Source organism: Ranitomeya imitator, chromosome 5 (genome assembly GCF_032444005.1).
Source record: "Ranitomeya imitator isolate aRanImi1 chromosome 5, aRanImi1.pri, whole genome shotgun sequence".
Classification (NCBI taxonomy): Eukaryota; Metazoa; Chordata; class Amphibia; order Anura; family Dendrobatidae; genus Ranitomeya; species Ranitomeya imitator.
This window is the reverse complement of record NC_091286.1, coordinates 584,671,996-584,816,174: the sequence shown is the minus strand read 5'-3', so window position 1 is coordinate 584,816,174 and position 144,179 is coordinate 584,671,996. Positions and strand designations below refer to the sequence as shown.

Below are 144,179 nucleotides of genomic sequence, written 5' to 3'. Positions count from 1 at the left end.
TCTGCCCCTCTCATTATCCTCCAAAAGATCTGTCAGGACATTTACCCCCTCCAGATCCTCTTCAGATATACAAAATTCTAAACACTGTTGTTTATTGTGTAAAGAAAATAATTTTTTCCATCTTAGCTTGTGGCAGTAAAGGGTGGGGGCTATTTAATGACGTCTTGGTCAGTGTAATCCCTACACCTGCAATCAGGCACAGCACATATCTCTGATGTGATTCAAGCACATGGAATTTCATTTTCCCATATGCCTCCTGAGGAACCATATCATGGGGGGGAAACGCGTAGAGGCGAGACCTGAACACAGATAAGTGTATCAGTGTTTTTAACTGTTTATTGGTTTTTCACCATTGTGAACTTGTAACCAGGGTATAGGCTTGTACCAAGTTATATTTGTGTACATCAATGATTATTATGCAATTTAGAATATAAGATTTATCTGAACTAGGCTAAATGTGCTGCTATAAATACATCTGTATCTACGCATATATACTTAGGGAGTGGAGTTGTTACACCCCCCTCTATTTTCTGAATTAGTTGCAATTAAGTCTGGTGAGCCGTAAAAAAATATCCTATTTTTTGACTATCTGGTTTAAGTGTTTCTTAATAATCCTGGCTTTATCTATGGCCTGACCGAGTTACAGGGGTCCGTGGTTATGGTTCACTAGTGTAGCCCCTGAGGCACCACCTTCTTTATAGGATCCCCAACTTTTGCAGGGATTCAGTAAGGGTCAACAGGGACAGCTACCGAGGAGCGGGGGCGCCATTTTGCGTTCAAGAGAGTGCCAACCTCCGCTGACAGGCAGGGACGTCCGGTTAGGGACTCTGGAGGGTGTACTAGCCATCAGAGTAGGTCGGATATATATGTATATAGGGCTTTGTACGGTCAGACCAGGCCATTAGGGCTGAGACACTTTGGTGAATTACCACCTGGCATCGATTTGGTGTGTGTAGTATTTTTGGGCCCTAAGGTGTGGGCAATTTAGGGTTATCAATAGTAGTGTAGTATTCCCACAATAGTTTAGGGACTCACAGGGCTTACAGGGCTAGCCGTCGGGGGCGCCATATTGCGTCCAAGAGGGTGCCAACCTCCGCAGACAGGCAGGGAGCATCTTAGGGACATGTAGAATCTATACTTCATCTATTTGCTCCCACCCGTTGCCCTTTATTCATCGGGCCAGGTTTTTATTGACCCACTCTCATTACAAGGGGTTTGGGTGTTGTGTTAGTTTTTAATCCTATTTTTTTGGTTTGAAATAAAATTATTGTAAATATTAGTTTTTGTTATATATTTTTGGGTTATCACTGTACCTCTTAAAGGGAACCTGTCAGCAGGATTGCGCTCAGAAACTTACAGACAGTGTCAGGTTGATGACTTTATACTGATTAAAATGATTTCTTGGTTGATTAAATCCATCTTGTGGTTGTAGTTTAATCTTTATTTTCAGTTTTGAGTTAATGATATGCCTGTTCTCAGGGTCGGCCTGTGAGGGGGTCATCATGTGGTGCTCTGATTAGGTATTCACCAGTATGGCTTCTGACAGGTGTATGTACACAGTATATATACACTGCTCAAAAATTTAAAGGGAACACTTAAACAACAGAATATAACTCCAAGTGAATCAAACTTCTGTGAAATCAAACTGACCACTTAGAAAGCAACACTGATTGATAATCAATTTCACATGCTGTTGTTCAAATGGAATAGAAAACAGATGGAAATTATTGGCAATTATCAAGACACCCTCAATAAAGGAGTGGTTCTGCAGGTGAGGACCACAGACCACATCTCAGTACCAATGCTTTCTGGCTGCTGTTTTGGTCACTTTTGAATGTTGGTTGTGCTTTCACACTCGTGGTAGCATGAGATGGACTCTACAACCCACACAAGTGGCTCAGGTAGTACAGCTCATCCAAGGTGGCACATCAATGTGAGCTGTGGCAAGAAGGTTTTCTGTGTCTGTCAACGTAGTGTCCAGAGGCTGGAGACACTACCAGGAGACAGGCCAGTACACCAGGAGACATGGAGGGGGCTGTAGGAGTGCAACAACCCAGCAGCAGGATCCGTATCTCCACCTTTGTGCAAAGAGGAACAGGAGGAGCACTGCCAGAGCCCTGCAAAATGACCTCTAGCAGGCCACAAATGTGCATGTGTCTGCACAAACAGTTAGAAACCAACTACATGAGGATGGTCTGAGTGCCTGACATACACAGATGGGGTTGTGCTCACAGCCCAACACCGTTCAGGACGCTTGGCATTTGCCACAGAACACCAGGATTGGCAATTGGCTCCCTGAGCTCTTCACAAATGAAAGCAGGCTCACATTGAGCACATGTGACAGACGTGACAAAGGCTGGAGTTGCCATGGAGAGCAATCTGCTGCCTGCAACATCCTTCATCATGACCGGTTTGGTAGTGGGTCAGTAATTGTGTGGGATGGCATTTCTTTGAAGGGCCACACAGCCCTCCATGTGCTCGCCAGAGGTAGCCTGACTGCCATTAGGTACCGAGATGAGATCCTCAGACCCCTTGTGAGACCATATGCTGGTGCGGTTGGCCCTGGGTTCCTCCTAATGCAGGACACTGCCAGACCGCATGTGGCTGGAGTGTGTCAGCAGTTCCTGCAAGATGAAGGCATTGAGCTATGGACTGGCCCACCCGTTCCCCAGACCTGAATCTGACTGAGCACATCTGGGACATCCTGTCTCGCTCCATTCACCAACGTCACGTTGCACCACAGACTGTCCAGGAGTTGGCAGATGCTTTAGTCCAGTTCTGGGAGGAGATCCCTCAGGAGACCATCCACTGCCTCATCAGGAGCAAGCCAAGGTGTTGTACAGTAGGGAGGTCATACAAGCACGTGGATGCCACACACAATACTGAGCATCTTCTCCTTGTCATGAGGCATTTCCACTGAAGTTGGATCAGCCTGTAATTTGATTTTCCACTTTGATTTTGAGTATCATTCCCAATCCAGACCTCCATGGGATATTCATTTTGGTTTATTTTGATAATTGTTATGTTTTATTGTTCTGAACACATTCCACTACGCAATGAATAAAAATTTGCAACTGGAATACTTCATTCAGAGATATGTAGAATGTGGTATTTTAGTACACAAGAAGAAAAGAAGATGTGGCACTCACCAAATCGTGTTGCTATAAAAGTCCTTTATTTCGCCATTACATGGATTAAGGACATCAGATCATATGCTGGTACGTACGAGGGTGCATGGTGACCAAAGACGACGGCCATTTTGCGCCGACTGTGCTTCAACGGGTCCAGGTTGACCAGGTTGACCTGGTCCCGTTGAAGCGCAGTCGGCGCAAAATGGCCGTCGTCTTTGGTCACCATGCACCCTCGTAGGTACCCGCAGCCTATGATCTGATGTCCTTGATCCATGTAATGGCAAAATAAAGGACTTTTATCACAACACAATTTGGTGAGTGCCACATCTTTTCTTCTTGTGTACACATTTTTCAAAGACTACTACATGATATTGAGCACCGGAAGGAGCGTGTTACATACCACCTTTTTAGCGTAAATCGGACCAAGCATAGTTTTGGTCGTTGGATCTATACACACTATGCCTCTGGATCTGGTGACGTTCTTTCTTCTTTTTTCTTTTTGAGTTTGCCAGTGGTATTTTAGTGTTCCCATTATTATTATTTTTTTGAGTAGTGCGTATATATATATATATATATATATATATATATACTAGCTATTGAACCCGTTCTACGCCCGGGTGGCGAGCATTTATATTGGTATATGGTCTCCATCCTGTCATGTGCTGCTCCATCCTGCGTCCCCATCCTGTCATGTGCTGCTACATCCTGCGTCCCCATCCTGTCATGTGCTGCTCCCATCCTGCGCCCCCGTTCTGTCATGTGCTGCTCCCATCCTGCGCCTCCATTCTGTCATTTGCTGCTCCCATCCTGTCATGTGCTGCTCCCATCCTGCGCCCCCGTTCTGTCATGTGCTGCTCCCATCCTGCGCCCCCGTTCTGTCATGTGCTGCTCCCATCCTGCGCCCCCGTTCTGCCATGTGCTGCTCCCATCCTGCGCCCCCGTTCTGTCATGTGCTGCTTCCATCCTGCGCCCCCGTTCTGTCATGTGCTGCTCCCATCCTGCGCCCCCGTTCTGTCATGTGCTGCTCCCATCCTGCGCCCCCGTTCTGTCATGTGCTGCTTCCATCCTGCACCCCCGTTCTGTCATGTGCTGCTGCCATCCTGCACCCCCGTTCTGTCATGTGCTGCTCTCATCCTGCGCCCCCGTTCTGTCATGTGCTGCTCCCATCCTGCGGCACCGTTCTTTAATTTGCTGCTCCCATTCATATGCCCCATACGCTGCTCCATAAGATGCTCCATAGTATATGCCCCATATCAGGTGGCGTAAGTAACAAATAGCTGTGGCATGAAGTCCCACAGCCTCATGCCACAGCAATTTGTTACTTAGCGTAAATCGGACCAAGCATAGTTTTGGTCGTTGGATCTATACACACTATGCCTCTGGATCTGGTGACGTTCTTTCTTCTTTTTTCTTTTTGAGTTTGCCAGTGGTATTTTAGTGTTCCCATTATTATTATTTTTTTGAGTAGTGCGTATATATATATATATATATATATATATATACTAGCTATTGAACCCGTTCTACGCCCGGGTGGCGAGCATTTATATTGGTATATGGTCTCCATCCTGTCATGTGCTGCTCCATCCTGCGTCCCCATCCTGTCATGTGCTGCTACATCCTGCGTCCCCATCCTGTCATGTGCTGCTCCCATCCTGCGCCCCCGTTCTGTCATGTGCTGCTCCCATCCTGCGCCTCCATTCTGTCATTTGCTGCTCCCATCCTGTCATGTGCTGCTCCCATCCTGCGCCCCCGTTCTGTCATGTGCTGCTCCCATCCTGCGCCCCCGTTCTGTCATGTGCTGCTCCCATCCTGCGCCCCCGTTCTGCCATGTGCTGCTCCCATCCTGCGCCCCCGTTCTGTCATGTGCTGCTTCCATCCTGCGCCCCCGTTCTGTCATGTGCTGCTCCCATCCTGCGCCCCCGTTCTGTCATGTGCTGCTCCCATCCTGCGCCCCCGTTCTGTCATGTGCTGCTTCCATCCTGCACCCCTAATTCTGTTATGTGCTGCTCCCATCCTGCGCCCCCGTTCTGTCATGTGCTGCTCCCATCCTGCGCCCCCGTTCTGTCATGTGCTGCTCCCATCCTGCACCCCCGTTCTGTCATGTGCTGCTCCCATCCTGCGCCTCCATTCTGTCATTTGCTGCTCCCATCCTGTCATGTGCTGCACCCATCCTGCGTCCCCATCCTGTCATGTGCTGCACCCATCCTGCGTCCCCATCCTGTCATTTGCTGCTCCCATCCTGCGCCCCCATCCTGTCATGTGTTGCTCCCATCCTGTGCCCCCGTCCTGTCATGTGCTGCTCCCATCCTGCGCCCCCATTCTGTCATGTGCTGCTCCCATCCTGCGCCCCTATCCTGTCATGTGCTGCTCCCATCCTGCGCCCCCATTCTGACATGTGCTGTTGCCGTCCTGCACCCCCGTTCTGTCATGTGCTGCTCCCATCCTGCGCCCCCATTCTGTCATGTGCTGCTCCCATCCTGCGCCCCTATCCTGTCATGTGCTGCTCCCATCCTGCGCCCCCATTCTGACATGTGCTGCTGCCGTCCTGCACCCCCGTTCTGTCATGTGCTGCTCCCATCCTGCGCCCCCGTTCTGTCATGTGCTGCTCCCATCCTGCACCCCCGTTCTGTCATGTGCTGCTCCCATCCTGCACCCCCGTTCTGTCATGTGCTGCTTCCATCCTGCACCCCCGTTCTGTCATGTGCTGCTGCCATCCTGCACCCCCGTTCTGTCATGTGCTGCTCTCATCCTGCGCCCCCGTTCTGTCATGTGCTGCTCCCATCCTGCGGCACCGTTCTTTAATTTGCTGCTCCCATTCATATGCCCCATACGCTGCTCCATAAGATGCTCCATAGTATATGCCCCATATCAGGTGGCGTAAGTAACAAATAGCTGTGGCATGAAGTCCCACAGCCTCATGCCACAGCAATTTGTTACTTGCGCCACCTGATTCCTTTCCGCCGCCATTTTCTTGGTCCTCCTTCTGGCGGAATCGGCGCCTGCGCAGTCCGCGCATTCGGCGCCATTTTCTTGAAGACACACTACAGTGTGTCTTCAAGAAAATGGCGCCGGAAAGCGCGGACTGCGCAGGCGCTGATTCCGGCAGCAGGACCAAGAAAATGGCGGCAGAAAGGAATCAGGTGGCGTAAATAACAAATTGCTGTGGCATGAAGTGCCACAGCTTCATGCCACAGCAATTTGTTACTTACTTGTTACTTACCATTTTCTTCGTCCTCCTGCTGCCGGAAGACACACCTGCAGTGCGCAGGTGCCGCCATTTTCTTTGTCCTGTGTCTTCAAGAAAATGGTGCCGGAAAGCGCGGACTGCGCAGGCGCCGATTCCGGCAGCAGGAATCGGCGCCTGCGCAGTCTGCGCAGTCTGCGCAGTCTGCGCAGTCTGCGCTTTCCGGCGCCATTTTCTTGAAGACACACTGCAGTGTGCAGGTGCCGCCATTATCTTTGTCCTGCTGCCGGAATCGGCACCTGCGCACTGCAGTGTGTCTTCAAGAAAATGGCGCCGGAAAGTGCGGACTGCGCAGGCACCGATTCCTGCTGCCGGGATCGGCGCCTGCGCAGTCTGCGCTTTCTGGCGCCATTTTCTTGAAGACACACTCCGGCTCCTCTGCCTGTGACTGGTCAGTCAGAGGGCGGCGCCGGCGCGCATTAAGCGCGTCATCGCGCCCTCTGGACTGTGAACGTCACAGCAGAGGACCCGGGAGACAGAGCCGCACGCAGTGCTGGAACGGGGGACAGGTGAATATACTTACCCTCCTGGCGGTCCCTGACTCTCTGGTGGAGATCGCGGTGTGCGTTCAGTGTTTACACATACCGCGATCTCCTGGGAGCGTCAATCTGTGGGGGCCAGACTGCGCCGCCGCTTGCGCTTGCACAGTCTATAAAGGCTTCGGACAGAGTGACGCTCCCAGCGTTATATTATAGATATATATATATATACTAGATTGTGGCCCGATTCTAACGCATCGGGTATTCTAGAATATGCATGTCCCCGTAGTATATGGACAATGATGATTCCAGAATTCGCGGCAGACTGTGCCCGTCGCTCATTGGTCGAGGCGACCTTTATGACATCATCGTCGCCATGGCAACCATTATGACATCTACGTCGATACTGTGCCCGTCGCTGAATCAGAAACGTGGGATTTCTACGTCCTTTATGACATCATCGTCGCTGTGCCCGTTGCTGATTGGTCGAGGCCTGGCGGCCTCGACCAATCAGAGATGCGGGATATCTACGTCCTTTATGACATCATCGTCGCTGTGCTCGTCTGGCGGCCTCGACCAATCAGAGACGCGGGATTTCTACGTCGATGCTGTGTCGGTCTCTGATTGGTCGAGCCGGGATTTCCAGGACAGACAGACAGACAGACAGACCGACAGACAGAAAGACAGACAGACGGAAAAACCCTTAGACAATTATATATATAGATTACATACAGTTGTGTGAAACAGTGTTTGCCACTTTCCTGATTTCCTATTCTTTGGCATGTTTGTCACACTTAAATGCTTTAGATCACCAAACAGATTTAAATATTAGAAAAGATAACACAAGTAAACACAAGATGCATTTATCTTAATGAACTTCTTTATTATGGGAATAAAATCCAAATCTACAGGAGATTCCTCCAAAACATAAATTAACTGTTGTTTTTCACATCTTTTGGTTAGCTGAATTCAAATTCCCTAGCCACACACAGGCCTGATTACTGCCACGCCTGTTTTCAATCAAGAAATCACTTAAATAGGACCTGCATGACAAAGTGAAGTAAACTAAAAGTTCCTCAAAAGCTAGACATCACACAGCAACCCAAAGAAATTCTGGAACAAATGAGAAACAAAGTCTGAAAAAGGTTATAAAGCCATTTCTCAAGCGACTGCAGCGAACCACAGAGAGAGCTATTACCCACAAATAGCGAAAATTTAGAATAGTGGCGATCCTTTCCAGGAGTGGCCTGCTGACTAAAATTACCCCAAGAGTGCAACAACCACTCATCCAAGAGGTCACAAAAACCCCACAACAACATCCAAAGAACTGGAGGCCTCACTTGCCCCAATTAAGGTCAGTGTTCATCACTCCACCATAAAAAGAGAATGGGCAAAAAAGCCCTGCATGGCAGTGTTCCAAGACAAAAACCACTGTTAAGCAATTATAACATAAAGGCTAGTTTCAGTTTTGCTAGAAAACACCTTGATGATCCTCAACACTTTTGGGAGAATTTTCTGTGGACTGACGAGACAAAAGTTGAACTTTTTGGAAGGTGTATGTCCCATTACATCTCGCATAGAAGTAACACAGCATTTCAGAAATGGAACATCATACCAACAGTAAAATAATGTGGTGGTAATGTGATGTTCTGGGGATGTTTCGTTGCGTCAGGACCTGGAAGACTTGCTGTGGTACATGGAACCACGAATTCTGCTGTGTACCAAAAAATCCTGAAGGAGAATACCTGGCCATCTGTACGTGACCTCAAGCTAAAATGCACTTGGGTTACGTAGCAGGACAATTATCCAAAACACACCAGCAAGTCGACCTTTGAATGGCTCAAGAAAAACAAAATTAAGACTTTGGAGTGGCTAGTCAAAGTCCTGACCTTAATCTGATGATGAGATGCAGTGGCAGGACCTTAAAAAGTCGGTTCATGCTGGGAAACCATCCAATGTGCCTGAATTACAACAATTCTGCAGAGATGAGTGGGCCAAAATTCCTCCAGACGGTTGTAAAAGACTCATTGCTAGTTATTGCAAACACTTGATTGTAGTTGTTGCTGCTAAGGGTAGCCAAACCACTTATTAGGTTTAGTGGGCAATCACTTTTTCACACAGGGCTCTGTAGGTTAGGATTACTTTATCCCTTAATAATAAAGACCTTCATTTAAAAACTACAGTTTGTGTTTACTTGTGTTATCTTTGCCTAATATTTACATTTGTTTGGTGATCTGAAACATTTAAGTGTGAAAAAAGGGAAAAGGAAAACATGAAGGGGCAAATACTTTTTCACACAACTGCACATATTGTAAGACAGCAGATGGACAAGTCGTGGATGGGAGGTATGTGTCCCCCAGGTGCCAAGCTTCGATGATGTGAGACCTGGAGAAGCAGGCTCAAGCACACATAGTGCTCAGAGGTATTTTAATAGGCCTGGATGTTGGGTGCGGGTTTTATGAGCAGCAGAAAGAGCTGGGAGGGATCAGCTGCTCACTTACCTCCAGTCCAGGTCTTGGAATGCCTGATTTAAGGCAGCTGTGGTTGCCTCACTTTGTCTCGGTGTGTGTACAAGGCAAGGAGGCCTTGCATGTGCTCCTCAGACCCTGCTGAAGTCTGAGAGGAAAAAAACGACATGTAAATGAGTGAGCCTGTAGGTTATATGGACTGGTTATTTTATATTTTTGCTCTGTTATACCTTTTTTGTACCCGGAAGAAGCTACTTTATATTGTTAACCTGACAGTTTATGAACTTTTAATAAACCGCCTGTTTGTTTTTGCATCAATCTGAATCATCTGTGTGAACTAGCGCCTACCACAGAGCCAACGTTTACATTATATATATACTAGACTGTGGCCCGATTCTAACGCATCGGGTATTCTAGAATATGCATGTCCCCGTAGTATATGGACAATGATGATTCCAGAATTCGCGGCAGACTGTGCCCGTCGCTGATTGGTCGAGGCAACCTTTATGACATCATCGTCGCCATGGCAACCATTATGACATCTACGTCGATACTGTGCCCGTCGCTGAATCAGAAACGTGGGATTTCTACGTCCTTTATGACATCATCGTCACGAAAATTTAGAATAGTGGCGATCCTTTCCAGGAGTGGCCTGCTGACTAAAATTACCTCAAGAGTGCAACAACCACTCATCCAAGAGGTCACAAAAACCCCACAACAACATCCAAAGAACTGGAGGCCTCACTTGCCCCAATTAAGGTCAGTGTTCATCACTCCACCATAAAAAGAGAATGGGCAAAAAAGCCCTGCATGGCAGTGTTCCAAGACAAAAACCACTGTTAAGCAATTATAACATAAAGGCTAGTTTCAGTTTTGCTAGAAAACACCTTGATGATCCTCAACACTTTTGGGAGAATTTTCTGTGGACTGACGAGACAAAAGTTGAACTTTTTGGAAGGTGTATGTCCCATTACATCTCGCATAGAAGTAACACAGCATTTCAGAAATGGAACATCATACCAACAGTAAAATAATGTGGTGGTAATGTGATGTTCTGGGGATGTTTCGTTGCGTCAGGACCTGGAAGACTTGCTGTGGTACATGGAACCACGAATTCTGCTGTGTACCAAAAAATCCTGAAGGAGAATACCTGGCCATCTGTATGTGACCTCAAGCTAAAATGTACTTGGGTTACGTAGCAGGACAATTATCCAAAACACACCAGCCTGGCGGCCTCGACCAATCAGAGAGCCGGGATTTCCAGGACAGACAGACAGACAGACAGAAAGACAGGCAGACAGACGGAAAAACCCTTAGACAATTATATATATAGATATATATATATATATATATCTATATATATATATACAGTTGTGCTCAAAAGTTTACATAGCCCAGCAGAATTTTTGCTTTCTCTGCCTTTTTTTTAGAGAATATGAATGATTTATGTCATTTATTGTCAAACTACTGTGTTTTCTCTTTTTAGATCATAATGACAAAGGAATTATTTCCAAAGCGTGCGTCGGGGTGTGGGCGTCATCTGGGACTTTGCGGACCTTAAAGGTACATTGCCCCCAATTCTCTTTCCCTATTTGTACACTTGCACTTTGAGCATTCTATAGCTCTGATTGCTCTTTTGGTTCAGACAGTGTTGCACTTGAATAGTCACCACAGTGGAGTGATCTCTCCTCATATATTTTTTTAATTTTGTCTTTGTTCTGTCCTCACTAAATTAGACAGGCCCACGTAGCTATACAGTCAGCTAAACCGCTATACCGGGGTCCAATAAGGAGACTGTGGTTGAGTCTGAGCTTTATTAAACGTAGTGGTATATTGATGCGGTGAAACTGTGAACAATGATATACATAGAATCAGTGCATGGTATAGAACAAATACATACTACACATGATGTACATTATGCTTAACATTTAGAAAGCTAGTAACTGAACTAGGAGTACAACTGGTTAAGCTAGGCTAATATAGAGCAGAAATATCTACAGAAAGCATAAAGACATACCGGCAATGCAATCACAAGGGGGATGAAGTGCAAGCGTCTTTCCTTGAAAGCAAACTGGAGGAAGTGAAAGGAAAATGGAGTGAAATGGAGGCTGAGCTACCATAATGCATTGCAAAGGGGAGGAGAATCAGACATGGAAAATACAAAAACAGAAAAATAGAACTGTCAACATGACTCTGACCGCTAGAGGGAGCCAAAGCAATACAAACAAATAAAGGTATGAGCAAATTGGATGGCGGAGACAGAACAGTCTTTTTACACATTTTTCCGCATATTTTATTGCTGTTTTTGTGATTCAATTGTGGCTGCTTTTTGTTTTCAATGTTTTATTTATTGAGAATCATAAGATGGTTGACATCAGCAAACAAAGAATCAATTAGGGTAAACTCGAAAAACAGAAGAGGCATAGAATTTTCACTTTTTTAAAAGCCATTCAAGTCTCAAAGGAATAAATGACATCTAGTAAAGTACCTAAAATGCCAGGAATAAGAAATAATTGCCTCCGTCAAAACATCATTAATACAGAAAATGAAAGATTTTTTTATTTCTATTAACAAATAAACCAAATAAAGTTGGTTAACTGAAGCTCTGGGGATCAAAAAGTTGCCATTAGATAGTTATGAAACCAACTAGAAACAAAGAACACATAAAGGGGTAAATGGAACTGAAGGACGGTGTCCTGGAAAGGGAGGGGGGGGGAGATGGAAGGGAAATAGGTCCGCTAGTGCATTGGTCATGTCCGAAATCAAGGTGTGGAATCCGGCACACATAAGGATATAAATTTAATCGAGTTCCTAAAAGTTACCCAGGAGTTCCAGACACGTGTAAAGGAGGGAAAATTATGTGTGGAAAGCGCTGCTAGATCTTCAGTATAATACAGTTGGTCAATCTTAAGTAATAGCTGATTTTCACTTGGAATATTAGACTTGGAATATTAGACGTGCGCCATAAAGTGGGTACTAGAATCTTACCAGCTGTCAGAATGAACGAGGCCAATCTAGATATAAGTTTGTTATTTGGGACCGTTGGAAGATTTAGGAAAACATGTTCCAGTGTTAGTTTTATATGAAGACGTATCACTTGATCTAAAGTTTGAGATACGATTTTCCAAAATTTTTGTATAATGCGACAGGACCACCAAATATGAAGGTATGAACCTCTGTCTTTTTCACATCTCCAGCATATATCAGGTGTCGTAGGGAACCACTTACGCAGCAGGAGAGGAGTTGTGTACCATTGGGTTATTTTGTCTTTTCCAATGTTTTTATTTTCATTTTAGCAACATAACAAGATTCAAGTTTGAAGGCATTGTTTGTCATTAGGTAACATATAACATATAATATTCCATATTATAATAGACATTTGACATATAATGGGTGTCTATAAGACTTTGTATTGTTTCATTAACAATTTTAAGCGTTTTCTCTATAAAGCTTTATTTTGCTTCAATATCAATTTTGGGTATTATAAATGCTTTATATCACTTTATAGATATACAGTAAAAATAAACTGAAATGTACAAAAATAAAGTAAACTTTATACAACAATTTTAAGGTACGTATATTAGATATATATCTATGAGAATAGATGTTATGGATATATATTGTCCCAGTGAGACCACTTATTTGTATATTTCACCAGTTGGTTATTCGCTAGGGCGAAGGATAATTCATATGTCCTATGGAGAGATAGTTATGTCTGAAAATGAAGGAGGGAGATGATGTTTCCAGTTAAAAGCTATGCTGTTTTTTACTACCAGTAATATTTGTATAATCATATTCCTTTTATCTAGACTAAGGTCCTCGAGGCCCAGGGAAAGCAAAGCTATATGGGGAGTTAAATTTAGTGGTTTGCCATAAATTTTGTCAATAAGGGTAGATATTTGTGTCCAGAGAGGTTTTAGTTTTGGACAATGCCAAAACATGTGAAGGAGGTCCCCTTTAATGCCACATTTTCTCCAACAGGAGGCAGATCCATCTTGGTTAATATGAGCTAATCTTGCTGGAGTATAGTACCAGCGGGTATTTACTTTGAAATGGCATTCTTGAAGAGACATAGATAACGTGGAATCATATCTGGAAGACAGAGCGTCCTCCCAATCTTCTCTGGTAAAGGTAGACTGCAGTTCCCTTTCCCATTTGCGTATATAGGGGTGTTTAGGCATTTCCCAATCATGATTAAACCAGTCATAAATATATTTGTGACTCCAAAAGACTCCGTGTTCCGTGTTACGTACTAAGTTTAAGGATGCTTCGGAGAATTTAGGACCCTTCTGGAGAAACTTCATGACTTGTTCTTTTAACATTACAAATTGTAAAAACGCCGATGACGGGAGTCTAAACTTCTCTTTTAGGTTGCTAAATTTTATGAAAGAGCTACCGTCATAGACGTCTCCCAATCTCGTAATTCCCCTTTCTTCCCATAGAGTTGGAAGTGTAATATTGTTACATGTAGAAATAGTGGAGAGAGGAATTTTAACCAAGATAGATTTTTTGGATGTTCCCTTTCTTGATCTGGACAATTTTTCCCAAGCATGTATGGTGACCTGGAATATTGGGTGAGTCACTGAGTTGATGACCAGTTAGTGTTTTTATAATTAAATCTTTGGGGTGGTTGTTTTTATTTAGAAGGGTTTCCATATCTAACCACGCTGGGGGTTTTGATACTGTTAGCCAGAATCTGCTTTGTTTTATCAAGGATGTATAATAATGGGCAGCTATATTGGGAATCCCCAAGCCCCCATATGCTCTTTTTTAAGTGATACTTGAGGGTGTCCTGGGTTTTTTATTATTCCAAATAAATTTATTAATGATAGTTTGGAGAGATGTAAGGTATGATACCGAAATGGGAAGAGGAATGGCGCTCAGAATGTATAGAATCTAAGGTAGCGTAAAGATTTTTATTGTGAGGACTTTGCCCCACCAGGAGAGGAATTTATGCCCAAAGGTGGTAGTGTCATTATTTATAGTTTTAATTAAGTAATTATTATTATTTGTTACTATGTTGTTTAGATTTTTAGTGATCTTAATCCCTAAATAGGTAAGTTCTTTATAAAGACCCCTTCACATTAAGCGACGCTGCAGCGATACCGACAACGATCCGGATCGCTGCAGCGTCGCTGTTTGGTCGCTGGAGAGCTGTCACACAGACCGCTCTCCAGCGACCAACGATGCCGGTAACCAGGGTAAACATCGGGTAACTAAGCGCAGGGCCGCGCTTAGTAACCCGATGTTTACCCTGGTTACCATGCTAAAAGTAAAAAAAAACAAACACTACATACTTACCTACAGCCGTCTGTCCTCCAGCGCTGCGCTCTGCTTCTCTGCTCTCCTCCTGTACTGTCTGGGAGCCGGAAAGCAGAGCGGTGACGTCACCGCTCTGCTTTCCGGCTCACAGACAGTACAGGAGGAGAGCAGAGCACAGCGCTGGAGGACAGACAGCGGTAGGTAAGTATGTAGTGTTTGTTTTTTTTTACTTTTAGCATGGTAACCAGGGTAAACATCGGGTTACTAAGCGCGGCCCTGCGCTTAGTTACCCGATGTTTACCCTGGTTACCAGTGAAGACATCGCTGGATCGGTGTCACACACGCCGATCCAGCGATGTCTACGGGGAGTCCAGCGACGAAATAAAGTTCTGGACTTTATTCAGCGACCAACGATCTCCCAGCAGGGGCCTGATCGTTGGTCGCTGTCACACATAACGATTTTATTAACGATATCGTTGCTACGTCACAAATAGCAACGATATCGTTAACGATATCGTTATGTGTGAAGGTACCTTTAGCCCAGGTAATGGGGGAAAAAGCTTTAATTTTTATAATTTGCTCTTCATCTACATTTAAGGGTAGGATTTTTTATTTTGTTGCGTTAATTTTGAAATGGGAGACATTTGAGAAAGAATCCAATATCTTGTGAAGTTCTGACATGGAGTTGATAAGGTCTGTTAGGCCGGGGACACACACAACGTATAAAAAGACGGTCCGTTTTTGACGGACGAGAATCGCACAAATGTTCCCAAAACAGTGATCCGTGTGCAGTGCGAGGATGCAATTTTCTCGCATCAAATGATCCGTGTGACATCCGTGTGACATCCGTATGGCATCCGTATGGTGAGATTTTCTCACACACTTGCAAAATGAGCAAATAATGGCTGAGCCTTTCCTGTCACCTGCCCAATGCCTGAGAATTTCTCGCAAGTCACACTGATGGTCCGTGTGCTGTGCTATTTTTTCTCACCCCCATAGACTTTCATTAGCGATTCTCGGCCGAGAAACGCTGACAATCGCAGCATGCTGCGATTTCACTCGGACCCTGAATACGGCCGAGAAAATATCGGATGATGGGAGCTGCCCCATAGATTAACATTGGGACGAGTGCTATGCGATTTTTTATCGCATTGCACTCATCCGTATTACGGTCTAGTGTGACCCCGGCCTTAGGGTGAGAATTATGTCATCAGCAAACATACTTAGTTTGTATTGGCGAGAGGGGGTTTCCAATCCCTTGATGTTATTATTTTGTCTGACCATTTGTGCAAGGGGCTCCCTGGCTAAGATAAAAAGGAGTGGGGATAAGGGACATCCCTGCCTTGTACCATTTGTTATAGCGAAGGAGGGAGATACATGATTGTTAGCAACGATTTTTGCTCTAGGGTGGGAGTAAAGGGCCATAATTGTAGTAATAAAGGAATTATCAAACCCAAATTTGATCAGGGTCTGTCGTAGGAAGCCCCACTCCAGACGGTCAAAAGCTTTTTCTGCGTCAAGAGAGACAATCAGGGTGCTTTGCTTTGTTTGATTAGCTATTTTGATGGCATTGATGATTCTCCTGGTACCGTCTGAAGCGTGGCGACCCACGACAAACCCGATCTGGTCATTATTTATTAAGGTGGGAAGTATCAGATTAAGCCTATTAGCTAGAATTTTGGCATATATTTTGATGTCGCAATTGATTAAGGAAATGGGTCTAAAATTGGCAATGTCTTCAGGGTTATCTTTGAGCTTGGGAATTAAAACAATAGAAGCTTCGAGCATTTCAGTAGGGAAGGTACCCAAGGATGAGGCCATGTTAAATGATTGCAAGAGATGGGGGGAGAGAGTTTTGTAGAAAGTTCTATAATAATCGTTAACAAAGCCATCGGGACCTGGGGATTTTGATGGCTTTAGCTGCTTAATACAATCCTCTATCTCCTCTAAATCAAATGGAGCTGATAGGATTGACTTGTCTTCTGTTGTTATTTTTGGGAGGTTGATTGAAGAAAGGAATGAGGTTATGGCATCTTGGTGGAGTTGGGAGGGTTTTTTGGGGGGTTGATGTTATATAGCTTCTCGTAGAATTTTGCAAATTCATTTACTGTGTCTTGGGGGTGGGATAGTGTTGTTCCTTTTGAATTTTTTATTTTGTCAATTCTGTTATGGAGCCTTCTTTTCTTAATGCGATTGCACATAAATTTAGTGGGCTTGTTTAAAGATGTATACAATTTATATTTAGAGTTTTTGACTGCTGCTTCATAAGGGGAGAATAATAGTAATTTTAGGTCTTGTGTCAGTTTCGATATTTCAGACTGTAACGTAGAAGAAGGGGAGGGGAGTGCAATTTGTTCATTAATTTTATTTTTTAGAAGAGATTGGATTCTTTCTGTTTCTGCCCTTTTTTCTTTCTTTTTTCTGGAAGAAATCTGGATCAGCAAACCTCTAATCACTGCCTTGTGGGCACACCATCTAATGATGGGGTTAGTGGAGTCAGAACAATTTTCTTTAAAGTACAGTTTACAGGATTCTATTGAGGATTTATGTTTGGTGTTGTTGATTATATTAGAGTTACATTTCCACAGAGCTTTGTTGTTTATTGGGGGTCCCAGAACGAGCTCTCCAACCACCGGGGAATGATCTGAAATTGTTCTGTCTTTTATATAAATTTTTGTAAACCTCGCCAAAGTAAAGACGTCGGCAATAATTAGGTCTATTCTGGACGCTGATTGATGAGTCTCTGAAAAGAAGGAATATTCAATGGAAGAGGCGTTGATACATCGAAATGTATCGTAGAGCTCATTCTGGAACAGCCAAGGGTTGAGATCTCCTGTTTGTGGTCTCTTTTTGGAAGAAGAGTCAAGGAGGTGGTCTGGGGTGGAGTTAAAGTCTCCCAGTATAATGGGTATACCTTTTTTGTTTTGGTTGAATTTTTTAATGAATTTATTTAGAAATGTTTTTTTGTTTTTATTAGGAGCATAGATGTTGGCGATGGTGCAGGTTATGTTGTTAATACGGCAAATTAAGATGTGGTATCTGCCGTTATTGTCCTTGACTTCTTCAATAAATTCAAATGGGATCGAGTTTTTTATTATTGTCATTACCCCCGCTTTCTTTTTTGAATTGTTAGATTGGTATATATGTGGGAAATTTTTGTGTTCAAATTTTGGGTGGTCTTCATTTTTAAATTTGGTCTCTTGGACACATACAGTGGGGCAAAAAAGTATTTAGTCAGTCAGCAATAGTGCAAGTTCCACCACTTAAAAAGATGAGAGGCGTCTGTAATTTACATCATAGGTAGACCTCAACTATGGGAGACAAACTGAGAAAAAAAAATCCAGAAAATCACATTGTCTATTTTTTTAACAATTTATTTGCATATTATGGTGGAAAATAAGTATTTGGTCAGAAACAAAATTTCATCTCAATACTTTGTAATATATCCTTTGTTGGCAATGACAGAGGTCAAGCGTTTTCTGTAAGTCTTCACAAGGTTGCCACACACTGTTGTTGGTATGTTGGCCCATTCCTCCATGCAGATCTCCTCTAGAGCAGTGATGTTTTTGGCTTTTCGCTTGGCAACACGGACTTTCAACTCCCTCCAAAGGTTTTCTATAGGGTTGAGATCTGGAGACTGGCTAGGCCACTCCAGGACCTTGAAATGCTTCTTAGGAAGCCACTCCTTCGTTGCCCTGGCGGTGTGTTTTGGATCATTGTCATGTTGAAAGACCCAGCCACGTTTCATCTTCAATGCCCTTGCTGATGGAAGGAGGTTTGCACTCAAAATCTCACGATACATGGCCCCATTCATTCTTTCATGTACCCGGATCAGTCGTCCTGGCCCCTTTGCAGAGAAACAGCCCCAAAGCATGATGTTTCCACCACCATGCTTTACAGTAGGTATGGTGTTTGATGGATGCAACTCAGTATTCTTTTTCCTCCAAACACGACAAGTTGTGTTTCTACCAAACAGTTCCAGTTTGGTTTCATCAGACCATAGGACATTCTCCCAAAACTCCTCTGGATCATCCAAATGCTCTCTAGCAATCTTCAGACGGGCCCGGACATGTACTGGCTTAAGCAGTGGGACACGTCTGGCACTGCAGGATCTGAGTCCATGGTGGCGTAGTGTGTTACTTATGGTAGGCCTTGTTACATTGGTCCCAGCTCTCAGCAGTTCATTCACTAGGTCCCCCTGCGTGGTTCTGGGATTTTTGCTCACAGTTCTTGTGATCATTCTGACCCCACGGGGTGGGATTTTGCGTGGAGCCCCAGATCGAGGGAGATTATCAGTGGTCTTGTATGTCTTCCATTTTCTAATTATTGCTCCCACTGTTGATTTCTTCACTCCAAGCTGGTTGGCTATTGCAGATTCAGTCTTCCCAGCCTGGTGCAGGGCTACAATTTTGTATCTGGTGTCCTTTGACAGCTCTTTGGTCTTCACCATAGTGGAGTTTGGAGTCAGACTGTTTGAGGGTGTGCACAGGTGTCTTTTTATACTGATAACAAGTTTAAACAGGTGCCATTACTACAGGCAATGAGTGGAGGAAAGAGGAGACTCTTAAAGCAGAAGTTACAGGTCTGTGAGAGCCAGAAATTTTGATTGTTTGTTTCTGACCAAATACTTATTTTCCACCATAATATGCAAATAAATTGCTAAAAAAACAGACAATGTGATTTTCTGGATTTTTTTTTCTCAGTTTGTCTCCCATAGTTGAGGTCTACCTATGATGTAAATTACAGACGCCTCTCATCTTTTTAAGTGGTGGAACTTGCACTATTGCTGACTGACTAAATACTTTTTTGCCCCACTGTATTATGTCTGTTTTAGAGTTTTCAAGTTCTCTCCATAGGGAAAATCTTTTCCTAAGACTGTTGAGTCCTTTAATATTGTATGTAATGATTTTAAGGTTCATGTTTATAGTGTCTTGTGTAGAAAGAGTTGGGGAAAGTGGAAGTTAAAGTAGAAATAAAAGTCTCACTGGTCAATACTAGAACGTACCTCTATTGATCAAGAATTAAGGTGTATGTGGTACACCTATAAATGAATAAAATATTTACAATTCAAAAACGGGGTGTATAGAATACACCAACAATTGAGAAGTTTGTTTAATACAAAGAATCCACTCACAGTGGGATATATCTTCTTCCTGGGCGTATGAACTAAACGGGAACTGAGGAAGAAGAAAATTAACCTCTTGTATAGGGAAGCAAACCATATGTAATAACAGCTTATGATGAATGAATTATCTAAACCGAAAGTTTAAAGACAAGATCATGACTATGTCCTATGTATTTTCAATGGTAACCTCTATGTGAGGGGTTGTCTTTTAATGAGGCAATACATTTTTGGCCTTCTTCAGGTGTGAAGATTGGAATGGTTTTTCCATTTGAAAAAATTAGGAGTTTGAGAGGGAATCCCCATCTATATGGGATATTTTTGTCTCTGAGTGTGCAGGTAATATCATTAAACATTTTCCTGGAATCCAGTGTCTCCTTGGACAGGTCCGCAAATATTTTGAGGTTGTTATAAGGCTCTGGAAAGGTTTTTTCATTTTTTAAGTATTGCAATATTCTTTCCTTGGTGTTGTAGAAATGAATTCTGAGAATTACATCTCTGGGGATATCTGGAGCAATTTTGGGGGGTTTGGGGAGTCTGTGGATTCTATCTATGATTAGATCTGAGTCTGATAGAGTAGGAATAGCTTTTTTAAAGATGGATTTTACATGGTTTAAGAGGTTGTCTGTGTGGATATGTTCCGGAATACCTCGGATTTTTACGTTATTCCTGCGATTACGGTCTTCTATGTTAGCCAATTTGATTTTTAGCCTTTTGACCTCTGAAGATAGATCATAGATAATATTGGAGGATTTTGTAGTAGTTTTTTCTACTGCATCAATTCTTGTTTCGGGATCAGAGATTTTTATGTTAAGTTGTTCAAGAGTGGTTTCAAACCGTTTGGCTTGGATGTCGAAGCTTTTTAACATATTTTCGTTTATTTTGTTAGCTAGATTAAGCATATATGCCTCAGTACTAGTGTTGTTGCTGAGGGAGGAGATTTGATTAGGGTTTGTGGCCAATAAGTTCGGTGGGGTTGTATCTTGGTCATTGTCTAACTTGAGTTTATTTTTTAGTGGACTTGTGTTAGGGGAAGAGTCACTAAAGCTGGAGTAATCTTCTTCCCCTTGTTCTGTTCCTTGAGATGGTGTGGAGATTTTTTGTCTCTCCTCCTCTCGTTCTTTTCTTTTGTTGGACTGAGATGAGTCCATACTTTCAGGTTGACCCTCTATCTGAGGTAATTTTGGAGGTTTCAATTTTTTTATTTTTTGAGGGGTATTATAGGTTTTTCTCTCATCTCTTATGGGGGATCTGGATTTTTCAGGGCTCAAAGTGTTAACCTTGTCCCCTGGAGAGTAGCAGTGGTAATGTATTCTTTCCTCTCCTTGCGTTTTGGTTTGCTTAGAGAGTTGGGGAATGTTAGATTTAGGAATGGTTCTCTCTTTTTTCCCCATGGTGATGATGCTATACAGAGTATCTTCGTCAATAATAACTATCAAATATGCTTACAGAACTTACACAGATATTTAAACCTGTTGAGAAAAAGCAGAGTACTGATAGTAATTTATGACAATTAGATCTTATCAAATCCTGTCAGGAGGGAAGAAAAGAAAAGAAAATATATTGCAGCAAATATAAACAAGAATTTAAGCAAGTGTATTCAGTAGTAATCTACCTCTCCAGAGGTTAGGGTCAGGAGCCTGTAGAGAGAGTACAGTAGATGTAAACGAATTCTCTAGTCTGAGAAGACTGTGGAGGAAGGGGAACCACAAGGCGCAGCAAGCTCTGAAAAACGTTGCTGTAGTATAAACTTGTGGCCTGATACCAAAGGCCTTGCTACGGACTGTTTATAGTGCTCCTATATCAGGGGAGAGAGGGTATTTGTTTTCCCAAAGCCCCAGGGAGGTTTAGTATAGCAAATGTCCAGTTTCTTTGTTGGAAGACTGTGAGAAGGGGAGGTACCACAGGGCACAGCAAGCCCTGAAAAACGCTGCTGTAGTTTAAACGTATGGCCTGCTACCAAAGGCCTTGCCAGTGCTGTTTATAGTACTCCTGTATCAGGGGTGAGAGAGTACTTGTTATTCCACAGCCCCTGTGTGATTTAGTACAGCAGATGACCTGCAGATCCTTTGTTAGAAGGAGTACCACAGGGCACAGCAAGCCCTGAGAAACAATGCTATAGTATAGCAACTATCTTGGGTTAGTACCCTGATAAGTTGAAGTTAGCAAAAATAAGTAAGCTGAAGCTGAAGGGAGATGGGGACCATAAGGCCCAGCTTACCCTGAGAAGTATTGTTAATGTGACATGAAATATGCAAATAACATGCCTCCTTTGGCAGATTTAACAGCCCACAGCCCCAGGGAGGTATGATAAGTTAATGGAGCCACAAGTGTGGACTCTGAGTCCGGGTATATTAAGCGGGGTACAGCTGGAGTATTAATAGCACCTCAGTGTGGTCGAGTGTACCTGAGTTGACTGGAAGGCAGAAAGGCGGGAAAACGTGAAGGAAACCGATATTCCTCTGGTAGCAGGGAGGGTGGGAAATCACTGCAAGGCCTCACCGCAGCATTGATGTTCGGTGTCCGGCGTGTCCTCTCTGCTGGTGGTCCTGCTGTGGTCCGGAGGGGAATCCTGATCTTGTTTTCGGGTGCAGCGATGGCGTCCCTGTTCACAGCAGCGTCGATGTCAAGAGCTGCAGCCGTCTCCTTGTGTTCTCTGCAGTGGCGAAGGCTTCCGGGTCTGTGCTACGGGCAGGAGTGTGCTCCGGGGTTGAAGACACTGTTGTTGATGGCGGCAATGGCTGTCCTCACACGCTCCTAGTAGGCCTCAGATTGCCATGAGGTAAATAAATCTTCCTGGGTGAAGGGCCAATTTTTGTTCTTTTTGGTCTAAAATAAGCCTGGGGGAAGGCTGTATCAATCACCCATATAAAATTGTGTGGATGGTTTGTAAAAGTAGGGATTAAAGTTGGATTGGAGGTTTTTACCTCAGGAGCTCCCTGATCGCACGTCTCACATAGCCAGAGACCGAAGCCACGCCCCCCATTGGGTTATTTTGTAACTATTTTCTTGAGCTATCACACATTGTGAAGGGCCGTATGTAGATTTGTAAATTAGGTTAATTTGAGAATTAGTAAAAGAGTGGCCCAATTCTTTTTCCCATTTCAGCAGAAAAGCTCTTTTCAGGGGAATATCTTTCATGAGTAGCACATTATAGATGACGGAAAGCACCTTTTTCAGTGCTCTTGTTTGAGAGCACAAGGTTTCAAAGGCGGTTAACGGCCGCCTTAAGTCTCCACTAATCATGACTTGGCGCAATATCTTCCTGAGAGATTCATAGTGGATGAAGGTGTAATTGGACATAGTGGGGAGCTCCTTCATATCTTGAAAGGAAATAACGGTCCCCTCCTTATATTTCTGATCCAGCAGGGCTGACTTATCAGCTGAAGCAGGTTTTGCTAGTTTGAAGGCTATTATGTCTGACTAGATTGTGGCCCGATTCTAACGCATCGGGTATTCTAGAATATGCATGTCCCCGTAGTATATGGACAATGATGATTCCAGAATTCGCGGCAGACTGTGCCCGTCGCTGATTGATCGAGGCAACCTTTATGACATCATCATTGCCATGGCAACCATTATGACATCTACGTCGATATTGTGCCCGTCGCTGATTGGTCGAGGCGAATTCGCGGCAGACTGTGCCCGTCGCTGATTGGTCGAGGCAACCTTTATGACATCATCGCCATGCTGTGCCCGTCGCTGATTGGTCGAGGCATACAGACAGACAGACGGACGGAAAAACCCTTAGACAATTATATATATAGATACCCTGGTTAGTGGGAAGGGAGAGGGAGACAAGTAGGGTGCCACAGATTTCCAGCACCTGACCGCTGCCCAAGTAAGGAGGTTTGGAAAGGTAATTTTGAGTGGTGTAACGGGAGATAGGATAATAGATCGCAACTGAATCGGAGACATCTGCTCTTCTATAGTGAGGCTGAATAATAGATATGGATATTGGGGGCTTCCATACCTCCATTTCTCCTGGGTAAAGATAGCGTGTGGGAGTTAAACCTTGAACGATGCTTATTCCATATGTTGTTAAAGAAAGAGCAATTGACTTGGGTCAGGAATGCCTTGGACAGCTCTATAGGCAGCATTTGAAATAGATAAATTAGTTTAGGTAAGAGAATGCTTTTAGCTAGGTTTTTTCTGCCCATCCAAGAAAGATATGTGGCCCTCCACTTCTTTGTATGGTTTACTATTAGGGTAAGGAGTGGTTCATAATTTAAGTTAAATAAGTCCTTATAGGATGGGCTGATCTTAATACCAAGATACTTTATATAGTTGCCAGGCCAGTGAAAGGGAAATTGTGATTTGAAGCCGTTTAAAGTGCTAGCAGATATATTTATTCCTAACGCTTCGGATTTGGTTAAGTTTATTTTGAAACCATATCTCTCCAGGATCCGCATAAGGGCCGGTATGCCTCTATGGGGGCAAGTCAAAGTAATTAATAAATCATCAGCGAAGGCCATGGTTTTATGGGATATTCCTTGTATGTTCACTCCCTCTATGTCCTTGCTCAAATTAATAGCCCTGATTAGGGGCTCCATCACCATTTCTATAACAACGGCAAGAAGGGACAACCCTATCTTGTGCCATTGTGCATCTCAAATGGTTTGGTAAGGGAATTATTAAATCTGATTTTAGCTGACGGCTGGGAATACATTTGAAATATGGCTGCAGCTAGTGAGGGAGGAAAGTTAAAGCAGTCAAAGGTGCCCTGAAGGATGATCCAATCCACTCTTGCAAACGCTTTCTCCGCATCAAGAAGCACTAATGGTATCTTATGGAGATTAGAGAATTGCATTAAATGGAGGATTGTCCAAGTGTTTTCCTAAAAGTACCTTCACACTAAGCGACGCTGCAGCGATACCGACAGTGATGTCGATCGCTGCAGCGTCGCTGTTTGGTCGCTGGAGAGCTGTCACACAGACAGCTCTCCAGCGACCAACGATCCCGAGGTCCCCGGTAACCAGGGTAAACATCGGGTTACTAAGCGCAGGGCCGCGCTTAGTAACCCGATGGTTACCATGGTTACCAGCGTAAACGTTAAAAAAACAAACACTACATACTTACCTTCAGCTGTCTGTCCCCCGGCGCTGTGCTCTCCTCTGCACTGTCAGCGCCGGTCAGCCGGAAAGCAGAGCTGTGCTTTCCGGCTGGCCGGCGCTGACACAGGATGCAGGAGGAGTGCAGAGAAGCACAGCGCCGGGGACAGACAGCTGAAGGTAAGTATGTAGTGTTTGTTTTTTTAACGTTTACGCTGGTAACCAGGGTAAACATCGGGTTACTAAGCGCGGCCCTGCGCTTAGTAACCTGATGTTTACCCTGGTTACCAGTGAAGACATCGCTGGATCGGTGTCACACACGCCGATCCAGAGATGTCAGCGGGAAGTCCAGCGACGAAATAAAGTTCTGGACTTTCCTCAGCGACCAACGACATCACAGCAGGATCCTGATCATTGGTCGCTGTTACACATAATGATTTCCTTAACGATATCGTTGCTACGACACAAAAAGCAACGATATCGTTAACGATATCGTTATGTGTGACGGTACCTTTACCCTCTCTACCTCTAATGAAGCCTGTCTGGCCTGGTGTTCCGCTATGCGTTTCGCAAGCATGCTAGCATAAATTTTGAGATCTACATTCAGAAGGGAGATTGGTCTATAATTACTACAGAGTTCTGGATCCTTGCCCTCTTTGTGTATTAGAGAAATATGGTCTTCCAAGGATTGAGGGGGGAAGGGATTGCCCCGGATTAATTGATTACACATGTTAAGAAAATGGGGTTCAAGGGTCTTAGAGAAAGTTTTATAGTATATGACAGGCAGTCCATCGGGTCCAGGAGCTTTCCCTGGAGTACTGTTTGACAGAGTTGATCGGACCTCGCCTCGAGTAAAGGGTTTAGTAAGGCACTCTTGTTGTTCTAAAGTAAGTTTGGGCAGATTAAGGCCGGACACTTGTGGCTGCTTAATTTATTCATTGAACACTTTTTTATTTATTTTTTCATGTATTGTTTTTCCTTCTCTTCTTTTCCCCAGGGGCCCATTATGGTATTTTATAATTTATATTTTTTCTGTGATCAATAACTTACTTTGGCCCACCACTTATTTTATAGGATTTATATATATGATTATATATTTATTTTTCTCACATATTATCTCATGTATGGTCCTGATACGTGCACATGTATTTTATATATTTAGTACTACTGTTTGCCACTGTTTATTTAATAAAAGCAATTATATTTGAATATTCGTTGTCCGCTATTTTATGATAGTTTACCTTTTGGGATTTATTTTAGTTCTCACTGAGCACCTGGGGCACTCACAATATTGGTGTGTTATATAGAATGTAATTAAAAATATAAATAAAAGATATATGAGTGTGGGCCTATAGTTGTCTGTTGAATTTAACATGCCGCATTGATGCAGTAATTGATGCCAAAGGAGTGCCGACCAAGTATTGAGTGCATTTACTGAACATACATTTCAGATTTTAAAATCATTTTTCAAGCTGGAGTTATAAAGTATTCCAGTTTACTGAGATAATGACTTTTGGGTTTTCATTGGCTGTAAGCCATAATCATCAACATTAACAGAAATATACACTTGAAATAGATCACTCTGATTGTAATGACTCTATATAATATGAGTTTCACTTTTTGTATTGAAGAACTGAAGTAAATTAACTTTTTGATTACGTATATAGGCTGAAAGTGCCCCTCTCGGCTTATACTCGAGTTGCTGTCACAGGGGGTCGGTGGGGAAGGAGGAGCGGCGGCTGTCACATACCTGCTCCTGGCACGGTCCCCGCATGTCCGATGGTCTCCGGGCGCCCGCAGCTCTTCCTGTGTTCAGCATTCACGTGGAACTACTCATTAACCCCTTCATCCCGAAGCCTGTTTTCAACTTCCTGCCGAGGCCAATTTTTTTAATTCTGACCACTGTCACTTTGAGGTCATAACTCTGAAACACTTCAACAGATCTTGGTGATTCTGAGATTCTGTTTTCTCGTGACATATTGTACTTTATGATAGTGGTAAAATTTCTTCGATATGAATTGCGTTTATTTGTAAAAAAAAATGGAAATTTGGCAAAAATTTGGAAAATTTTGCAATTTTTAAACTTTTAGTTTTTATGCTCTTAAATTAGAGAGTCATATCATACAAAATAGTTAATAAATAACATTACCCACATGTCTGCTTTACATTTGCACAATTTTGGAAAAATAATTTTTTTGTTAGGAAGTTATAAGGGTTAAAAGTTGACCAGCGATTTCTCATTTTTACAACAAAATTTGCAAAACCATTATTTTTAGAGACCACCTCACACTTGAAGTGACTTTGAGGGGCCTATATGACAGGAAATGCCCCAAAGTGACAACATTCTAAAAACTGCACCACTCAAGGTACTCAAAACCACATTCAAGAAGTTTATTAACCCTTCTGGTGCTTCACAGTAATTTTTGGAATGTTTAAAAAAAATTGAACATTTAACTTTTTTTCACAAAATTTTTACTTCAGATCCAATTTGTTTTATTTTACCAAGGGTAACAGGAGAAATTGGACCACAAAAGTCATTGTACAATTTGTCCTGAGTACACCGATACCCCATATGTGGGGGTAAACCACTGTTTGGGCACATGGCAGAGCTCGAAAGGGAAGGAGCGCCAATTGACTTTTCAATGCAAAATTTGCTGGAATTGAGATGGAACACCATGTCGCGTTTGGAGAGCCTCTGATATGCCTATACAGTGGAAACCCCCCACAAGTGACACCATTTTGGAAAGTAGACCTCCTAAGGAACTAATCTAGATGTGTGCTGAGCACTTTGAACCAAGTGCTTCACAGAAGTTTATAATGTAGAGCCGTAAAAAAATCCATATTTTTTTTCACAAAAATGATCTTTTCGCCCCAATTTTTTTATTTTCCCAAGGGTAGCAGGACAAATTGGACCCCAAAAGTTGTTGTGCAATTTGTCCTAAGTACGCTGATACCTGATATAGTGGGGGCAACCACTGTTTGGGCGCATGGCAGAGCTCGGAAGGGAAGGAGCGCTGTTTTGGAATGTAGACTTTGATGGAATGGTCTGCTGGCGTCACTTTGCGTTTGCAGCTCCCCTGATGTACCTAAACAGTAGAAATCCCCACAAGTGACCCAATATTGGAAACTAGAGCCCCCAAGGAACTTATCTAGATGTGTTGTGAGAACTTTGAACCCCAAGTGTTTCACTAAAGTTTATAATGCAGAGCCGTGAAAATAAAAAATATTTTTTTTTCCACAAAATCGATATTTTAGCCCCCAAATTTTTATTTTCACAAGGGTAACAGAAGAAATTGGACTGCAAAAGTTATTGTCCAATTTGTCCTGAGTACGCTGATACCCCATATGTGGGGGGGGAACCACTGTTTGGGAGCACGGCAGAGCTCAGAAGGGAAGGAGCACCATTTTACTTTTTCAACGCAGAAATGACTGGAATTGAGATCGGACGCCATGTTGCGTTTGGAGAGCCCCTGATTTGACTAAACAGTGGAAACCCCCCAATTCTAACTTCAACCCTAACCCCAATGCACCCCTAAGCCTAATCCCAACCATAACCCTAACCACACCCCTAACCTGAACACAACCCTAACCCTAATCCCTAACCATAACCCTGACCACACCCCCAACCCCAACACACCCGTAACCCTAATACCAGCCCTAATCTCAACCCTAACCATAACCCTAACCACACCCCTAACCCTGACACACCCCTAACCCTAATCCCAACCCTAACCCCAACCGCAAACCTAATCCAAACCCTAACTTTAGCCCCAACCCTAACCCTAACTTTAGCCACAGCCCTAACCCTAACTTTAGCCCCAACCCTAACCCTAACTTTAGCCTCAACCCTAACTATAGACCAAAGCCTAACCCTAACTTTAGCCCCAACCCTAACCCTAACGTTAGCCCCAACCCTAACCCTAATGGGAAAATGGAAATAAATACATTTTTTAAATTTTATTATTTTTCCCTAACTAAGGGGGTGATAAAGCGAGGGTTTGATTTACTATTTATTGCGGGTTTTTATAGCGGGTTTTTGCTTGGCAGCTGTCACACGCTAAGAGACGCTTTTTATTGCAAAAAATAGTTTTTTGTATCACCACATTTTGAGAGCTATAATTTATCCATATTTTGGCCCACAGAGTCATGTGAGGTCTTGTTTTTTGCGGGACGAGTTGACTTTTTTTTGGTACCATTTTCGGGCACATGACTTTTTTTTATCGCTTTTTATTCCAATTTTTGGGAGGCAGAATGAACAAAAACCAGCAATTCCTGAATTTCTTTTAGGGGGGCGTTTATACCGTTCCATGTGTGGTAAAATTGATAAAGCAGCTTTATTCTTGGGGTTAGTACGATTACAGCGATACCTCGTTTATATCATTTTTTTATTCTTTGGCGCTTTTACACAATAAAAACTGTTTTATATAAAAAAAATAATTGTTTTTGCATCGCTTTATTCTGAGAGCTATAACTTTTTTATTTTTCTGCTGATGACTCTGTATGGTGGCTGTTTTTGCAGGACAAGATGATGTTTTCAGCGGTATCATGTTTATTTATATCCGTATTTTTAATCACATTTTATTGCACTTTTTGTTCGGCAGTGTGATGATAAAGCATTGTTTTTTTCTTTATTTGGAGATTTTTTTTTTTTATACATTCTATTTTTTTTACTTTATAACATTGTTCCAGGGTGGGACATCACTATATTACATCAGATCGCTGATCTGACACTTCGCATAGCACTGTGTCAGATCAGTGATCTGACAGGCAGTCTAGGAGGCTTTCCGGCACCTGCTCTCAGCAGGCGCCGGCAAGCCACCTCAGTGAAGGACCCGGATGGAGCTCCGCGGCCATTTTGGATCTGGGGACTCCTTCCAGAGCACTGGAACAACGCGATCGCATCACGTTGTTCTAGTGGGAGAGCGCAGGGAGCCCCCGTCCCTGCACTATGCCCCTCTATGTCGCTGTCACTACTGACAGCAGCATCAGAGGGGCTAAGTGCCCACAATCGGCGCTAGCGCCGATCGTGGCAATGTTGCAGGGTGTCAGCTGTCACATACAGCTGACACCTTAACACGATCGCTGTGGTTCTCACTGTGAGACCGCGCGATCATGCCGCCTTACTAGTACTGCAGTTTGCGGGATCTCAGTTCCCTCAGAGCAGTACTAGTATGGCACATGTCAGGAAATTGTTAAAGTAATGAATATGGACGCATATTCATTACTTTAATGAGCGGGTACGATGTGACTGCTGAACATAGGAAGAAGCTGCTGGTGCCCAGGGACCATCTATCAGTGAGAAGCTGCCAAGGACCGCGCCGGGAGCAGGTGAGTATAATGGGGGAGGGTGAGCATTGCAAAATATTCACCTGACCCCATTCCATCGCCAGGCGCCACTCCGTCTTCCGCATCCTCTGCCTGTGACGTCAGGTCAGAGGGCGCGATGACGTAGTTAGTGGAACGAGGACAGGTGAGTATCGCAAGTGCCGAGGTCCTGAATGATGAGAGGTGAGTATGTGATTTATTTTATTTTAATCGCAGCAACAGCATATGGGGAATAATCTATGGAGCATCTTATGGGGCCATCAACCTTTATACAGCATTGAATGGGGCATAATCTATGGAGCATCTTAAGGGTCCATCAACCTTTATACAGCATTGAATGGGGCATAATCTATGGAGCATCTTATGGGGCCATCAACCTTTATATAGCATTGAATGGGGCATAATCTATGGAGCATCTTATGGGGCCATCAACCTTTGTACAGCATTGTATGGGGCATAATCTATGGAGCATCTTATGGGGCTATCAATCTTTATACCACATTGTATGGGGCACATTTTGTATCAAGCATCTTATGGGGCCATAATCAACTTTTATGCAGCACTGTATGGGGTAAATGTTTCTATGGAGCATCTTATGGGGCCATTATTGACCTTTGTGCATCATTATATGGGGCATATTTTAATATGGAGCATCTTATGGGGCCCATCATAAACTGTATGAAGCATTATATAGGGCGTATTTTGTATCGAGCATCTTATGTGCCCATCATAACCTGTATGGAGCATTATATGGGGCTCCTGATTCAATATGGATATTCAAAAACACTTATCCTACTGATGTCTCAATTAATTTCACTTTTATTGGTATCTATTTTTATTTTTGAAATTTACCGGTAGCTGCTGCATTTCCCACCCTAGGCTTATACTCGAGTCATTAAGTTTCCCCAGCTTTTTGTGGCAAAATTAGGGGTCTCGGCTTATACTAGGGTCGGCTTATACTCGAGTATATACAGTTTATACTAATTTTGCGAGAAGCACCTGTGTGTGTGTGTGTGTGTGTGTGTGTGTGTGTGTGTGTGTGGGTGTGGAGATATATATATATATATACACTCTTTCATACAAATCCCAGAGATGCACATTTTATTCTTACCTATAATAAAATATATGTGTTTTATGTATATATCAAATATGTTAAGCAATTGAATAATTTTTGTGACAAGTTCCATAAATTACCCCTTCCTTTTGTTGGGGGCAGGGAATATCCACAAAAAAGGCAAAAAAAAAAACTCCAGTGCTATCCAGTGGTATCAATTTGTATGGGTGGAGCTGGGAGTTTTAAGGCTTCACCTGTGGTCTTCAATCCACATAACCGAACCGAGATTTCCACGAAATACAAAGGTTGTGGACACCACAGGACTTTGTAGCTTTTTACTGTGATGTCACACGCTACTCCAGCATTCTCCCGCTCAGTTACCAGGGGTGCTACCGGCTGGAGCGCACTGGTCGCACAGACTTGTTAGACTTACCAGAGTACTCACAGCGTCTTACTGCACCACGTCAATTTCTAATTGCTTATGGATATATGATCCCTACAGCGGACACCAATACACACAGGAGCTCTCGGGTACAAGGATAACCCCCATCCTCCAGTGAACTTTAACAAGGACACTATATCAGCAAACTGCAGGTCTTCCTTTTGTTACTCCTTTTTATGTTTCACATGCATGTGTAAGGGTGCGCTGGGGTCGTGCCATGCCTTCCATCCTGTCCTCATAAAGCGGGTACGTTTTACTTGTAAAATGGTGTATTATGTAATATGATGTTTTATAATGTTGTGATGTTTGTGTAATGTGTAAGTTATAAATCTTTATGGACTAGGGATAGAGATAGGGAAACACAGTGTAAGAATAAGGTCTAGTAATAGTAATGAGTAGTATAGGGTTTAGAACAGTGGGGGCTACTGTAGATTAGGAGATTAGATCAAGTTAGGATAAGAACTGGTTAAGGCAATAGGGCATCTCAGAGTTGGGAGGCCAGAAGAGTGATAGTTGAGACTCTTCCTGGGTTTAGTTAGAGAGTGGGATGAAGAACAGTGCGGTTGTTCCAGGGGCAAGTTTAAGAAGAGAAGATGTGTATTGCTGGCCAAAGGGCCAGGATAATAAAGAGACTTGAACTGTACATTCCAGGGTCCCAACCAAATGGTACCAGTACCAGGCCTGACCAGTAACAGGGTCAGAGATGGTCAAGCGAAAAGGAAAAATCTGACTCTTATGTAGAGCATAATAATTTTTGTGGTTAAACATGTTTTAAATTAATGTTGTTATGTTTGTGATGTACAGTGGGTACAGAAAGTATTCAGACACCTAAATTTTTCACTCTTTGTTTCATTGTAGCCATTTGGTAAATTAAATTTTCATTTTTTTCACATAAATGTACACTTTGCACCCCATCTTGACTGAAAAAAAAAGAAATGTAGAAATTTTTGAAAATGTAATAAAAAAAGAAAAACTGATATATCACATGGTCATACATATTGAGTATTGAGTAGAAGCACCCTTTTGAGCTAGCACAGCCATGAGTCTTCTATATACTGTATATATGTTAAAGCTATTAAGAAGTGAGTGAAACCAAGTCCCTCAAGGTCTTGCAGCATTTTCTTTGGTTTTCAAACTACTATAATAAATGTAGTAAAAATGTTTCAAAGATTGCCTAACCACTACGTGACCTGACTAAGAAATGGGCAGATGTAGTAAATTAGAAACCTCAGTCTATCTGCGGCTTCACTGACTTAAAATAACGTTTTTTTTGTTTGACCATGTATTGGTTCAATCTAATCAAAGAGCATCCTTTTATTGTGGAGGACAATACTATCGAGGTTGGAGTTGGACCGGTGTTCATGTGCCTTGTTTTCACCTGCCAACAAGAATTATGACATCGGTAATCATAAACTGTTGATTATTAAGTTGTCCTTCAAGAAATGATACCATTTCCTCTATGGTGCGAAACATAAAATCACTGTTATCACAGACTACTAAATTTGGCAAAAAGACTCAGCAGTGAGCAACTATCTGGGCTTTCTTCTTTTGTAAAATTGATTTTATGGTGATGTTCAGACCTGTCACTTAAAACATAAAAGGTGATGCTCTCACTTGCAGTTTCTTTCGATATTAGTCTGAGGACTAACCAATTACTTTTCTCTCTGAGGGTAAAATTGTGCTACTACTGTTTCCCTAGATTTTGTAGAGGACATATGTAGAACCCAAGACTTAGCCCTTGACACTACTCCTACCTAAAACTGATTTTTTTCTCCTCAGTTTTGTCTATGTATTATTCTGGAGTTTCATGATTTTGTACTTGCAGGTCACCCTGATGTTAACAATAGTATCTGAATTTTTGGTTACCAACCATGGATAGGGACTGCAGGAAATACACGTTCGCTTGTACAAATTTGTGCTCGTGCAACAATGCCCCGATCCAGTCCCGTCTATTATCTCCATCCTTTACTTACTTGTGTCCTTGGGCCAACCTTTCCATAGATGCCATAACTGATCTCCCACCCTTAAGGTACCTTCACACTGGCCAACTTAACAACGATATCGCTAGCAATCCGTGACGTTGCAGCGTCCTGGCTAGCGATATCGTTGTGTTTGACACACAGCAGCAATCTGGATCCTGCTGTGACATCGTTGGTCAGAGCAGAAAGTCCAGAACTTTATTTCGTCGCTGGATCTCCCGCAGACATCGCTGAATCGGCGTGTGTGACGCCGATTCAGCGATGTCTTCACTGGTAACCAGGGTTAACATCAGGTTACTAAGCGCAGGGCCGCTTCTCTGCACTCTGCACTGCGGCCCTGCGCTTAGTAACCCGATGTTTACCCTGGTTACCCGGGGACTTCGCATAGTTGGTCGCTGGAGAGGTGTCTGTGTGACAGCTCTCCAGCGACCACACAGCGACACTGCAGCGATCGGGATCGTTGTCTAGATCGCTGCAGCGTCGCTAAATGTGACGGTACCTTTAGAAGGGAAAACTCTTATCTGTGTGGTGGTTAACAGGTTCAGTGAACAGTGTAATTTTGTCAATCTGCCTGTGTTGTCTAACTCTCAAACCTTAAGTTATTCATTAAACACACTGTGATATTTTGGAAAATATAGTTTACAACCAGGGGACCAAGTTAATTTCCAAATTTTGCATGGCATTCTGTAAAAAGATCAATATTGAGTTGTTGTTTTCTTCTGCCTACCACCCATAAAACAATGGTCAGACAGAATGTACAAATCAAATGCTTGAGCAATATCTTCAGTGTTATATATCAGATCAGTCTGATTGGGTGCAACATCTTCTGTTAGCTGAATTTGCTAAAAATAATAAATATCAAGAATCCATTAAAGCCTCTCCTTTTTTATGTAGTCTTGAGTTGTATAATTGTTTTTGGTTCTTTTATGATTACCATGATGGTTACTCCAGAGGTTGAAAATCTGTGGATAAAAAAGTTATCTGGTCTGAAGTCAGAAAGAACTTGAGGAAGGGGCAAGATAGTCAGACCTCAGCTGCTAATAAGAGATGCTCTAAGGTCACAAACTTTGAAGTTGAGTACAAGATATGGTTGTGCATGAAAAATATCGAGCTTAAGGTTCCTTCTGCCAAACTGGATCCCAGATTTCTTGGTCCTTATCAAATAAATTAGGTCATTAACATTACTGCTTTCTACTTGAAGTTCCTTCCATCTTCTAAAATACACAAGTCATATCATTCACTAGTTCTCCCTGTCATAGATCCTTATGAGGTGGAACATGAGGTTCAAAGAAACCTGGAATCTCTCCTAGTGAGAAAGCCTGTGCATTGGAGGGGTTATGGCCCAGAGGAGATATCATGGGTTCCGTAGAGTAATAGAGAGGTGGAGTAGGATGCCTCTGTCACATCTCCTCTGGAGCCTGCTGTTACAATAATATCTATCTATTTTGTCACCAGTCATCGCTGTATTCATTCTACATTTGGTGCTGGTGATGGAGGAGATGTTGGGACCAAAAGTTCTGTCCAATTACTCAGACTAGATTGGTGGGGCCCAGTCTGGCAGTGTGGGTGTGAGTGCTATCCATCTGGAGTGATCATCTCCCTGCTTTGGTCAATTGGACACCACCACTCACTCTACAGCTCCCGCCATACTGCTGCCAGCTATAGTTAGTTCTTCCTCTGGTTTGCTGCTGCTTTTCCACTCCTGTTTTGTCTATCAGTTTGTTGTTCTGAATTTGGTCTATTTACTGACCTCTGATTATGTACCTTGTCTGCCCTCCTGGACCTGACCCGGCAAACTGATCACTCTTGCTAGCCTGCACCACTGGCCAGCAACTTATTCCATGGAGCCAATCGAAAAGCCCCTGTGTAAGGCTAGATTTCTGTACAGTGGCCTAATCCCTTTACGACCTGCCATTTTCCATTATTGCGCTTTTGTTTTTGTAATGTAGCTGTATGAGTGCTTGTTTTTGCAGGACGAGTTGGACTTTTGAATGACACCATTGATTTTACCATGTAGCGTACGGGAAAGTGGGAAAGAAATAACATGTTCAATGAAATTGCAAAAAAGTGCAATTCTACCATTGCTTTTTTTTTTTTAACCATGTTCATTAGATGCGCCTGGAAATATGATTTGCCAGGTCAGTAGGAGGATGCAGATGCCAAACATGTATAGGTTCATTTTTATTTAAGTGCTGAAGCAAAATTCTGAAATTTGTAAGAAAAAAAATGTTGCTTTGTATTTCCATTTTCCGAGACATGTAGTGTCTCCATTTTTAGACCCTTAAAGTTAACAACTGGAGGATCTCATTAAAATATTAAGAAAGTTTAGTTGATGTACTCCTACACTCATAAAGGCTCTACAGAAAGTGCAAAGCCAGGAAAAAATTATCAGAAGGGTTTACCAGTTATCTATAGACTCTTAAAGGCAACAACTGGAGGGCCTCATTCAAATATTAAAGAGATTAAAAAAACTTTATGCACTGCTGCCATATGTCAGCTGATGAGATGAGGCTGAAATGGGTAGTATTTCACTTTCTCATGTCTTCCTCTATGTCCACCTGGTCCACATGCAAAGATTCATGTTATATGTGAGCAGTGACTATTTAAGTAGGCAAAGAAGTGGGATCGTTGTACTGATTATGGTGTCATTGCCGCTCACAATCTTTGTTAACTCTACAAAGTCTTGGAAAACACACAAATGTCAGACAACAATGCCCACTCTTCGGACGCTGACCAGAATACCGATGGGCTGGAGCTGGTATTCGACAACTGGCCTCTGCTGTTGAAAAAAACCTTGTCAGTATGTGCAGTGTGGAGTTCTAGCACGTGGTGACATCACACACTAGTAAACCACTTTCATTTGACATAAAGCATGTTAAACTGTATGGATCTGGAGCAGCCAAAACGTTTTTTTTAAAATTTCAAACCACCGTAATTTCACACAAAGCACGTTAAACTGTATGGATGACAATACAGTCAATGTTTTCACAAAAAAAAGTGGTCAACTGCAGCAACTATATATATTTAGCAATGGACTGTAAAGCCCTAAGCCCTGCCTAGAGGCTGTATTCAGCTACTCTCTTTTCTCCAGCAGTTGTCCCTAGGCTAAATGCAGAATGTATCACAGAAAAACAGAAAAACAACTTAGAAGGACTGTTAGTAGGATGGTTCAGCATCAACACCAGATGACTCTGACTAGCCCCTTACCAACATCAGGTGTACATTTACGCCAATGTCGGGGTCCCTCCCTTTGATGTTGGCTCCAGCGGTGAGCCCACATCTTTCTGAGGACATGTCAGCTGTTTTGAACAGCTGACATATGCCCACAATAGCCACGGGTGGAATCGCGATACACCCGCGGCTATTTACCAGTTAAATGCCACTGTCAAACTCTGACAGTGGCATTTAAATCACACTTCCGGCCATGGGGATGGAAATACGCACACCGGTGACCCGTCACGTGATTGCGGGTTACCGATGGGTTGGCATGACAACCTGAGGTCTCCTGGAGACCTCTATGGTTGTCAGTGACTGCTTGCTGTGAGCGGCACCCAGTGGTTGGCGCTCATAGCAAGTGAGCAATTCTGCTATATAGAGGTGATCTGAACATCACCTCTACGTAGCAGAGCCGATCAGGATGTGGCAGCTTCTAGTCTCCTATGGAGACTATTGAAGCATGCCAAAGATAAAAAAAATGTTTTTTAAAAATTTAAAAAATATAAAAAGTTCAAATCACCCCCTTTCACCCCATTCAAAATATAACAATAAAAATAAAATCAAACATACACATATTTGGTATAACCGCATTCAGAATCGCCCAATCTATCAATAAAAAGGGATTAACCTGATTGCTAAATGGCGTAGCGAGAAAAAAAGTCAAAACTCCAAAATTACGCTTTTTAGTTACCGCAACATTGCATTAAAATGCAATGACAAGCGATCAAAAGATTGTATCTGCACCTAAATGATATCAATAAAAACGTCAGCTCAGAATGCAAAATGTAAGCCCCCAGATATCGGAAAATGGTGCTATTTTTTTTTAACAAAGTTTGGATTTTGTTTTCACCACTTAGATAAAAAAAATCTAACCTAGACATGTTTGGTGTCTATGAACTTGTAATGACCTGTAGAATCATAATGGCAGGTTAGTTTTAGCATTTAGTGAACCTAGCAAAAAAGCCAAGCAAAAAACAAGTGTGGGATTGCACTTTATTTGCAATTACACCACACTTGGAATTTTTTTCTCGTTTTCTAGTTCACGACATGGTAAAACCAATAGTGCCGTTCGAAAGTACAACTCGTCCAGCAAAAAAACACGCCCTCAAATGGCCATGTTGATGGAAAAATTAAAACAGTTATGGCTCTGGGAAGAAGGGGAGCGAAAAACTAAAACGCAAAACCGAAAAAAGCTCCGGGGTTAAGGGGTTGATGGAACTGTGCATATACAAGTCTGGACAACTACTCTCTCCCTGCAATCACAACTGTCCCTGAGCTGTGTAATGGCGTCCTTTGATAACCTCGATGAGGTATTGTGCCCATCCAATCAAAGTAATGCTACTACCAAGATGCCTGCTCAATTAGTGACTGGCAAGCAATCTCTGCATGTTTATTGGCGGTGTAACAGGTGCCAAATATGCGAGGTGGGGATTCGAGCATTACATCCAAGCACCAGACAATGCTCGTCAATTACCAAGCACATTTAAGCACACAGATAATCGAGTATTATCCAAGTATCATTGAGCACGTTTGCGCATCACTAGTGGCTAGCACTAAATTTGTCTGTGGCAGCCACTTTTAGAGCTCCGATAGAACACTATTACCTATTACACCCACAAAGTCTATGTAACAAGTGCCAAACCTTGAACACATATTAGTGACAAAATAATCTGAAAGTCTTACTGTCTTGTGACCAAATAATATCAGATAAAATGTGATTCCCTCTGCTATGGAGAATGTCTAGTGAATGGTTTATATAGTAAGGACAGTCCTAGGGTTTTGCTGCAAAAGTTTAATATTGTTATAAACAGGTATTTAAAAAATGGAAATTTATATGCCAATTTTAAATTGAATAGCATTTGAGGATGATGTGTTATATTATGCGCCTGTTCTTAATATATTTGCCATATTTTTTAATGTTTGTGAGCTAGAAACTGAAATCTGAGACCTGCTTCCTTTCTAGTCACTTTGGAAACTTTCCCAATGTAGTGCAAAAAATATTCGACTTTTCTGATGCTATAAAAATGGTGCAAAGGTCTTCATAAAATCTCCCTTGTTCTTCCTGGTTTTGAAATAATGAAATATTGTTTTGTATTAAACACCTGTAATTAATGTGCTAATTCACTCTGTGAACAAATAAAAATTCAATCTATTTACTGGAAAAACTGAAATTAACCCTGACAAAACCGTATGTGAAATGGTTGTTGGGTTTAGAGGGTGCACAAGGACTAGAAACTAGGGCTTTTGCCTGTTTTATCATCTTTATCGTTAAAGGGGTGGTCTTAACATTTATTTAAATTATAAATGTGTTTGTCTATATATGATACGGCCATCACCTTTCAGGGCTTATCTACAGTATTCTATAATGCTGTATATCTGCCCCCAACCCGACCTGTAAGAGAAGAAAAATAAGTTTTATTATACTCCCCTGGGGGCGGTCTGGTCTGATGAGTGTTGCAGGTCCTGGTCTGGTGCTTCCCATCTTCTTGCAATGCTGCTCTCTTGCTTGCTTCATTGCTCCCCGAAATCGCACTCCTGCGCTGGCATACTATCATGTTAAGGGCAGAGCAAAGTACTGCGTCTCTCTGACCTTTCCTGGCACCTGCGCACTGCAGTACTTTCCTCTGCCCTCAACGGGGCAGATGAGTACGCCTGCGCAGGAGAGCCATGACGGGGAGCCATGAAGCATTCAGGAGGGTGGCATCACAAATGTTAGTTTCGGATTTATGGAAATTCTTCTTTATTCTATTTGGTACTTACATTCTTATACTGTGCATGTTTTCGCTATTTGAAGCCCTGTAATGTATCTGATTTATTTGCACTGCACCTTATTTTGTAACTCTGTGTTCTCAGCAATCAGTCCTTGGTGGTTGTCTATTTTTTTAATCTGTTTTAATTAAATATGTTCTGAATAAAGCAAACTATAAATCTTATATGATAACTAGATGGAGGCCCGATGCTATCGCATTGAGAGGGCAGTAATGTCACGATGGGGGCAGACTTTGCAGCGTTGAGAATGTCTCCCCCCATGTGCTCACCCACCTATCCACTCTCTCTTTCCCCATGTGCTGATTTCTCCCATCTGTGCTCCTAATGGCATCCTGTGATAATCTAATGACTTTTGCATCAGGGGACTCATGTGCTTGACGCCTACGCTTATATGCATTATTTTTGTCCCAGCGATGCTGTTGCACTTCAAGAGTCTCATTTCTCCTATGTTGTCTTCGACGTTGTGCCTTTGCTGCTTTCCTTTCATTGTCATTGGCATACTTTTTAGGAGGAGCAATGTTGGCATTGCTATTTGCTTTTTAAAGGGGTTTTCCCATGAACAAAAGTTAATTTTAAAAATTATCTGTGTCTGACCGTGTACAGAACATACCACAGCTCCTGGGCAGGGGAGGAAGCAAAAGACAATACTGACATTACAGCTGGAGATCACAGAGGATACATTTTGTGAGGTAAAACATTGTTTAAAAACAGTCAATGAAATATTTTACCTGACAAAATGAATCCACTGTGATCCCATGCTGCAATGTCAGTATTGTCTTTTGCTTCCTCCCCTGCCAAGGAGATGTGGTATGCTCCATACACGGTCAGCCACAGACAATTTTTAAAATTAACTTTCGTTCATGGGAAAACCCCTTTAATGTGACCAGCTTCCTCTGCCTGTAGACACATCGCGCCTCTGCCACCGGGATCAGCTGAATGATTCACTGCACCTGCACAGAATTCACACAGGCGCAGTAAATCAGACCGCCGCCATTTTTGTGCAGACAGATAGCTGCGGTCACATTAAAACTGCATGCGCTCCTCCTGTACAAAGATGGCGGTGGTCAGTGAATCATTCGGCTGATCCCGGCGGCGGTGTGTTCAATGGTGTTCTGCTGGTGGTACCGCACAAGAGGCTGCGTATAGCGTATACAGTGTGTGTGTTGCATACGGCGTATACAGTGTGTGGGTGTGTGGTGAATACGGCATATACAGTGTGTGTTTGTGCGTGGTGCGTACGACATATGCAGTGTGTGTGTGTGTGTGGCTGGTACCACCAGCAGTTTCCATATTGAGACACCCATTACTGGGGTGTCCCAATATGGCGGTCGGTGAACTTTCGCTTGGAATTCTGGGATCTGGACACATATGGACAGAACATGATGTGAAGACATTGCAAGGTAAGTATATATTGAGATTATTGCATTATGACAGCAAAAACTGAAAATAGTAAAATAGAGGGATAAAAACAGCAAACATGACAAGAATAATGGCAGCTCATTGACCAGGTGCCCATTACTAAGTCTTCTCATCAGTGATGGAACGAGCAAGCAGAGGCCAAAGCTGTAGATACAAAAGAAAATGAAAATTACTATTTTATATAAAATAGTTAATTGTACAGTAGTATAAATGTAAAAGATGACCTCCCCTTATGTACCTTCTCAGGACTGCTGATTTATGGTTTCGGACAGATCCAAACAGATCTTACTAATTGTCCTTCCCATTTTCCCTACATCTGCAGTATCTATTGGATATGCTATTAGATTAGATGTGATTAGAGGGATATATATGGAGTATGATACATGGAGCCAGCCCAGAGAGGTCCTCAGCCGTTTCCATTTTTTACTCACTATGACAGAAAGTGGTGACTTCCTTACGGGGAACTGTAAATCATACATGGTTGTTCAGAAATTTTAATATTTCCATATAAGAGGAAGTAAAGTACCTGATTCAGAATATGTACCTGATTTTGGTAAGCAGTCGTTATCTCTGATGAAATGTTGAAAGGGTTTGCTGAAATAATCATCCATAATATCTCTATCCAGCATCCGGTCAAACTCAAACAAGCATTGTGTGCGATCATTGAAGAGGAGGTTCTGGCCATAACTGGAAGAAAACATCTGAAACATGTCCTTCTGGGATCCTGCCTGTCCATAGAGAGACTAAAGGAAAGTAAATATTGGGATTAGAAATCCAACTTTTGCACATATATCTGTAGAAGGGCTCGCTCACACGAGCATATAATACGGCCGAGCGCTAAGCGATGTTTTATCGGATAGCACTTGGACCAGTGTTATTCTGTGGGGCAGCTCAGATCTGCCATTTTATTCTCATGCTAATTTGGCATGAGAGAACAATTCCTGCACGATGCGAGTACATACGATTTTCGGATCGCACTCTCCCATTCAAGTCTATGGGTGCGTGTAAAACATTATCTGAGTGCAGTCTGATTGCCAAAGACCCAGGCACTGGAGAAAATGGAGAAATTAATTTCTCCATCTTCATTGGACCTTTGCTGCAATTCTCTCATGCGAGAGAATCGGATCACACCAAAGTGACACTTAGATCCAAATCTGACAGAGTTTGATCCGAATGTCATTAACATAATTTGCCCGATTCTCTTGCACGAGAAAACAAATGCTCATGTGACACCGGCCTAAATCTGTATATTGCATCCCAACTAGTCATAGACAGGACGTGTAGACATAGGCAGCACAGTGGCTCAGTGGTTCAAATCCCACCATGGACATGGATGTATGTTCTCCTGTGTTTGCGTGGGTTTCCTCCCACACTCTAAAGACATACTGATAGGGAATAAAGATTGTGAGCCACACTGGGTACAGCGAAAATAACGTATGTAAAGCTCTGTGGAATATAAGCAAAGCATAATAAATAAATAATGATGGGCCATGTCATTAAAAACCACCTGCCTAACATTGTGTAGGTCCCTAAGACCAATGAAGGTATCCTGTGGTTTATGGCTCCAAGAACCCTCTTCCTGGTTTAACCTTTCGCCTTCCTTGTACCACTTCTTCAGTTTTTTTCTGAGGTTTGTCCAGATGTGTTAATATCAGACAAACATAAGAAGTGAGAGTGCTACAACAGCCCCAGTTCATCAAGATTCGCAATGTTCACGTTGGTCTTGTTGAGTGGGCATGTTAGAGTCAGACGATCCTGATTCATTGAGAGGAGCATGTTTATTAGTGAATCAAGAGCATCTGACAAGTGCCTTGTGCCTCTTTGTGCCTCATCACAAATCTTACTCTAGAGACTGGAGTAAGATTTCTGGTGTAACTAACACAACAGCTCGTCATTTTGGAGGAGTCGGGTGAAACTGGTGATAAAACTCCAGTAGTCGCTACATTTTTGCCCAACTCAAAAAAAATTTTGTGATCTTTCAAAGCGATTTTGACCTAATGACTTTGCTGAATTGGGGCCAATGTGTCTTATTATGTTTGTGAGAGAAAACAATGCCATGTCGTGACACAAATTACAAATTTTCACCACGATGAAATCCATTTCTGCATTTATTGGCTCGGCAGCCATATAAGTCACTTACTTGCTGATTTTGTGTAATTCTTACAACATCTTTGACACTCTCCGGTCTGGTGACAGTAACTTGATTGGCGATGCCTGAAATTTTACATTTTTTGTAGTCGCTGACAGGAGCACGAGATCCATCAGGACATAACAATTCAAAATCTGTCGATTTTAAATCCTTCGCCCAAAGTGCCGTATTTTTACCTGAAGGACAAATAACATCATTTCATAATTTGTAAACACTATCCAGTAATAATCTGAGCCACCCGCATTAGTCAGACTCAGAATGGGCTATATATTTGTTGAATATAACACAAACCCATTGAGCGCTCCATGGAGACACTGCTAAGGGGACAAATGACCTTACAATAAAAAGATCAGGGAAATTTGGATATGTATCCATTGTATCTGAAGTGATCCTTTACCTATGAAATAAATAATTCACAAAGGAACCTGCTAATGACCGTTGTTTTCTTTTTCTCACCATATACAAAATTTCTGCTTGCTGTCAGTGAAAAGAATATTCATTTAGCTTCATTTATCAACTTAGGATAGGGGCTTTCATTCTAAATGTAAAGAATAATGTTTCATTCATTCACAGGCGCTATCAGAAATCTTTAAATGTGATGAGAAAATGAAATACAAAGTGCACATGAATGCTGCAAACACTTTAATTATACAATCAATAAAATTAAATATCAATGGTAGAGATATTATATGCAGACCTTTAATTTTGGGCAATTTTGAGGTGTGGGATGAGAGGGGGGTCTTCCTGCAATCTGATCTGGTGTATAAGGGCAGCTCTACTGACCCCATTGCTTAACATGACCATGAGGATCGGTGTCAGATACTTCTTCTCTTACCGTCAGTGTTTTCAAATATAGCCGTGTGCGGCACAAATGCCACATCTCCCTTCTCCACCAGACACCTAAAATCAAAGGGAAAAGTTTAGCTGAGTGGAAGTAAAATAGATGTAAGTTACTTGGTGGTCCGTGATCAATAAATCCCTGCTTCCCTTGTGTGGTTTGTACACAGTAACAGAAAATGGAGGAATGACCTATTTCATGAAGGATGGAAGTGGTTTTCGTCAGTGGTTACTCACAGTTGCTTCCACCTCATCATGTTCACCTTCTGAAACACCAGACGTTCGATAGTTACATTTTTTAAATATTTTTACATTTCCAATTTGCTGAGTGAATTTGTAAACTCAAAGAGATGTTCACACTCAGTTGGTGAAGTAGAAGTGATGAAGCTTTCCTTATAAAGGTAAAGGTTCATATATGAAAACTGGTGTTAGGTGTCGAGTTCCCACCTCTGCACAGGGGGAATCTCGAACCATCTCTGCTGCGGTCTCCCATTCTTCTCCAGCCGCAGTGGAGTCTGCTCGGTGGAGACGTCGTTCCCAGCGTCTTGCTCAGTCTCACTCTGTGCATAGGGTTACTGTTGCTTTGCGTGCTTCTGCCATTGAAGCCAGTGCTGGGCAGCGGCGAGCAGACGCTTTTGGGATCTAAGTCCTGCTTTTTCCCTTCTGAGCATGCCCAGGGTGAGATCTCTCATTGGAGATCGAGGGTCACATGCTCATTTGCTGCAGCGGTTCCCATTGGTCCTTTATTGGAAGGTCCTGAACGTGTTGCAGCTATATAAGCTGCGCATCACCGCACGGCCATGCGCTAGTGTACATTTGTAAACGTGTGTGTGTTGTGAGTGAAAGTCGTTCATTAAAATCCCCTCCCTATTGGATGACTGTTCGCGGAAGGTGGGTGATTGCTATCTAGCGCCCGACTTAGCTACCAGCATGTTACACACCATACAGCGTCTAATTGCTGTGACCGCCAGTGCGGCGCCGTGCGCTTTCACAGCGCTTTCCTGACCCAAGCCTGGGTGGTTAGTGGCGTCCGCCAGTGCGGCACCGCATGCACTCTCGTGCATCTTTTATTACTTTGGTTTCGCTGACACCCCATTAGCGGTGTCGAGCGCAAGTAGTCTAGTCAGACTCGGATCCCAAGTCTTGGGACTAAGCTTGGTGACTCCTTGCTTGCGCTCTTGTGTGCGGTACCGCGGCCCTGTGACTTAACAGGGTTCGCATCCTTCACACAGGGTGAAGTTAACCCATGTGTGTATTCACATTGTACCACCATATTGTCCGTCATTACTTGGCAGCAGGTTCCATCTCTGCACGGTGGACCCCAGGCTGCGAACGCACCTTAATCTATCTTATTATTTGGTGCGTTCCGCTAGCTCTAACAACTTGTTCCTTGATTGTGACAATACGTTATTGACGTATCGATTTGTGGAATCTTTACCAAAATTGTCAGTAGGAAAAATGAAATATAATTAAAGTTAGCAAAGTACCGATCAAAGTTATGAAGCAGGGCAAATGGATTGCCCCCACGTAAGGGCAATGGGGTACTCGGTACCGGGTCCTTCAATTCCCTCAGCGAGGATGTCACGGTGGCCCGACCCAGACCGTGGCCCTATGAGGGGCGCCCAATAAAAGGCAGGGGTCGTGGATAACGGTAGTGTTCGTGACGCCACCTGTGGTATTCGGTCAGGGTGACCGACGCTGCTTAGGGGTCCGCTGGGGTGAGGGAATGGCAGCTAGATGGTATACCTTCCCACAGGTGAAGAATATCCCCAGGGCTTCCCAGAAGTGTAGATGGTGATGGTGGATGGTGCGAGATGCGGTGAATAATGAGGACACAATGGGTGCTGTCTATTTACCTTTACTGAAGGCTTCAACATCCACAGCCCAGGGTGTCGGATGACAGGGTAGGCAGAGTCCGGCCGGTCTGATGGCAATTCCAGAGTCCCCTTATCCAGGTGGAAATCAGTAGCCTTCCCCTTGCGCACAGTAACGTAGTAGGTCCCTACTTGCATTAGCTACTATAAGGTCCTCACTCTTGTTACTTCTCTCTCTCTGTCCCCCAGATGGATAGGACATAACCCGTATGACGGTGGTGGCCTGAGGCTATTTTATAGGGACCCTAGAGACGCCCCTCCTCCGCGTTACCACCTTGTCTGCTTATGTTTTTAGGTCGGACAGCCAACTTGGAATCAACTGCCCTGCTGGTCTCTGAAGTAAAGCGTAGATTCTATTACTCCCTCGGTGTTCCGGCCACCGGATCTGCGCTCAGATGGAGGCAGCCTGCTTCTAGCTGGTCTCCCGCTGTTGTTTCACTCCTGTTGCTATGACTTCTGTGCTCACTCACTACGGCACACTTCCTTTCTTGTCCGTTCTTAGGAGGCTGCCGCATGGGTTGCAGACACAGCTCCGTGTCCTTCCTACTGAGCCGCTGATGTTCCTTCTTGTTCCTCTGTCTGCTTGACAGGAATTCCCTGGGCCGAGCCCAGTCTGCTCCTCTCCCTCTCCTGGCTCCAACTCTAACTGACTATCTCCTTCTCCCTCCAGTCAGCTTCTCTCTCACTTCCTAACCAACCCCCAGTTTTACCCAAATGTGAGGAGTGGCCTAATAGATAGAACCCTTTGCTCCCCCTCATGGCCGGCGTGTGAAGTGTGTGTGTGGCTGTGATACCTGGCAGGGTGAACTCCTTTGGTGCCATCAGACGTAACATTGCTCCCCCTGGTGGAAGAACGACATTACTGTAACGACCAGGACTCTGGGGCGCTGCACAAACAAGTGAGAAAACATACATATATATATATATATATATATATATATATACAGTGGGGCAAAAAAGTATTTAGTCAGTCAGCAATAGTGCAAGTTCCACCACTTAAAAAGATGAGAGGCGTCTGTAATTTACACCATAGGTAGACCTCAACTATGGGAGACAAACTGAGAAAAAAAAATCCAGAAAATCACATTGTCTGTTTTTTTATCATTTTTTTTGCATATTATGGTGGAAAATAAGTATTTGGTCAGAAACAAACAATCAAGATTTCTGGCTCTCACAGACCTGTAACTTCTTCTTTAAGAGTCTCCTCTTTCCTCCACTCATTACCTGTAGTAATGGCACCTGTTTAAACTTGTTATCAGTATAAAAAGACACCTGTGCACACCCTCAAACAGTCTGACTCCAAACTCCACTATGGTGAAGACCAAAGAGCTGTCAAAGGACACCAGAAACAAAATTGTAGCCCTGCACCAGGCTGGGAAGACTGAATCTGCAACAGCCAACCAGCTTAGAGTGAAGAAATCAACAGTGGGAGCAATAATTAGAAAATGGAAGACATACAAGACCACTGATAATCTCCCTCGATCTGGGGCTCCACGCAAAATCCCACCCCGTGGGGTCAGAATGATCACAAGAACGGTGAGCAAAAATCCCAGAACCACGCGGGGGGACCTAGTGAATGAACTGCAGAGAGCTGGGACCAATGTAACAAGGCCTACCATAAGTAACACACTACGCCACCATGGACTCAGATCCTGCAGTGCCAGACGTGTCCCACTGCTTAAGCCAGTACATGTCCGGGCCCATCTGAAGTTTGCTAGAGAGCATTTGGATGATCCAGAGGAGTTTTGGGAGAATGTCCTATGGTCTGATGAAATCAAACTGGAACTGTTTGGTAGAAACACAACTTGTCGTGTTTGGAGGAAAAAGAATACTGAGTTGCATCCATCAAACACCATACCTACTGTAAAGCATGGTGGTGGAAACATCATGCTTTGGGGCTGTTTCTCTGCAAAGGGGCCAGGACGACTGATCCGGGTACATGAAAGAATGAATGGGGCCATGTATCGTGAGATTTTGAGTGCAAACCTCCTTCCATCAGCAAGGGCATTGAAGATGAAACGTGGCTGGGTCTTTCAACATGACAATGATCCAAAGCACACCGCCAGGGCAATGAAGGAGTGGCTTCGTAAGAAGCATTTCAAGGTCCTGGAGTGGCCTAGCCAGTCTCCAGATCTCAACCCTATAGAAAACCTTTGGAGGGAGTTGAAAGTCCGTGTTGCCAAGCGAAAAGCCAAAAACATCACTGCTCTAGAGGAGATCTGCATGGAGGAATGGGCCAACATACCAACAACAGTGTGTGGCAACCTTGTGAAGACTTACAGAAAACGTTTGACCTCTGTCATTGCCAACAAAGGATATATTACAAAGTATTGAGATGAAATTTTGTTTCTGACCAAATACTTATTTTCCACCATAATATGCAAATAAAATGTTAAAAAAACAGACAATGTGATTTTCAGGATTTTTTTTTCTCAGTTTGTCTCCCATAGTTGAGGTCTACCTATGATGTAAATTACAGACGCCTCTCATCTTTTTAAGTGGTGGAACTTGCACTATTGCTGACTGACTAAATACTTTTTTGCCCCACTGTATATATATATACTGAAGTGCAGCGGTATCCAAACTGTGCAGTGATGAGGCAGTGGCCCCGCAAGGTTCAAAGCAAAACGTGTTTTAATGCCCTACTCACAGAAATCGGATATGTTTCCCAGATCGCAGCTGGTAAACACTCAAGTCCACCTTCGAGACTTGTTACCGTGGGCGACTGCACTGCTGTGTACGTTGTGGGTGCCAAGCCTTTTGGCTTTGCTTGGCCTTTTGGCTCCGCTTGCCTATGTTGCCTCACACAGGTGGAGCTCTGCAGAGCCTTCTGCTCTGCACACTTGCAAAACCACACTGACACACCCAACCCTCTGCTTCAGGGTTTTTTACAAGGAACCTGTGGCCATAGGCCACATGGAAAACTCGGACAGGAAGGAAATGTACAGCCAAACTACCATCCTGTAGTGCATTTCAAAAATAAAAGCTCAGAGCAGGTTTTCTTCAATCTGCCTTGGACCAATAGCTTGCCCAAGACCAACACTTACTTTAATTTTGCATTGCAATCACAGTTACGCCTGTGCCTGCATTGCACTCCCACCACCTTAATACGCCTCTGTGCGCATCCTTGGGGGGACACATAGCGACCCTCGCATGTGACACCGGTCACTGACTCACAATACACATGATGTAAAAAATAAAAAAGTGATATAAACTTATATACATATACTGTATTTACATATTAAATTCTAAGTGTAACAGGAAAGTCTTTGATCTGCCAAGCCAATTCTGTACAAATGATGTTAGGTCTATGTGCTGAAGAAGCCCTGAAAATTAGCAAGCAAGTAGTTTACTTGTAGGAATGTATAAATATTTTATCCATAGTATTTCATTCCACTTCTTCCTTTTTAGTGACATTTATTACATTCAGCTATGGGAGACCACTATGGGCTCGAACGTAGAACCATGTTATGCAAACAGCTACATGAGCCTTTGTTGAAGATGAGTTCATGTACACAAACTACTTATTTAAATCATTTGCTACTTGCTGGCATCGCTATATTGACAACATATGTTGCATATGGAATGGTTCCACTGATTCTTTACTTACTTTTGCCTCCTCAATTAAAAATGTCTTCAGTTCACCTTTCGCCATCACCATAGTCTAATACATTTTCTTGACACCATTATCAAAGACTAATATGGAAATCTTACTTCTGATTTATGCACAAAACCGATAGATACAAACAACCTGTCGTACTATTCCAGCTGTCACGCTAGAACAACTTAAAAGTCCTTACTATTTGATTTTTATTTCATTCCATTAAAAGGTAAAGGTGTTGTCTAGACAGGTTAAAAAGAATCCAACATTCTAACACGTTTCTGGCTGTAGCCCTTAGTCTTATTCTATGACTAAGGCCTCCGGCCAGAAACGCATTCGAATGATTCTTTTTAACCTCTCTAGACACCACGTTTCCCTTTTAATGGAATGAAATAAAAATGGAATTTTATTCATATTCAGCCTATTGATCATTTTTCCCTTTTTTTGCCCTACTTTTTTCCGATGGTCAATGGATTTGGATCCTGGCTGCACTTTTGAGAAGCAACCATCCATTCATCATATAGTGAGGAATGAGGCTTATTTCCTAACTTGTACTTTTTTCTTTAAAAACAATCTTTACCTTGCTCCCAATTCCACAGAGTACACAAGATACTTACTGACCCCTCTCTTCTGAACACAAGACTCACAGACCTGGCAGAGAAATTCAACGAGAGAGGCTACCCAAAGAATCTACTGGAACCTGAATTTAAACACACCACACAACAACCACGTGACAACACCAACAAAATCCCCCTAGTGCACACCCTTCAGAATCCTTTGTCAGACTTCTGTAGTGTAGCTACCCCTCTTAGCTTTGTATCGGCTGCAAATTGGATTAGTTTACCTTCAGTTCCTTTATCTAGATCACTTATAAAAATGTTGAAAAGGGCCAGGACAGAGCCTTGTGGTACCCCACTTGAAACACTTTTCGAATTGAATGGGCAAACATTTATTACCACTGTTTGAGTACGATCATGGAGCCAGTTATGAATATATCTAACCGCAGCCTTGTCGTTCCCAAACTTGGTCATTGTTTTAAATAAGGATAGTATGAGATACTTTATAAAATGCTTTGCTGAAGTTGAGATAAACTCTATCTACCGTATTTCCCTAATCCACCAAGTCAGTGTTTCCATATAGAAGGTAATTAGATTAGTAAGGCATGACTTGTTTGCTACAAACCCATGCTGGCACTGGTTAATTACTATATTCTTAACCAAGTACTTACATACATGCGGTTTAACAATTTGTTGAAATATCTTTCATGGTATAGAAGTAAGGCTGTATTATTGTACCAACTCATTAGAAATTGCTGATTCAGCTCTGCTATAATGGATATTGTTTCAACTCTACTACATCAGCTCAACATCTGGTCTACAGTCCACTCCTCCATCCTTATGCTCCACGGCCTCCTGTCTGTGATTTTCTAGAACTGCTCTCCTGGGCCTGGGGCTTCAAAGATCCACTTCACCAGTGAGACATAACAGCTGATGTTTTCCTGGATCATTTTTACATTAATTTCTTCAGACTTCTCATTATTTTTTCCTATATTCCTGACACAACCTGTGCCCAAACACGTCTTTGTCTGCATATTTTTTTTTAACATTGCACCAATCCTGTTACACCATTTCCACACCAAACCAGGTATATTGTGTTTTGCTAAAACAAGAAAATCCAGATGTTGACCAGCAGAACAGTTATGCTTCTGTGAATGACCCAGTGTGTACATCAGCCTCCACTATCACATGTTGGACGCATACACATCACAATAGTTATTTTAAGAGAAACAAACGACTGACCGGAAGGATAACATTAATTTCTTACACTGCTCTGGTAAAATGGAAAGGCACGCAAAACTATAATATTATTCTGATGACTACGGCCCAACAACCATCATACTGTACAAACCACACCAGAGGAATGGATCTTAGCTAAAAATCACATGAAAAAAGCATTACAAAGACATTGAACTCAGTAGATTTTTTCCATATACTTATGTACAGTTAGGGCCATAAATATTTGGACAGCAACACAAGTTTTGCCATTTTAGATGTTTACCAAAACATATTCAAGATACAGTTATATGATCAATATATGGGCTTAAGCTGCAGACTCTCAGCTTTAAATTGAGGGTATTTGCATCCTAACTGGAGTAATGGTTTAGGAATTAAAGCTCTTTAATATGTAGCTGCCTCTTTATAAAGGGACTAAAAATAATTGGACAATTATCTCAAAATCTCCTTAAGGGGTTGCATGGGCTATTCCCTCATTAAGATATCATCAATTAAGCAGGTAAGAGGTCTGGAGCTGATTCCAGGTGTGGTATTTTCATAAGCTGTAGTTGTGAACCCACAACATGCGGTCACAGGAGCTCTCAATGGAAGAAAAACAAACCATCATTAAGCTGAAATAAAGAGGAAATAGATCAAAGAGATAGCAGAAATATTAGGAGTGGCCAAAGCAACAGTTTAGTACATTCTGAAAAAAAAAAGAGCGCATAAGTTATTTTGTGAAATCAAAAAACAACAATTGGTTTTATACTTTGAGAAATACACTGGTCTGAGGCAGAAACGCGTTGGTATTTATAAAGCAGTTTTGGAATCCCTAGGCTCTTCATTCCCACATTGCAACCTGTCTAAACGTTCCAGCTTCCATTTTTGCCTTGACTGGGATATTGACAAATATTATATGCTTCTGATACAAAGTGGCAGTTAAGAGATTAAACTGAGGCAATTAAAGTTAGCTTTGATTGCATCAGTTACTGCCGGGTATGTAATACAATCAGCAGCCGCGCTGTACAGAGTGAGCAAAGCTCTTAAACGGAACCTGCCCCCCCGAAAATCGCGGGTGAGGTAAGCCCACCGGCATCAGGGGCTTATCTGCAGCATTCTGTAATGCTGTAGATAAGCCCCCGATGTTACCTGAAAATTGGAGAAAAAGACGTTATATTATACTCACCCAGGGGCGGTCCCGCTGCTGGTCAGGTCGGATGGGCGTCTCTGGTCCGCTGTGGTGCCTCCCATCTTCATTCCAAGACGTCCTCTTCTGATCTTCAGCCACGGCTCCGGCGCAGGCGTACTTTGCTCTGCCCGCTTGAGGGCAGAGGATAGTACTGCAGTGCGCAGGCGCCGGAAAGGTCAGAGGCCCGGCGCCTGCGCACTGCAGTACTTTGTCTGCCCTCAACAGGGCAGAGCAAAGTACGCCTGTGCCGGAGCCGTGGCTGAAGATCAGAAGAGGATGTCTTGGAATGAAGATGGGAGGCGCCGCAGCGGACCAGAGACACCCATCCGACCTGACCAGCAGCGGGACCGCCCCTGGGTGATTATATTATAACGTCTTTTTCTCCTTTTTCAGGTAACATCGGGGGCTTATCTACAGCATTACAGAATGCTGTAGATAAGCCCCTGATGACAGTGGGCTTACCTCACCCGCGATTTTCGGGGTGACAGGTTCCCTTTAACCCCTTCCCGACCTTTGACGCATACGCTGCGTCATGAAAGTCGGTGCCATTCCGACCCATGACGCAGCATATGCGTCATGGAAAGATCGCGTCCCTGCAGATCGGGTGAAAGGGTTAACTCCCATTTCACCCGATCTGCAGGGACAGGGGGAGTGGTAGTTTAGCCCAGGGGGGGTGGCTTCACCCCCCCGTGGCTACGATCGCTCTGATTAGCTGTTGAAAGTGAAACTGCCAATCAGAGCGATTTGTAATATTTCACCTAAAAAACTGGTGAAATATTACAATCCAGCCATGGCCGATGCTGCAATATCTGTAGATCTGTGGTCCGCTCCCCTCCATCCTGTGCTCCGCTCCCCCCGTGCTCCAATCACACCCCCCGTGCTCCAATCAAACCCCCCCATACTCCGACCCCCCCCGCACAGCAATCCCACCCCCCGCACAGCTATCCCCCCCGTGCTTCGATCCACCCCCCCGCACAGCGATCCCCCACTCCGTGCTCCAATCCACCCCCCCCGTGTTCCGATCCCCCCCCATGCTCCGATCCACCCCCCCGTGCTCCGACGTCCCCCCCCGTGCCCTGATCTCCCCCCCTTATACTTACCTAGCCTCCCGGGGTCCGGCCGTCTTCTTTCCTGGGCGCCGCTATCTTCCAAAATGGCGGGCGCATGTGCAGTGCGCCCGCCGAATCTGCCGGCCAGCAGATTCGTTCCAGAGTGAATTTTGATCACTGAGATAGGTTATATCTCAGTGATCAAAATAAAAAAAATAGTAAATGACCCCCCCCCCTTTGTCACCCCCATAGGTAGGGACAATAAAAAAAAATAAAGAATTTCGGTAAAGGATTTCGGTATGTGCACACGTATTCTGTTCCTCTGCGGATTTTTCCGCAGAGGATTTGATAAATCCGCAGTGCTAAACCGCTGTGGATTTACCGCGGTTTTTCTGCGCATTTCACTGCGGTTTTACAACTGCGATTTTCTATTGGAGCAGTTGTTAAACCGCTGCGGAATCTGCAGAAAGAAGTGACATGCTGCGGAATGTAAACCGCTGCGTTTCCGTGCAGTTTTCCGCAGCATGTGTACAGCGATTTTTGTTTCCCATAGGTTTACATTGAACTGTAAACTCATGGGAAACTGCTGCGGATCCGCAGCGTTTTCCGCAGCGTGTGCACATACCTTTAGAATTAGGCTATGTGCACACGGTGCGGATTTGGCTGCGGATCCGCAGCAGTGTTCCATCAGGTTTACAGTACCATGTAAACCTATGGAAAACCAAATCCGCTGTGCCCATGGTGTGGAAAATACCACGCGGGAACGCTGCGTTGTATTTTCCGCAGCATGTCAATTCTTTGTGCGGATTCCGCAGCGTTTTACACCTGTTCCTCAATAGGAATCCGCAGGTGAAATCCGCACAAAAAACACTGGCAATCCGCGGTAAATCGTAGGTAAAACGCAGTGCCTTTTACCCGCGGATTTTTCAAAAATGGTGCTGAAAAATCTCATACGAATCCGCAACGTTGGCACATAGCCTTAGGGTTAGGGTTGGGTTGGAATTAGGGTTGTGGTTAGGGTTAGGGGTGTGTTGGGGTTAGGGTTGTGATTAGGGTTACGGCTACAGTTGGGATTAGGGTTAGGGGTGTGGGGGGGTTAGTGTTGGAGGTAGAATTGAGGGGTTTCCACTGTTTAGGCACATCAGGGGGTCTCCAAACGCAACATGGCGCCACCATTGATTCCAGCCAATCTTGTATTCAAAAAGTCAAATGGTGCTCCCTCACTTCCGAGCCCCGACGTGTGCCCAAACAGTGGTTTACCCCCACATATGGGGTACCAGCATACTCAGGACAAACTGCGCAACAATTACTGGGGTCCAATTTCTCCTGTTACCCTTGAGAAAATAAAAAATTGCTTGCTAAAACATCATTTTTGAGGAAAGAAAAATGATTTTTTATTTTCACGGCTCTGCGTTGTAAACGTCTGTGAAGCACTTGGGGGTTCAAACTGCTCACCACATATCTAGATAAGTTCCTTGGGGGGTCTAGTTTCCAAAATGGGGTCACTTGTGGGGGGTTTCTACTGTTTAGCCACATCAGGGGCTCTGCAAACGCAACGTGACGCCCACAGAGCATTCCATCAAAGTCTGCATTTCAAAAGTCACTACTTCCCTTCTGAGCCCCGACGTGTGCCCAAACAGTGGTTTACCCCCACACATGGGGTATCAGCGTACTCAGGAGAAACTGGACAACAACTTTGGGGTCCAATTTCTCCTGTAACCCTTGGGAAAATAAAAAATTCTGGGCTAAAAATTTATTTTTGAGGAAAGAAAACGTATTTATTATTTTCACGGCTCTGCGTTATAAACTTCTGTGAAACACTTGGAGGTTGAAAGTGCTCACCACATATCTAGATAAGTTCCTCTGGGGGTCTAGTTTCCAAAATGGGGTCACTTGTGGGGGGTTTCTACTGTTTCTACTGTTTAGCCACATCAGGGGCTCTGCAAGCGCAACGTGACGCCCGCAGAGCATTCCATCAAAGTCTGCATTTCAAAACGTCACTACTTCACTTCCGAGCCCCAGCATGTGCCTAAACAGTAGTGTTGAGCATTCCGATACCGCAAGTATCGGGTATCGGCCGATACTTGCGGTATCGGAATTCCGATACCGAGATCCGATATTTTTGTGATATCGGGTATCGGTATCGGAAGTGTAAAATAAAGAATTAAAATAAAAAATATTGTTATATTCACCTCTCCGGCGGCCCCTGGACATCAGCGGGAGGATCCGGCGTCCGGCACGGCTTCTTTCTTCAAAATGCGCGCCTTCAGGACCTGTGGTATGACGTCCCGGCTTCTGATTGGTCGCGTGCCGCCCATGTGACCGCCACGCGACCAATCAGAAGCCGCGACGTCATTCCTCAGCTAAAGTCCTAGAATGAGCGCCTTTTAGGACCTGAGGAATGACGTCGCGGCTTCTGATTGGTCGCGTGGCGGTCACATGGGCGGCACGCGACCAATCAGAAGCCGGGACGTCATTCCACAGGTCCTGAAGGCGCGCATTTTGAAGAAAGAAGCCGTGCCGGACGCCGGATCCTCCCGCTGATGTCCAGGGGCCGCCGGAGAGGTGAATATAACAATATTTTTTATTTTAATTCTTTATTTTACACTTTAATATGGATCCCAGGGCCTGAAGGAGAGTTTCCTCTCCTTCAGACCCTGGGATCCATGAGGATACATTCCGATACTTGATGTCCCATTGACTTGTATTGGTATCGGATATCGGTATCGGCGATATCCGATATTTTTCGGGTATCGGCCGATACTATCCGATACCGATACTTTCAAGTATCGGACGGTATCGCTCAACACTACTAAACAGTAGTTTACCCCCACATATGGGGTATCAGCGTACTCAGGAGAAACTGGACAACAACTTTTGGGGTCAAATTTTTCCTGTTACCCTTGGGAAAATAAAAAATTGCGGGGTAAAAAATCATTTTTGAGAAAAGAATTTTTTTTTTTATTTTCATGGCTCTGCGTTATAAACTTCTGTGAAGCACTTGAGGGTTCAAAGTGCTCACCACACATCTAGATTAGTTCCTTTGGGGGTCTAGTTTCCAAAATGGGGTCATTTGTGGGGGATCTCCAATGTTTAGGCACACAGGGGCTCTCCAAACGCGACATGGTGTCCGCTAATGATTGGAGCTAATTTTCCATTTAAAAAGCCAAATGGCGTGCCTTCCCTTCTGAGCCCTGCCGTGCGCCCAAACAGTGGTTTACCCCACATATGGGGTATCTGCGTACTCAGGACAAACTGGACAACAACATTTCTGGTCCAATTTCTCCTATTACCATTGGCAAAATAGGAAATTCCAGGCTAAAAAATCATTTTTGAGAAAAGAAAAATTATTTTTTATTTTCATGGCTCTGCATTATAAACTTCTGTGAAGCACCTGTGGGTTTAAAGTGCTCAATATGCATCTAGATAAGTTCCTTGAGGGGTCTAGTTTCCAAAATGGGGTCACTTGTGGGGGAGCTCCATTGCATAGGCACACAGGGGCTCTCCAAATGCGACATGGTGTCCGCTAACAATTGGAGCTAATTTTCCATTCAAAAAGTCAAAAGGCGCGCCTTCCCTTCCGAGCCCTGCCGTGTGACCAAACAGTGGTTTAGCCCCACATGTGAGGTATCGCCGTACTCGGGAGAAATTGCTCAACAAATTTTGGGATCCATTTTATCCTATTGCCCATGTGAAAATGAAAAAATTGAGGCGAAAAGAAATTTTTTGTGAAAAAAAAGTACTTTTTCATTTTTACGGATCAATTTGTGAAGCACCTGAGGGTTTAAAGTGCTCACTAGGTGTCTAGATAAGTTCCTTGGGGGGTCCAGTTTCCAAAATGGGGTCACTTGTGGGGGAGCTCCAATGTTTAAGCACACAGGGTCTCTCCAAATGCGACATGGTGTCCGCTAACGATGGAGATAATTTTTCATTCAAAAAGTCAAATGGCGCTCGTTCCCTTCCGAGCCTTACCATGTGCCCAAAAAGTGGTTTACCCCCACATGTGAGGTACCGGTGTACTCAGGAGAAATTGCCAAACAAATTTTAGGATCCATTTATCCTGTTGTCCATGTGAAAATGAAAAAATTGAGGCTAAAAGAATTTTTTTGTGAAAAAAAAGTACTTTTTCATTTTTACGGATCAATTTGTGAAGCACCTGGGGGTTTAAAGGGCTCACTATGCATCTAGATAAGTTCCTTGGGGCGTCTAGTTTCCAAAATGGGGTCACTTGTGGGGGAGCTCCAATTTTTAGACACACGGGGGCTCTCCAAACGTGACATGGTGTCCGCTAAAGAGTGCAGCCAATTTTTCATTCAAAAAGTCAAATGGCGCTCCTTCCCTTCAAAGCCCTGCCGTGCGCCCAAACAGTGGTTTACCCCCACATATGAGGTATCAGCGTACTCAGGACAAATTGGACAACAACTTTCGTTGTTCAGTTTCTCCTTTTACCATTGGGAAAATAAAAAAATTGTTGCTGAAAAATCATTTTTGTGACTAAAAAGTTAAATGTTCATTTTTTCCTTCCATGTTGCTTCTGCTGCTGTGAAGCACCTGAAGGGTTAATAAACTTCTTGAACGTGGTTTTGTGTTCCTTGAGGGGTGCATTTTTTAGAATGGTGTCACTTTTGGGAATTTTCAGCCATATAGACCCCTCAAACTGACTTCAAATGTGAGGTGGTCCCTAAAAAAAATGGTTTTGTAAATTTCGTTGTAAAAATGAGAAATCGCTGGTCAAATTTTAACCCTTATAACTTCCTAGCAAAAAAAAATTTTGTTTCCAAAATTGTGCTGATGTAAAGTAGACATGTGGGAAATGTTGTTTGTTAACTATTTTGTGTCACATAACTCTCTGGTTTAACAGAATATAAATTCAAAATGTGAAAATTGCGAAATTTTCAAAATTTTCGCCAAATTTCCGTTTTTATCACAAATAAACACAGAATTTATTGACCTAAATTTACCACTAACATGAAGCCCAATATGTCACGAAAAAACAATCTCAGAACCCTTAGGATCCATTGAAGCGTTCCTGAGTTATTACCTCATGAAGGGACACTGGTCAGAATTGCAAAAAACGGCAAGGTCTTTAAGGTCAAAATAGGCTGGGTCATGAACGGGTTAAGACCGCTCATTATATTCATAGCTTATCACCCCTATCCTTCACTAAAGGATTAAATCCATTTACTTAAATACACTCATTACGTCCAATTTTCATTTGTGAGATATCCAAACCATTCTTTTTTAACAGAATGTGGAATTTGCTGCATCCTATGAATTTTCCATCTCCATATAATACAGACCCAAGGATCGGCCTTCACTACATGTAAAATGACAAGAGCAGGATGGATAGGAAAGATCCTACTAGACTACTTTACCTGACGGCCCCTTCATGGCCATAATATGCCTCTTTGTCGCTTAGAGAACATTTTGTATTTGCCTCGGGGTTTTGTGGATCACCAATACACAGTTTGCAGAGATTGGAATCAATGGCGGATCCCGGAGCGCAGCTCTGACTGAAGTAGGATCCTATTGGGGACAGAGACATATCAGCATTGTCATTTAGTTTCTCAGCAGTATTATCATTACCAACCGATCATAAATTACAGACAATCCATAAAAATAGGGACCTTTTGACTACAAATCACAGGAAACTATTAGTCCATGATTTTTATCACCGTTGGAAAAACTTGTAATTCCAATAATATTTGTGTGAGAGCATAATCAGCGTTAGGGGAACCTAAGAGCAAGTTTTCCCAGTTAGAATTCACAGTACTAATCGTCGTGCATTACAGAATTTGACATAGATTTTATAGTAAATTTTGTAGCTGATTTCACTCTTTGCATTATGAATATCTTGGTGCCTAAATTATACATAAAATAAACAGAAGTTACCTGTTTTGCGATATCTTATAATGTCATTTATCATAGACATTTCAGAAGTCTTAATCAATGGAGGTTTAAGACCATCTGTGGATCCATTGTATGGATTTCCCTGCGTAAAAATGAGCTGAGCAAATCAGAATCACAAGGGTAGAGTGCTCAGCACAGAGCTTCTACTTTCATTTTAGCAACTGGTGGAAGTCTAAGCAGTCTCATTGTCACCGATCAACCCCTGACATGTTAATGTGACATATCAACAACTGTAACGGTACCGGCCACCTACTCAGGTGACGATGCTCTGGTGGTCTATGTCTGTCTTTTTTTTAATCTCTAAGAGCAAAGTTACTTGATCGCTGTGGTCAATCACTTTCTTTAATAGGAATCAGTAGAAAAAAATACGCACCTGTGTCTTTAACATATGGCATCTTTATTGGGAACCTGACATGTATAAGGCTACGTTCACATTTGCGTTGTGTGGTGCAGCGTCGGCGGCGCAACGCACAACGCAAATGTAAACGCATGCACAACGCAGCTTTTTGTGACGCATGCGTTCACTTTTGCATGATTTTTGGCGCAGAAAAAACTGCATCATGCAGCGTCCTCTGCACCCTGACAGTTGCGCCACAGTGACGCATGCATCACAAAACGCAAGAGCAACACATGTCCATGCACCCCCCATGTTAAATATAGGGGCGCATGATGCATGCGTCACCGCGGCTGCGCCCGACGCAACGCTAATGTGAACGTAGCCTTTCACACCAAGTATAGACTCTCACAGAGGCCTTTATCGTGTGCATTTGAAAGACTTCTGGGTGGGCTGATACTCTGGGTTATACAGTACCCTGATTTTAACATATATTTTGTATTATTTATTTTTAAATATCAATTTAATATTTTTTTCTATAGAGTGTATGTCTGGCTGAGTTATACTAGTTATGTTTGTTACTTTGAACCTCTGCAGTGCTTCTGTGAGTCTCTGGCAGTGGCAGGAGTGGTGCCAATTACATTGTTGTGATGTTTTGGGCACCCAAACCAGACCTTCAATTTACCTATATACTGCAATAGAACAAGTAATCGCGGGTTCAAGTCCACTATAAGACTAAAAAAAAAAGGTTTTAAGAATCTAAAATAAAAAAATTCAAATCAATATTTTTTTTCCAACCCTTATACTGCTCCATCGAGAGACAAATAAAGCTTTTGTGGGTTTCAGATAACAAAGACACAAACCACTTTTTAATACAGATTTTTTTTTTTGAACACATAAAAAAACTTTGCAAGTTTGGTATCACCATAATTACACTGACTTGAAGAACAAGTTTACTGAACACAGTAAAAAAAAAACTCCAAAAAACAAACAATGGCAGTGCGGCCTTTTTTTCCCCCCTTATTTCAAAACAATTGGAATTTTTTCTTTGTTTTCCAGAAAATTGTATGACAAACTGAATGGTGTCTTACAAAGCTACAATTACAGTAAGTAACTACGTTATACAATGATCCCTCAAATGGCTATAAAAAGGCAAAAAAAAAAAAGTTATGGCTCTCGGAAGAGGGGTGCAAAAAAAATGGAAAGTCGCTCAGTCATGAAGGGGTGAAAAGGAATTTGTCATCAGAATATGACCTACTGTTTAAATAAGATTTTTATGTTAAATGTACTTTTTCTCAATGTTTATTTTTTACAATAATATCTGTATATAAAAAAAGAAATTGTGTATTTTCCACACTGGCTGCTGGGGCTATTCTGAACTCATACTTTCTGTTCGTTTAGGAAATCTACATGTACATTAGCAGCAATAGACTAACTCAGATCTTTTGTGTCAAAACATCTAATGAGTATGTGCAAAGGACATTATAAGTTACATCACCTATTGTGATTGGTAGTTTCTGAGTTATCAGATCTGCATGGAGCTGTTACCTGTCATTGTAGTCTTGTCTCTGATGATAATGAGATCTCTGAAAAGCCTTCTGTGAAGAACAGAAGTTATGACTCTACAATGTGGTCAGTGTGAAAGTTGGAAGAATTCTGTTTTTTGTATTACAGATTTGATTTAAAAAAAATGCTAACATTTAAAAAAAAAATATTTAACAAAAAAATTTTAAGCAATAGGAAATTTTCTGATTATAGCATCCCATTATGGATTTTCGCACTAAACTGACTAGACTAAAAACTGAATCAGCAACAATTTATCCAGTTAAGTTTCAATTATTTTAAAAGATATTAACACTTGTGTAGGATGTTGGGTAAGTCTGAAATATTTTCATATGTGTTTAACTACTGTTTAGCGATGAGTGAAACTGAAAAGTTTGGGGTTCATACCGGACACCTAGTCTCCAGTATCAAACTCTAAACATGGACTTTTTCCCGGAAGTCCGTTTTACTGATCGGGTTCGGTGCTGAGTAAAGTTTGTTGAAAGCTGCAGTGCATCCAATCAACAAGCTTTAAGGCTGTGGAATTTCTGGAGCCATCACAGCCATGTCAAAAATTCGCATGGCTGTGATTGGCTGGCACAACACGTGTCACAATCCAAATACCAGCCACTATTCTCTTTTGCAAAGCAAGAAATGAGAATACCGCACAATGTACTTGTATATTCAAAAAATAAATCAATTTTATTTAATATCAAATTGAATTAAAGCACCAATAGTTTATATAAAAAGAATTACCTCCAATGTGAGGAATACAAGTTACAAGGATTATCAACATATACATCTGCAGCAATCATGAATTGCAGTGAAAACACTACTAGCAGAGCTTATAGCAAATATCAGACCCAAAATTTACATGGAAAAGGATTCCAATTTTAAAGCCTAGATATAGGGTGATTACCACCAATCTATCTTGCGCTATGTAAGTAATATACAGTCAATAAATTAATGCCCCATGTAAAAAAGGCATCATTATGTGCCCAGCTCACTAAAGCTCACATATAAAACTAAGAGTAACTGACTTAAATGGTGTATGATATCTGTGCACTCGTTCCTCCACCCCAACGCGCGTTTCATGACAATTTGTGGCTTAGCCTGTATAAACACTGGATCACGGGTTGTACCGCCATTGTGCTCTGACTAGCATAGGGACAGTGTAAAATAGATAAACAAGCAATTAAAAAAATACTATTTTTAATAACAAGCCAAGGGAAAGCAGACATATTTGAGTTGATCTTATGCTGGAAATCATATGCCTATTAATATCAGCCCCCAGCTGTCTGTTTTGCCTTTGCTGGTTAATAAAAATGGGGGAACCATAAAAAAATAATGTGGGGGTCCCCTTATTTTTAAAAAACAGTTAAGGCAAAGGAGACAGCTGGGGGCTGATATTAATGGTCTGAGAATGTCCATGGATGTTGGGCACTTCCCTGCCTAATAAGACCAGCCCTCACCCACATCAGAAACGGCACATGCATTAGATGCAGCAATTATGGCCTTTATCCTCGGTTGTTCCCAATTGTCCTGGTGTGGTAGCAATCGGGGTAAAAAAATTTTGAGGTTCATGTCAGCTGCATGATGTCAAGTCAAGCCCAGGGGTGAGTAATGGAGAGGTGTCTATGAGACACCCACATTACTAACCCCATATTTAAAAATAAAAAGACACATACAGGAAAAAAGTGTATTTGATTAAAGACTCTCGCACACATTCCTTGGTTTACTCGTTTATTTAAAAAAAATAATTCTATCAGTTCTGACATAATCCATTGGGGTTCCCACAACATCCTGTGGTTCTCTCCTGCAACCTATGGACTGTCGTTCTGAGAACAAGGCTCCATAAGTCACTCACGGTCATATCTCACGACTGAAGACATTACTGAAGTCATCACCCATGAGACATTTCCGCAAGTGACCTATGCAATCTCGAAAATGAGGCTCCATAGGTCAATCCGATTCATGTCTCATGGGCGATGAAGTTACTGACATCATTGTCTGTGAGACATAACTACGAGTAATCTATGAAGCCTCATTCTCAGAATGACACTCCTTAGATTGCAGGAGAAAATCAGTGGACATCATGGAACCCCTAATGGATTACATTGGAACTGTTGTGATTATTTTAAAAATAAATGGGTATACTCGAGAATGTGTGGGGGAGTCTTTATTCAGGTAAACTTTTTTTCCTGTGTTTGTCTTTTTATTTTTAAATATGGGGTTAGTATTGGGTGGATCTGATAGATGCCCCTCCATCTGCTACCCCTGGGCTTGATGCCAGTTCACATTTCACAGATGACTTCAACCCCAAAAACTATTACCTCAATTGCCACCGCTCCAGGGTAAGCGCCAGAAGTGGCAAATCTAATGAATGCACCATTTCTGGGGTGGCTGAGGACTGGCCGTTATCCATGTACCTTCCCAGCCTAAGTACTTTGTCTCAGCTTGTTATTAAGTAGGTTGGGAACCCACATCATTTTTGGGGGGTCTGCCTATTTTTAATAACCAGCAAAGTCAAAGCAGATATCTGGGGCTTATAGGTTTGGAAGGTCCATGGATATTGGCCCTTTCCCAACATAATAACATCAATTCGCAGTTGTCTGCTTTGCCTAGATTGTTAAAGGTTCCTTGGTTGTTAAAAAACTAAGTTTTTTTCCCATTTATTTATTTATTTATTTATTAACACGTACACCTGCAAGTCACTGCTCTGCTCTTCCACTTGGACTTCCGCCTCTGGTTCAAGATTATTATTATTATTTTTTTATTCTACGGTATTATTTGTTATTTTAAGTGATTTCACTATCCATATTTGTCTGCAGGGCAATTGTCCCGCTCTTACCCCCATTTTGCATCCTTTTGCAGCCCACTAGCTCTTGCTACAACCATTGTACAGATATTTTACAGCACCAAAGTTCATGTCCCCATAGACAAATATTGAGTTCTGGTACCCAAAGTGAACTTTGCTATAGATGTACGATATATACAGCTGTGTGACAGGGTCACTGGTGCTGTATGTGAGGGGAGATATGTGTCACGAAGGTTGCTATCTTCCATGATGTGAAGCTCATGAAGTTCTATCCAGCATGCTATGTGCTGAGGGGTTAATCAGCCATTACAATTTGTTTTTTTTTGTGAGTAGGTGTAAGACATGGGTGGGACTCCTTTTCACCAACTACTATGTTTCTTTTTTGTCTGCTGTGTGTTTGTAGACAGGAAAGTATCCAGGTTGTCACTCCAGTGGGAGCTGAAGTGTACTGAATCCTCAGTGGGCGAAGCCTGTAGATATTTGGACTGTGCTATAATTTAATTTTTGTTTTGCCGTTATGCTAGAAAGGCCATGTTTATTTTGTTAAATCCTTTCATGGTTTATGTTGTGGTTAATAAACCAGCAGGCGTTTGACCCAAGAAGTGTTCCTGTGTCTACCTTTGAAAGCAGCAGAGTGAGCCAACCTACCACAAGCTGATAGAGATATACATTATGTACAGCTGATAGAGATATACATTATGTACTGCGGAGTGCGGATACCGATATACAGAATATGCAGCTAATACATATGTACAATAAATACAGCTGATACAGATATACTGTACAGTATATACAGATGCTACAGATGTACAGTATATACAGCTGATACAGATGTATGGTATATACAGCTGCTACAGATGTACGGTATATACAGCTGATACAGATGTACGGTATATACAGCTGATACTTACCAAGGTCACAATTTTTGGTCTTCTTAGAAATTAGATAGACAGGGATATTCCATCCTATCATGTCACCAACCCTGGTGTGACAGGACTTTTTGCCTTGAAGATTGTTCCATGTGAGATCTTTATCCGTCTTCTTCACTAAGGCCACAATCCTGTATGATCCAAACTCTGCACCATAAAAATAAATGTCACAGTAAATACAGGACGCCTCTAAAATGCCTCAGTAATCAGCTGGATATTTCATTCGGAGGGAAAACAGTGACAAATCAGTGACACAATTCATATGTTTTACATGTAAAATTTGGAGTGGATTTTCCTCTACGTAACATGAAGGGTAAAATCTGTAATTAATTCAGCACAAAGAATTGACAGATTTAGTAATAGAGATCCCCCATACACATAACTACCTCACAGAGACCGGTAGGTAATGTTCAGGGCACGCTGATAAATCTGGGAGTGATGTTCTGGTGTAAAGTGTAAGGTTTTATGTCAGTGATATCAGGTGATCTATAACTACAGTATTCACTAGAGTCTGTACTGTACCTATATTATGTATACTGCATGTTACCTGAATATTCTGACCCAGGTATCTGGCACGGGATCAAGTCATCTGCCGACAAAAAAAAAGAAACAAACCATTTTTTACATATAACATTTTTAAAAGAGAATGTACGATATGTTTTAAAATTAACCTCTCAGGAGATTCATGTTGTCCAAACCATAGGCAGCATGACGTAGAGTCCAGCGCCATTATTGCTGCCATATATGTTTTACTCCAAAATGCTGCAGTGTTTCAGAGAAAACATTCTTTGAAAAGCCTGTGGAGACTATGCATATACGGTAGGCTGACTAGTCCGACATGTAGGTTCCCAGCTGCCTCTTCTTGTCCCGCTCTCCTAAACTGAAAGGTTCATTCTCTATAGACACGTAGATATGAATATGCAATTTTCACATTTTGACTTTCGCTACTTTCTCGCCATCTTCTATAACATTTTTATTTTTCCCTTGACATAGCCATATCGGGGCTTGTTTTTTTAGCGGGTTGAGTTGCAATTTTTAATTAGTTTTAACACAAAATGCACTGAAAAATGAGAAAAAAGTTCCAAGTTTGGTGAAATGGTGAAGAAAACGTAATTCATGTTTTTTTTTATTTTTTTTTATGGTACACATTGAATATTTTTTCCACTAAAATTTTACACAGTGTGCTAGGAAACTATATATATATATAAAAAAAGAGTGGCACCTCATGTAATAATGTTTAAGGTACCTGGGTGGACAAGATGCTGCTCACCTTTTCACGTATGGGGAACAAGTGGCTCTGTTGTTGCTCCTTGTTGTCCAAACACAAAATCGCTAGTCAAGGACTAATATGGCCGGTATCGCTAGTCAAGGACTAATATGGCCAGTATAGCTAGTCAAGGACTAATATGGCCGGTATCGCTAGTCAAGGACTAATATGGCCGTTATCGCTAGTCAAGGACTAATATGGCTGGTATCGCTAGTCAAGGACTAATATGGCCGGTATTGCTAGTCAGGGACTAATATGGCTGGTATCTCTAGTCAAGGACTAATATGGCCGGTATCGCTAGTCAAGGACTAATATGACCGGTATAGCTAGTCAAGGACTAATATGGCCGGTATCGCTAGTCAAGGACTAATATGGCCGGTATCACTAGTCAAGGACTAATATGGCCGGTATTGCTAGTCAAGGACTAATATGGCTGGTATCTCTAGTCAAGGACTAATATGGCCGGTATCGATAGTCAAGGACTAATATGGCCGGTATTGCTAGTCAAGGACTAATATGGCTGGTATCTCTAGTCAAGGACTAATATGGCCGGTATCGCTAGTCAAGGACTAATATGGCCGGTATCGCTAGTCAAGGACTAATATGGCCGGTATCGCTAGTCAAGGACTAATATGGCCGGTATAGCTAGTCAAGGACTAATATGGCCGGTATCGCTAGTCAAGGACTAATATGGCTGGTATCGCTAGTCAAGGACTAATATGGCTGGTATCGCTAGTCAAGGACTAATATGGCCGGTATCGCAAGTCAAGGACTAATATGGCCGGTATAGCTAGTCAAGGACTAATATGGCTGGTATCGCTAGTCAAGGACTAATATGGCTGGTATCGCTAGTCAAGGACTAATATGGCCGGTATCGCTAGTCAAGGACTAATATGGCTGGTATCGCTAGTCAAGGACTAATATGGCTGGTATCGCTAGTCAAGGACTAATATGGCCGGTATCGCTAGTCAAGGACTAATATGGCCGTTATCGCTAGTCAAGGACTAATATGGCCAGTATAGCTAGTCAAGGACTAATATGGCCGGTATCGCTAGTCAAGGACTAATATGGCCGTTATCGCTAGTCAAGGACTAATATGGCTGGTATCGCTAGTCAAGGACTAATATGGCCGGTATTGCTAGTCAAGGACTAATATGGCTGGTATCTCTAGTCAAGGACTAATATGGCCGGTATCGCTAGTCAAGGACTAATATGACCAGTATAGCTAGTCAAGGACTAATATGGCCGGTATCGCTAGTCAAGGACTAATATGGCCGGTATCACTAGTCAAGGACTAATATGGCCGGTATTGCTAGTCAAGGACTAATATGGCTGGTATCTCTAGTCAAGGACTAATATGGCCGGTATCGCTAGTCAAGGACTAATATGGCCGGTATCGCTAGTCAAGGACTAATATGGCTGGTATCGCTAGTCAAGGACTAATATGGCTGGTATCGCTAGTCAAGGACTAATATGGCCGGTATCGCAAGTCAAGGACTAATATGGCCGATATAGCTAGTCAAGGACTAATATGGCTGGTATCGCTAGTCAAGGACTAATATGGCTGGTATCGCTAGTCAAGGACTAATATGGCCGGTATCGCTAGTCAAGGACTAATATGGCTGGTATCGCTAGTCAAGGACTAATATGGCTGGTATCGCTAGTCAAGGACTAATATGGCCGGTATCGCTAGTCAAGGACTAATATGGCTGGTATCGCTAGTCAAGGACTAATATGGCTGGTATCGCTAGTCAAGGACTAATATGGCCGATGTCACTAGTCAAGGACTAATATGGCCAGTGATGCATCCATAATACATTAATAAATGTATGGTTTTAGAGAAAATATTGTGCTTCAGCCCTGCTGGATAGCCTAATTGTCATCGTTGTGTAAGACTCACTGTGGAGATGTCCATTGTAACAAAAAAGTTCTTTATTTAAATTGCCAATGATGCATTTCATGCAGTAGTTCCCTTAAGGGGTTTCACTGCTGCGACCTCTGATCAATGTAATTAGACTCAAGCATCGGGCCAGCAACATCTAAGGTGTTAAACCATTTCTTAGAGCTGGCTACGATCTCACCAGTTACACTCAGTTGCTGGCTGTACAAGCAGTTGGCATCTGTGCTGTATGGAGCAGACTTTGCTCCTGAGCCTATTCCATACATGCAGTGCCCACAGCATTGAGTAGGCCACCCGAAAGAATTGGGCCCTGGCACTTGCCTATGTTCACCAGATGTTGGTGCCGGCCCTATGTCCCTTATTATCCATTGTCAAGTATGAGATGTGCAAATGTTCCCTTGAATTGGCAAAACTAAGATGCACATGATGAGTTAAATTGGAAATATTTTGGGTCTAATTGAAGTTACCCTTATTGCGATACTCTTCAACCGATGGGAGCAGTCCACATTTCAGTGCTGTGTATGCGTGTTCTACATCAAGATTTACTGCTTCCGCTTCACCTTTCTGCAAATTATAGAAAAAAGTCATGTTACTGCTGCCCTTAGTCCTCACCCCATCTACTCGCCATCTCTGAGCGACCACATATGATGCTTCTTTCTGCTAATAAAGATCACCTACCAGAATCATTTCGATGCACTCCAGACCAGACGACGGCTCTGTGCATTTAATGGCTCCACCACTAACTGAGGACCAGTCATCACATTTTTTCTTCTCATTTTTGCTCTGTGGACACCACCGTATTTGCTGGTTAACTCGAGGAGGATGAGCTCCTAATGGTAAAAAATAAATTGCTGCTATAAGTAAATTGAAACTAATTAATTAGAGATTATTAAGGTCATGCAATACCAGAATTACGGCACATATGTTTCCTACCGTTAAGTGTTTTCATGCCGTTAAACAAGTCTGGTCCCAAAAAGAGGAAAGTGTCCATTGCTGATGGAAGAGCTATCAGAGCGCTGGTGGTGTCTTCAAATAGCAAATCCTTGCCATGTGTGGAGCTGAATAGTTTGCACTCTTTTTTCTGGGATTTCAAAAAAAAATAGCATAAACCACAAGTTACTACAAACTACCAAGCTTCATTAGAAAGGTGACTGACACAATCCTCCCCTTGTGTTGTTCATGAATGAAGGCCTTTGCACTTCATGGTATTTATTGCAAGTGTCCTAGGTTTAGGGATTGTTGTATTTCACACATTTAATCCACCAATCCTCAAATTAGCATCTTTTCTGATTGTATGGATGTGGAAGAAGTGTCGGCACTAATGATGAGCGAATGTATTCCTTGCTCGGGTTTTCCCCAAGCATGCTCGGGTGATCTCCGAGTATTTATGACTGCTTGGAGATTTAGTTTTCATTGCTTCAGCTGAATGATTTACAGCTAATAGCCAGCTTGACTACATGTGGGGATTCCCTAGCAACCAAGCAACCCCCACATGTACTCAAGCTGACTAATAGCTGTAAATCATTCAACTGTGGTAAGGAAAACTAAATCTCCAGAACATTAAGGCTAGGGTCACATTGCGTTAGTGCAATCCGTTTAGCGCTAGCAGATTGCGCTAACGCAATGTTTTTACCGGGGCCGCGTTCCAGGGTCGCGGTAACGTCCCCGCTCTCGCAGATCCCCGGCGCACCACAAAACACCGGCGCGTCGCTAGCGCGTGCCGAACATGGCACGCGCTAGTGCTGCGCGTTCCCATTGCCGTGAATGGGCGCGCTAACGGACGCGTTGCATGGCGTTAATTTCGCCGTGCAACGCTGTCCGTTAGCGCGTTCCCATTAACGCAATGAGAACCTAGCCTAACAAATACTCGGAGACCACCCGAGCGTGCTCGGGAAAACCTGAGCAATGAGTATACTCGCTCATCACTAGTCGGCACCTCTTCTGAAAATCTGATGAAAAACATGTCTATGAATGTAATTCATTAATCTGTTTTATATGTGGTTCTATATACTGTGTTTTGCAACAGTGCAATTAGCTTGGATAAAGTTAACAGTTAGTGCCAGCCCAGGTTGGGAGGAGTTAAGTGGGAACATAGGAAGCTAGTTCCTGTTTGTTAAGGAGTTGATGATTAACTATTGAAGAAATAAGAAGCATTATTGCTTAAAGGGAAGGTGCCATCAAAAAAAAATTTTTTTCAGAAATTGTAAAAATGTAAAGAATTAATGATTACATTTTCTTAAAAAATATTATCATATGAAAAATAATTTGAAAAGTTTTGGAATTTCCACTTTTCAACACTAGGGGGAGCAGCTGCTGAAATTTCAGAAAAACCTAGTGTACAACTAGCTCACATTACTGCACTGCAGTAATTATGGGCGGAGTCTGCTGACGTGTGTGATGTCTCCTCTCCTCTCCTTCTGGGTGTTTGCTAAGGGATTAGAGAGGATGATATTCAGGAACCCAGTGAGCAGCCATTTTGTTGGTGACTGCAGAGTATGGCTGCCGTCACACTATCAGTATTTGGTCAGTATTTTACCTCAGTATTTGTAAGCCAAAACCAGGAGTGGAAGAAATAGAGGAAAAGTATAATAGAAACATATGCACCACTTCTGCATTTATCACCCACTCCTGGTTTTGGCTACAAAAACTGAGGTAAAATACTGACCAAATAATGATAGTGTGAAGGCAGCCTTATACTGACAAGTAGACAGTCACCGAGGATGGCAGGAAGCAAGGATTCTAGGAGATATGTGGTGGAGGGAGCAGGGTGACAGCAGCACAGAGTATTTCAGGAGAGCAGTGTGCTGGTCTATAGGGGCCCCCTGTTTGGTGCGCGGAGCAGCCAGGGATTGTACATAGAGCGCTGTCTTTTATACACATGGATGGACCGTCTGCTCCACAGAAATCCAGGAAACATTTCTGCGGATTGATGGCCTGGTCTGATCCAGACTTTGCATGCAAACCCCATTCCCCTCCTCAGATCCTGTCTTCTCCATCCTGTCCTGGCAATGTGTGAAAGCGAGGCGACAGGCGAAGTACGGGGTGACGCTGGGAAGGAAATGTAGCCATATAGTAACGATAAAAATGAGACCCCTCTCTTCAGCTGCCTCACCAGCCCTGACTGCACCTAACTGGAGGTCATGCTGCCCCCTGTATTACCCCAGACCCGCGTGCAGGTGCTCAGCCAGAACCACCCTAGAATGGGTCCGCTTTCTGAAGAGAATACTGCCATAGTGTTCTCGCATAATACCGCCATATAGATCACACACAATACTATCAAATAGATCACACAATACTGTCATACAGTTCTCACATAATACCACCATATAGATCACACATAATACCGCCAGTGTTCTCACATACCACCATATAGATCACACATAATACCGCCAGTGTTCTCACATACCGCCATATAGATCACACATAATACCGCCAGTGTTCTCACATACCGCCATATCGATCACACATAATACCGCCAGTGTTCTCACATACCACCATATAGATCACACACAATACTATCAAATAGATCACACAATACTGTCATACAGTTCTCACATAATACCACCATATTGATCACACATAATACCGCCAGTGTTCTCACATCCCGCCATATAGATCACACATAATACCGCTAGTGTTCTCACATACCGCCATATAGATCACACATAATACCGCCAGTGTTCTCACATACCACCATATAGATCACACATAATACCGCCAGTGTTCTCACATACCACCATATGCTTCTCACATAATACCGCCATATAGATCACCCATAATGCCGCCACATAGATCTCACATGTATTGTAAATAAAGACTCGGCCAGAATAAAGTCCTTTATTAATCTTTTTTATACCATACCGAACGCATAATCCTCGACTCCCTCGTCTCCCACAACAAAAATAATAAACCACAATGCGGAAAGACACGCAGGGGGGAGAGGAGTGCATAGGAGAGGATTAGATACTGACTGCTGAGCCGTGTATCTAATCCTGTCCTGTGTGATACTGTGCTGCGCCGTGTATCTAATCCTATCTTGTGTGATACTGTACACAGGACAGGATTAGCTACACAAGACTAGATTAGCTACACAGGACAGAGGTAGCAGTGGTAGATGGTATATAGAGGCAGGCAGCAGTGGTAGATGGTATATAGAGGCAGGCAGCAGTCGTAGATGGTATATAGAGGCAGGCAGCAGTGGTAGGTGGTATATAGAGGCAGGCAGCAGTGGTAAATGGTATATAGAGGCAGGCAGCAGTCGTAGATGGTATATAGAGGCAGGCAGCAGTGGTAGATGGTATATAGAGACAGGCAGCAGTGGTAGATGGTATATAGAGGCAGGCAGCAGTGGTAGGTGGTATACAGAGGCAGGTAGCGGTGGTATACAGAGGCAGGTAGCGGTGGTATATAGGGGCAGGTAGCAGTGGTATATAGGGGCAGGTAGCAGTGGTATATAGGGGCAGGTGGCAGTGGTATATAGGGGCAGGTAGCAGTGGTATATAGTGGCTGGTAGCAGTGGTATATAGGGGCAGGTAGCAGTGGTATATAGGGGCAGGTAGCAGTGGTATATAGGGGCTAGTAGCAGTGGTATATAGGGGCTAGTAGCAGTGGTATATAGGGGCTAGTAGCAGTGGTATATAGGGGCTAGTAGCAGTGGTATATAGGGGCTAGTAGCAGTGGTATATAGGGGCTAGTAGCAGTGGTATATAGTGGCTGGTAGCAGTGGTATATAGGGGCTAGTAGCAGTGGTATATAGGGGCAGGTAGCAGTGGTATATAGGAGCAGGTAGCAGTGGTATATAGGGGCTAGTAGCAGTGGTATATAGGGGCTAGTAGCAGTGGTATATAGGAGCAGGTCGCAATGGTATATAGGGGCTAGTAGCAGTGGTATATAGTGGCTGGTAGCAGTGGTATATAGGGGCTAGTAGCAGTGGTATATAGGGGCTAGTAGCAGTGGTATATAGGAGCAGGTAGCAGTGGTATATAGGAGCAGGTAGCAGTGGTATATAGTGGCTGGTAGCAGTGGTATATAGGGGCTAGTAGCAGTGGTATATAGGAGCAGGTAGCAGTGGTATATAGTGGCTGGTAGCAGTGGTATATAGGGGCTAGTAGCAGTGGTATATAGGGGCTGGTAGCAGTGGTATATAGGGACTAGTAGCAGTGGTATATAGTGGCTGGTAGCGGTGGTATATAGGGGCCGGTAGCAGTGGTATATAGTGGCTGGTAGCAGTGGTATATAGGAGCAGGTAGCAGTGGTATATAGGGGCTAGTAGCAGTGGTATATAGGGGCTAGTAGCAGTGGTATATAGGAGCAGGTAGCAGTGGTATATAGGGGCAGGTAGCAGTGGTATATAGGGACAGGTAGCAGTAGTATATAGGGGCAGGTAGCAGTGGTATATAGGGACAGGTAGCAGTGGTATATAGGGGCTAGTAGCAGTGGTATATAAGGGCTGGTAGCAGTGGTATATAGGGGCTAGTAGCAGTGGTATATAGGGGCAGGTAGCAGTGGTATATAGGAGCAGGTAGCAGTGGTATATAGGGGCAGGTAGCAGTGGCATATAGGGGCTAGTAGCAGTGGTATATAGGAGCAGGTAGCAGTGGTATATAGGGGCTAGTAGCAGTGGTATATAGGGGCAGGTAGCAGTGGTATATAGGGACAGGTAGCAGTGGTATATAGGGGCTGGTAGCAGTGGTATATAGGAGCAGGTAGCAGTGGTATATAAGGGCAGGTAGCAGTGGCATATAGGGGCTAGTAGCAGTGGTATATAGGAGCAGGTAGCAGTGGCATATAGGGGCTAGTAGCAGTGGCATATAGGGGCTAGTAGCAGTGGTATATAGGAGCAGGTAGCAGTGGTATATAGGAGCAGGTAGCAGTGGTATATAGGGGCAGGTAGCAGTGGCATATAGGGGCTAGTAGCAGTGGTATATAGGAGCAGGTAGCAGTGGTATATAGGGGCTAGTAGCAGTGGTATATAGGGGCAGGTAGCAGTGGTATATAGGGGCTAGTAGCAGTGGTATATAGGGGCAGGTAGCAGTGGTATATAGGGACAGGTAGCAGTGGTATATAGGGACAGGTAGCAGTGGTAGATGCATAAGAAAATAAAAACTCTGTACTTACCTTCAGTCCTCTCCCAGGAAGTGCTGAATCATGTTCAGGGCAGAGCAGTGTGACGATCTCCCTGCTCTGAACAGGTCGGCAGTGAGCAGTGATTGCAGCCTGTGCTGTAATACTAAGTACAGGCTGCAATCACAGCTCCTGGCTGCAGATACTCACCCCGGACCTCGCTCCCAGCAGCAGCTTCTCCCTGGCAGCTCCTGCTATGATCGCAGACACTGAGCTGTGTGTGCGATGACAGAGGAAAAAAACAAAATGGCCGCGATCTCCTCTCACAGCTGTGACGTAGCAGCCCAGTGGGCGTGCCCAAGTCACAGCTGAGAGGCAGGAGGAGCGGTCGGAGCCCGACTGTTGGCTCCTATGCCCATGGCTGCCGTAAGTGAGGTGTGCAAGTGTCGTGTCCAGACACTTACACCCACACTAATGAAAATGGCGGCCTCCAGTGGCAAAAGTAAAAATGAATAAATAAAAAAGTATTAAAGTACTACATTTACTTTTGTATTAAAAATAATTGATTATATAATCAATAATTATTAATACAAAAACTAAAATCACGGCACCCTCCCTTTAAGAAGGAAAAGGCCATAAGTTGGGAAGAGAGTTTAGTGACAGAAGTTCTTGTTAAAGGAATAGAAAGTATTCTACAATTGATTTCCTACATGGCCGGAGTGCAGAGATTGGAGTAGTACCCAGAAGGTTTCTTCCACTATCAGTGATTACCAGCCATAGAAATAAACAGAGCTCAGGGAGGTGTAATTCTTGTAGGTAGCTAGAAGGAGTGGGCTACAGAAAGGCAACGTGTAAATTGATTCTGAAGGTTTAGAGAAATCCTATTCAGACCCAGAAGGAACACGAGGTGCCCATTATAGTTGAGGATAAAGAAAGTAAAAACAGAGCTAGAAAGCTTGTGGTGTATTCTGTGACTATTGAACTGTTCCTATACTATCAAAATGCCATATTTAATTCTCTAAAAGACGATTCTAGTCTCACTGATATGTCACATATTTACAAGCTCCCTGTACCAACAGACCACTTGTGGCCTGAAAAGGAATAAGCAGCGAATCTCCAAATCCCACACACACACTCAGGGGTGTTTTGGGGAAGCAAAGCAAACCTCGATAGGTCCCTTACACCTAAATTGGCATTGTCGGCAGGATCGGTTTGCCCTGCAGGAATATTTTTTTAGGAAGACTCCTGGTGCAATGAAGATGGTGTTGCAGTATGGAAAAAAAGAGCAGATGAACTTGGGAGTGGAGGGTAAAAGAGAGCACAATGAAATGCCCAGCTGACTGAAAGTCCTGTCCAGAAAAGGGGAATACCCTGTGAAGACTACCCAACCTACAGTGGGAGGTGCGCATTAGTGGATGGCGCAATAGAAAGAAACCTCCGGAAAGGTGATAGAAGATCACGGGAGTAGAGGCCGAAGGTGGAGACACTGAGTGTGATGTGGAAGCCGTTAACACCAGCGAAACATGTGATGTGGTGACAATATCTTGCCTCACACAAATGGCACTTCACACTTTCGGGTCAGTGGCAAAGGTCTGTGATGTAGTGTAGCAGAGGTGACGGACTAAAAAGCAGGAGAGGAGAGGCCATTATAGTTAACAGAATGTCTTTTACTGAGGAAGATGAATCTGGAAGAATATAACAGATAACTGACATCAGATTGATTGGTGTTCATGCAATCATAGAATCATAGAATGTTACAGTTAGAAGGGACCTCCAGGGTCATCGTGTCCAACCCCCTGCTCAATGCAGGATTCACTAAACCATCTCAGACAGATGTCTGTCCAGTCTCTGTTTGAAGTCTTCCATTAAAGGAGAACTCACCACCTCTCATGGCAGCCTGTTCCACTCAATGATCACCCTCACTGTCAAAAAGTTTTTTCTAATATCCAATCTGTATCCTCTCCCTTTCAGTTTCATTGCATTGCTTCACTTGGATTTGATAAAGTTTTCATACAGATGTTTATCCATGGTAATAGTTTACACTTCTTCTCTAATACAGTCTCACAGTCACATGAATCCATTTTAGCAAAATCCATTTTTACTACTTTCTGCACACCGTCTGCAGCAGATACTTTTCCAAATCCCCCCATGAGGCAATAATTAGAATGTCTTCTCTAAATCTTCCACATTAAGTTGGCATTTAGAGTCCACCACACTGCATGAATACAGGCTACCTTGTCTAACTCACAGCAGTCTTAAGACTTTAAGGCTAGGGTCACATTGCGTTAGTGCAATCCGTTTAGCGCTAGCGCTAGCAGATTGCGCTAACGCAATGTTTTTAAAGGGTCGCGTTTCGGGGTCGCGTTAACGTCCCCGCTCTCGCAGATCCCCGATCTGCGAGAGCGGGGAACGGACCTCGGGCGCGCCGCGGACGCTGCAAGCATCGTCCGAGGCGCGCTACAAAAGACCGGCGCGTCGCTAGCGCGTGCCGAAAATGACACGCGCTAGCAATGCGCTGGTACATTGCGGGCAATGGGAGCGCTAACGGACGCGTTGCATGGCGTTAATTTCGCCGTGCAACGCTGTCCGTTAGCGCTCTGATCAAAACGCAATGTGACCCCAGCCTAAGGACGGGTGCACTGCCCACGATCCGGAACTAGCAGCACTTAGGACGCAGCGCATGTTCCCTGCATCCAAAGCGCTGCCTTCTATTGAACATCATCCGTATGTGTTCACTGAACTGTGCTGATTTACCACATCCAATACATTTCTATTGATGTAAATTCTGTTGCGGAAACTAGCGCCTCTGCAAGAGAAATTGGCATGCTGCGGTCTTGATAGACGTGGGTGATCCACAGGCGGCTATGCACTCATAGTGGACATCAGATTTCTAGAAATCCACTATGATGTAACATCTGGCTGCTGTGGGCTTGATGCTGTACAAGGAAGGAATATCCAAAACGCGCATCGGGGTGCGCTGTACTTGGGAACATCGGGCATACAGATATATGCAATCATTCATTTTTTGTATGTAGATCATTGGTGTGCGCACTCAAATTCGGAGATGTGATGCACGTGTGTGTGCATATATACAGTTAGGTCCATATATACTTGGACAGAGACAACATTTTTCTAATTTTGGTCATAGACATTACCACAATGAATTTTAAACAAAACAATTCAGATACAGTTGAAGTTCAGACTTTTAGCTTTCATTTGTGGGTATCCACATTAAAATTGGATGAAGGGTTTAGGAGTTTCAGCTCCTTAACATGTGCCACCCTGTTTTTAAAGGGACCAAAAGTAATTGGACAATTGACTCCAAGGCTATTTCACGGACAGGTGTGGGCAATCCCTTCGTTATGTCATTCTCAATTAAGCAGATAAAAGGCCTGGAGTTGATTTGAGGTGTGGTGCTTGCATTCGGAAGGTTTTGCTGTGAAGTAAACATGTGGTCAAAGGAGCTCTCCATGCAGGTGAAACAAGCCATCCTAAAGCTGCGAAAACAGAAAAAACCCATCCGAGAAATTGCTACAATATTAGGAGTGGCAAAATCTACAGTTTGGTACATCCTGAGAAAGAAAGAAAGCACTGGTGAACTCATCAATGCAAAAAGACCTGGGCGCCCACGGAAGACAACAGTGGTAGATGATCGCAGAATAATCTCCATGGTGAAGAGAAATCCCTTCACAACAGCCAACCAAGTGAACAACACTCTCCAGGAGGTAGGTGAATCAATATCCAAATCTACCATAAAGAGAAGACTGCATGAAAGTAAATACAGAGGGTTCACTGCATGGTGCAAGCCACTCATAAGCATCAAGAATAAAAAGGCTAGACTAAACTTTGCTAAAAAACATTTAAAAAAGCCAGCACAGTTCTGGAAGAACATTCTTTGGACAGATGAAACCAAGATCAACCTCTACCAGAATGATGGAAAGTGAAAATTATGGCAAAGGTGTGGTACAGCTCATGATCCAAAGCATACCACATCATCTGTAAAACATGGCGGAGGCAGTGTGATGGCTTGGGCATGCATGGCTGCCAGTGGCACTGGGTCACTAGTGTTTATTGATGATGTGACACAGGACAGAAGCAGCCGAATGAATTCTGAGGTATTCAGAGACATACTGAGGGCTCAGATCCAGCCAAATGTAGCCAAACTGATTGGTCGTCGTTTCATACTACAGATGGACCATGACCCAAAACATAAAGCCAAAGCAACCCAGGAGTTTATTAAAGCAAAGAAGTGGAATATTCTTGAATGGCCAAGTCAGTCACCTGATCTCAACCCAATTGAGCAGCATTTCACTTGTTAAAGACTAAACTTCAGGCAGAAAGGCCCACAAACAAACAGCAACTGAAAACCACCGCAGTGAAGGCCTGGCAGAGCATCAAAAAGGAGGAAACACAGCTTTTGGTGATGTCCATGAGTTCAAGACTTCAGGCAGTCATTGCCCACAAAGGGTTTTCAACCAAGTACTAAAAATGAACGTTTTATTTAAAATTATTGAATCTGTCCAATTACTTTTGATCCCTTTAAAAACAAGGTGGCACATGTTAAGGAGCTGAAACTCCTAAACCCTTCATCCAATTTTAATGTGGATACCCACAAATGAAAGCTGAAAGTCTGAACTTCAACTGCATCTGAATTGTTTTGTTTAAAATTCATTGTGGTAATGTCTATAACAAAAATTAGAAAAATGTTGTCTCTGTCCAAATATATATGGACGTAACTGTAGATATATGCACTGTACATACATTGTGCTGTTTTTATTTTGTTTCTTTGCACATATGATTATTTAGTTTTTTTTTATCCATATTCACACATTCATATTTTTTTACACATGCACTTTAGGTTTGTTCACATTGTTTATTTCACGGTACACATATTGATCCCACTTATTTTAAATTATATATACTTTTTTATATAGCTATTTCCTACACGAAGAATTGTTCTTTAGTTGTACAGTATGTGTGCACATATTATCCTAAATAGATTCAATTGACATACACAATTTTTAATATATAATGTGTATATATATATACATATATATATATTATATATTATATGCGCGCACCAGTTATATACCCTTTTCAACTGATTGTATAATATTCTACAATACAATTTTGATTTTTTATTTCCTGCTATTTTCTGTCCGTCTTGATTACCAACATATTTTATCTATTTTTTGGGGAGTATATATTTTAATACATTTTCTGTGGTAATATTTCCAAGTACGTGCACAATTTTGGTCTTTGTGTTTTACAAATTGATACTTTTTTTCAAATTTTTTTGAACTTCCATATGACGGTACTTTGCATTTTGTAGCTGTACAAATATGCAGCATCAAACCCGCAGCTGTTCCTGATCGGGAGCACGGACCCTTAGGCTATGTGCACACGTAGGAAAAGAGGTGCAGAATTTTCTGCACAAAATCCGCATCTCCTGGCAGAATCCGCAGCTGCGGATTTGCCGTGGTTTTTATGCGGATTTTGTGCGGTTTTTATGCGGAATTGATGCGGATTTTGTGCGGATTTTCTGCGGATTTTGCCACTGCGGATTTTTAACATGGAGGGGTGCAGAAACGCTGCAGATCCGCACAAAAGAAGTGACATGCACTTCTTTGAAATCCACAGCAATTCCGCACTGATTTTTCTGCACCATCTGCACAGCTATTTTTTAATCCCATTGATTTATATTGTACTGTACATCACAGTGCAGATCTGCAGCGTTTCTGCACGGAAAAATCAGCTGTGGATCCGCAGCAAATCCGCATCGTGTGCACACAGCCTTATAGCTCTGCTCGACCATGGTTCCCATCTATGTTCGGACTTGTCCCAGCTTCCCTCTAAGCTGTTCTCACTTCTAGGATAATGCTTCTGCCACTAGGATTCTTAGTTGATAAAACGTGTTTTCTGTGCGGCTGATGTTCACTTCTGCGGTAACTATAGACATATATATTTGCCTCCTGTATGTAAGAATTTCTGCCACTCTTTGGTCGGTTGTTTTCAGGACTTGCTACCAGTACTCCAGAATGGTTTCTCTCTTTCTTCTACACATAACCCAGAGCTGTGCTAGTCTGCAATTCTGAGGTTACTTCTCTTACTTGTCTTAACAAAGTTTGGAAACAAGAACTCAGTTTCTAAAATGCCCAATTAACGCCTCCCCACCTGGGCTGTCACTAACAGTTAACCCTGTCATTCCTAAATGTCCATGAAAACGGCAGCTCACATAAAATCTAACACATTAGGCAGCAGGTCAGACAACAAACATGGGAAGTCATCTGAAAGGGTGTGTAAAAGACTTCTCCACTTTTACATGATGACAATCTACATCTTACGGCCAGCTGCACGGCCAGCTCTACCCTCACCTACTGTATCCTCACCCATCCCTTGTAGATTGTGAGCCCTCGCGGGCAGGGTCCTCTCTGTACCAGTTGTGACTTGTATTGTTCAAGATTATTGTACTTGTTTTTATTATGTATACCCCTCCTCACATGTAAAGCGCCATGGAATAAATGGCACTATAATAATAATAATAATAATAATCTTATACATGTACAACATAACCATCCTGTAGCAAATAAAGCTGCGGTCAAAAGAAGTGCCACATACAGTATATACCGTAAAATCAATACGAGTCTTTATTAGAAGTATAAAATACACAATATATATAACCACGAACAAACATAGAGTAAGGTACCTCAAACAAGCTACAAACAAGTAAAGTCAGCTAGAGCTGGACAGCTAGTAAATACTCAGGTAATGATTACTGTAAGTATTGCACATGAAATGATATGAGCACTCCATGCCAAAAAAGCCCTTCACTACAATCAGACTTAAAAATTACTGCTATATGGACAGGCAATAACAGGAGTTAAAAGTTGAACCTAAGCATGCTGTGGACAGGTGCATATAATTACATGCAATCCTTACAAGCCCAAGTGAGTCCAACATGCCACTCACATCATTATATCTACTGGCTCAGACTTGCCAAGAGATGCACCAATAGTGAATGCTAAAGAATAAGCTAGCAAGTACCCCACGCCTTGTACATATTACCTGTGACACTGCCGCTCTAAAAGAAGTGCTCTGCCAAGTGGCACGCTGATCCTGATAGCCCCGACGCGCGTTTCGAGTGTGCTTCTTCCTGGGAGTGTGTCTGTACGGTGAGCGTCATGCAATAAATACAGCCGTCTATCCACTAAGATTGGAGGGGCGGGAATAAAGGGGACATACATCATCAAGTAACCACCCATTCAGAGGAAAGCCATTTCATGCATAGAGACCGGAGATGCCTAGACAGCAAAACTACCAAAGTGCGGAGCGACACAAAATTATCGCATGTACATGAAAACAAGACACTCCCGCTATATACATCCTCAGCCGAGGACAACGCATCTCCCTGCACAACAAAGGCGGCAATATATGTAGCCATCTGTCCATTACAATTCAAGGGGCGGGGAAAGAAGACGTACGTCATCAGGTGAACACCCATTCAAAGAAAAAACCTTTCAATGCATAAGGACCGAAGGTGCCTAGATAGTAAAACTGCCAAAGTGCAGTGCGACACAACGTCATCACAAGTATACAAAATAAGGAACATCCGCTGTACATAGCTTCAGCGAGGAGCAACAGATAACCCCGCATATCCGTGCGCCATTTCTCTAATTCCTCCGCATATTAAAGAAAATGCAGAGTGTGCATTGGGAAAGGGGTAAAACAGTTCAAACACACTGGGAGGGACTAATTTAACCGAACTACTTATTCAACTATATTGGTAGAAGAGCATAAATACATAATATGGTCTAACATAGACAGACATATAAAACTTCCATAAAAGAATGGAAATAGACAGTGCCAAAACAAACTACAATAGACTAATATGAAAAACCATTAAACTCATTGTATTATTACAGACTAATGAATAAATTATATTGGTGTACTAAATATCAATGTGAAAATGTGAATATGAAACGCATTTAGACTGGAAAAAGCCTTTCTTATGAATCCCTAACAGCGCAGATATGGTCACAGCGTTCGTCCCAGCTTAGTGGGAATCAGTCCTAAGGACACTTGGAAGGACATTATATTTTTATGGTTTGGAACTGATGGATACTGCTTTATTGCCCATCCCCCATCAAACTTTTTTGCATGCCACAAGGTGGATTTTCAGATAATAAAGACTGTATTGTCAGAATTATGACTACAATCAAGCCCAGAAAGATCCTCAGATTGTAAAAAAATTTTTGATTAGGGACTTGTTATAGTACAGCACTACTTACGGTCTTTATTCTAGTTTGGTGTGATTTGGATTTAATTATATGTGGAAGGGTAAAAGAATTTATGGATAGTAAATCTGAATCAAATTATATCTTTCTTACACTTATGTGAACTTTGTTCTTTTATGGTGTAGTAATTTATGGGTCGATATTGGTTAAAGAAATGCTGACGCTCCCTATTTACGGCTATTAATTTAATAAATTAATATTGAATATATATGGTTTCACGGGTCACTTTATGCTGTTTGCACACTCCTTTCACTTCCTGTAATGAACTGAAAATAAATTAGCTTTAGATTATTTCCGATGAATTCCTCCTTGAAAAGCTGAAGATTGCCTAACTGAACCCTATTTCTGTCCCTAACGCGCCAATTTTTCGGAGAAGTGTATATGCGAATGGACCACCTGCCTACCCGATAGTCGCGCTCGCCTTGCATGACTATACTGATAATGTCAGATGATGCTTATAATGTTACCTGAGCCTGAAGAAGATACTCGGTGATATCCTTCATCTTGTTTCCGGAGCTTCTGGTCACCACAGCATGTCTAGGGATTCTTCCAAAGTTACAGATTTTGTATTGGCTTAGTGGTCTTCTAGTATTGTCTGGACACAGCAGCTCAAAATTGTCCGAGTATTGCCCTGAAGAACAATACATGGAATTAATATGGGAAGAAGATATACAGTATATTAACCCCTTAATGACCAGAGATATTTTTGGTTTTACATTTTTATTAGCCATAACTTTTTTATTTTTTGGTCTAAATGGCCATGTGAGAGCTTGTTTTTTGCGAGACAAGTTGTACTTTTGAACCCCACCATTGGTTTTACCATGTCGTGTATTTGAAAATGTGCAAAAAATTCCAAGCACATTGAAATTGCAAAAAAAAGCTTTTTTAGGTTCACTAAATGCTAAAACTGACCTGCCATTATGATTCTCTGGGTCATTACGAGTTCATAGACACAAAACATGTCTAGGTTCTTTTTCATCTAAGTGGTGAAAAATATTCCAAACTTTGTTATAAAAAAAACCCAACCCAAATTGCTCCATTTTCCGATACCTATAGCGTCTCCATTTTTCGTGATCTCGGGTTGAGTGAGGGCTTATTTTTTGCGCACTGAGCTGAGGTTTTAATGGTACCATTTTGGTGCAGATATGATTTTTTAAACCATCGCGGAGACCAAAAAAAACGTAATAACGGCGTTTTTCCTTTTTTTTTTCTTGCTACATCATTTAACGATCAGTTTAATCCATTTTTTTATTAATAGATCGGGCAATTCTGAACGCGGCGATACCAAATGTGTAGGTTTGATTTTTTTTAATGTTTTATTTTGAATGAGGTGAAAGGGGGTAGATTTGAACTTTTTTTTTATTTTTTATATATATATATTTTTAAAAACACTTTTTTTTTTTAATTTTTGGCATGCCATAACACTATCAGCTCTGCTACATACAGGCAATGATCAGATCACCTGTATTTAGTAGAATTGCTCACTTGCTATGAGCACCGACCACCGAGACCTATGGTTGTCATACCAACCCACCGGTGACCCGTGTTCATGTGACAGATGTCACTAGTGGGCGGATTTCAGGCACGATTGCCGGAAATGCATGTTAGCGTTTGACAGCGACATTTAACAGGTAAATAGCCACGGGTGGATCGCGATTCCACACGTGTCTGTTCCTGGCACATGTCAGCTGTTCAAAACAGCTGATATGTACTGGCAATGATTTGGTTCACCACAGGAGCCCACATTGGTGTAACTGTACGCCCGATGTCAGAAGGAGTTAAATCTGTAACTGAAATCTGATGTATGCGGAAATAAACGTATAAGTGTTTCAGCTTTATAGATTTTGGAGACGCCTTGTATGTGTTCAATTATATAGGAGAGTTTTTTAGCCATAAATGTTCATTGACTAGAAATAACTATGGCATTAACTGTGAGGTTCTTATTATATTTTGCTAAAACAACGTGAGATAATTATCAAAATAATGGTGCCTTTTTAAGAAGAAAGAAAAAACACATCTGAGCTCATCTATCAATGAATCAATTATGAATCTGAGATCTGGAGTAGATACATTAATGTGCATCTGTCACCAGGTTTTTGCTACCCCATCTCAGAGCAGCATAATGTAGGGGCAGAGACCCTGATTCCATAGATGTGTCACTTACTGAGCTGCTTGCTGTCATTTTGATAAAATCGCTGTTTCACCTGCTGCGGATCTAGCAGTTCTCTGAATGCTGATTTCTGTATAACCCCACCCACACCACTGATTGGCAGATTTCTGCCTATGCAGATTGTATACAGAAAGCTACCAATCAGTGGTGGGGGTGGGGTTATACAGAGCTCATCAATATGCTTGACTACCTGGCAGCAGGCTTTTTAGTCCTCTAGTGAATATCTCCTCCTGATAAAACATTGATTTAATTAATACTACAGCAAGCACCCCAATAAGTGACATATCGCTGGAATCCAGGCTTCTGCTGTTCTAAAATTAGGTGGCAAATACCTGGTGACAGTTTCCCTTTAAAGCGTACCTGTTACCTGACATATATGTTTTAGCAAATGTAAATAAATTTATATATCCCTCACAATGTAAGAATTTAGTAATAACTTTCCCTGTTATTAAATTTGTTCCTTTTTATTTCTTATTAGCCTTGAGGAATATAACAGCAAATATAGGGAATAAAGGGGTGAGGAGCCAAGGAGACAAGAGCAATAGGTACTTAAAAGGTTATCATTTTTAGCCAGGGCAAATTTCTGTTTATTCGTTTTCATTTTTCCTTCCCTTCTTCCAATAGCCATAACTTTTTTATTCATCTGTCCACATATTGATATGATGGCTCCTTTTGTGGAACAAATTGTACTTTAAAGGGAAGGTGCCACCAGTTTTCTTGTATTTTGTTTTTTTGTGAAATTAAGCTTAAAATAGTAATTAAAATGTATTAATGCAATGTTTGCACTGTTTGCAAACATTTCTATATGGAAAATATTATATATTTTTCTACAAATATACATATTTACCACTAGGGGGAGCATTTTCCGTTTTAGACCTCAAGCAGCTATAGTAAGATTTAGCAGCTCTGCCCCAGGGATATTAGACCACCCAAAAGGGGAGGGAAATGGTGATGTCAGCTGTTACTGCCCCAACAGTAAGAATGAAGAGCAGCATCACAGGGCAGCACCATTTTGTGTGTGACTGCCCTGTGACCTGCTGTCACCAGCAGTTACTGCATCAGAGGAGCAGAACACAGTGGGCTCAGCAGCATCTGGACCCAAGAAGAGTGAAGACATGTGGTGTGCATGGAGCAGCATTAGGATGCATTAGCATGCATGTAGCATGTATGTAGCATGCATGTATGTAGCATGCATGTATGTATGGAGTATGTATGGAGTATTTTTTTTTTTCATTCAACACATTAGCCGGATGATGGGACTATTACTGTCCCATAATTGGTTAATGTGTCAATCACTGTCATTGTAGCAGGCATCGTCCGATGGGACTTGTAGTCCCATCGGACGATGCTTGCACACACGCACAGAGCCCCCCCACGCCGCACAGAGCCCCCCCACGCCGCACAGAGCCCCCCCACGCCGCACAGAGCCCCCCCACGCCGCACAGAGCCCCCCCACGCCGCACAGAGCCCCCCCCACGCCGCACAGAGCCCCCCCACGCCGCACAGAGCCCCCCCCACGCCGCACAGAGCCCCCCCACGCCACACAGAGCCCCCCCACGCCGCACAGAGCCCCCCCCACGCCGCACAGAGCCCCCTCACGCCGCACAGAGCCCCCCCACGCCGCACAGAGCCCCCCCACGCCACACAGAGCCCCCCCACGCCGCACAGAGCCCCCCCACGCCGCACAGAGCCCCCGCACGCCGCACAGAGCCCCCCCCACGCCGCACAGAGCCCCCCCACGCCGCACAGAGCCCCCCCACGCCGCACAGAGCCCCCCCCACGCCGCACAGAGCCCCCCCCACGCCGCACAGAGCCCCCTCACGCCGCACAGAGCCCCCCCACGCCGCACAGAGCCCCCCCACGCCGCACAGAGCCCCCCACGCCGCACAGAGACCCCCCACGCCACACAGAGACCCCCCCACGCCGCACAGAGACCCCCCCACGCCGCACAGAGACCCCCCCACGCCGCACAGAGAGGGAGAGCGACACAGGGGGAGAGTGCAGTTTTCCGGAGATCACTGGGATTGTGGGGAGGCGGAGACAGAGCAGAGGGAAGCACACGGCAGAGTGTGAGAGCAGAGGATGTCTGCCCAGAACCTGCAGTGCCTGGAGTACAGAGGAGAAGTGAGGGCTTCTTCTCTCCTGTGATAGAGAGCAAGTGGAGCTCAGCAGATAGCACAGGGCTCTAATAAAATGGCAGCTAGTCACACCTACAGCAGTGAGTTGTGCAGCCCACAGAGGCGTGCCCAGCTCACTGCTAATGCTGCTGCAATGTTACAGATAGGGTCCGGGGCGGTCTATTATCTCTTATGTCCATGGGGTGCCGTAATCTGACACTGATAGTGCCCTGCTACTGCTGCAAAACCAAGATGTCAGCCCCCAGTTCCTTCTTTCTACTCATATAACACACGGAATCTGTTTTACATGCATTCAAATCTGGGTTATAACAGCATGTTATGCTACATTACATTGATTAATTAATGATCTACAAACGCGGTACCATTCATTTTAAGGGAACCTGTCACCTGAGTTTGGCGGGACCGCTTTTCGGTCATATGGGCGGAGTTTTCGGGTGTTTGATTCACCCTTTCCTTACCCGCTGGCTGCATGCTGGCCGCAATATTGGATTGAAGTTCATTCTCTGTCCTCCGTAGTACACGCAGTATGCTTTGCCTAACTGCGGGCAAAGCTGAAAAGCATTAGTGCGTATGCGCCGGCGCACTATATCCCGGAACACGAAAACCGTTCCCGCCAAATTCAGGTGACAGGTTCCCTTAAAATGAATGGTGTCATCTAATCATGTGACGCAGTGGAAACTGAGAAAAAATTCCTAGTGCGTCAAAATTGCAAAAAGAAAGTGCAAATCCACTACTGTTCTTTGGATTTCTTTATTTACCATATTCACTATATAGTAAAACTGACCTGGCAATATGGGTCAGTACCATTATGCAGATACTAAACACGTCTAGTTTTTTTTATTTGCGTGGTGAAAAAAAAGTCTGAAATTTGTTAAAAAAAAAAAAATTACTTGTGATGCTACGCTATATTCCGAGACCCATAACATTTTAAATTTTTGGGATATACAGTGGGTACGGAAAGTATTCAGACCCCTTTAAATTTTTCACTCTTTGTTTTATTGCAGCCATTTGGTAAATTCAAAGAAGTTCATTTTTTTTCTCACTAATGTACACTCTGCACCCCATCTTGACTGAAGAAAAAACAGAAATGTAGAAATTTTTACAAATTTAATAAAGGCGAAAAACTTAAAAATCACATGGTCATAACTATTCAGACCCTTTGCTCAGACACTCATATTTAACCCTTTAATGACTGCCAATATATCTTTTTACTGACCTAAGATATAATAAAAGACTAGCCTCCCCATACAGGTGACAATCCCGCAGCTGTCGGCTGTACACTATAGCTGACAACTTGCTGCATTAGCCACGATCGGTGTTGGCACCGTCCATATCTGTGTAACCGCTTAGATTCTGCTGTCAATAGTGACTACATCATATAAATGGTTAAAAGATTGTGGGGGCTTCCACTTTATTCCCAATGTCACCCTGAAATCATGATTCTGTGGTCCTGATGTTTCCCATGGCAATTCATGATCAAATAGCAGCCGACTACAGCGGCCTATTCAGAAGTCAGCGACATTTAAGTGGTAGGCTGGAGTCACACTAGCGAGTTTTACGGACGTAAGAGCGCAGAAAATACGTCCGTAAAACTCGCCTAACAAACGTCCCAATGCTTCTCTATGTCCCTGCTCCTATCTGCCGTTTTTTACTGTCACCATATTGCGCAAAAAAAACGCCAATGAAAGTCTATGGAAGCCCCAAAAATATTACAACAACCTTTGTGATTTTTTCATTAAAATAATTTTTAATAATGTGTTTGTGTTTTTTTAACCCTTTACTACTATTGGATTAATAATGGATAGGTGTCATAATTGACGCCTCTCCATTATTAATTTGGCTTAATGTCACCTTACAATAGCAAGGTGGCATTAACCCTTCATTACCCCATATCCTACCGCTACACGGGAATGGGAAAAGAGTGGCCAAGTGCCAGAATAGGCGCATCTTCCAGATGTGCCTTTTCTGGGGTGGCTGGGGGCAGATGTTTTTAGCCAGGGGGGGGGCAATAACCATGGACCCTCTCCAGGCTATTAATATCTGCCCTCAGTGGCTGGCTTTACTACTCTGGCGGAGGATATTGCGCGGGAGCCCACGCCAATTTTTTCCGCCATTTAACCCTTTAATTTAATATATGTGTCTACTGACATATATATATATATATATATATATATGTTTTTGTTTTGTTTTTAACACATGGATCCCTTGTATATCCGTATGTCGGTTTTGCAAGCCTGCGAGAAATACACGCAGTACGGATGACATACGGATTACATACGGAGGATGCCATGCGCAAAAAACGCTGACACACCCTGCCTACGGAGGAGCTACGGACCACTATTTTGGGGACTTTTCAGCGTATTACGGCCGTAATATATGCACCGTATTGTCTTACGCTGAGTGTGACTCCAGCCGTAAAAATACACTTTTCCTTTCCTGTCATGTCAGTTTGCATTAATTCCTGAGAAGCACCCAAAGGGTTAATAAACTACCTGACAGCAGTTTTCAATATATATTCAATATATATTTTATGCTATCGCTTTTGGAGGGTTTCCAATATAAAGGACCCCCAAAGTGACTTCAAACCTTGAATAGATCCCTAAAAAAAATTAACTTTGTAAATTTCCTTGGAAAAAAGGAAAAATTACTACTACGTTTTTAAACATCCTAAAATGTTAATAAAATAACATTTTACAAACTGTGCCAATTTAAAGCAGACATGAGGGAAATGTTATGTAGTAATGTTTTGCTATGGGATGACTATCTGGATTAAAGGGATAATCTCAAAGTATGAAAATTGCTATTTTTTTACATTTTTGTGAAATTTCTGATATTTTTTTATAAATAAACAAACACAAAACATATCAACCTACATTTACAATTACAGTAGCTTAAATCCAAATCAATGGGATATGTTGAAACGTTCCAAAGTTATTGCTACATTAAGTGACTGGTCAGATTTAGAAAATTTGGCCCTGTCACTAAGGGGTTAAGTCACATGCTATCCATTTCCTTGTGAGCCTCCCTAAGATGGTTCTACTCCTTCATTGGAGTCCAGCTGTGTTTAATTAAACTGATAGGACTTGATTTGGAAAGGCGCACACCTGTCTATATAAGACCTCACAGCTCACAGTGCATGTCAGACCAAATGAGAATCATGAGGTCAAAGGAACTGGCCGAGGAGCTCAGAGACAAAATTGTGGCAAGGCACAAATCTGGCTAAGGTTACAACAGAATTTCTGCAGTATTCAAGCTTCTTAAGAACACAGTGGCCTCCATAATCCTTAAATGGAAGAAGTTTGGGACCACCAGAAGTCTTCCTAGACCTGGTCGTCCAGCCAAATTGAGCAATCATGGGAAAAGAGCCTTGGTGAGAGAGGTAAAGAAGAACCCCAAGATCACTGTGGTTAAGCTCCAGAGATGCAGTAGGGAGATGGGGTAAAGTTCCACAAAGTCAACTATCACTGCAGCCCTCCACCAGTAGGGCCTTTATGGCAGAGTGGCCCGACAGAAGCCTCTCCTCAGTGCAAGACATATGAAAGCCCACATAGAGTTTGCTGAAAAACACATGAAGGACTCCCAGACTATGAGAAATAAGATTCTCTGGTCTGATGAGATGAATATAGAACTTTCTAGTGATAATTCTAAGCGGTATGTGTGGAGAAAACCAGGCACTGCTCATCACCTGCCCAATACAATTCCAACAGTGAAACATGGTGGTGGCAGCATCATGCTATGGGGGTGTTTTTCAGCTGCAGAGACAGGACGACTGGTTGTCATTGAAGGAAACATGAATGCGGCCAGGAATAGAGATATCATGGATGAAAACCTCTTCCATAGTGCTCTGGACCTCAGACTTGGCGTAAGGTTCACCTTCCAACAAGACAGTTACCCTAAGCACACAGCTAAAATAACACAGGAGTGGCTTCAGAACAACTCTGTGACCATTCTTGACTGGCCCTGCCAGAGCCCTGACCTAAACCCAACTGAGCATCTCTGGAGAGACCTGAAAATGGATGTCCACCAACGTTCACCATCCAATTTGACGGAACTGGAGAGGATCTGCAAGGAAGAATGGCCGAGCATCCCCAAATCCAGGTGTGAAAAGCTTGTTACATCATTCCCAAGAAGACTCATGGCTGTATTAGCTCAAAAGGTGCTTCTACTCAATACTGAGCAAAGGGTCTGAATACTTATGTACTTATGACCATGTGATATTTCAGTATTTCAGTTTTTATTTTTTAATAAATTTGCTAAATTTCCACATTTCTGGTTTTTTTTCAGTCAAGATGGGGTGCAGAGTGTACATTAATGAGAAAAAAATGAACTTTTTTGAATTTACCAAATGGCTGCAATGAAACAAAGAGTGAAAGATTTAAAGGGGTCTGAATACTTTCCTTACCCACTGTAAGTCTATGTGATGGCTTATTTTTTGCGACTTGAGCTGATGTTTTTATTGATACCATATTTGGGTAGATACAATTTTTTTGATTACCTCTTATTGCAAAGTACTGCAATGTTGCGACAGCTGAAAAGCAGTTATTCTCAAGTTTCGATTTCTTCTTTAACTTACCGGTATGTCATTTATCTATCGGATTAATTTGTTTTACATTTTGATAGACCGGCTTTTTACAAGTAAAGCGATACCAAATATGTGTTTTTTAATTGCTTTATTTTTAATGGGACTAATTAAAACTTTTTTTATTTTTATTCATTTCATATTTTTTAAAACTTTTAACTTTTTAATGTATTTGTTAGTCCTCTTAGGGACTTAGCGATCATCCGATTTCTTCTACTATACACAGCAGTGCTATAGCTCTGTATAATGGGAATCACGGTCTCCTATGAATGCCAGCTACAGGCTGACTTTCACAGGAGTACCATAATTAATGGCACGTGGGTCTTCAGCAGACCCCGATCTGTCATAGAAACCATTCGGGGCCCTATGATGATGTCACAAGTGGGCCTTACAAGTTCATAGAATGAGCTCCACCCCACCCACATCTGTTATATACATGTGATGGCAGAATAAGAAGTAAGCATCAGTAACAATGACATTGCCAAAGGTGATCCACACGATCTTATCTGCCTTGATAAGATCCTTTTATGATTACTTATTTGGAGCAATTGTAAATATTAATAATATACATTGAGCATACGTTTGCTGCCTTTGTTTGGAGCATACGTATTATTCTTGTTTCCTTTGAGTAAACATTTGGTAATTTTTTTAAGAATTCATTAAAAATTACAGGAACTTCCTTAATTAAAATTGTGATTTGGATAGAAAAAAGTACTTTGACCATCCTAGCTAGGTCTACCTGTACATGGACTGTGTATTTATACTCTATCAATAGACAAACAACCCACTGCTGGTTTATACCTGCATACTGTTCAATAGCAATCAAACATTATGAATCGAAATGCACTGGACATGTTGTGCTAGAGTACTGTAGTGTTGCTCTTGTCACTTTGCAGAGCCCTGGTGATATGGCTGCATACGTCATAGTACAACAATAAAAATTACACCTAAATTACATTACCTGTTAATGCTGTGTCTTCTACAAAAGCCACATCTCCTTTATCCTCTCTCAAACACCTGACCAAAGAAAAAAAGCATGCATTCATAAGTCATTATTTTATACTCCCTGTTTTAGCCGTAATAAATACTGCATATGACTTAGTGTCTGCCAGAGCTAGATTCACCATAAAAGCCCTCATACACATTAGCCTAATGTCTGCCAAAACCACCGATATCAACAGGTTCAGCCGACTGTCTAATGTGAGTGTGGGTGCCAAGGTGTCAGCCAGCAGATTTCTTATAGAGAACACAGGAACGATCATTCAGTCAAGGAACTATGGTAATATGGGACTATCGGTGAGAAACACTGTTCGTCAGACAGCCATCTAATGTGTATGGGCAGCTTTAGGCAATAGAAGTTTGATGCTTATAGATTATCCCAGTGGGGAGGTATTTGCTAAAAAGATAATTTACTTTTAGATACACTAAGTTTGTAGAAATTATGTTATGTATAATGTATTATTTGAGTGACCACAGTGCTGTGGAAGTGAGAAGAGGAGACACAGGCAAGGGGTGTTGGGTTCTTTGATTTCAATAATTATTTATTTATTTAATGACCTTTGGTGCAATCTCGAGCCATGCTCACTTGATGAATGAATTATCAAACAACAACTTCAAAACATAGCATCATTTTTATGCGTGTTTCTCATGCTCCCCATAGAAACCTATAGAGAAAAAAACACCAAAAATGCTAAATATTTTGAATTGAGAGTCCTCAGTGGTTGATACCTTTTAATGGCTAACTGAAAAGATGGTAACAAATTGCAAGCTTTCGAGACTACATATGTCTCTTCATCAGGCAAAGACCCCAAATGCTCACATCAACAGCGTCTTTAAACACTCAGTGGGCATGACTTTTTAAGAAATTACATCTACCCTTTGACAGCAATGAAAATCTGCGGAAACGCTGCGGATCCGCAACAAAATCCACATCGTGTGCACATACCCTTAGGGTGTTGATCCAGGGAACCAGTCTGATTGCCGTATGTGGAGTCGGGAAGGATTTTTTTTCCCCAATGTGGAGCTTACTCTTTGCCAAATGTTTTTTTTTTTTGCCTTCCTCTGGATCAACATGTTAGGGCATGTTAGGTTAGGCTATGGGTTGAACTAGATGGACGTAAAGTCTTCCTTCAACCTTAAAAACTATGTTACTATGTTACCTGTGCAATACTAGGGAAATTCTGAAAACATAACCAGATGGCGGATCTCAGGCCGGCCTCACACTCAGCGTAGAAAAATATGGTCCGTTTTTTACGGCCATAATACGCAGAAAAGTCCCCAAAATAGTGATCTGTATGTCATCCGTAGGCAGTTTGTGTCAGCGTATTTTGCGCATGGCATCCTCCGTATGTAATCCGCATGACATCCGTACTGCGAGACTTTCTCAACGGCTTGCAAAACCGACATACGGACATACAATGGATCCATGGGCTCAAATAATCGTAAAGACATATATACTGTCATATATATATATATATATATATATGTCAGTGAGACACACATATACACACAATAGCAAGGTGACATTAACCCTTCATTACCCCATATCCCACCGCTACACGGGAATAAGTAGAGAGTGGCTAAGTGCCAGAATCGGAGCATCTTCCAGATGTGCCTTTTCTGGGGTGGCTGGGGGCAGATGTTTTTAGCCGGGGGGGGGGTGTCCTATAACCATGGATCCTCTCCAGGCTATTAATATCTGCCCTCAGTCACTGGCTTTACCATTCTGGTAGAGAAAATTGCGCAGGAGCCCACGCCAATTTTTTCCGCGATTTAACCCTTTAATTCAATAGCTACAGAGCCCAACTTTTGCACATACACACTACTAACATTAGTAGTGTGGATTATGCAAAAAAAAAGGGATATGAGATGGTTTACTGTATGTAAACCATGTCTCATATCATGTCGAGTTTGAGAAGGCGATAGGAAAAGCCGGCAATTGAATTACCGGCTTTTAAGCTATCTCGTGCTGTATGAAATATTAATATATATACATATAAGTGTCTCACTGACATATAAATATATACTGTATACATATATATACCCCTATACTATGTGTAGACATTTATCTTAGCTAATAGCTATTCTATTCTACCCTGTCAGTGTGATTTTACTGTACACCGCGCTGAATTGCCGGCTTTTCTATAGAACACAGCTGTGTATTTCTCGCAAGTCACACTGTTGGTCCGTGTGTAATCCATATTTTTCTCGCCCCCATTGACTTTCATTGGCGTATTTTTTACGGTGACAAACGCAGCATGCTGAGATTTTCTACGGCCGTAGAACACCGTATAATACGGATCAGTAAAATACAGCAGATAGGAGCTGGGCCATAGAGAATCATTGTACCGTGTGCAATCCGTATTTTCTGCACCTCTCATATGTCCGTAAAACTCGCTAGTGTGAGGCCGGCCTCAGATGGCAGATCTTGAGGACCGGAGTTGGGAAACACTGCATTACACCATGGATCGATGCCATCAAAATCGGGACATTTGGACTACTTTAATCTAATGTACATGGGTTCATTGAAGAGGCTGAATACTGCTAGGCAATTGCTCCTTAATTGTTCCAGAGCCCCTCATAATGTAAAAATGCTTGATGCTGACCTCACAGAGCGGCGCCATTGCAATGATATTGCTGCAGCAATTCCTAGTAGTCACTTGACATTGGTGTCACGTGACCTCTTCACCCACCAGTGGTTGCTGATTTGCTGCAGTTTTCACTACAGAACAGATTTCCACTCAATTGATTGGCTTGATTTTTTTTATTCTCTATTAATCTTGATGACAGATTTTGAGTCTAAAGGTGTGACTGATTTTTCTTTGGGAAAAATGCCTTACTTGGTTATGTTGTTTCTTTAGAATGGAATTATGCTTTGTCAAGCTCCCTTGAACCTGGTTGTATTTGTATTGTCAAACAAAGTGCAAGAAAAAAGTCTCGGGGATAATAAGAGTCAAATGGTAAATTTCAAAAGTTAGACAAACATTGAATTGTAATGCAGCGAAAATAAGTAGCATCAAAAACTCACTAAAAACTCCTGTGGAAGCACAACCTTAAAAGTTGCATTGTACCTCACCTAAAGGCACCTTCATCCCCATAGTACGGCTCTCCAGGACCACGTGTGCACTTATCTTCCTGGCCTGCACACTGCTCACACAGGTTCTCCTCTTGGGCTCCTGGGGCACAGCTCGCTGAGAAGATCTCTGAGGCAACTATGGTGGAAACAGAATGTAGTCAACTTATAGAGATTACGCCACAAATACAGATCGGTGAGCACTATCTATTTTTTACTCGAATACCGGTAAAAAACTTCAAAAAACATCTGTTATTTGGTATTAATAGACAACCTGAAAAGGACCTGATAGTACATTGCAACTAAATTTCATTAGGAATAAATTATTAGTAGAGATGAATAAATATGTTCGAGTGGAGTGGAATTCTACACAAATTTTTGTAATCGTTTCTGCGCGAATCCAATAATATAGTGATCTCTGGCTTCCATTTTTCTGCACCGTAAAAGGTCATAAAAATGTTAAAAAAATACTTATGCTCTATTTATTTCTCACCTCTCTTGCCCCTCTTTCCTTAGCATCATCCGTCCACTCCTTGTTACATCTTCTTATCACCGCCACTAGCGCTGAAATCCCAGGGTCTCCTCACGCTAGGGCTCTGCTCAAGCTGATTGCGCAGATTTGTCCTGGGCTGAATCAGACCTGTTAGTCCCAGCTCAGTGAGAGACTCAGGAGAGTTCAGCACCTGTGCGTGCAAGGTCATGGTGCATGTCGTGACCTTATATGAGAGCACGCAAAATCCTATTGGGAGATAGCCCGGGGATTCAGCGCTCTCAGCAATGATAAGAAGGACCGAACTGGTGATGGAGAGAAGCGGAGGAGCCGGAGAGGTGAAAGGTAAGGTGAGTATAAGTATTTTTTACATCTTATGTTTGCTATGCACTGGGATCTCTCTAGAGCCCAGATTATAATAAAGGAGATTAAATTAGTGGAGAAAATCTTAACTGTGAATTGAGTTTCCCGGGAAAAAATAATTAGAATTTTGCCTGATCCACTCATCTCTAAATTAGTCAATAGACTGGAAATCTTCAGTTGAGAATGCTCCATTAGCAGCTGTAGGAATTTGAAGTGTATCTCTATATTTATTGTTCCAGTAAAGATATCGTATTTCCAAATGGAGTTTCAGTGATTTTAACTGATCAAATTTGCCCATTCACAATATGATGTACACGAATCCATACATTAGACATGCAGAGGGCCTTAAGCTGGGTTCACATTGCATTAGTGGGTGTCCACTAACGGACTCCGTTACATGGCGCAAATGTCGCAACTAACGCAGTGTAACAGATCCATTAGCGCACCCATTGACCGAAATGGAACTAACGCAATCTAACGCCTCGCTAACGTATGCCATTTTTGGCATGCGGTAGCGATGTCCCGTTATTTTCTGACAGACTTTGAACGTTGCTTGCAGCGTTCAGGGTCCGTTCTTCGCTAGCGCAGATCGGGCATCTGCTTTAGCGGGATTGCCAAACGCAATCCCTTTTTGGACATTGCGTTAGCGCACTCCGTTAGCGTATCCGCTAAACAGATTGCACTAACGCAATGTGAACCTAGCCTAGGGACTGTCTGGTGCCCTGTGGAGAAGTGTATATTCTCCATGCACATGTGTGCAGTCTGGGCCAATACATTCCTATGGATTGCAAATTTTGTATCTGTGAAAAATATCCTTAAAAGGATTTTCTTATTTTCTAAAATGGATGAATTTGCAAATTCCTTGTAAAAACACTTTGCGATTTACTTATAAAATATTTTTGTTGTCAAGAATGAAGGGATTTTTACTTCTATAGTTTCTGCACATTGCCTGGGCTACCGGCCACCTCAGAGGAAAGGATATAGGGAAGGATATAGCACTTGTAAGCTGATTGACGTTCATCTTGTAAGCGCTGATATGAAGTTAGCCGAATCTCTAGCTCCCGATGCTGTCCGGAGCACTTTTGCGATGCTGCAGAGTCAACATTGCTTCCGCTAGCCGCATTGGACTTTGAGCCATCAGCTCGGCCATAGTCGTACCAAACTAAATACTGCATTTGATTGTTTTAGCTTATAAAATGGTATTAAACTTTGATGTTGGTGCTTCCCTCATACTCCCTTGTACCCGAACCCGCTTGTACCTTTTTCAATAGTTTTTGGTTCCGGTTCTTCCCACAACAGTAATTTCTTCTTAAGGAGTACATTCAAAGGAGCGACCCAACCTGCTGCCTCTCCCACCGCAGAATGACAAGATCTCTTGCCTTTCAATTGATCAAGATGGAAGCTACTCGATTTTTTAACCACAGCGACGGCATAGTGCAGCGTCACAGGAGCTGAAATACATAAGTAATGAGGCAATAATGTATAAGAATGTTATAAATATTTAATAATTATTTTTCATGAAAAAAATGGACAAAAAAAATTTGATAACATGACTACACCTTCAATAGCATAGAAAGGAAACACCTTTTAGGCTTTGAAACAACAACATATAGTTAGTTACATATATTGAAAAAAGACATAGGCCCATCAGGTTCACCTCTATCTCTAGATTATCTATATCCCACAATGCTATTTGTTGAGAGAAAAGCATCCAGCCTTTTTTCAAATACTGATATATATCTGCCATTACTGCCTCTTGCTCATATTAATGTATAACATGGCCAAGTGCTATCTGATGTTTTATCGGACAGCACTCGCCCCAATTTTTCTCATGCCAATCAGCAAGAGAAGACAATCACAACATGCTGGTTGCGTTTAAAATACCATTGCAGTCCGATGTTTGTGCACAGAGACAATGGAGAAGATGGAGAAATTAGGTTAGAGAAAAACATCCAGCCTTTTTCAAATACTGATATTTCTGCCATTACTACCACTTGTTTAGTAAATTAAGGAGATTAAAAAAAGCGCAAATAGGGTCTTATCCTTCGGATTAATTATAGTTTTTAACAATGAGCTGCTCACCTGATGGCATAAAGCAAAAGCATGTGTGTATCGGCTGGTGCAGATCTACAGGCCGCCCATGCGATCTTCTCAGAGACGTTGTACAGGATAGTTTGTGGATAAAATCCGCGCTGCCACAATGATACAAATTCAGATATATTGAAGAATTCTGGTGGTTTATTCAACACGTTTCCGGGTCTACCCCTTCATCAGGAAAATTACCACAAAGACATCCTCTTGTTCATACTAACGTATAAGACAGCCAAGTGCTATCTGATGTTTTACCGGACAGCACTCGCCCCAATTTTTCTCTTGCCGATCAGCAACAGACAATCAATCATGCGAGTAAAATATCATTGCAGTCCGATGTATGCACACAGAGACAATAGTGTCTCCCTCAAACACAGTATGATACACCCACAGTGAATTCTTCCACAGTACCCTCAATTCTTTCACATGGCATGATGACCCTACTGTAACAAACTCGCTCGGTAAAGTATGCTGACCCGAACACAGTATGTTGCCCCAACTGTGATCGCCACACAGCATAATGTGCCTCCATATAGTATAATGGCCCCCACAACCCTCCACTCAGTATGATGGTCCTAACATAACCATTCACACTGTTTAATGGCCCCCACTTAGCCCTCCAAAAAGCATACTGGACCCCACATAGCATTGCAAACAGTATAATAGCAGTCCCACATAGACGTGCAAACAGTATAATGGCCTTCACATATTCCTGCAAACAATATAATGGCTGCCCACATACACCTGCAGCCAGTATAATCCCCCATCCCCCACACACACACACAGACACTGGCTAAAAGTATAACAGCCCCTTCACATATACCTGAAAACAGCATAATACCCCTTCACATAGATCTCCAACCAGTATAATGACCCCATGTAGTTATGCAAACCGTATAATGGGTCCCACATAGTCCTCCATAAAATATTATGAGCTTCATATAATCCTCCATACAGTATTATGGGCCCCATATAGTCCTTCTTACAGTATTACGAGCCCCATATAGTCCTCTGTATAGCATTATGGGCCCCATATAGTCCTCCATACAGTATTATGCAGTATTATGGGTCCCATATAGTCCTTATAACATTTTTATGGGTTCATATAGTCCTCCATATAGTATTATTGGTACCATATAGTCCTCAATATTATGGGTCCCATATAGTCCTCCATACATTATTATGTGCTCCTTATAGTCTTCCATACAGTATTATGGACCCCATATAGTACTACATACAGAAATATGGGTAACATATCAGTGTTTGGTAATTGTGTGATCAGTGTTTTCTCCAAGTGTTAGTGTGTGGTCAGTTTATCATCAGTATTTGTTTTTTTTGTGTCATCATTGTTTTTCCAGTTTGTCATCATCAGTGTTTATGTTAGTGTTTCATCAGTGCTTGGCCTTGTATGTCAGCAGTGTTTGGTCAGTGTATCATCAGTGTTCACAGTGTGTCAGCAGCATTTTGTCTTGTGTGTCATCAGTATTTGGTTAGTATTTCATCAGTGTTTAGGGTATGTGCACACGTCAGGATTTCTTGCAGAAATTTCCTGAGGAAAACCGGAAATTTTCTGCAAGAAATCCGTATTTTTTTTTTCGTTTTTTTTCCCGTTTTTTTTGCTTTTTTTTAGCATTTTGCAAGCGAAATTAGCTTGCAGAATGCTAAAGTTTTCCAAGCGATCTGTAGCATCGCTTGGAAAACTGACTGACAGGTTGGTCACACTTGTCAAACATACTGTTTGACAAGTGTGACCAACTTTTTACTATTGATGCTGCCTATGCAGCATCAATAGTAAAAGATAGAATGTTTAAAAATAATTAAAAAAAAAAAAAAAAAAAAAGGTTATACTTACCTGCAGACAGCCGATCTCCTCAGCGGCGTCCGTTCCTATAGATGGTGTGTGTGTGCAGGACCTTCGACGACGTTGCGGTCACGTGAGCGGTCACATGAGCGGTCACGCGACCAATCACAAGACGGCGAAGTCATCGCAGGTCCTTCACACAGAGCATCTATAGGAATGGAAGAGAGAGCATGCACCGATGAGAGGCGGGAAGACTCCGGGGCCATCAGAGGGTAAGTATATCACTATTTTTTATTTTAATTCTTTTTTTTTTTTTTACCAATTATATGGTGCCCATATAATACTCCAGTATATACTAGTCTCTATATAATGCTCCAGAATATGCTGGGCCCCATATAATGCTCCAGTATATAATGGGCTCCATATAATGGTCCAGTATATAATGGGCTCCATATAATGGTCCAGTATATAATGGGCTCCATATAATGGTCCAGTATATGATGGGCCCCATATAATACTCCAGTATATACTGAGCTCCATATAATGCTCCAGCATAAACTGGGCCCCATATAATGCTCCGGTATATAATGGGCTCCATATAATGGTCAAGTATATGCTGGGCCCATATAATGCTCCAGTATATGATGGGCCCCATATAATACTTCAGTACATACTAGGCTCTATATAATGCTCCAGTATATGATGGGCCATATATAATGCTCCAGTATATGCCGGGACCCATATAATGCTCCATAAAAAATGGTCCCCATATAATGTTCTAGAATATATTGGTCCCCATATAATGCTCCAGTATATTTTGGGCCCCATATAATGCTCCAGTATATACTTGGCTCCCTATAATGCTCCAGTATATGCTGGGCCTCATTTAATGCTCCAGTATATGATGGGCCCCATATAATGCTCCAGTATATACTTGGCTTCATATAATGCTCCAGTATATGCTGGGCCACATATAATGCTCCAGTATATGCTAGGCCCCATATAAAGCTCCAGTATATAATGGGCTCCATATAATGGTCCAGTATATAATGGGCCCCATATAGTGGTCCAGTATATGCTGGGCCCCATATAATTCTCCATTATATGCTGGGCCCAATATAATGCTCCAGTATATGATGGGCCATATATAATGCTCCAGTATATACTTGTCTCCCTATAATGCTCCAGTACAAGCTGGGCCCCATATAATGCTTCAGTATATGCTGGGCCCCATATAGTGCTCTAGTATATGCTGGGCTCCAGATAATGCTCCAATATATGCAGGGTTCCAAATAATGCTCCAGTATATGCCGGGACCCATATAATGCTCCATAAAAAATTGTCCCCATATAATGTTCTAGAATATGTTGGTCTCCATATACTGCTCCAGTATATTTTGGGCCTCCAGTATATGCTGGGCCCCAGGGGCGGACACAGACAGCTTAGGGCCCCTGTGCAAGAAATGTATCTGGGCCCCCCTCCTTTCATCTCGACCAAGCTACAGATATACATATTTTTTTTACAGTCTCCTCTCATATATATTGCCGCCCTTATTAAACAGTGCTCTCTCTTTATGTATAGCACCGTCCCGTATCATATAGTTCCCTCTTGCTATGTACAGCACTGTCCCTTACATATCGGATTCTCATTATTTTTGTTATTTATACCTCTCTGTTCTTTATTACATATCATCCACTCCTGTTAGACATAAACTGAAATGATGGCTGATGGAGCATGGGAAAGCTTCTTTTGTGATGGATGCGGCTGATGGACTGGTCTTCTGGTCAGATGCTGCTCTCTCAGCAGTCATTTTACAGGAGAGGACACCATGCAATAAAGAGAAGACACTGTGAATAACAAAAATAATGAGAATACTCAATGTAAGGGACGGTGCTGTAGATGACAAGAGATGATACTGGGTAATACTGGACGTCGCTCCACATAACAGGACGCTATTAGTGATGAGCGAATCTACTCGTTACTCGAGATTTCTCCAGCATGCTCCTCCAAGTATTTTTTAGTGCTCAGAGATTTACTTTTTCTTGCCGCAGCTGAATGATTTACATTTATTAGCCAGCATAAGTACATGTGGGGATTCCCTAGTAACCATGTAACCCCCACATGTACTTATGCTGGCTAACAGATGTAAATCATTCAGCTGCGACAAGAAAAACTAAATCTCCGAGCACTAAAAAAATACTCTGAGGACCTCTGAGAAATCTCGAGTAACGAGTATACTCGCTCATCACTAGACGCTATATAATAAAGGACGGCACCATACATAAATAGAGAGGATGTTACGTAATAAGGGACGGGAGGGTACCAGTACCACAGATGCGATTTCAGGATACGGACACCGCCGAAGCAGTCACAGGAAGCGAGCACTAATAACAGTACACAGGGTATGGGATATGGGATACTATATCAGACTAGGGATGGGGGACCTGGCAACATACAGTTGCATACACACCTAACATACTGTAACTATAGGGATTGCTCAGGCACCTCCCTACTGAGGAGGGTGCTTTTTATACAAGATGTCTCCACGCTTTTCGCTGGGAGACATGTTGCAAGTGAACACACATTTAACTAAATGCCTCCCAGCTGAGCATTTACCATGTGTATGTGCTGCCCCTTTTAGAACAGGGGAGTGCGCACACATGCACCCTAGGCACGCCATCGGGACACAGTGCAGCGTGCATAGTGGAGGTAGAAGGCAGGAGCATGCTGGAGACAGTGCCATGGTCCGGGGAGTAAGCTGGTGTCCCTGCATGGAGGGAGTAGGGGACACCATGTCAGGCATAGCGCTACATGCCCCTTTCTGAATTTGCCTTGTTCTTCTGCAACTCATGGAAAAAAACTCGATTCTACTCACCTTTCTCCGCTCCCATGCCACACGGCATCCTCTTCTGCAACCGGCGCAAGAGCCGCTAGCTGACTTGTCATCACTGCCATATGTCCCCCAGTCATGGACACACTGAGGTCAGATGCTGGATGCAAATTGGTCAGCGGCGTGTACTGCAGCGGAACTGGCGGATCACCAACGCTGCAATATATGTCAGCTGAATGTGCGTCCAAGGATGCAGATCGAGCTGAAATATTCGCTGATGTCAGTGGCCGCGGGAAGTAAGCAGATCATGTGCGGTTGGTACCCAGGGTGGAGGAGAGTATCCTCTCCTCCACCCTGGGTACCAACCACACATGATCTGCTTACTTCCCGCATGGTGTGCACAGCCCCATGCGGAAAGTAAGCAGATCAATGAATTCCTAGGTGTGCGGAATCCCCGCAATTCCGCAAATTTAATGAACATGTTGCTTTTTTGTCCGCAAAGCAATTTTTTCGCCGAAAAAAAGCAACATTTGCACAAGAAATGCGGAATACACTTTAAATAATAGGAGGCATATGTAAGCGTTTTTTTCGCGTTTTTATAGCGAAAAAACGCAAAAAAAATGCGAAAAATAGTGAACGTGTGCACATGGCCTTAATCTTGTGTGTCCTCAGTGTTTGGTCAGTGTTTCATCGGTGTTTGGTTTTGTGTGTCATCAGTGTTTTGGATCCATGTGTCATCAGTATTTTTCACGTATGGATAAATAAATAGATTATCAAGCTTTTATTATACTTTACAATGTTAATAGACGTGCATTGGGTCTTTTCATATCTGTTGCTGTAAAAACTAACATGTGAACAGCCCCATAGACAGTAATGGGTAGGTGCTGTATCCATGAAAAGCACTGGTAGAACACAGACGTGCAACACAGTCATATGAATGAGACCTCTCTCTGTTCTGTCCATTCAAAAGGACTGTATGATTCCAATTATGCATTAAAAGTTCACTACTATTAGCGTTTTGGTTTTTGCTGTGTTATAGCACCACCCAGTGGTGGCTAAATTTATTACCTGTGTTTTTTAGTAATAATTAGAGTGTTGCATTTTGGGACTGCACCAAGGCATTTTGGGATGAGGAACCTCCATTTTCTCCCTGTGTTCTTCCTGGACACATGTGATCTTCTGCTGTGTTGGAACTACCTCACTTACTTGCCATCCTGGTTAAGTTTATCTGGTAAGATCATTATCCCTGTTCTTGCAATGTAGTGTTGTACAGAATGTGATTAACTGTATAACAGTCAGTACACAGGAAATGTGATTACCAGGGACTTACTGTATGTAGTTATGCACTTAGGTTGCATCATACTGTATACTTTCTTTGTCAGTTGTAAAGTATCAGCTGTGTGATTGTTTAGCCCAATACTTATACTGTATATGTCATTTGTATTCCTTTAGTTTTACCGCATTTCAATACCTGTTACCAATAAACAAGTTAGACTACAGAGAACAGTCTGCTTATTTGTAAGACAGAAGTGGTTTATGCTGTATGTTGGATCACACACCGTATCAACGTGTATGAAGACAGAACAGTAAAACGGATGCTAGACACCAGCGATAGCAGTAATACCAGGCTAGACGCCAACGATAGCAAATACCACTTACACAGCCACTTGTACCACACCGCACTGCCTGCAGATACTGCAGCGGCCGCCATACAGCCACAAGTACAGAGAGTACAGCCCACCAAGCGCGACACGTCTCAGTCCATGCTGAAGTTCATTTCTACCCGCTCTGAGACGTCCTACATCTTGCAAACGGACACAAAATGTCTTCAAGTCGAGCATCTTCACTCGGGACGAGGTCCCAAACAAGCCGCTCTAGCAAGTCTTCCTCGAAAAGGTCTGTCACCCTCGCCCGTGCAGAAGCTGAGGCGGCGAAAGGAAGATCCTCCTTCGCTGCACAAGAGATGCAGTTAAAGTTAAGACAAGCAGAGCAAGAAGCAGAAAGAGCTCGCCTGCAAGCAGATAGAGAAGCAGAAAGAGACCGCCTGCAAGCAGAGCAAGAAGCAGAAAGAGCCCGCCTGCAAGCTGATAGAGACGCAGATACAGCACGCCTGCGAGCAACTTTGGAAAGACTTTCCACTGAAAAAGAAGCAGCAGCCGCAATAGCCAAAGCTGAGATCTTAGAAGCCGTGGAGTTTCCGGAATCTGAGCGAGACCACAAAACTAATGTTACCTCCACAGGTTTTCCTTACAGGGCAGGTAAGTCATCTCCAGAAGAGGACAAACCTCAGGATCTCAGCAAACACTGCCCCCTACACAAGAAACCTCATCCTCTACTAAAATGTAGAGCCTTCAGGGAGAAGTCTCTAGAAGACCGTAAGAGTTTCCTAAAGGAAAACAAGATATGCTTCAGATGCTGCGCGACGACCTCACACTTCACCAAGAACTGTGAAACCAGTATGAAATACGCAGAATGTAGTAGTGTGGAGCACAACATGGCCTTACACCTTGGACCACCCTCAGGGGTATTGTCACAAGTAGAAGAGTCTGCCGAAAAACAGATGGACCCTGACATAGACACCCCCGTGGCCACTTCTCAGTGTACAGAGATCTGCAAGGAACTTGTAGCAGGAAGATCCTGCTCGAAGATATGTCTTGTCAGAGTATTCCCAGCGAGCCATTGGGATAAGGCAATCAAGGTATATGCAATCTTGGACGATCAGAGCAACAGGTCCCTAGCTAAGTCCTTTCTCTTCGACACCTTCAACATTGCCCGTCCCGGCTCTCTGTTCTCCTTGAAGACATGTGCAGGTACTGTCGAGACAACGGGGAGAAAAGCGATCGGATTCAAGGTAGAGTCTATGGATGGTCAAACCTGCTTATCCTTGCCATCAATACTGGAGTGCAACCAGATTCCCGACAACAGGTCTGAGATACCTACACCAGAGGTAGCAGCTCATCATACCCACTTGAAACGTATAGCTCACCTGATACCGGAACTGGACCAAGGAGCTCCAATTGTCTTACTCCTCGGAAGAGACATACTACGGGTCCACAAGGCTAGAGGACAGATTAACGGCCCACAGAACGCCCCATATGCTCAGAGACTTGACCTAGAATGGGTCATCGTGGGAGACGTCTGTTTGGGTGGAGCACACAGGCCGACATCAGTCAACAATATGCTCACCAATACTCTTGAAAATGGACGTCTGTCTCTCTTCCAGCCATGCGAGAGCAGTTTCCTGATTAAAGAATTGCCACACAACGCCCCTCCATCTCGTCCGTTAGCTGATCCTTCCTGTGAAGACCATGCATGCGACGGTGAGGAAGATCATATAGGGTGCACAGTTTTCCACAGGACAAGAGAAAACAACCAGGTAGCAACGTCCATAGAGGACAGACTGTTCTTGGACATCATGGAGCAAGAGATAGTAAGAGATGAATCAAAGAGTTGGGTTGCACCTTTACCATTCAAACCACAGAGGCAACGCTGACCCAACAACAGAGAACTTGTCTACAGTCGATTTGTCTCCCTTACACGCAAACTGCAGAAGACACCAGAGACAAAGGAACACTGCTTTACCTTCATGGAGAGAATATTCCAGAGTGGCCACGCGGAAATTGCACCTGTACTTCAAGATTCTGAGGAATGTTGGTACTTACCTATTTTCGGCATGTATCATCCAAAGAAACCAGGTCAGATAAGAGTAGTATTTGACTCAAGTGCCAGATACAAAGGTGTTTCATTAAACAACGTCTTTCTATCTTGTCCAGACCTCAATAACCGACTTCTGGGAGTACTTCTTCGCTTCCTCAAGGATGCAGTAGCATTTATGGCCGACATCCAACAGATATTTCACTGCTTCCTTGTTAAAGAAGAACACAGAAACTACTTGAGGTTCTTCTGGTACCGCGATAATGACCCCTACAAGGATATCGTGGAATATCGTATGAAGGTACATATCTTCGGGAACAGCCCCTCCCCTGCTGTCACTATCTATGGCCTTAGACATTCAGCCAGAGAGGGTGAAGCAAAGTATGGATCGGATGTAAGATCTTTTGTGGAAAAGGATTTCTACGTAGATGACTGACTGAAATCCACACCCACAGATGAGTCGGCAGTCAGTCTCCTAAGAAGGGCACAAGAAATGCTCGCTTCGTCCAATTTGAGGTTGCACAAAATTGCTTTCAACAGCCAAAAACTAATGGCAGCATTTCCCTCTCAAGATTACTCAACCGATTTAAAAGACTTGGATTTAAGCATGGACTCCCTTCCTATGCAGCGGAGCCTTGGTTTACTCTGGGATTTGAAAAAGGATGCATTCACCTTCCAGATCAGCGAAGAAGAGAAACCCTTCACGCGCAGAGGCGTCCTGTCCGTAGTAAACAGCTTGTACGATCCTCTGGGATTTGTAACTCCTGTAACTATCCAAGGTAAAATGATGTTGAGAGCCCTCACCCAAGAGATGTCCAATTGGGATGATCCGCTTCCCAGCGAGAAAAGAGACTTATGGGTAAGATGGAAGAACTCGTTAGAAGCCCTGCCAAGTCTCTACGTGGCACGACCATATGCTTCCGTGCCATCAACAGAAGTTGAGATGCAAAGGCTTTGTATCTTCTGCAATACCTCAACCAAAGCAATTGCAGCAGTAGCGTATTTGAAAACTACCGACATCAACGAACAATGCCATGTAAGGCTTGTTATGAGCCGGACAAAACTGGCCCCACTCCATGAACACACAGTACCCAGACTGGAACTCTGTGCAGCTGTGCTAGAGGTAGAGTTAGCTGAACTTATCTTGACAGAAATGGACCTGGACGTCAAAGAAGTCGAGTTCTACACTGACAGCAAGGTAGTGCTAGGGTACATTTCCAATGAAACTCGTCGCTTTTATGTCTGTCAGCAATCGGATGCTAAGGATCAGGAGATCCACCGACCCTAAACAGTGGCATTATGTGTCCACACAACACAATCCTGCGGACCATGCAACCAGATCTGTTGAAGCAAGACATCTTAAGGACTCAACCAGGTTTACTGGCCCTACATTCTTATATTGTTCGACGCCATACATTGACGAGTCAAACACCTTTGAATTGGTGGATCCAGAGGCAGATGGGGAAATCCGCCCTCAGGTATCCGTTCTACGTATGGTGGCTAAAGACAATCACCTCAAATCCCACCGTTTCAACAGGTTCTCAACTTGGAACTCACTTGTTTGTGCCCTCGTTCGTTTAATTCCTCAGACCAGTTGCGGAACTTGTATTACTGTTTTCGCCAAAAGAGCTGTGTGTGGCATCGGTTGATGCCAAGCGGGGAGTGTTCTGTCCATTCAAAAGGACAGTATGATTCCAATTTTTGCTGTGTTATAGCACCACCCAGTGGTGGCTAAATTTATTACCTGTGTTTTTTAGTAATAATTAGAGTGTTGCATTGTGGGATTGAACCAAGGCATTTTGGGATGAGGAACCTCCATTTTCTCCCTGTGTTCTTCCTGGACACACGTGTTCTTCTGCTGTGTTGGAACTACCTCACTTACTTGCCATCCTGGTTAAGTTTATCCGGTAAGATCATTATCCCTGTTCTTGCAATGTAGTGTTGTACAGAATGTGATTAACTGTATAGCAGTCAGTACACAGGAAATGTGATTACCAGCGACTTACTGTATGTAGTTATGTACTTAGGTTGCATCATACTGTATACTTTCTTTGTCAGTTGTAAAGTAGCAGCTGTGTGATTGTTTAGCCCAATACTTATATATGTCATTTGTATTCCTTTAGTTTTACCGCATTTCAATACCTGTTACCAATAAACAAGTTAGACTACAGAGAACAGTCTGCTTATTTGGAAGACAGAAATGGTTTATGCTGTATGTTGGATCACACACCGTATCAACATGTATGAAGACAGAACACTCTCAATAATTGTTTCAATTGGAACAGACAGGCAATAACTAAGTGCTTTGTTCATCTTACATTAATAAAAACAAAAACTAAAAGAACTAAAAAACAAATATAGAGAATATGACTAGTACGTATCTTTCTTGATCCACTTAGGCAGGTAGAGTAGTTAAGGTGGCATAGACAAGGGTGGCATGCACAATGTTCAAGTAGATAACCACAGTATGAAATACTAGAGCTTAACAATAATATTACAAATTGTATTTTTGCAGCGCCAACATATTCCGCAGCAATTTACAATTAAGCGGGGACGGCTTATTGCACTTTCCACTGCCAAGTATGATGCTTCACTGTAGGACCAAATGGCTGAGCGTGGGGCAGGATTGGGGGTTTTGTGTTTTTCTGTTTGGGTAACAAAACATTTTAATAAAAAGTTTTTCTAATTTAAAAAATGAATGAGCGTGGAAGGCAAAGGTCCAAAAAGAGGACATAAATATCAGAGCAAAGATTTTATGCGATCTTTCATATTGAATTGAACTTTAAGAAGAGAATTTATCAAATCTTTATGATTTATAGTGTTAAGAAGTTGCAAAATATGGTATATTACGCAAAAAGTAGTATTTTTTTGGTGCCGGCACGCTATTTTATTCAGTAGTTGTGTTGGGGCTTAGAAAAGTGGCCTTGGTCAGCCGGTGTCCCACAAATGTGATGCCTGACATACTCTGTAGTTCCTCACCTGGGACCTCACACGTAGGGGGTGTCTGCCCCGGTCCAGTCCTTGTGCCCTTTATCTCGTCACCATTCTTGGTAACACACCAACTGTATCCGGTGCTGCCGTGGGACTGCAATGGACTAAAGTAGCCATTTTCATCACAGTCCGGTACAAAGGCTCCTCGTAAAGGTTCTGCTGCGCTGAGCACTTTATTACGTTCTTTTATGCAGAGCGTTTCACCTGATAAGACAAATATAGAAGAATTGTTGTTATTTTCTGTATATTCCTGACTATATTGTAGGATGACCTTCATACCATACTTTCATCAAATATTTCTCAGCCCATCAGAGCTGTTGTAGGCTGAGCTTAGATCCACCTTCTTCTCTATCACTTCTGCATACAATAACAAGGAGCCCAACAATGATATTACACAATTATAGAGTCACAATGTATCAGTGATAAATCCTCACAAGATCTCCTTCTCTACTCCCCTCTTATCTCCTCTTCCCACAATCGTGTACAAGATTTCTCTCGCGTATCACCCCTACACTGGAACCCTCTACCACAACACATCAGACTCTCGCCTACCATCGAAACCTTCAAAAAGAACCTGAAGACCCACCTCTTCCAACAAGCCTATAACCTGTAGTAACCACCGATCGACCAAACCACTGCACGACCAGCTCTACCCTCACCTACTGTATCCTCACCCATCCCTTGTAGATTGTGAGCCTTCGCGGGCAGGGTCCTCTCTCCTCCTGTACCAGTTATGACTTGTATTGTTTAAGATTATTGTACTTGTTTTTATTATGTATACCCCTCCTCACATGTAAAGCGCCATGGAATAAATGGCGCTATAACAATAAATAATAATAATAATAGTGACTCCGTGTAGTGTTATATCTGTAATCACTGCCTGTAATAACATCTATACACAGGGAGAGGATGGAAGAGTGAAGTAGATTCTTACCAGAAGCTTCACATGGATTTGGTGGTTTTCCAGGGAAAGTTCTGGAGCCAAAAACCTCTTCCCCATATTCATCCACGCACCAGGAGTAGACATGGGACTGCTGAGGTCGATAGTTGCCCTTTTCATCACATTCCGGCACAAAAACTGCTGGTGAAGGTTTAGCACTGAGCAGTTTCTGACGTTCCTTCAAGCAGGGAGGTTTGTTTGCTAAAAATGGATATATAACCAAGAGTTTATGAAGCCGTTTATTGCTATGTATGTTGTATCATATAATCTTAACTGTGGTAACGAAGGTCCTGAAGCATTGCATGTTTTTTTTTTTAAATAGAGATTAAAGTTGTAGTTTCTGTATTGATGGCTACTTTTAATATAATGTAAAGATTTAATCCAAAGGAGTACAGTCAGTACTGTAGCGGCTCCATTGTACTCCTTGTGTGCCAATGTGTTTGCTCTCCAAAAACCAATGAATAATATGGAACCATACATGAAAATTTGGTGTGAAATCAGAGGCATACCAAGGCCCAGCAGAAGAGTCCAAATGAGAATTTCCTTTTAAGCCGTTACATAGAATCATTGTGGTACAGAGAAGAGATAGGACCCAAAAGGAAAAGGAAAATACAGTAAACTTTTTAGTTCTTGGCATAGGATGACTAGAAAAAGCTGGAATGTATGCCTCACACATATACCAGTCTTCCTGCCACGTCTAGTGTGATACCCCTTATATTCCCTATGAGGGCAGCTAATCATTACCCTCGTGGTGGATACAATCTTCACTCCCACTCCCTTCAGTGTTGGCAAACCTCACCCTCTCTCCTTCACCTGGGATAATTACACTGACCAACTCAGAATAAATGTTTAACTTACAAAAAAGGAGTACTAAGCCAATATAAAATATTTAATCTTTACTAATTACATAGTTACATGGAAATATACACATAAAATTGTTTAAAAAAGAGAAAACGTCCACTGTCGTGTAGTCATATACACTTGACACTAACTTTGTTATCCAAAATATTGTATCCTAAGAGCTGGATTTTGTTCTGAGCAAAGGACATATTTTGGTTACCGGTGTATGTGCATAGGCCTATACTGTTCATTAGGTGGCACTACATATTTTGGTAACACCTATATGGGAACTGGACTTAGTAAGGCATATATTCATATCATACTCTCTTGTAGAGATGAATATCGGTAATGTATTATAGTACTTTTTAAATTATTTTATTTGTATATTTCTATTTAACTATGTAATTAATAAAGATTAAATATTTTACATTGGCTTAGTACGCCTCTTTTTTGTAGGTTATATATTTTGGATAGGAGAGCCATTTACTTAGTAAATCACTTATAGGTATTCAGAATAAATGTTTTCAGATGGTCCCCTGTGTCCCTCCCTATAGCCCTGTGGTAGCATACATTATAGAGACCGCTACTCACCCCCACTTGCTATTTATTATGTGGAATGTTTCATCCCTAACCTTATGAAATGTATTTCTGTAACTACTGTAGATAATTTAAAGGGAACCTGTCACCTGTTTTAGCCGATATTATCTGCGGGGCCCTGGCGAAACGAGGGGCCCACTCACGCTGTCATAGATCTATCTTGTCGCTTGCCCGCTGTTTTTCCTGCCGCTTACACTTTCAATTTGTGGGCACGGCGGTCTTACAGGTGCGGGCAGTGGGAGCTGGCACAAGCATCTTCAGTGCAGGCAGGCACATAGGGGTTAAGAACGCAGCCAGCGTGACATTGTTTGTGGGCGGAGAGAGCACGTTCTCCTGCTCTGCTCTCCCGCCCCTGGCTGCACTGCTGAACTTATCAGGATGATTCTGGAGGAGCTCCTACCCGCACCTGAGTGAGTGCAATGATATCGCAGTATTCTGACAGTCTGGGTGAGCTGGGGCGGCCATGGGCTGGGCGGCTGCAGCTGATATATATATATATATATATATATATAAATATATACTTCAGCAGCCGCCCAGCCCCGGCCCCAGTACCTGTCCTGTATATACTGTATTTATACAGCCTGTATAGATACAGTATATATAATATATATACAGGACAGGTGCTAGGGGCCTGGACTGGGTGGCTGCTGAAGTATATACACTGCACAGTACCACTCCCCCTATATATATATACACTGCACAGTACCACTCCCCCTGTATATATTCACTGCACAGTACCACTCCTCCTGTATATATACACTGCACCGTATCACTCCCCCTGTATATATACTCCGCACAGTACCACTCTTCCTGTCCTGTATATATACACTGCACAGTACCACTCCTCCTGTATATATACACTGCACAGTACCACTCCTCCTGTATATATATACTGCACAGTACCACTCCTCCTGTATATATACACTGCACAGTACCACTCCTCCTGTATATATACACTGCACAGTACCACTCCTCCTGTATATATACACTGCACAGTACCACTCCTCCTGTATATATATACTGCACAGTACCACTCCTCCTGTATATATACACTGCACAGTACCACTCCCCCTGTATATATACACTGCACCGTATCACTCCCCCTGTATATATACACTGCACAGTACCACTTCTCCTGTCCTGTATATATACACTGCACAGTACCACTCTTCCTGTCCTGTATATATACACTGCACAGTACCACTCCTCCTGTCCTGTATATACACACTGCAGAATTTCCAATAGCTATCACTCATGTAAGAAGTGAAATCTGGCATTGTACTATACCTATATCTCTCTGCTGTATCTGGGCATCATGAATCGTGGTATGTGTTAAGGGGGGGCCACTGAGACTCTTTCGCCCGGGGCCCTCAAAAACCTGGAGCCGGCCATGCTTATGTAGATAAGCCCCCGATCTGACCTGCAAGAGAAGAAAAATAAGTTATATTATACTCACCCGGGGGGCGGTCCGGTCCGATGGGTGTTGCAGGTCCGGCACCTTCCATTTTCTTGTGACGAAGCTCTTCTGCTTCTTCATTGCTCCCTGGCATCGCGCTCCTGCACACGCGTACTTCTCTGCCGTGTTGAGGGCAGAGCAAAGTACTGCAGTGTGTTGGCGCTGGGCCTCTCTGACCTTTCCTGGTGCCGGACCCGGACCTACGACACCCATCGGACCGGAATGCACAGGATTGCCTCCCCCCCGGTGAGTATAATATAACTTATTTTTCTTCTCTTGCAGGTCAGATCGGGGGCTTATCTACAACATTAAAGAATGCTGTCGATAAGCAGTGAAAGTTGGTGGCCGCAGCTAATATCGGCCAAAACAGGTGACAGGTTCCCTTTAACTGACTCCTAATTGTAAAGAATGACCTATAGTAAGTAAGGGCATAACTAACCCAATGTAGAGACTGAGGTGAGAACACTGATAGAATGGGTTAGTACCTTTATTTTCACATGTTAGGCCCGGATTTCCTGGTGGAGTTCTTGTTCCTTCAATCTCTTCACCATTTTCGTTAAGACACCAACAATAACCGGTGCTGCCATGACACTGCTTTGGAACGTAGTTTCCCTTTTCATCACATTTTGGTACAAATGCCCCTATTTTCATTATTTTTCCTCCGAGCACATTCTGTCGATGCCTCATACAAGGGGTATGTTCTATCCAAATAAAACAAATTATCAGAGAAGAAAGACTATTCACATAATAGAGATGCTGTTTCATGGCGAATTGAAGATTACCTTATTTTTAGGATCTAGATAACAAGTTGTCATGATACTGACATAGAAAGTAAATACCTCCAAAGTATTACAGAAACAGATGGGAGCTGTCACCTGACTATGTCTGCCTCACAGCGAATGGCTCCTTCAGAGGTTCTGTCCGAATCCTGTATTCCAGGGCTTCAGACAGAAGCCCCGACAGAGAGACTGACATGTGGACTGCACACAATATGAACATTGCCTTAAGACACAAATAAATAATTATCATCTGTACATGCACCGCCCCTGGCCGGCAGACAATTTCCCGGAGTCCAGTCCACCGCATAGGAAGCCATGTGACTGCTGGGGTCTGGGCTTTCACAAGATGTCGGCAGAGCCAGCGCAGCACTGGACACCTGTAGTAGCGGACACCCGCAGCACCGGACACCCGCAGTGGTGCGCCGCACCACACATCCAAACACCCCCTCATCCCAACCTGCAGCAGGAAAGGTATATCTGCATTATAAGACGCTCCCCCATTTTCATCCCGAATTTGAGGGAAAAAAGTGCATCTTATAATCTGAATAATACGGCATTCTGGCATTTTTAATTTACATTTCTTTTAGGATGCTTAATCATATTATTTTTATAGCTTTAACACAATGAGGCCAGAAAAAAAAGGAAATGCCTTCATTGCTGGATTTGCTGAAAAACATCTCTTCTATTCCCTGTTGTAATAAAAACATGAAAACAGAACAGGAGCCTGTGATGAAGCTACTATGTTTCAGCCATAGTAGTGACACTCATCAGTGGCTAAATTTTAATTACAGAAAAGTTTTATTTTTTCTATATTTAAAATCTCCATTACTCCTGAATAATGCGTAATGGAGTTTTAAATATAGAAAAGAAAAAATAAAATTCAGGAGTCCTGAAGGATAGCTGAGCATAAAGAAAAGAAAAATGCAAAATAAAGTTGAAAGTTTGATATAACCGTTCAAACCATCGAAATTCTGCTGACTTTTGTCGCGTCTTCTTTTTCGTGCGTGTACCTTCTTTGCAGTTTCTTAGCGGTGGTGAACTGACTTTATTGTGTTTTATAAATCCAATATCTTGGTTAGGATAGGACCATAGAAATGTTCATTTCTGATTGTTGAGAGTTGATTCTAGATAAGTAAAATAATTTAGTGCTCACCGCTCTCAGAATAAGCTTCAGTCATGATGGGCTTCAAATTAAAAGGATCTAATGAAGCTTTGTAAACGTCTTTACTATCCAGAGAAATAGCATCTGCTTCTCCATTCTGAAAAGCAAAAGGGTCATTACTGATAATGATTTCTAGTATTCGCTTTTGTTAAAAGGGTCTCCGACTATGAGATGACCGCAACAATCTGCAGCGATCAGGTGAATATATCAATAAATGCTTGATTTTCTGCAGTGCCCCAAGAGGATAGATTAAATATTACATAGTCATTAGAGTGAACCCCTTTGTAGCCATAAAGTGCTTTGGCTAATAAATTCCTGATCAGGGAATCCGCTCTTTTGCAATATTTAGATCCAATAAATTAATCTATTTTCTCTGCTTTATATAGAAACAGCGAGTTTCTTTTCCCTACAAAAATCCTCTTCAGCTCCTGACCCAACTGCTCCTTTCTTTCCCCCTGCCAGGGACTTTTGCTGTGACTCATGGTTCATACAGGGAAAAGAGACTTCCTGTTTCTACATAGATTTTAGCAGGATTCAGCTAGTCTTTTTTAATCAAGTGATATCATAGACCCAAATGGGAAAGAGAAGAATTAGCTGGGTAGAAGGGCAAAATGAGCAATGGTCACTGCAGCATCAGGAGTCGCCAGGCGGCAGGCTACCATAGGCTCACCATATCCTTAAAACAAGCTTTTGCTGACGCTATTGGAACAATTTAGTGTAAAACTGATGAAGGTCTAATGACCAAAACATTTTGTACACGTTCTACACATTGTAAATAAATTCACCAGATTGGGTGCTGGATTCTTGAACTGTTAATACGTAACGGGTTGGGACCCTATCCGTGCACCAAGAGACTTCACAGGAGTGCCATCCTTCTCACTTTGCAATATATTAAGAAGATAAAAACCTTGATGGAATGCTTCTTTGACTAGACAGTGAATACACCAGATCTTTACTCTTTCAGTGTTAAATGATTTATTTCTAATCATTTTCAAATCTATTTTAATCAATATTAAAAGCTAATACCATAGTTATACTTATTTTTTTTTAAATTCTTCTAGAAAACAAAATAGCTGAATATTAAATGTATTGCCGTACAAAAATGGATTAAAGGAGCAGAATCACGTGGTTATCTTCTCTCTAAGTGATAAATCACTATTTATAATGTGTGTAAAAGCTAAAATCTTTATTGTGAAGGAGGTCTCCACTCAATGAAACCTTCCGCTGCAAAGTTTCGAGAGGAGATTTGCCAATTCTGGAACCAAATGCTTGAGGTCTATATTTCAGATATTCTAGGAGAGTTGGAAAGAATCAGTTAAAGTCAGACTATCCATTTTCATATGCCCAATTTCATTCCATTGGCCAGAAAGGAGACTACCTACAAAGATGGTCTCACACCTGGGAGGACCTGTGCTGTACTGCATCACAAAAAACATTGATTTTATTGGGCTTTGTGTAATGCTTCATTTTCCCAAGGATTATACCCTGCCCCTGCAGGCGAGACACTATGTGATCAGCTGAATATCAATGGACACTTCTACCAAGTGGACTTCCATGATGATGTACTCACACTGATCGCTCTCACACAGTCCTCAGTGCTGGATTTTTTCACACATTTTAGTAGAATCTCATCTACATGACAAGAGGTCTCCAGATCATGGCACTTTTGTTCTTCAGTATCTGATGTCACACACCAACGTACGTTTCTTGTATTGGGAGCTGCAGAGCTTAGAGCTGAAAAATTTCAGAATAAAGATTATACAAGGAAATGACATATTATTCATAAAAATGTATATTTCTAATAAATACAAGCATTTATTTTTGTCTCACAAGTGCTTTTTTCCCCTAAAATGGCAATGACCTATATGGTTATTCCCAGTTTTCTATATACAGTGGGTATGGAAAGTATTCAGATCTCTTTAAATTTTTCACTCTTTGTTTCATTGCAGCCATTTGGTAAATTCAAAAAGTTCATTTTCTTCTTATTAATGTACACTTTACACCTCATCTTGACTGAAAAAAATAGAAATGTAGAAATTTTTGCATATTTATTAAAAAATAAAAACTGAAATATCACATGGTTATAAGTATACAGACCCTTTGCTCAAACATTCATATTTAAGTCACATGCTGTTCATTTCCTTGTGATCCTCCTTGAGATGGTTCTACTCCTTCATTGGAGGACTTGATTTGGAAAGACACACACCTGTCTATATAAGACCTCACAGCTCACAGTGTATGTCAGACCAAATGAGAATCATGAGGTCAAAGGAACTGGCCAAGGAGCTGAGAGACAGAATTCTGGCAAGGCACAGATCTGGCCAAGGTTACAACAGAATTTCTGCAGTACTTAAGGTTCCTAAGAGCACAGTGGCCTCCATAATCCTTAAATGGAAGAAGTTTTGGACCTCCAGAAGTCTTCCTAAACCTGGCCATCCAGCCACATTGAGCAATCATGGGAGAAGAGCCTTGTTGAGAGAGGTAAAGAAGAACCCCAAGATCACTGTGGCTGAGCTCCAGAGATGCAGTAGGAGGATGGGAGAAAGTTCCACAAAGTCAACTATCATTGCAGTCCTTCACTAGTTGGCCTTTATGACAGAGTGGCCCGATGGAAGCCTCTCCTCAGTGCAAAAAATATGAAAGCCAGCATAGAGTTTGCTTAAAAAACACATGAAGGACTCCCAGACTACAACCCATGGCAAAAATTATGGAATCACCGGCCTTTGAGGATGTTCATTCAGTTGTTTATTTTTGTAGAAAAAAAGCAGATCACAGACATGGCACAAAACTAAAGTCATTTCAAAATTTCAAGTGGCAACTTTCTGGCTTTAAGAAGCACTAAAAGCAATCAAGAACAAAAAATGTGATAGACAGTAATGGTTACTTTTTTTAACCAAGCATAGGGAAAAAATTATGGAATGACTCAATTCTGAGGAACCAATTATGGAATCACCCTGTAAATTTTCATACCCAAAAATAACACCTGCATCAAATTAGATCTGCTCGTTAGTCTGCATCTAAAAAGGAGTGATCACACCTTGGAGAGCTGTTGCACCAAGTGGACTGACATGAATCATGGCTCCAACACGTGAGATGTCAATTAAAACCAAGGAGAGGATTATCAAACTCTTAAAAGAGGGTAAATCATCACGCAATGTTGCAAAAGATATTTGTTGCTCACAGTCAGCTGTGTCTAAAATCTGGACCAAATACAAACAACATGGGAAGGTTATTAAAGGCAAACATACTGGTAGACCAAGGAAGACATCAAAGCGTCAAGACCGGAAACTTAAAGCAATATGTCTCCAAAACAGGAAATGCACAACAAAACAAATGAGGAACGAATGGGTGGAAACTGGAGTCAACGTCTGTGACTGAACTGTAAGAAACCGCCTAAAGAAAATGTGATTTACATACAGAAAAGCTAAACGAAAGCCATCATTAACACCTAAACAGAGAAAAACAAGGTTACAATGGGCTAAGGAAAAGCAATCATGGACTGTGGCTGACTGGATGAAAGTCATATTCAGTGATGAATCGCGAATCAACATTGGGCAAGGTGATGATGCTGGAACTTTTGTTTGGTACCGTTCCAATGAGATTTATAAAGATGACTGCCTGAAGAGAACATGCAAATTTCCACAGTCATTGATGATATGGGGCTGCATGTCAGGTAAATTCACTGGGGAAATGGCTGTCATTACAGCTTCAATAAATGCACAAGTTTATGTTGATATATTGGACACTTTTCTTATCCCATCAAAAGAAAGGATGTTTGGGGATGATGAAATCATTTTTCAAGATAATAATGCATCCGGCCATAGAGCAAAAACTGTGATAACATTCTTTGAAAAAAGACACATAAGGTCAATGTCATGGCCCTCACATATTCCGGATCTCAATCCAACTGAAAATCTTTGGTGGAAGTTGAAGAAAATGGTCCATTGCAAGAGAAAGTTGGAGCCTGATTGATGAACAGTACTGTTTGACACTCATTAAGTTCATGCCCCAGGGACTGCAAGCTGTTATAAAAGCCAGAGGTGGTGCAAGAAAATACTAGTGATGTTTTGGAATTTGTTTGTTTGTTTTTCATGATTCCATACTTTTTTCCTCAGAATTGAGTGATTCCATAATTTTTTCCCTATGCTTGGTTAAAAAAAATAACCATTACTGACTACCATATTTTTTGTTCTTGATTTCTTTTAGTGTTTCTTAAAGCCAGAGAGTTGCCATTTGAAATTACTTTAGTTTTGTGCGATGTCTGTGATCTGATTTTTTTCTACAAAATTAAACAACTGAATGAACATCCGCCAAGGCCGGTGGATTCCATAATTTTTGCCAGGGGTTGTATGAGAAAAAAGATTCTCTGGTTTGATTAAACAAAGATAGACCTTTTTGATGATAATTCTAAGCGGTATGTGTGGAGAAAACCAGGCACTGCTCATCACCTGCCCAATAGAATCCCAACAGTGAAACAAGGTGGTGGCTGCATCATGCTATGGGGTGTTTTTCAGCTACAGGGACAGGACGACTGGTTGCCATTGAAGGAAACATGAATGCGGCCAAGGACAGAGATATCCTGGATGAAAACCTCTTCCAGAGTGCTCTGGACCTCAAACTTGGCTGAAGGTTCACCTTCCAACAGGGCAATGACCCTAAGCACACAGCTAAAATAGCACAGGAGTGGCTTCAGAACAACTCCGTGATCATTCTTGACTGGTCAAGCTAGAGCCCTGACCTAAACCCAATTGAGCATCTCTGGAGAGACCTGAAAATGGATGTCCACCAACGTTTGCCACCTAACCTGATGGAATTGGAGAGGATCTGCAAGGAAGGATGGCAGAAGATCCCCAAATCCAGGTGTGAAAAACTTGTTGCATCATTCCCAAGAAGACTCATGGCTGTACTAGCTCAAAAGGTGCTTCTACTCAATACTGAGCAAAGGGTCTGAATACTTATGACCATGTCAAATTTCAGTTTTAATTTTTTAATACATTTGCAAAAAATTCTACATTTCTGGGGTTTTTTCAGTCAAGATGGGGTGCAGATTGTACATTAATGAGAAAAAATGAACTTTTATGAATTTACCAAATGACTGCAATTAAATAAAGAGTGAAAAATTTACAGGGGTATGAATACTTTCGGTACCCACTGTATACAGAGTAAGCCATGTTAGGTGTGACAATAAAACATACATTTCATTCAAGCATGCTCAGAGGACCCTAATGACCCTAAGCATACATAATACATCAGCACACTGCGATTAATGAATACATGAACTCAGCTATAAAAACATAAAGTACTTAATTAATATTTTTTAACAAAAAGTCACATCATACACAATACACTATGACTGCTGTATATACATCACATAGGAGACTGCAACTGCTATATATACATTATATCAGATACTCTTGTATATACATTACATAGAAGACCCTGAGATTGGTGTATATACAATATATAGGAAACACTGGGTTTGGTGTACACATAAACGAGACATTAGGACAGAAGTATACATAAAAAGGCTCTATCTCTATAGGACTTTCCCAGATTGTGGAGATGAAGGCAGATGAAAGGCTTCAGTGCATCCATTGCTTTTTGTACAGAGAAGGAAAGGCTTAGAATCAGCCCCATGTACCGCAGTGGCTTTGTGTGTGCACACACATACACCTTGACAATATGAAGTGTCATGATCCAGGACGGGGTTTTGTCTTTTTCCCATCCTGGTCAGACAGGGGTTAAATGTATCTGCCTCTCTATGGCAGTGGGTGGCTATTTAGTTGCCAATCTACCTAGGTCCGGTGTCAGTTATACTTCTGCCCTCAGCTGAGTTGGTTGACCCTTGTGTGCCTGTGCCTTGTGCCTCTTATCGTGCTTGATCTCTTGGTTCTGACCCAGTTTGTCCCTGTGTTGTGAGTTCGTATACTGTCTTGGTACTGTTTTCTGGCTTGATTGGTGTTAACTTCTGCTTGAATTTCTGACTACCCGCTCTGTGTGGGCCCTTTGGTACTGCACCTATCTCTCTGGTTCTGACCCCGGCCTGACCCTGACTATGTCTCTGTCTGACCCTCTGGTATCTGTGCCGTCCTCTGGTCGTGTCCTGTGCCTTTCCGACATGTCTACTACTCCGTCCACCCGAGCTTTGCTCTCTGGGTTTCAGGGTGCAGTCTCCGCCTCCGGCCACTCCCACTGGCGATCACGTGCTTGGTCACGCTTGCCTGAAGCACATCTCCCCTTCACCGCCGCTCCACATCTCCTGTAGCCTGGACTGCCCCGAACTCTGCCATTCCTACTTTGGACACCCGCACAAGGCTAGCCTGTAAGTTCTGTGCAGACTGTCTGACAAGAAGAAAATTTAAAGGGCCAGTGGCCACAAAACAGGGCCCCGGCCCACTTTTTCTTCAGAGCTGCAGCCCACCGGGAATCTGCCAGGTCAGGCAGATGGCCAATCTGGGACTGCGCATATTGTAGGTATATACTAAAGTTGTATGGGCCCTATTGTTTATTCTAATAAAATATCTAACATCTGGGTTGTAAGCAAAGCTCAGCTATGGTATGCTGAATATCCCTCTGATACCAGCTACATTTACACCTAATGACCGTATCTACTTCATAAAAAAACAAATGCACCAATGAACCTTTAAACAAAAAATAATATCCCCCAGACCCTTCTACAAAATTGTTATTTCCCTGATAAGTGGGTTGTAGCCCAGCTCAGCTATTCTATGTGCAGCTCTGTTATGCATGCTGGGGAGAGGGTGGTCATTCTCTGAAGATCCCCATGAGCTACCAATGAAATGTGGAATTCTAAAGTAATGAATATTGCTCAAATAGTGAGTCACAGTTGATACATTCAAAACTATCAATGATCACCTCATCCAAAGAAATCAATTAAAATTGCCCATGTGGAGATCAATCTATTGCTATCAGGTATTTGCCAACTCACTGTCCTGAGAAGAAGTTATTCAGAAGCGACACAGGGCTCAACAGAAGTACAGAGGAGCATGACCATTCAAGAGTGTGAGGCCCTGAATTGTATTGTTAGAAATAATATATTATTTCTAAAACACGTCACATGCAAAGACAAATATATATTTTTGTTTTATTCTGTAATGATAATATTATTTATAAAAATTATTACAATTATAGAAATGAGAAAATGGCTTTAAGGTGAAGTCAATTTGTCTTGAGTTTTACAAAAAATTAGATTCCACAGAATCTCAATTTTTTTTTGGCAATTTCATTTATGCGAATTCAATAAAATTGCCACTAGCCGGGACAGGAAGTGTAGGGATTAAAAAAAAATTTAAGATAATTAATACTCATCTGGCCCTCTCATATCTTTGGTACGATCAATAGAGTGGCCGGAAGATGCCAAAGATACTGTGTGCTTGAAGATGTCGAGGATAGCCCAGTGAAGAACGGACTGGAGAGAAGGATTGGGCCAGAGTGCGGCTGCACAGCAGGAAAGGCAAGTATAATTTTTTCACATATGTTTATTATGTTCTGGAGAAACCTCAGGGCACAATAATATACATTTCATTAGCTTCAAATATAACTAATCTGAATGTTATTTTCTTGCCAAATTCAAGCAAACTATCGAATTCAATTATAGTCAGATTTACTCATCACTAAGGCTACGTTCAGACTAGCGTTGTGCTAGTGTGCGTCGGGTTAGCGTCGGGCGACGCAGCGGCGACGCACGCGTCATGCGCCCCTATGTTTAACATGGGGGACGCATGCGTTTTTGTTTGTTGCGTTGTGCGACGCATGCGTCTTTTTTGCCGCAAGCGTCGGACCAAGAAAACGCAACAAGTTGCATTTTTCTTGCGTCCGATTTTCGGAAAAAACGACGCACGCGTCGCAAAACGCAGCGTTTTTGCGTGCGTTTTGCCGCGTTTTTGCGTGTGTCGTGCGTTGCGTCGCCGACGCAGCGGCGCACAACGCTAGTCTGAACGTAGCCTAATGCTCATGTTCATCTTTGCAGGATTTAGCTCACTACATGAATAACTGTACAGTGACAGGATCAGCAATAACAGCGGATTTTGGAGGTTATCAGTGCTGGGAACCAGTGGCAAAAACAACATTTTAAATATGCAAATTGACATATTCCATCATGAGCTTGTATGGACATGTACTTACCCCACAGGCTGAGACATAGCAGCACTCGAAGAGTCATCCTCATTTCCTACAAGGCAGCATACGAAGAGCGTCTCATCCAGCTGCTGTTTGCCTCTTATAACCTCTCTTTCTATTGATGAGGGGGCGGCTGAGTGAGCAGATCAGATGTCCTTGGGTTATTTGCACAAAAGTTTCTCAACAAGACCCATTCACCTCTGTCACTTTTTTGTTGATAGAGTATGTTTTATTTTGCACAAAGACATTTTTATTCTTTCATGTGACATCAACAGAGTTCTGCCAATTTCAAACTTTAATTGCCAGATGTTTATCTGCAGAGGAACGACTGAGGGTTCAGCCCAGGTGGCGAAACACATGTCAGTGGAACATGTAGCACTGTACTGTAGAGAGGCACTGCTAGATGCCAACCAGGGCATGTAGGTCACTAATACTGGTGTTTTGCCAGTGTAATGCTCTTGGGCTGAAGATAATTCATCTTCTTACAGATCACAGGCGTCACAGATCCACAGTGTCTGTAGTGTTATCATATGATAAATGTGGTATCATTGCATAAAGGCCTCAAAGAGACCATTGTATGTTGTATATACAGTGGTGCCATCATCGAGGTTACCTCCAGTCACTGAGGCTCCGTTCCTAGCTGGGCTGAACTGCTGTGACCTCAGTGACATCCCCGCTAGCACCGTGAGAGTTTTTCCTCACAGTGCTTGCGGGGATCTCACCGAGGTCACCGCAGTTCAGCCCAGCTAGGAATGGAGCCTCAGTGACGTCACCGCTAGTCACTGAGGCTGCGCTCGCAGCAGTTCGGTCACCAGTGGTTTTTAGGTGGGACGGTCTCATCTTGGCGCCGTCCATGTTGAAAACTGTTTATCCCCCAAACATTGATTACGGCGTGGGACAGAATTACAGACAGGTATGGTATATATTTTTTTTAATTTTAGTTTTATCACAGGAGATCGAGGGCTTCTGTGGAATTAGGCGAGGTTGTAAGTATGGTTTAATTAAGATTATTAAGAGACTGTAATTTTTTCAATTAAAGGACTTTATTCAGGCTGTGTCTTTACTTACAATGTCACTATAGGATTAGTAATGGATAGGTGTCTTAGAGACGCCTCTCCATTACTAACCTCGGGGCTTGATGTCACCTGACAATACAAAGGTGACATCAACATCCTCAACTATCACCCCACTTGCCACTGCTACAGGGCCAGTGGGAAGAGCCGGGCCTCTATTCTTGATAACTAGCCTTTTCTGAAGCTGACAGCTGAGGGTTGAAGCCTCCAGCTGTGAGTTTTGCATGGCTGGTTTGCAAAAATACAGGGGAACCCACGCCAGGATTTTTAAAAATTATTTATTTACAGTGCAGGAGCGGCAGATGAATTCTCCCATCAGCCGATCCTGCTCTCACTGTTATTATCGGCAGCAGATGTCGGATGATGGGAGCTGTAGTCTCACCAGCTGACATCAGTGACCGGAGGTAAACTTTATACCTCTGATCACAGCTGAGCGCTCACACTGTCATTTAACAGCGTGGGAATTGTGGCTCACTGACCAGCGGGGATGATTTTGCTGCCGATCAGAAGCAGTGTTTGCCGCACTGTTTTATGCACATGACAGCATGACAAACACCCAGTGTTCGGGCAGTTTGGAGAAGTCTGTGTTCGGTGTCTGTGCCCAAACAGTAGGTGTTTGGTACGGACGCCGAACTTTCCTGTTTTTTCTTTATAAATTTGGATGAAAAACTTTACTTGATTTACTTTACCTGATAACTTTTAGAACTAAAAAATAAAGGATCGATAAGGTGTAGTGATGAGAGATTTGTGCTCGACACTACTTGATACTCGCCTGAGTATCACTATGCTCGGCGAGCACCGAGTATTTCCGGAATCATTCGGCGGTAGCTCAGGTCTCCGCCCTGCAATTCTGTCACTTTTTAGAGCGCCAGTGACAATGCAGGGATTGTCTGCCATGCACTGTAATGCCACAGCCATCTTTGTTGTGGTATTACAGTGATTGGCTGGCTGCAGAGCGTCATCAGGTCTACAAGAGACCTGGCGTCGCCCTGTTCGCCGCATTCTGCTCCGGACTTAGCGAGTATAGGGAGAGCTGCTGCTGAGATAGGGTCAGAATCGTGCTTTTAATAGTTAGTGTAGGTCTGCAACTGTTCAGTCCGCAACTCCTGAGAAACCAACAGTCCTTTTCAGGGCTAATTCTGGCATCCCGAGATTGCAGCGCTAGGTAGGCAAGGGAGTCTATGTGCACATATCCATATCAGTGCAAGGCCTGCAGGCACTGTATGTGAGTACATAGGTCTCACTGCATACCTCCAAAAGCTCCATAACTGTCTGCTGCTGCTGCTTATTTAATATATACCTAGCTGCAGTTATCTGTGGCAATTTTGTTTTTTTCATCTTATACCTGCTCCTTTTATTCTAAATCCGTAGCCCTCTTATTTCTACATTTATTTGCTTGGTCACGCTGCAGACTACAGCCAGATTATTCCAATGTAGAGAGCTTGCAAATCTAATAATTTTTTTTGTACTAGGCATCAGATGTGAGTGCACCAACATTTTTTTTTGTGTCATAGCCAACTTGTTGACACAATTTAGTTGTGCCCTAAAAAATCAAGGCCACATTTAGATCAGTCTGTTATCTCAGGCTGACAGCTGGTGTATCTGTGGTGGAAAAATCGTAGCTTCACAGGCATAAGTTGCATAGTTCTGTCTGCTAGCCTTGTTCAACTCATTTTAATTTAAAAAAAAAATAAAAAATTATACAGTCTGTTATGTCAGACTCAGGCCTGGTGTATCTGTGGTCGAAAAATCATTGCACTGCAGGCATGAGTTGCGTAGTTCTGTCTGCTAGCCTTGTTCAACTCATTTTTTATTTATTTTTTTAAATCAGCAAAAAAACAAAAAATGTATACAGTCTGTTATGGGAGGCTGAGGCCTAGTGTATCTGTAGTGAAAAAATCGTAGCTTTGCAGGCATAAGTTGCACAGTTCTGTCTGCTAGCCTTGTTAAACTCATTTTTATATTAAAAAAAAAAAATCAGATGTTAGCGCTGGCAGAATGCACCAAATAATTATAAGTATGGTATAAGGTGTGTTTGCAGCCCGGGGTCCACCGTGCAGAGATTACACCTGCTGATCGGTAATGGCGCACAGTATATGACGGTATAATGTGAACACACACGGGTTATCTTCACCTGCTATATAAGGAAGCAAACTTGAATGTCATGTGCCTCCACAGCCGATTCTGCCACCCTAGCGTCGGTGGACGACACCGGCATGGCCCCAGGAACCCACGGATGCTAGCCGTAGTTAAGGAGGAAAGGGGTTTGCCCAGTGGAGTTGGCTACTGCATTGTTCAGTGCAAACTCCGCCCACGGTAGCAAGGATGCCCAGTCATCCTGCCTGGCTGGAACAAAATGTCGCAGGTATGTGACCAGGGTCTGGTTGGCCCTCTCTACCAACCCATTCGTCTCGGGATTGTATACTGAAGAGAGAGAGTAAGCTCTATGCTGAGTAGACGACAAAGCTCTCTCCAGAACTGAGATGCAAACTGGGTACCCCGGTCACTGACAATTTCATCTGGCATACCGTGTAGGCGTAAAATATGCTTGATAAACAACACTGCCAAGGCATATGCAGAAAGTAGCCGTGGAAGAGGCACCAAGTGCACCATTTTGGAAAAGTGGTCGGTGACTACCCAAATAATTGTGCAGTTACGGGACTTGGGTAAGCCCCCAACGAAGTCCATCCTGACCATTTCCCGGGGCCTGTCTGCCACCGACAGGGGGTAAAGTAACCCAGCAGGCCGTTGTCGAGGAAACTTATTCTTGGCGCTGGAGACACGCACCCGAATATAGTCTCCAATGTCACGGACCATATGCAGCCATCAGTACAGTACAGACCAAAACTTTGGCCACACCTTCTCATTTAAAGATTTTTCTGTATTTTCATGACTATGAAAATTGTAAATTCACACAGAAGGCATCAAAACTATGAATTAACACATGTAGAATTATATACTTAATAGTGATGGGCGAGCACTAAAATGCCCGGGTGCTCGTTGCTCGGGTCGAGCAAATTGGAATACTCAGGTACTCAGCCAGAACAACGAACCTAATGTAAGTCTATGGGAGACCCGAGTATTTTTACTGCGATCCCCCCGGGGGTCCTTTTAAGGTCTAAAAAAAGTCTGAAAATGATGGAAACACTGCTCAAATGACACAGAGACCTCATGGGAATCGCCCCTGGAATCATTCCTGACTCCTAGTTCACAGCCTTAATAATTTTTTTCTGAGATTCATGCCATTTTTCCCAGTGCCAAAAAAAACACATGGAAACGAAACCAAACCGGGTTTTGCTTGGAAATATGTCAAGGTACATCCTTTGCAGGTTAATGACTTGCCTATACGGCCAAATATTTAACCCCAGACCGAAAATTTCCTCTCTCACTTAGTCTTAGTTCAGACACAGCGTTTTTGAAGCATTTTTCAACTTTAACATTGCTTTCAACCACTACAAATGCATTCACTGTGAAATGTCACTGTAACATTTAACAACCCTAGCTGGCCATGTGGTATGTGACACATAAGCAGACCCATCTTGTTTCATTTACGAATGAGGGACTTTTAAAGTCACAGAGCCTATTTTTACTGGTGCATCAGGCGGCATTAATCTTCTTAAAGGGCCATTATGAAACAGTGGGTCTCCTAAGCTGTTGTAGCCTATGCTGTGAGTGGATGGGCTGCCAAAAATTACGACGCACGACAATGCCCCTGTCATATGATGTCCATGGGGGACTCCTGAAAAACTGTTGCATTGAATTCAAGGCCTGCCCTGCTACCAATTCGTATGCACCCCATTACGCCTTGCAACCCACATACTGGATGGGCCCAGGAAAATCCACTTCACAATATGCATTTTGTGCTCCCATGCTCCTTTGTTTTATACATTGGCAGGAAGGCGAGCCCTGCTGCATAGCCATATGCACCCCATTAGGCCTTGGAACCCACATAGTGGATGCGCCCATGAAAATCCACTTCACAATATGCATTTTATGCTCCATACTCCTTTGTTTTATACATTGGCAGGAAGGTGAGCCCTGCTTCTTAGTCAGTCATATGCACCCCATTACGCCTTGGAACCCAAATACTGGATGGGCCCATGAAAATCCACTTCACAATATGCATTTTGTGCTCCATAATCCTTTGTTTTATACATTGGCAGGAAGTCGAGCCCTGCTGCATAGTCATATGCACCCCATTAGACTTTGGAACCCACATAGTGGATGGGCCCAGGAAAATCCACTTCAAAATATGCATTTTGTACTCCATACTCCTTTGTTTTACACATTGGCGGCATGGCTAGCTCTGCTGCATAGTCAGTTTGACTATCACCAAGAGGCTTTTAGATCATCACCAAGAGGCTTTTAAACATCATCCGTCTGGAATATCAGAGAAGCAAAACTACTTGATAGAGGGCACCATCTATGATCATCTATGCGCTCAACCCGCTGTATGTCAGATACAGATATGGCAAACACAGAAAAAGAAACATGCATAAACGCAGGGATCGCCAAATATAACAAATTTTTATTAATTACAAGTCTTTAAACCACACACTATACAAATTTAAAAACATTTAAAAAAAATTTAAAAAACAAAACATAGAAAGATTACCCAAGAAGATATATAATCCACATGGAAGAAGGTCCCCCAAAGAGTTCTCCTCAAAAGTCAAATACTGCCCTAAGCAGATAAGTCCACTGATATACTGATCTCTAATATAAATCACAAAGAGCAACAGTACAAATAACTATACCAAAGTTAAAGTCTGCCATAACCTAAGTCCCTATGGCGTATAATAAGATCAGCATAATGGCCAACAATAAGAAAAAACGTACCAGAGCACACATTACCAGAATAAGCTCCCAATGGACATGCCCATAGTTGATCAGATCACTGCTAAACCCATGGCTCCCCTCCACATATATCCAAAACATCCCACATTCACATGATCAATGCAAGTAATGAAAGTGTATAACGGTGGGGGAAAGAAACAAAGAACATTTTATAGTTGCTTGTAGAACCCCGTAAACAGGAGCTCTTCGTTAAGTCCTCTTGGTGCAAGGCTCCGTAATCTGTAAATCCACTTTGATTCACATCTTAGTAGTTGGTTAGTGATATTGCCACCTCTGATGGTTACGTTGATACTATAGTACCGTTATACACTTTCATTACTTGCATTGATCATGTGAATGTGGGATGTTTTGGATATATGTGGAGGGGAGCCATGGGTTTAGCAACTTGTATTTTTCTATTTTATCCCTCCTCCCCGGTCTTTTTGTACCTAGCATAGGAGGGTGATACCTTCTTCTGCTGCGAAACCATATTCTCCATTGGAAATATAAATAATAAATTTTAGTATGCGAATTGAGAGACTGGTTTATAGTCCATTTGCCTATGGTTTGATGTCCTGTTGACAGGCCCCTTTGGGAGGTTAATGATTTGGATGAGTATCTTCTTGTTGGAATGACCACCATACAAAATGAGAGGCAATAGGTCGTCTCATCTCTTCTGTGAGATTTGTTATAACCTGAAAAGAGTATCCCCCCATTAGGATGGGAAGGACGTAGCCCTTGTTTGTTTAGGTGATGTGAGTTCACCCTCCCCCTATAAGATCTGTATGGGATTAATGAATCTCCCTCTTTTGCCCACACTTGTTAGTGTGCAGGGATTGGAAGGGCCTATAGAAGCACTGTGGTACAGTGTCCTGCATACAAAGGTTGATGGGTAGTGACAGCAGTCTTCTCTTTTCCTTGTGTTTACAACATGACTCACATGCAGTGATGAGGGACATTAGGGGTCCCCCTTTAGTGCACCACTATAGAGGAACTTTAGGTTCTGATGTAGGTACAACACTGTAGTGTTTGAACTATATGGGGTTTGTGTAGCAGAAATACATATTGTCTTTCATCTTGGGACAATGTCTGGGAGATGCATTGTAAGATAGATATGCGGTCACAGTGGTAACCTTATGGCAGTGAGAGACCTATGCACCTAATATTGGTGACGGGATACTCCTTTTAGTGACTGTATAGACATAGTTATTACCTCTGGGGCTTGGAGGAAGCGATGATGGTGTGCCTGCTTGATTGGGCCCTTCACAGCAGCACACCATCCGGGCGTCCTTCTCGGTCTCGGGGTATTAGATTACTGCTGCGCTTTAAGCTCTGTACCTAGGACACAAGGGGTGCCTGCGCATACAGGCGACGCTGGAGGTGTTATCTAGGAGACCATTCCTTCTGCACTGCGGCGCGATCTGATACTCTCGGGCATGCACGATCATGCCCTGGAACTGGAGCGGTGGTGACGTATTGTGAAACTGTGCTTCCACGGGCGCTGGGAATCCGGCCTCATAAGCGTGTGGCTAGCAGTTAGTCTGACTGGGGGGACTTCCCCATTCCAGCCGCTAACTGGATTGGTGCGTGTATGCAGTAGTGTCGCTGTACCACGTTGGTTACTATTGATCATGCGGCCGGGTATGTGCGCCTACCTAATAGCTTCGCTCTATCACCTAGGTTACTATTGTTCATGCGCAGTAGATACTTCCGGGACGCCAGGAAGCTGGGGCTCAGTGGTGTTGCTTGCTCCCTCATGGGAGATTTCCAGCAGCTGTTCTCTGTTGCACAATTAGTAAGTACTATATAAATCAGGCTGGTAGACACCACACTATCATTACCCCTGATGAAGTCACTTATGTGACGATACGTGTTGGGTGGGCCACATGGGGGCTGATTCCCTAGCTACTTTGTTCTCCTCAGTGATCTGATCAACTATGGGCATGTCCATTGGGAGCTTATTCTGGTAATGTGTGCTCTGGTACGTTTTTTCTTATTGTTGGCCATTATGCTGATCTTATTATACGCCATAGGGACTTAGGTTATGGCAGACTTTAACTTTGGTATAGTTATTTGTACTGTTGCTCTTTGTGATTTATATTAGAGATCAGTATATCAGTGGACTTATCTGCTTAGGGCAGTATTTGACTTTTGAGGAGAACTCTTTGGGGGACCTTCTTCCATGTGGATTATATATCTTCTTGAATATCAGAGAAGCAACACCAAGACAGAGAACCCCTGGGAGATTACCTACACTGCATGGGCGTCCTCATTTATGCAGGTATCAGCACACTGTACATGTACAGGTACCCCAGCTTTGTCATCTGTCTTAGTCATTTTTCTCTGGTCTTATATAGTGAACAACACTATGTAGTATCTCTAGTTTCACTAACACCTTCAAGTAACCACTTTTCAAGGTTGGATGAAACTGAGATATCATGGAGTCATCAGACGAGGGGCCATAAACCCCTAGAAAATAAAAGCCACAAGGATTTAGATCAAACCACCACCGGCATAGTTTCAGTAAACCTTAATATTTTACAATGACAAACAGCAAACATATAGAACTGTTTGTGAAGAGAATAAACAAACATTTCTCAAGATTGTGTCACTATGAGCATTGTCTGTCACATCTCTAAATGTGTTACAAGAAATGAAGCTATGTGATTGTCTGAATGCATTCGGTATACAGTATTTCAATCTTGTTTACAAATCGCCATGTGTATATTCTCCATTTGTACATTTGAGGCAGACAAAGTTAAGGTTCGCAAGAAGAAAAGCAAATATAGTGGACAAAGCTATATTTTTAATGAACTACTGAGGCAAAGTAACAGCATTGCTTTATCAAATTTATATGAAGTGAATTGTGTCCAATGTTAGCAAACAGGCAACACAAAAAGGAGCTTTTCAAGTGAGCTCTTTTTTTTTTTTATCAATTAGTGTTTATTGAAGATTTCCAAAACAATACAGTGCAGTCAAACAGTAATAACAGTAACAGAGGTCAACTAAAAATGACCAGAAATAAGTAAGGAGAAAAACCAAATCAATCAGAAAGGAAGAAGTAGGGGAGAGAGGCGGGGGGAGGGATAGGTACAGTAGGGGGAATGGGGGGGGAGGAAAGGAGTATAGGCATTCACAAGACATTATCTAGCAATTCAGTTATAGACAAGGGGTTCTGGCAAACTATGGCAGAATAAGAATATTACAAACACAAAAACAGACATGTCAATTATGCTTTCTTTTTCCCACTCAAGTAAACGATCAAACAAGGTGGTGCGGGTCAATAGAGGAATGACCACTATGTAGCCAAGGGTGCCAAACATTTTGTCTTTTGGTTTTGGCAGTCATGGAGTGAGCCAAAGCGAGTTCATATTGGCAGTGGAAATTAAGTTTATTAATTAAGTCACTAATATTGGGAGGATTAGTGTCTTTCCATCTTGAGGGGACTAATAACCTGGCAGCTATTAGAATATGTGATAGTGTACCTCGAAGTATGTGTGGAATGTCCTCCAGGCAGATGTGAAGAATGGCCTGCCTAGGTGACATAGTCAGCTGGATCCCCAAGACTTGTGCAATTAAAAGGTCCATATCTCTCCACCAGGGCTGAAGAATTGGACACGACCACCAGGTGTGTTCCAGAGTTCCCCTGTGACCGCACCCCCTCAAGCATTTGTCTGACCCGGTAGGGTCATAGTGAGCCACCTGAACCGGATATTGATACCATCTAAGGTGTACTTATTTCAATTGTTCGAGATGATTGACGCAGGCAGATACCCGTAATACTTCACCCAGTCCCTCCTCCCAATCTATCGGGTCCGATAGGAAGTCCAGATCCTGTTCCCACTTGATCATATATGGCAGTTTAACATCTTCTGCTGGGTCGTTTAAGGATTTATATAATATTGAAATTCCCTTAGGGCCAGAGTCAGGCAACAAGAAATAACCATTAACCCTGTTATTTAAATGGGAGTTGAAGAAAGGCGAGTTTGGGGAATTATGAAGTAGATGACGTATCTTCAAATATTGATAGAAATATCTCCGGACATTCGGGAAGTTGGAGGCCAAGCGGTCAAAGGGGACAAGGCCAGCGGCATCCAATATCTGCCGTAATGTTACGATTCCAGCATCAACCCAAGGCTGGAGATTAATAAATGGGATGTGTGTCTCAAGGGCTTTTAAGGATAGGGAGTCATGAGATTATTTAATCAAGGAAGGGACCAGTGTCCTCCAATAGTGGAGCGCGATTTTCATGGTTGGTAAGGGAGGGGAATAATCAGTGATTGCAATAGATTCAGCCTCAAGAATTGTACGGGTAGATCTAGTTTTGGCATAATAGTTTTCTATTTTGAGTCATCTGTGGTCTTTGTCTGCCTGCCACCAGTCTCTAAGTCCAGTTAGTATGGCCGCTCTATGGTACAGCATGAGGTTCGGCATTCCCAGCCCTCCCCGTTTGTACGGATAGTACTTCAAGGTCCTAGAGATTCTGGATTTTTTGTGTGACCAAATATAATCGTATGTCATAGTTTGTAATTTCAAAATCAAACGTTTGGGGATTTTTAATGGGATACACCTAAGGAGATACAGTATTTTAGGCAGGATCATCATTTTGAAAACATTAATCCTGGCAATCCAGGATGTCATAACTTTGTGAAAATGGTTAAGTTGTACCCTAACCTGTGTGATCAATTTAGAGAAATTCTTCTCGACAATCTGTTCAGAGCCCGTCAATATAACTCCCAAGTACGGGATACCCTCTGTCATCCATTTAAATGGTAACTCAGCCTCCATTTTCGACTTGGCCGCACACGGAACCACCACTGGAAACAACAAGGACTTCGTGGGATTCAACCTGTAGTATGACACATTACTGAATTCCCTGAGTTCCAAGGTAATAGCTGTCAAGGATGTCTCCAAGTTGACACAGGATAGAATAACATCATCAGCATACAAGCCAATTCTGTACTCCATCTGTCCAACCCTGATGCCGGTGATATTAATAGAGGTTCTTATGCGTTCAGCGAGCGGCTCCATGCACAGTGCGAAAATAATAGGAGAGAGTGGGCAACCCTGACGAGTGCCATTTGTGATCTGAAACGGACCAGATAAAAAACCGGATGTCAAGACCCTGGCACAAGGAGTCGAATACATAGCACAGATTGCTGAGAATATTGGGCCTGACAGTCCAAACCTTTCCAATACTGCCCAAAGATACCCCCAGTGCACCCTGTCAAAAGCCTTCTCAGCATCAAGCGACAGGAATGCACTGAGTAGGCCAGACAGCTCGGCTATTTTAATCAGATTCAGCATGCGCCGCACCCCATCTTTCGTCTCACGTCCGGCCACAAAACCCACTTGGTCCGGTGAAATTATAGTTGGGATAATAAGCTTTAGTCTGGACGCTATAATTTTAGTGAATATTTTGACATCCGAATTGAGCAGAGCAATGGGTCTAAAGTCACCAGGGTGTGTGAGGGGTTTCCCAGGCTTGGGTATGGTAGATATGGTAGCTTCCAAACCAGGAGCCGTCACAGTACCCGAGTCTCTCCACACCGAGAATAATCTCTGCAAATATGGAGTCAGCAACAGATAAAAGGATTTATAATAGTCATTCGTCAACCCGTCTGGGCCTGGGGCCTTATGAGATTTAGTTTGTTTAATCGTCGAGTTAATTTCTACATCTGTGAAGGGAGAATTAAGGTAGTTTAGCTGCTCAGATGTAATACGGGGTAATTTTATAGAGTCTAGATATTTATAAATAGATTGGTGATCCGGCTGGGGAGTAGAAGGGTCATCTTTTAAATTATACAAGCCGGTATAATATTCTGCAAAAGCTTGGACTATGTCCTGAGGGTTCCTGAGGACCTTCCCATTTTTATCTAAGATATGGTCCATAGCTTCCCTCTTACGTACTCTGCGTGCCAGGAGTGCACCTGCCCTATCACCTGCGGCATATAGATTAGTCTTGAATTTCTTCATGTTATGTGCATATCTGGCCAAGAGATTTTCTCTCAATTTAAACCTAATCTGATAGATCTCCTCAGAGATAGAAGGCGTGGGAGCAGACTTGTTGATATTGTCTAAATATTGCAAGTGGGAAAGTAAAGCCTCTCTGCCACTCTCCCTCTTCCTTTTCAGGTAGGAAGCTTGTTGGAGAAGCACACCTCTAATCACTACTTTATGTGCCAACCATAAGGACTCATCAGAAACCTCTCCATTATCATTTATCTGAAAGTAGTGTTCCAACTCCGAAGAGATTCTATCTAACACCTCCCCATTCAACAGCAGTGCGTCGTTTAATCGCCACCTAAAGGCTGGGTTAGCTTGGTGTGCTAAAGTAAGAGTTAGAGTGATGGGAGCGTGATCAGACCACGTTATTAAGCCTATAGTTGCGGATCTACATCTGGACAAGGTTGCACTGTCTGTTAGAAAATAATCAATACGGGAGTATGTGGAATGCCTGGAAGAGTAAAAGGTATAATCCTTCTCAGATGCATGCGAATATCTCCAATAATCATGCAGGTGAAATTCGCCTGTGAGGAGAGTCAAGTCCCCTCTAGGTCGTCTGCTACCAGAAGAGCAATCAAGGTCCACATGCATGGGGAGATTAAAGTCACCACATATTATATTGCTGCCCTTCACATTCTCAGAGACCTCATGAAGGGTTGTTCTCAGGAATTTATGTTGTCCCTCATTGGGAGCATAAAGATTTGTCAACGTGTGCAACTCACCATTCAATAAGCACGTGATAGTTAAGCACCTACCCATGGGGTCATTATTTTGCGCTATCAATTTAAAAGCGATTGTATTTTTCACCATGATGCACACACCAGCCTTTTTGGTTGGGCCATTAGCAAATAGAATGTGTGGGAAGAGGGGATGACGAAGCCTAAAATTATCCTCGACCAACAAATGGGTCTCCTGCAAGCAGATAATATCTGCCCTCGACCGCTTCACCTCCCTCCACATCATAGATCTCTTGTCAGGGGAGTTTAAACCCCTGACATTCAAAGAAAGAATTTGTAAAGTCATGGTACCATTATACTAAAGTCTATACTGCTGGTATTACCCAGTGACCCCACTGGCAGTGTACCAAAACTTATATACAAATAACTGCCAGTTCCATAATAACAATCAAAAATCAATATAGACAGAGAATGCCCGGGGATTTGGAGAGAAAAAACCTGGAGGGAAGAAAGGGGAAGGGCAAGTATGTAGTAAAAAGAACCAAAAAATAAAAAGTAAAAACAAAGGAAAACAAAACAAAACATAGGTCAATATACGAGGAATCCTCGTAGGAACGTCCGGAACAGTCCAGACAGTCCGCAAAACAGAATCTGCGTGGAGGGGTGGAAGTGAGAGGTTCACAATCCAAAGGCCCACTGAGGGGTGCAGTAGGAGAGCTCAGCAATCCGGACACCGTCCGTGTGGCACTGTCAAACCGTAGACCAGTCTGAGGCTATTTTCTTTCCTGTATCCGCAGGTCTGGGAGCAAAGGGTATATTCCAGGCCGTAAGCCTCTCCTCTGCCTGTTTAGGCGAGGGGCAGGCGACCGTGCGTCTTTCATAAGTGATAATCAAACGCACAGGATTAAACCCCCATCGGTAACGTATGTTGATGTCCCTCAATGCTTTACAGACATGGGCGTATTCTCTCCTTTTGGCCAGAGTAGCAGCTGACAAATCCGGGAAGACCTGGAGATCCCGGAATTCAGGGGGAAGGTTAGGGGGGCTCCTTATCTGCCGCAGGAATGTCTCTTTAGTAGTGTACAAATGAATCCGTGCAAGGATGTCTCTAGGAAGAGATGGGTCTAGATGCTTGGGCTTGGGTGTTCTATGTCCCCTCTCCGCCAGTAGATCTCTCGAGGAAAGTGAGGGCAGGGCAGCCTGCATAAAATTCTGGATCAAAGCAGCTAAATCTTTATCTGCAACATTCTCAGGGATTCCTCTCACACGAATATTGTTCCTCCTGGATCTGTCCTCTAAGTCGTGCAATTTATTAAATGCCCCTGCTAACTTGCCTTTTATAACTTGGTTTTCATCCACCAGAGCGTTAATTACAGAGACATATTCGGACATTTTGTTTTCCAAATGATCCGTGCGGGCCCCTAAGGAGTTAATGTCTCCTCTTATCTCCTTCAACATGTCCTGCATATCCTCTTTTAATGAGGCGCGTATAGATGTGAGGAATTCTTTCATATCCCCCCTGGTCATAGGTGCAGAGCTGCTATATTGTGCTCCCGCTGAGGTCTCACCTCTTTCTGAATCCTGGGAGCCGCGGGAGGAGTGTGATGATCTGGAGGGAGAAGCCCGCGCCATTTTCCCTGCGGCATGTGCGGTTTGAGACCGCGGAAAGAAGTCTGGCAGGCGAGGAGGAGAGGCCTTCTTATTAGATCTGCCTCGGGTCATCATGTGCCCAGTCGTGCTGCGGTTCTAGCGGTAAGCACCTCAGCGGTCAGTAGAGTCAGTGAAAGCAGGTATGAGCCGCGTTATGTCTGGTGATGCTAAAGCTCGTCACCTCATTTTAGGTCCAGCATGACAAGGTTAGTTGTGGGACAAGCCCAGGACAGTGTACTTGAGGGTACAACTCAGTGATGATGTTGTAGAAGCAGAGAAAACACATACAGGAAGCACACTGTCTCTGATATATGTCTTATTTTTCTCCTGGGTGCTGCTGCAGGAAAAGGGATGGGATTCCAAAGAAATGGTTTATCTTCTCTTATGGAGGAGAGTGACAGTGGTAGACGATCAGCTTCTGTTGACTAGAAGGGATATTGTCAGCCTCTCTTATCTCTCACACTGGAGTCGTGTTTGCTCAGCAGAGGAGGATTTGTCCTGGTCCCCCCCCCACTATGAGAACAGGGCTATTGCAAGCTTGTGCAGGCTGTAATCACCTCTCTGCTCAGGGGGAATCTCCTAATAGATCTGACTGTGGGCAGAGAAGGATTAAGGAAACCTCTGGAAGATGATAAAAGTGCTGGTGTTTCTGCTGTTAGGGTTCCGTCTCACAGTGGCACTTTTGTCGCTACGACGGTACGATCCGTGACGTTCCAGCGATATCCATACGATATCGCTGTGTCTGACACGCAGCAGCGATCAGGGACCCTGCTGAGAATCGTACGTCGTAGCAGATCGTTTGGAACATTCTTTCGTCGCTGGATCTCCCGCTGTCATCGCTGGATCGGTATGTGTGACACCGATCCAGCGATGCGTTCGCTTGTAACCAGGGTAAACATCGGGTTACTAAGCGCAGGGCCGCGCTTAGTAACCCGATGTTTATCCTGGTTACCATCGTAAATGTAAAAAAAAAAAACAGTACATACTTACATTCCGGTGTCCGTCAGGTCCCTTGCCGTCTGCTTCCCACACTGACTGACTGCCGGCCGTAAAGTGAAAGCAGAGCACAGCGCGCTGTGCTGTGCTTTCACTTTACGGCCGGCAGTCAGTCAGTGCGGGAAGCAGACGGCAAGGGACAGACACCGGAATGTAAGTATGTACTGTGTTTGTTTTTTTTTACGCTGGTAACCAGGGTAAACATCGGGTTACTAAGCGCGGCCCTGCGCTTAGTAACCCGATGTTTACCCTGGTTACCCGGGACCTCGGCATCGTTGGTCGCTGGAGAGCTGTCTGTGTGACAGCTCTCCAGCGACCACACAACGACTTACCAACGATCACGGCCAGGTGGTATCGCTGGTCTAGATCATTGGTAAATCGTATAGTGTAACGGTACCCTTAGATGTTTGGGAAGCGAGAGGTGCAGAGAGCAAATCACAGGCCCTCCCCCACAGGAGAAGCACTGGCCTGTTACACTCACCAGGCCTCGAGGCTCAGGCTCCAGAGATCCCTTCACACTCTGTAAAAGCTATTTTCTTGTGGTCCACCAGATGCAGCATACTCTCATGGAGGCTTAAGGTACCGTCACATTTAGCGACGCTCCGGCGATATAGACAACGATCCGACCTAAACTAGATCGCTGGAGCGTCGCTGTTTAGGTCGCTGTAGAGATGTCAAACACAGCAGCTCCAGAACGATGCAGGAGCGATCCAGTGACGTAAGGGTTACTCACTTATCGTTCTCACAGGTCGTCACAGGTCATTAGCTCCATGTAAATCATTGCAGGCATCGTTGCTTTTGCTGTCAAACAACAACGATACACGCTGATCTGACGACCAAATAAAGTTCTGGACTTTCAGCAACGACCAGCGATATCACAGCAGGATCTAGATCGCTGGTGCGTGTCAAACACAACGAGATCGCTATCCAGGACGCTGCAACGTCACGGATCGTTGTCGTTCTCGTTGTAAAGTTGCTGAGTGTGAAGGTACCTTTAGATGGTAAGACAAGATGATTTACAGCAGCAGTGTTGCCGATGGATGTTGATTTCCAGGCTGGAGATCAGGAGCTCCTGGAAGAAGCTTCCTCTCCTGATGGTGCCTAAGCCACACCCCCCAAGTGAGCTCTTTAAGGTACACAAATACTATGAAGTCTTTTCCAACAAGGATGTGGTTTCACCAATGTGGGGTACCTTTTGTAAAAATAGACTAGTGCCATCACAGCCCCTCTTGACCAAACTTCACCAGCCTATAACAGTACAAAGCACATTCACCCTGGTGATCTATGGCAGTTATTCAAGAGACATTGCAGGAGACAGAGTTAAGAAGTAGGCCCAATGGAAAGCCATGCCCAATTCCCCAATGTGGGGTCCTTTTTGGACTGATTAAAATAGTGCCATCACAGCCCCCTAGACCTAAATGCCCCATACAGACCACGTTCACCCTGGTGATCTACTGGCAGGTATAAGACAGATTGCAGGAGACCGAGTTAAGAAGTAGGCCCAAAGAAATGTCATGCCCAATTCCCCAATGTAAAATCCGTTTTTTTTTATATATAAAAGAGTGCCATCACAGGCCCCTTGGCAAACATGTACCGTACAGAGCACGTTCACCCTGGTGATCTACTGGCAGGTACAGGACAGATTGCAGGAGACAGAGTTAGGAAATAGACCCAATGTAATGCCATGCCCAATTCCCCAATGTGTTGTCCATTTTTCACAAAATAAAAGAGTGCCATCACTGTTACGAAAGGTAATTCAGTACCACAATGGACATAGAGGTCAGCGCACATACAGTGACCTGGCAATAACCCAAAAAACAAGAACAAGCTCTGAGACGTGGGAACTCTGTTGACCGCAATCCCTAATCCTCTCCAACCACACTAAAGGCAGCCGTGGATTGCGCCTAACGCTCCCTATGCAACTCGGCACGGCCTGAGAAACTAGCTAGCCTGAAGATAGAAAATAAGCCTACCTTGCCTCAGAGAAATACCCCAAAGGAAAAGGCAGCCCCCACATATAATGACTGTGAGTAAAGATGAAAAGACAAACGTAGAGATGAAATAGATTCAGCAAAGTGAGGCCCAACTTTCTGAACAGAGCGAGGGTAGGAAAGGTAACTTTGCGGTCAACACAAAACCCTACAAAAACCACGCAAAGGGGGCAAAAAGACCCTCCGTACCGAACTAACGGCACGGAGGTACACCCTCTGCGTCCCAGAGCTTCCAGCAAGCAGAAAAAAACAAATTGACAAGCTGGACAGAAAAAAACAGCAAACAAATAGCAAAGAGGAACTTAGCTATGCAGAGCAGCAGGCCACAGGAATGATCCAGGAGGAAACAGGTCCAATACTAGAACATTGACTGGAGGCCAGGATCAAAGCACTAGGTGGAGTTAAATAGAGCAGCACCTAACGACTTCACCACATTACCTGAGGAAGGAAACTCAGAAGCCGCAGTACCACTTTCCTCCACCAACGGAAGCTCACAGAGAGAACTGTCATGATCCCAAAGGCAGGGAATCACAAAAGGACAAGCACAAAAAACAAAACAAGCTCTAGGGTGATGGAAACTGAGCTGACCGCGATCCTGAACCTCAACACACAACTAGCTGTAGCCGGGGAACGTGCCTACGATGATTCCTAGACGTCTCGCGCCAGCCGAAGGACTAACTTCCCCTATTAGAAGAAACACAGACCTCTCTTGCCTCCAGAGAAACACCCCACAGAAATAGCAGCCCCCCACATGTAATGACGGTGAAGTGAGAGAAAAGCACATACGTAGTTATGAAAACAGATTCAGCAAAATGAGGCCCGCTAAAGCTAGATAGCAGAGGATACAAAAGTGAACTGCGCGGTCAGCGAAAAACCCTACAAAAAAACTATCCTGAAATTACTTGAACTCATGTGCCAACTCATGGAACATGAGGAGTAATATCAGCCCACTAGAGCAACCAGCAAAAAGGAATCACATATCTGCAAGCTGGACTAAGACAAAAATTAAGCAAAACGTGGAACAGGAAAATCAAAAACTTAGCTTGTCCTGAAGATTACAGAAGCGGGAAGCAGAGGTAACAAGACACACTGATTACATTGATAGCCGGCGAGGAAATGACAAGAAAGCCAGGTTAAATAGGAAACTCCCATATCCTGATAGAACAGGTGGACACCAGAGACCGCAGAAAACACAAGTCACCCAGTACCATCTGTAACCACCAGAGGGAGCCCAAAAACAGAATCCACAACAGTACCCCCCCCTTGAGGAGGGGTCACCGAACCCTCACGAGAACCACCAGGGCGACCAGGATGAGCCCTATGAAATGCACGGACCAAATCAGCAGCATGAACATCAGAGGCAACCACCCAAGAATTATCCTCCTGACCATAACCCTTCCACTTGACCAAATATTGGAGTTTCCGTCTGGAAACACGAGAATCCAAGATCTTCTCCACAACATACTCCAATTCTCCCTCCACCAGCACCGGAGCAGGAGGTTCAAGCGAAGGAACAGGTACCTCATACTTCCGCAACAACGACCGATGGAACACATTATGTATAGCAAACGATGACGGGAGATCCAAACGAAACGACACAGGGTTAAGAATTTCCAAGATCCTATAGGGACCGATGAACCGAGGCTTGAACTTAGGAGAAGAGACCTTCATAGGAACAAAACGAGAAGACAACCACACCAAGTCCCCAACACGAAGTCGAGGACCCACGCGGCGACGGCGATTAGCAAACTGCTGAGCCCTCTCCTGGGACAACTTCAAATTGTCCACCACATGACTCCAAATCTGATGCAACCTATCCACCACCATGTCCACTCCAGGAAAATCAGAAGGCTCCACCTGACCAGAGGAAAAACGAGGATGAAACCCCGAATTACAAAAGAAAGGAGAAACCAAGGTAGCAGAACTAGCCCGATTATTAAGGGCAAATTCGGCAAGCGGCAAAAAGGTAACCCAGTCATCTTGATCAGCAGAAACAAAACACCTTAAATAAGTTTCCAAGGTCTGATTAGTTCGTTCCGTCTGGCCATTCGTCTGAGGATGGAATGCAGACGAAAAGGACAAATCAATGCCCATCTTAGCACAGAACGTCCGCCAAAATCTAGACACAAACTGGGATCCCCTGTCAGAAACGATGTTCTCCGGAATCCCATGCAAACGAACCACGTTCTGAAAAAACAGAGGGACCAACTCAGAGGAGGAAGGTAACTTAGGCAAGGGTACCAGATGAACCATCTTAGAAAAGCGGTCACACACAACCCAGATGACGGACATTTTTTGAGAGACAGGGAGATCCGAAATAAAGTCCATGGAAATGTGCGTCCAAGGCCTCTTCGGGATAGGCAAAGGTGACAACAATCCACTGGCCCGAGAACAGCAAGGCTTAGCCCGAGCGCAAACTTCACAAGACTGCACAAAAGAACGCACATCCCTCGACAAGGAAGGCCACCAAAAAGACCTGGCCACCAAGTCTCTAGTACCAAATATTCCAGGATGACCTGCCAACGCAGAAGAATGGACCTCGGAGATGACTCTACTGGTCCAATTATCCGGAACAAACAGTCTTTCAGGCGGACAACGATCAGGTTTATCCGCCTGAAACTCCTGCAAAGCACGTCGCAAGTCTGGGGAGACAGCCGACAAAATCACCCCATCCCTAAGGATACCAGTGGGCTCAGAATTTCCAGGGGAGTCAAGCACAAAACTCCTAGAAAGAGCATCCGCCTTCACATTCTTTGAACCTGGCAGGTAGGAAACCACAAAATCGAAACGGGAGAAAAACAGTGACCAACGAGCCTGTCTAGGATTCAGACGCTTGGCAGACTCAAGGTAAATCAGATTTTTGTGATCAATCAAGACCACCACACGATGTCTAGCACCCTCAAGCCAATGACGCCACTCCTCAAATGCCCACTTCATGGCCAAAAGCTCCCGATTACCAACATCATAATTCCGCTCAGTGCGCGAAAACTTTCTAGAAAAGAACGCACATGGCTTCATCACTGAGCAATCGGAGCTTCTCTGCGACAAAACCGCCCCCGCTCCAATCTCGGAAGCATCAACCTCAACCTGAAAAGGAAGCGAAACATCTGGCTGACGCAACACAGGAGCAGAAGAAAACCGGCGCTTAAGTTCCTGAAAGGCCTCCACAGCCGCAGGAGACCAATCAGCAACATCAGCACCCTTCTTAGTCAAATCCGTCAAAGGCTTAACAACACTAGAAAAATTAGTTATGAAACGACGATAAAAATTAGCAAAGCCCAAGAACTTCTGTAGACTCTTAAGAGATGTAGGCTGCGTCCAGTCACAAATAGCCTGAACCTTGACAGGATCCATCTCAATAGTAGAAGG

At 43.0% G+C, this 144,179-nt stretch overlaps 1 protein-coding gene across 1 annotated transcript; it reads right to left on the bottom strand.

The window, feature by feature from the left end:
• Positions 1–40,927: 40,927 nt before the first annotated feature.
• Positions 40,928–123,786, bottom strand: LOC138638539 (saxiphilin-like). Its single transcript, XM_069727919.1, has 20 exons — positions 123,588–123,786; positions 117,013–117,176; positions 115,434–115,539; positions 113,987–114,202; positions 110,603–110,809; positions 109,657–109,872; positions 97,561–97,752; positions 95,452–95,587; positions 92,338–92,393; positions 82,957–83,120; positions 69,066–69,213; positions 68,811–68,962; positions 68,600–68,696; positions 65,513–65,554; positions 64,948–65,112; positions 58,808–58,958; positions 43,946–44,010; positions 43,102–43,286; positions 41,506–41,704; positions 40,928–41,105 (listed from the first exon to the last, which is right to left on the bottom strand). Exons 1-20 carry the CDS (start codon positions 123,628–123,630, stop codon positions 41,074–41,076), a joined length of 2,736 nt encoding a protein of 911 aa, XP_069584020.1. The 5' UTR covers positions 123,631–123,786; the 3' UTR covers positions 40,928–41,073.
• Between the last annotated feature and the right edge of the window lie 20,393 nt (positions 123,787–144,179).

Bases quoted from the DNA above. Each gene is read 5' to 3' on its own strand.
- LOC138638539 (XM_069727919.1), bottom strand. From the start codon at position 123,630: ATGAGGATGACTCTTCGAGTGCTGCTATGTCTCAGCCTGTGGG. The intron at 68,697-68,810 runs GTAGGTGATCTT...TATAATTTGCAG, and splicing joins AGTGCATCGAAATGATTCTG to AAAGGTGAAGCGGAAGCAGT. The intron at 43,287-43,945 runs GTAAGAGAAGAA...TTTGTCCTTCAG, and splicing joins TATATTTGAAAACACTGACG to GTAAAAATACGGCACTTTGG.